This window comes from Amblyomma mixtum, chromosome 3 (assembly GCF_055824585.1).
Source record: "Amblyomma mixtum isolate Tamu chromosome 3, ASM5582458v1, whole genome shotgun sequence".
Lineage (NCBI taxonomy): Eukaryota > Metazoa > Arthropoda > Arachnida > Ixodida > Ixodidae > Amblyomma > Amblyomma mixtum.
The window spans coordinates 158,606,005-158,730,618 of record NC_143014.1 but is presented as its reverse complement, the minus strand read 5'-3'; the positions used below and the strand labels follow the sequence as shown (position 1 = coordinate 158,730,618).

The 124,614-nt window shown below is 45.4% G+C and overlaps 2 protein-coding genes across 8 annotated transcripts; one reads left to right on the top strand and one right to left on the bottom strand.

The window, feature by feature from the left end:
• The first annotated feature begins 17,711 nt into the window (after positions 1-17,711).
• On the top strand, positions 17,712-119,308 carry G9a (histone-lysine N-methyltransferase G9a). Of its 7 annotated transcripts, none has more exons than XM_089581684.1 (25): positions 17,712-17,910; positions 18,177-18,428; positions 28,862-28,966; positions 38,905-39,480; positions 42,428-42,492; positions 46,956-47,066; positions 48,434-48,577; positions 52,635-52,801; positions 60,726-60,826; positions 66,245-66,433; positions 70,038-70,126; positions 77,293-77,415; positions 80,911-81,009; positions 81,424-81,528; positions 88,402-88,517; positions 93,397-93,435; positions 93,519-93,582; positions 97,287-97,390; positions 98,418-98,562; positions 100,538-100,615; positions 103,112-103,227; positions 104,270-104,356; positions 109,506-109,584; positions 110,975-111,150; positions 116,203-119,308. In XM_089581684.1, exons 4-25 carry the CDS (start codon positions 38,916-38,918, stop codon positions 116,354-116,356), a joined length of 2,916 nt encoding a protein of 971 aa, XP_089437810.1. In that variant the 5' UTR covers positions 17,712-17,910; positions 18,177-18,428; positions 28,862-28,966; positions 38,905-38,915; the 3' UTR covers positions 116,357-119,308. The 7 variants fall into 7 exon arrangements, with proteins under 7 accessions (XP_089437810.1, XP_089437813.1, XP_089437812.1 ...); XM_089581685.1 differs by lacking the exon at positions 17,712-17,910 and adding an exon at positions 17,982-18,109; XM_089581687.1 differs by lacking the exon at positions 18,177-18,428.
• LOC149352494 (uncharacterized) lies at positions 25,273-26,429 on the bottom strand. The gene is made up of 4 exons (XM_089581691.1): positions 26,343-26,429; positions 25,918-26,091; positions 25,765-25,848; positions 25,273-25,480 (listed from the first exon to the last, which is right to left on the bottom strand). The coding sequence occupies exons 2-4, from the start codon at positions 26,079-26,081 to the stop codon at positions 25,273-25,275; spliced, it is 456 nt and encodes a 151-aa protein (XP_089437817.1). The 5' UTR covers positions 26,082-26,091; positions 26,343-26,429.
• Positions 119,309-124,614: the final 5,306 nt, after the last annotated feature.

Sequence of the window (124,614 nt, the reverse complement as noted above, 5' to 3'; positions counted from 1 at the left end):
ACAGCGCTGGATTAAGGGGGGGGGGGGGGGGGGGTCTAAGGGGGCTGCAGCCCAGGGCCTCACCTTCGACAGCAGGAGAAGGGGCCCATTTATATGGAACCGCGGGCAATGAAACTTTGAGCGACACGTATGAAGCGAGAAAACCAGAACGAGGAGATGGGCCCCCACTTTGTGTAACTTCGTTTAGCGTAATCAGTTGGGGAGAGCTTGTCGAGCTGCAGAAACAGGAATCCCCCGCCACCCCGGAGGGGGCTCCCTTTCTTACAAAGCGATATATGCGTTTGCGTACGGATTGCGGAAGGGTTTTCGTGGTTTCCTGTCAATCCCCCCGGCCAGTGGCGTCTGAAGGTGTAGTGTGTTTGAGAATCCTGGCGTAGGCATAACAGGCGCGGGACGACCGCCTCGCCGCCAAGCATTCTGCTGGAATTGCTTTCATAATCCGCTAAAAATCCACTAATTCATTTTTAAAATCACACTAATATGCAGTGCAGTGCTAGGTGTAAAAAATACTTGCTTCGTGCCCTCTGCATGGCTTACAAATATAAGGAAATGCAACGCTTTAGTGTCACAAGTATGATTAAAGCAGGGTAGGCAAAAAAGAAACTAGAATGCGCAGCAGTATGTGTAGCGGCGTCTACTGGTGCAAGTATCATATCCACACTGTTGAGACAATAAACGCGCACAGTAGAATGCTTCTTTCAGCTACACAGGTGGATTGTTCGAATTTCGCACAGATATGACATTTGGTCGTCAAAATTATTTTATACAACACCGGGTTTTCTTCTTTAGCTTTACCAAATTGAAAAACAAATCAGGCTGTGCTAGCTTCTTGGAAGAGCCACAGTTTCACTTTGTGCTCCTGCGGCCACTAATAAAGCAAAACAATCTTTTATGGGTTTATGTTTAGGTTTATGGGCTTTAACGTCCCAAATCAAGTCCGGCTATGCGGGACGTCGTAGTGGAAGGCTCCGGATAATTTTGACCACCTCGAGTTCTTTGAAGTGCACTGATATCGCATAGTGCACGGGCCTCTAGCATTTCGCCTTGTTACGACCCATCTTGAGACCCGCGATGAAACGGTGGTGGATTCAACAGCGGATATTTCGAAAGGTCGTTGACCCCCAAGATGACCCCACCAAAAAGAATGACCAGCTGGGAAATGGTAGATGGATGCTCTTCCCACGCTCGGCTCGGTGCCAACGATCTTCGAGAAGCAACCGACGACAGGGGAAGAAAGGTTGCCCCTCGTCTGAAAAAAAAACCCGGAACGAATCAGAGGAAGCCGGCGCAGCTGCGGCTGCGACGTCATCAGGCCACACCTGTGTTCGGTGGACGCGAGCTGACAACAGTATGGTTGCCTCGCAGTGCGACAGAGATGCGGACTTACGCTCCTTGTCTTCGTTGGCTGTGTCGTGTGGTGCCGATCTTTTGTGTCACGATGAATTGCCGCCTGGTGAAAGGGCGGAGCCTTGGGCTATTTAACCTGCGCCCAAAGTGAGCACGAACGCTCTGGGCCCTGGAAAAAAGGCTAATCCAGTCGATCGACGTCATGAACTCTTAAATTTTGATTCCTTGCTCTTCTTTTGTAAATTTATGTAAATAGGTGTCTTAGTTTCTTGCCATTAAACCTGCTTGTTTTCGTATTTCTCCAACTTCGAAGCTTCAGACTTTCCTCAGCCCGACGACTCAACACGCTACCAAATGGAGCCCGGGTTCGAGCTTTCCTGTGCGCCACAACAATTGGTGGCAGCGGTGGGATTCTGCTACCCCGAGCCACAACAGCCTCCAGCGAAATGTGACCGCCGCGGCTGGGGCAATTTATTTTGTTGGTTCTTTTTTCTTGGGATTGGTTTTGTAGAGCCATGGTGAAATTTTATTTTTTAGGAAACAAAAGGCGCAGTAACTGCCTCACTTCTGGGTGGACACCTCAACCGTGTCTTGAGAGGAGGGAGGAAGGTGTAAATGAAAGGAGAGAAATAGGTGCCGTTGGTTTATTGGTTTATGGGGGTTTAACGTTCAAAAGCAACTCAGGCTATGAGAGACGCCGCGTAGTGAAGGGCTCCAGAAATATCGAAATATCGACCACCTGGGGTGCTTTAAGGTGCACTGACATCGCACAGTACACGGGCCTCTAGAATTTCGTCTCCATCGAAATTCGACCGCCATGGCCGGGATCGAACCCCCATCTTTCAGGTGAGCAGCCGAGCACCATAACCACAGATCCACCGCGGCAGCAAAAAAAAAAAAAAAAGGTGCGGTTGTGGAGCGCTCAGGAATAATTTCGACCACCTGGGAATCTTTAACGTGCTCTGAAATCACACAGCACACGGGCGCCTTTTTGCATTTCGCCTCCATCAAAATGTGGCCGCTGTGCGGCTGGGTTTGAACACGAGTACTCGGCTCGGCGCCGAGCACGCTCACTACTGATCCAGGTCTTAAATTCTGCTATTCAAATAAAGCGTTCATCGTGTAATCAAACTAAATTTATTAACTTTTAATAATAGCCTCTCGGGACACTAATTAAGGAGTGTTTCTATTTCCTAGTCGCAGCCGGAGCACCCAGCTCAACTATAGGAAGCTAGCTCAGCCTTGAAGGAATTGGTGAGCGCTAAAAAACACGGAAAAAGGGACGAACACACAGGACTTGTTCGTCCCTTTTTCCGTGTTTTTTAGCGCTCACCAATTCCTTCAAGTATGTATTTCCAACTAGCCCCAGTAGTAGCTCTTTTGACTTTAGCTCAGCCTGTTTTTTTTTTTTTAATGCGTTAGCATTAAAACAGTGCTGCGAACAAAAACACGTATGTCGGCTTGTGCACGCTGTCACTGAAAGAAGACAGTAGGTTGCGCGTGCAGCGCGCTGGAATGCAGCCCCGAAAGTTGTGGTCCGCTCACGTGGCGTTCGGCGCTCGGCCACAGATGTACACCTGTCGCGCGTTCCAAGAGTCGCGTTGTGTTTTGCGCGCTGTAAAACTAATGCTACTGCGTTACTGTTGCATGAATACCGTTGATCGCACTTCGTTCTTTCTATAAAACATGGGATATATTCCGGTAGTGTAGCAGGGGGGTGTCAGTGGAGGGAAAGGGGGCCTACAGGCGCATTAGCCCAGGGCCCCCTTTTTTCTTAATCCGCGGCCCTGGGTGGATATCCCGTTCGGGTGATATACGGACACTAACTTGTTATGCGTATTCTTCCTGTAGAGATGCCCGACACACGCTATCTGGTGGATATCCCGTTCGAGTTAAAGTACGGACATTTACTTGAATCACGTTTCATTATGTTTGCATAATGTTCGCGGCAAAGATAGCAGAGCGGACTCGTTTTTTTTTCAAATCGAAGATACCTGCAACGTGTTATGTTCATTTTCATTTCTTTTTTGTGTCATCACAGATTCAGAAATGAATGAAATGATATTGCCTAACGTGCAAGTGTCGCTGGCTCCAAAAGGAGGGTCTATAACGGAAGCGCTCGCGCATGCTCAAAGCCTTCAATTAAATATGTTGAAAGTTAGCGCTCGTCCCGTCCACTTTTCGGCTGTGTCCCTGTGTCTTTGCGCTTCAACACCCCATCATGGCCTACCAACAGGCCCAAGTTTCTACCCTCCTTATCTGTGTTTCATATGCTTGTTGTTGGACATGTTCGCCGTTACAGTATTGGATGCTATGAGAAATTTTACCCGTAAAAATTTCAGCACTGGGCCAAGCAACTACACACTGTAATCAGCTGTCATTTCTTTTGTCACGTCTAAATCGCAGAAAATGTTAATTAGGCTTTGCGAATATTTTTCACGGGGTCCGAGCAAGTTTTACAGCGACAGCTGTTAAGAACCCGTTTCTGGTTTTCGCGTCGCAGTAGTTTGCCCATGTACAACATTCTCGAACAAAATTTTTGAAAATCGTAAGATACTGCCATGGAAATGTTGAAGGTAATGGTCCATTCTTCTTATATGTAGCAAAAGCTTTCTGTGTGTTTCCATCAATCACATCGAAGAGTTAAGACTGCCATAGAAAACCAATGGGGAACGCTTTTGATGACAGCAAAAACAAAATACAAGACTGTCGTCGGGTAATCTGCGGATATATTGATTGTTGTAGTGAAATCTTACAATATATGAAAAAATTGCTTTCGTAATCGGTTTCCAGCTCAAAAATGCTTTTGTCCGGAATTGCTGCGTATGGTAGACATCGGGGTAACCGGTGGGTGCGTTGCCGTGGGAACCATCCGGAGGGTGGTTACCGTGGGAGGAGGAGGCTATTGGGAGAGCGGAAGAATCCCCTACCAGAGAATGGTTACCCTGAAAGGAGGAGGGTATGGCGAGAGAGTGAGAAGGCGCAACCGGTACGTGGTTGGCGTGGGAGCCAACCGGAGGGTAGTTACCCGAGAAGGAGGGCATGGCCGGGCTAGAGGGGAGCGCGTCACCCCTCTAGCCCGGCCATGAGGAGGGCTGCCGTGGAAGGAGGGTATGGCAAGAGTGTAGGAAGGCGTACCACGGTAACCATCCAGAACGTGGATACTGTGGAATTAGGAGGAAGGGTGTGGCGAGAGCAAAGAAATGTAGCACGGTCCATCTGCATGCGGCAGCTGCTGCGAAACGCGCTGCCCGACGAACGGATCATTGGCGGCATTGCGATTCTAGAGCGGCGACGAAAGACGACTATGTATGGAAAACTAAAAAGAGCGTTTTAGAACTGTACAGATGTGAGGTCGTTCTCATATTCTCTACTACTACATATCGTAAAGTATAAATACCTTAACAGTTGTCGCTGAATCTCCCATTCACCAGTGGTAACCGTCCTGTCAATTTTTTTTTTCCTCTTGAGTCCGTAAAAATCTCCAGAGAAGTTTACCGTTATTTGATCAATAACCAACAAGTCCTTGCTAAGGCCTATGAAAATTCTCGGGGACTTCCTCCGGACCTCCCTTGGTTACAGAGAGTGCGGCTAAAAGGATTTTTGAGGGATGTCCATGAGAGTTTATCCGCACTTCCAGGGGGTATCCGCATGTCTTTACAAGTCAAAAGGCAACGATCTGCAGGGGACGATGAGGGGTAGCCCCATGCAGGGTGTGGACAACTGAAATCGCCTGCCCAAAACAAATCTATGTCTGAAAGGTATCTGAGACGGCGTCTCCGTCGAGGACGCGGCATGGGAACGATGGTTTGATGACTGCGCGCGTAGATGTGGTTTATGATGCAGACAACATCGTGCCGTGTCATCGATGTTAATATCAGAAATTGCAGTTTGAAGTGCAGCGAAGTTATTGGAAAGCAGGGTTACCTGCTGGCAGGACGGGAAGGATCGAATAAGCGGTGGGGAGAGAGCCGGGGTAAATGCCTGTGAGGACCTCCGAAGAGCGTCGCGCGCCACGTAGGCTGGTACTTTGATAAGCTCTTCATGGGGTAACAGATCGATGATTCTATTTTTAATGAGCGAATGCGAAGACAGACGTCCTTTCCCTTCAGATGGCTGTATCGGTGGCGCATGAATAGTGCTGACTACAAACGAATACGGAGCCATATAGAAAGGTGATTCTGGCAGGCAAACGAAGAACAGCGAACTTGGAATGGTGCTTGGCATTTTGGACCGTCTTCCATATAGAGCCTCGAGAAGCCAGAGTCGAAGGCTGCGATCAGCAGTCCACAGCAAAGCGGCATGCAATGGCGCCTCTACAGCTCGGGATGTTCGGCTGGGGACGTCGACCGGGTTGGAGTTTACTTAGACCACGAGCGGTGTCGAAGCTGCCGGAAGGTCGTCCGATCCAGGTGCGTGCTCGCAGGGTTCTCGTCCTTGTACTTTAGGTTTGCGATTATCTTGGTGTTGTTGTTACCTCTGAAGCGACCCTCGGTAGCGGATTGGCCAGAGATTGGTGCAGATCCATACAGGAGAAGAATTAATCCAGATGCGGCTCATAAATAAAAATTGAGGAATTTGTGAAAACGAATTTGGAGATTTTGAGAAGTTTGGAATGAAAATCGAGGAAACAAAGCGATGAGGCTTAAAATAAATCAATTAGAAAGAAATAAAAATAAATAAATAAATTTTGAGAGAAAAGTAAAGGGAAAGAAGAGTTGACACAAAAATCTCCCGATCTCGGTAACGTATCTGTGAAGAAGCTGACACCCTTTGGCGGTTGCACCGAAGGAGGGGAGGACAGGAAGAGTAAATGGCAGCCCTATAATCAGGGAGAATTTGCAATACTTAGTTCTCTGTTGTGCAAACCGCCGGCAGGAGAGGATGAATGATCTAAGGATTCAACGCCCCCGCATGACGCACAAAGATTCGACGGCGTGAACCCAGAACTGCATAAATAAAGGTTGAGACGACACATTAACTGCCTTCAAGCGCATGAACGAACGTTCCATGGGAATTATGAGTGTTCATAGTCCACTCTAGCAAGGAAGGGCTCATGGCTCAGGTTCTGGTGCATTTGGAAACGTTCAAAACGGGACACAGTCGATCAGCAGGGTAAGGTTTGGAACGACGTGGACAACAGGCCCCTTTGATGGCTGAATTCGCTAAGAAATCGGCCATCGAATTTCAAGCAATGCCAGAGTGCCCTGGAATCCACTGAAAACGCGCTTCTTGCGCATGAAGTGGCACAAAGAACATTAGGGATCGGTGCAAGTCAACGCATCCTATTCTTCCGTGACGTCCTTCAAACTTTCCGCCACCATTACAAAGTATATAGAATATATTCTAGTTCACTATATTACGAAGTAAAGCCCGCGTTGGTATAGAGTGTACAGGGTGTTTCACGTAACCTGAACCAAGGATTAAAACAAAGTGGCGCCCCTGAGTATGTTGAAACCAAATGTATATTGTTTCCCGTCATGTCGCGCTCCTCAGAGTATGTTTTAAATTCTGCTTAATTAGTTCATTAGCTAAGATTAGTTACGCAAAATTTTTAATATTCACTTTAGGGTCGCGTGCGTTTCATTAGGCTCTAGAGGGGGTTACAAAATAACCCATCCAGTTTTTTGTAGCAACATATCTTTTTTACGTGATCCTTTTTTCCAGCATTTAAAGAAAGCCCGCAAAATATGAAAAAAACCACGTGATTGCGCTCCTGCGCTACCGTATTGTGGCGCTGCCAAGCGCATCCTGACTGAACGAAGCGTGCGTGCTCACCGTCTTGAAGTGAGCGGCCGACGCCGCTCTCGGCATAGTCTTCAAAGTGCGTCAGCACATTCTTCCTGAACATGGAAAACGCGCGCCGTCATCAGCGGTAAGTGGCAAGCAGGCCATCGACAGCCAATCAGACGGAGCTTCTATAGAACCATCGCATAATCAAAACAAAAAAAGAAGGGAAAGCAGTGAGGTCACGTATTTCAAGGTAGCCTTCGTTTTTGTTATTTTTATCATTTTGCAGCCCGCCGAACTGAGCGGCGGCCGCTCACTTGGGCACGGTCAGCGCGCGCGTTTAGTTCGTTCAAAACGTGGTTGGGAGCCACGGTGTTTGGGAGCGCATGACCGCGGTCACGTGGGTTTTTTTCATATCTCGCGGGCTTTCTTTAAACGCCGGATAAAAAAGACCGCGTAGGAGATACGATACTGCAAAAAACTTAATCGTTTCTTTCTTAACCCCCTCTACGATTTAAGCGAAGGCACGCGATCCAAAAGTGAACAATAGCAAATTCGCATAATTAATCTTAGCTAACGAACTAATTATGCGGAATTTAAAAAATAGTCTGAGGAGCGCCACACGACGGGAACCAATATGTCGTTGGTTTCGCCCAGCTCCGGTGAGCCACTTTTTTAAATCTTTGGTTCATGTTACGTGAAACGCCCTGTAGAATTTCTACATATTAGAGATATTACTCTATGAGCGTCGCTCGGCGGCCACGCCATCTATACGGTTTCTGCGGCTCCTGCCTGCAAGTAAAGAGATCACAGCACAGCTACAGTTGTAATAAACTGAACAGAAATTTGGTCAAGGAGGGTTCGAATTTCGTCAGTTAGCTTCGATTATGTTCGGTGGAAAGAAAAATAACGGCTCACTTTCTTTATTTAGGCGCAATAGTGTACGACTGTATTGGCCAGTACAGGTGCTAGCTACGCCTCCCGATTCCGATTCTTGGCCGATTACTCAGTGTGAGTATATGTGACATCTTTTCTAAGGCCAACAACAAGAACAACAACATCATTCGAGAGCAAGCAGCTCAGAGACAGGATGTGGGATGATGACGTGCATGCTGTCTCCACGCTGTTTTACGCGACAGCGTATACAATTCGTTCGGTCGAAAAGCCGTCGCCGTCGTAGTAGTCGCGAGCACCGCGCGTCGGAAAAATTCGTATCATGCCAACCGTTTTCCCCAGAATGTTCCAGGTGGTGTCATACGATTCAGCGTTTCGTGCAGCACAAACTCACCTGTTAAGTTAGAGCCTAGACTGCGGCAGGGATTCGAACCGGCGACCTATAATCGGGGGCTGCGTATCATGCGGGGTTCGGGTGCCCACCAAGACAAGTGAGACTGCTACTGCGTCATTTCCTTCCCTCAAAAAAAAAAAAAAAAAAACACTTTTTGATTTCTCCACCGGGCAAGGCGTCGCGCCGAACGGGCGATGGCGTTCCGTGGACTCCCTGGCAGCACTGCAAGATCAAGCAAGGTCGAATCAAGCCAAAGGAGGCGCTGATCAAGCAGATACCCGTGCCAAGGCTGTGGCATGTTGCAAGGTGCGCGTCTGCGTCGCCGCCATGGTCGAAACGATTGTAACGATTGTGGTATCGGCGATTTGAAATTGCCGATGAAATACAACGAATTTCGCCTGGTGCGCTTTACTGCAGCGGCTTTGCTTTTGCGAGATGCGTTTGATAAGTACATTTCGGTTCACTAAAGCAAAATTAAGGGTCCGTGTTGCAGTTTGAGATGGCCCGACGCGGCATCGCTCTTATAAGCATGGGACCGTTGGTTACTTTGCTTTGCTTGCTTACAGTTGTGTGTGTGTGCCGCACTGCCTGGCTTAATATTGTGCCTCACTGCCTTTAAAAAGCTAATCCTCTCAGATTTTCGTGCCCTCAGAGCCTATTTTGTATATGGTTATTCCAACTCGCGCACCCTACCGACAGTTGCATCAATCAGACAAAATCTAAAAAAAAAATTCCCTAGGCCTAACCGCCCGCTTGTAAGGGCTCAAAATTTGCACAAAGGTGGCATTTGGCACTCAGTTTTGTTTTATATTACGTTTGGGTGGAGTATTTGCCCGATTCGGTTAAAATTAATCGGAAATATTCATCGTCTGTGGCGACGGCGAACCAAAACTGCGAGCTTTCGCAGTAATGATACCGGTAGCGCTATCATGCTCCCTCCAGACGAACGAGCACTCTACCGTGCAGGGTGGCTGCGGAGAATCTCGTGGGAGAAGCGCCAGGGGCGGGAGGGGTGCATTTGCGTGCTGCAACGTTTTCCGAGCCCAATTTTGACTGATTGTAAAACATTTTATTCGTCGGAAAGAGCTTGGTGCTAAGAGGTCGCATTAGGTGGTCGAGTGTACATAGCCCTCGACGACTTTGTCAGCCCACTCCACCGCCCGAGACAAGGAGCGGTAACTAGGTCACCCGGCGATGGTTCTATTTTGCAATCCCGTAGGATATAATCGTAGTCGTAGGATCGTAGGATATAAATGCGAGCTAGCTCGGCCATTCTGCACTTTTCCGTTTACGTGAAATGTCCTAGTATTTTGAACACAAAGGAAATATGAATTCAAAAAGTCACCCGATCCTGCCCATATAAGAGGAAATAACAGCGCCATACTGAAGTCATTTCAGTTTACTAGCTGTGCTCTTTGCACGACTTGTAGCCTGTCGTCCATACCGGCGACAGCACCATACACCACCACGATAAAAATGCATTCATGTTTCAGTCAAAGAAAAACAATACAGACCGAATTGGAAGTCTATGCTGAACAAAACTTACATTCAACGGCGCAGATTTGAATGAATACAAACAACAGACGCAAACGTATATATGCACTATTTAATACACAATGTACTATCAGCGTCAAATGAAATGCGAACAAAACACCTGAAACGCGAGCACAAAAAATCAGGCATATTAGAGGCTGGAGGTGAAATACAGGCGTGGACTATTAACATTTCAGAAGAGCGGTCTTTTCGGCTTCAATGAGAAAATCAACTGCTCATGTATTTTGCCTCCCTAGTATAATATCTGCGAGTTGTGCTGTTCGCGTTTCAATTGGCTTGTTCGCGTTTCAATTGGCGCTGATAGTACGTAGCACTACGCATATAATGTTGGCCACTTTTTTCTCTAGGTCTGAGAAATCTGCAAAATAAAGCAAGAAAAACAGAATACAGGCTGAATGTTGATGCACCTGAAACAAGTATTCTAATTAAGGGCTACAAAAGCAAATATGCACACGCAAAAAGCAAACGTATGTAAAGAGCAACTTGGGTGACAAAAGAAAAGACGAGATGGGCGTACGCTGCAGATACGCAGTTTCAGGTAACGGATTTCCTTCAAGTTGAAACTCCCCTCTCACTTAGAGACTCGCATGAGCCTCGCAAAAAGTGGGGCCACGCTAAATTGACCGATTGGCATAAGTTTCGAACACAAGGGATACCTCCCGTGCTCTTTTCCGGCGGATATGCGGAGTGGGCAAAGCAATTAGACACAATACAAAGACAACACGTCACGACACGACACTTCAGACCACCGAAGAGATCCCTGCAGTGGACAATCACCTCCTGCACTTGTGGGAGGCTCGCCGGAGTCTTACCAAACGGTGGAAGAAGCAAAAGCTGAATCGCATACTTAACGACCTCACGGAGCAGGCAGCGGCGTATGCTGCCCAGCTCACCGATTCAAACTGGATAGAGAAGTGTAATTCGGCAGCGCGTCAGATGAGGTCGAGAGGAACGTGGCGCTTCTTTCGCAGTCTCATCGACCCCGCTGACCCCGCTCAAACGAGAGGGGAGACGCAAAGACAGCTCCGGCGGGCTTTGCACGGGTACCAAGGTACGACGGCTCAACTCGCGGACACCCTGTGCGACAGATATCTCTGCCGCATAGAGGACCCAGTTGGGCCCGAGTACGAGTACGCGGGAAAGCCGAATCCCGACATTGATGCCCCTTTTGAGTTACACGACCTTAAGGCGGCTTTAGCTAAAATGCGGCAAGGTACGGCTCCGGGTCGGCATCGCATAACAGTCAATCTGTTGGCCAACCTCCCAGATTCGGCCTACCTCCACCTGCTAGTGTACATTAACCAGATTTGGGACGGGCGTCCACTCCCTCCCGAATGGAAGACCTCCTTGGTCAATTTCATCCCTAAGCCAGGCAAGCCAGTGAATACCGACAACCTGAGGCCCATCTCCTAACCTCTTGTGTGGGCAAGCTTATGGAGACGATGGTTAGGGATCGCCTCTCTCCACACATTGAGACCAAGGGCCTCTTTGCAGATACTATGTTCGGGTTCCGACCGCATATGTCTACGCAGGACGTCCTCCTCCAGTTACACCGCTACATAATACGACCCACTGCCATGCGCCACAACGACAAGGCCATCCTTGCCCTCGATCTTAAGGGGTCCTTTGACAACGTTCGTCATGGCAGCATCTTGGCTAACTTGAGTACCACCGATTGTGGGCGCAAGGCATTCACATATGTAAGAGACTTTCTCTCGAAGCGTCAGGCCTTCCTCAAGATTGACGACGACGAATATGGACCATACACGATGGGTACACGGGGTACACCCCAAGGGGCGGTCTTGTCGCCCCTTCTTTTCAACATTGCCATGATGCAGCTTCCGCACCAATTGGCCCGGGTGGAAGGCATTCATCACGCACTCTACGCGGATGACAGAACAATTTGGACTACCGAAGGGAGCCTTGGGGAAATGGAGGACCGCCTTCAGCGGGCCGCCACCATAACAGATAGCTACGCTATCGGCTGTGGTCTCCAATGTGCTCCCGCAAAATCGGAACTTCTGCACATCAGATCCAATCCTAAAGACAACACGAGTTTGCAAATCTCTCTGACGGGAGGTCCTATCAAAGAGGTCGGGGAGCTCCGCATTCTAGGTCTGTTCATCCATAACAGGCTCAGCCCGGAATCCACTATTGCCAAACTCAAGCGCGTAGGCGAACAGGTCGGACGCATGATCCATCGCGTTTCTAACAAGCGCGGCGGGTTGCGAGGCAGGGACGCGCTTCGACTCGCCCATGCCTTCGTGACCAGCAGGATCCTCTACGCCGTTCCCTACCTTCGCACTACGAAACAACAAGAAATAAGAATCGACACCATCGTTAGGAAGGCTACAAAGCGAGCACTGGGCCTCCCAGTGGCCACCTCCAATGTTAAGTTGTCGGCGTTGGGGGTGATCAACTCCTACCAGGAGTTACGGGAGGCCCACCTCGTGAACCAATATACGCGACTCTCGCAGACGGCATCCGGGCGCCGCCTGCTAGAGCGCTTGCACATCCAACACGAGTGCACTCCAGAGGAGACGTGTCGGATTCCGGAGCTATGGCGTCACAAGCTCTGGGTCCCTCCACTCCCGCGCAACATTGACACACATACACACGAAGGTAGACGAGAGGCGCGCGCTCGGGCCCTCGAACACCAACACGGATCCAAACAGGGTGTATAGGCCTCTTGCATTGCCCAGGGGGCGCTGCGAAAATGGTGCTAAAGAGCGCCCTCTGCCCTCGGCTGGGTAGTACCGGGCTCTGGCGTCTGCTTCGGAAAGCACGTTGGCAGTATGAACCCGCGACTTTCGCTTGTGCTGTGCCATGGCCTACAGCGAATATCGGGCGCCGAAGATTTTTTCAGGGCTGGCGCGCTGTGTAAAGGGAAGAAATTATGCGACGCCAAGTACGTGTACCTTGTTCAAGAAATAAGCGGCTAAGATTCAGCGCGGTGTCATTCGCAAGTGAAGAGAGTCGCGTACGAAGTTGAACTTCAGATAAGGTCTGCACGCTTCGAGATTTAAGCGCACCAACGCGATGAAATACTTGCAATATATGAATTCGCAGCAGCGCTAAACAGACAGGTATACGGGACTGCTCGAGCGCACGACGGTACACGCCGCGCCAGCAGCGGTCTTTCAGCATGCCACGAAACGGTGGGCCTCCTGCAGTCTTTATTCACTGCATCTCGCTAAACAAGTAGTCATGCCTGCCTTGTAGTAGCCGCCATCTGTTCCTTCAGCAAATGCTAACAAGATGCAATGCATATATGAGCTCGCAGCCGAATAACGCTGCAGCGCGAGCGCGTGCGCTGCGCGCTTGATGTCGTTTTCTTGATGTAGCTTTTCATCCTTAAAACGACATCGCTCGAACACGTTCGCTGTTATCAGTGATGCCGCGCTGCCACATACGTGCTGGTTTGAGGTCGACAATGTGCACATTTCACTCTCGACGCTGGGCTGCTCGTACTGCGCAGCGAATTCGCACCTAATCAACCCCCCCATTTGTGGTCATTCGCACGCACCTGGCCACCTCACCACGTTGCACCGGTCGAATTGTCAATTGTCTCAGTGGCCGGGTCTCTAGTCGTGAACCACCAACCATGCCTGCTGATATGCCGATTTGCCTTAATAGTGATTATCTGAAGTGAGATGTTGACAGGACATATGAATTATACCATGCATTTTTTTGTGGTCTTTGCTGTGCTGTGCATTCCCTTGATATGATCTCTGAATTATGCTATTCGTTTCTCGCCTTTTGCTGCTTGCTCTGTTGCGCATTCCCTACTGTTTGGTGATTGTCATGGTACACTTTTTGCTGCTTGCTTGGTCCAACTGCCTATGTAGAGATGTACTAAACAAGTTGTGTTGTAGAATGCATAAATTCTCATTCGACGCCTGCATATGCGGCTGCTCCCTACATATACATTTTTTTAGAGAGGTAGGCTCCAAAAGAAGACGAACACAAGGAGGATGAGACCGGCTGTAGACCGCGTGGAAGATTGTAGGTACATATGAGGGATGACTGGCATTGTTTTGCTCGTTACCCACAAAGTGGCGACTGCATATCATGGTGTTCGGCACTGCATCCCACGGTTTGCCGTCCGGACTGCATGTGCAAAAAGAACGAATTTCAGCAACGCGGATAACCAAACAAACATCAAGGGAGGCGAAGCAGCCAGCACAACGCGAAGGTTCGCTTACTCAGTGCGTCGAACTGCAGCTATACAGCGCGCCCGGCGCTCCGCTTCGTGAGACCTTGAAGGAAAACGGTAGAATTTGATATTGGGATTCAGACTTTCTTGCTCGTGGCAGCCCACGACACAGCAGTAACGACGGTGACGCTTTTTCGAGACTGAGCGAAGTCTCTCGGGCGGATCGGCGTCGCAGATTCCTTCTGCTGCCTGCATTTCGTCCTAAGGCGCACGGAGCGTCGGTTTTCTAAAAACAAAGCCACGGCCAGGCCGCGGCGTGGTTGGTCACAAGTGACGAGCCTCGTCGCACTCACAACAGTGCAGAAAAACGTGCGAATCGACGCAAAACGCAGGCTAGGAAGGTACGCCGCCACAGCCAGCGCTCACTACTACCCAACCTGGTACTACCCAGCCAGCTTTTCCTTGCTGCCACCAGGCGCCGCCACGTTACCTCAAACTCCAGCGCAAGAGGCCTATACTACGTTTACGTGGCAGGGCCGTCGCCCAACGGATTCTACACGGCCGCAGTAGTTCACCAGGATCAATGCGTTAACGGGCTCTCCTTTCGAGCTCGAAATTCAGCACAGGCCGAGGAAGTAGCCATTGCGCTTGCCGCCTCGGATTTGAATTCGAAGGTAATCGTGACAGATTCGCGTCGAGCCTGTCAACACTACCTGGCTGGCGAGATTTCACCTTTAGCCTACAGTATATTAAAGCGCGCAGTGAGGGAATCGGACCCTTTGCCCAAACGCATAGTTTGGACTCCGGGCCATCAGGGCGTTAGAGGTAATGAGGCAGCGGACGCGGCTGCCCGAGCGCTTACCTACCGGGCACCTCATCCATGCTCTTCCGGCTCGGAGATTGTGCAACCGTTTCTGCGGTTCAGAGAAATTCTGGACTACTATTGCGAACGCCATCGGCTTTTCCCGGTCCCGGCTAAGGGAGCGAACTCTGAGGCGCTTGCAGACCAACACTCTGTTGTGTCCTGCAATAGTGAAACATTTCGACCCCAAAATTGATGGGCGCTGCCCTCACTGTGGGGAAGTATCCGATACCTTCCACATGGTTTGGGCCTGTCAAAAGAATCCTTCCCTTCCCCCCAATCCTTCCCCTTCCCGAGAGGCATGGGAGGCAGCCCTGCTCAATTGCTCGGGGCTGGAGTCTCAAAGGGCTCCAGTCCAACGGGCGCGAGTAGCGGCTTTGTCCAGCGGGGTCCCGGACTAAGGACTCCACCTATGTGAAGGGCCATTTTTGGTCGGCAAACTCTCCTTTTGCTTATTAAAAAGTTTTCACCACCACCACCGGAGCAAGCTTCAGCGACGTTTTATCCAAACAGAAAAAAAAATTAGTTCTACTAGGCGAAAATAAAAAAAAATATGCGTAAACCAACATACCTTGATGACGTTGCCTACGGAAACCCAAGGATGAAATAGAAGGCTGCAACGGCTGAAACCATGAATTAAACGCAGCCTTCTGTCCTGCGCCTTCTCACAGCACAGCGAGCGCTCAAACATACGCGTTACACCTTCGTAACGATCCTGGGAGTTTTATTTTCTTGTGACTAAGTGTGAGGATAAGACTGCTTGGAGCCAGGCGGGAAGGTGAACGTGCTCAGGTACGTGCGGTGGCGCGCTGCATCCATGGTGCGGCAGACCGCGCATGCGGCACAGTCCAGCTTGGGAGTCGAGATCAAGGCACGATTAATCCAGTGGGAGAGAGTCAATATAACCACGCGAACACTGCACAAACTATACCGCTGCGGCAGGATGGCTGCGCGGTGGCGAAGTAGGTAGAGCAGGCTAATCCATGGGCACTCGCAGAAAGAGAGTGGTGGGTCTCCGAAGGTCCTTCCCTAGTAGCACAGTATGTTACTGCAACGTTGCAACAACATTGTCAATGTTGTACTATGTTGCGCTAACATTCTTCAACATTAGATAATGTTGCTGCAATGTTACCAAGCAACATGCTGATAACGTTGCTCTAAAGTGGTCTTTTCACATTGCAGCAATATTGTCAAATGATGAATAAATGTTGAACCACATACGATGGCATTGCTATAACATTCATGCTATAGGCTAATTGTCTGCCCTCTCGGGCTCTTTCTGAAGCCCAAATAGAAAAGTCGGTACCAGATCACTTCTCCTCACCATGACAGTATATTTATTTATTTATTTTTACTTCGAGTGCAAGTTTGCATGTGGTGTGTATGCAAATGGTGAGCAGTGCAAGTGTACTTGCACTCTGTGACACTAAGGTAGAAAGATATATTTCTATCTAAAATATTTTTAAAAAGCTGGAATTACTTTGCCTCTCAATTTCATTCATTTCATTTTTATTCATTTTTTAGGCAATACAAGTATTGCCCACGAGGCAAGACAAAAGGAGACTATTGGTCTCCTGACTAGATCTTGGCCTCGCCGGGCGCAGCAGAGGCAGTAGTACATAACATATCGCCATAATCATACATCCTAATCACGATCAGATCAGATGATTATATAATTCTACATGCAATATACATATGCACAAACTGCGAGAAATAAATGGCACTTTGCTTAATAACGACATGAAGAAACATAGGAATATTTAACAAACACAAAACAAAAAAGACAAACAAGAACGTCAATGACACAATAAGGCACGTGCTCTTTGCCTAAACTGATGTACAGATGTAACATTTTTTGCAGTAGGTATTATATCTGGATATGAATTGCAGATCTTTGAAATATGATGTTCGATAGTTTGTGTACCGTAATTTGTTCTTGGCCTTTCTGTCAGTAAGGTAGTACGGCGCAATGAATAACCGGTATCTCTATCAAGGTACAGACTACAAAACGCCGCAGAATTTGTTGTCAGCTCTTTATATATATACAGGCTCAGTTTCAGGTGATATGAATACATGAAAGACGGTAGACTGTGGCGGATCATAAGCTCAGAAGCACTAGCTTGTCCATTTGCTGGCTGAAATAAACGTGCAGCTTTCCGAATGAGCACACATAGTCTTTCGCGATCAGTTTTTGTGGTAGTTCCCCATACCAACAGACAATAATTTATATGAGATTGAACAAGAGAAAAATACAGCCGCTTCTTGAGCCAAACGGGCAACAGATTACGAAGCCTGTATAGCATGCCAACTGATTTTGCAACCTTGATGCGGACATTATTAACATGGTATGACCAACTAAGTTTCCTGTCAAAAGTGACTCCTAAAAACGAAAGATTTTCAGCCTGTTCAATCTCAGAAGTTCGAAACGACAGTCGCACAACATGGGATATGGGCTTATTTTTTGCACAAAACAACATAAACTTCGTTTTATGTGTATTTAATTCAAGTTCATTTAGGAAAAGCCATGTGCTAAGTTCCAGTAGCCAAGTATTAGAAATAATTTCAAGTTTAAGATTTTCACCATGAAAGAAAACGTTAGTATCATCGGCATATTAAACACGCAAAAAACATGGAGGAAGTTCTTTCCTTCCTCCATGCACGCAAACTAAAATTAAAACCTGCCGAAGAAATTTAGTTCTGGTTTCACTGACGCCCCGCAGTCTATTGGCCATGGAGATCACAAATCCAAATCCAAACTATCCAAACCGCGGCTACTCGCAGCCGCGCCGAAAGCCAATCCTGCGACGCGCGCTCATCCGAGAACCCGCGTGTCGGCGGCAGTCGTGGTCAGATCTTCACGTTTTTTGTTCTTCTAGTAGTTTTTTTGCGGTCGCCGTGCCCGCGCTGCTGTGTTTCGTTGTGGTTTCACTGGAATCCAGCTGGATTCAGCTTGCCCAGAGGATGACCTCAATGGTGAGTGATTTCTAAACTTCCATTGTTGTGCTGTGACTTGTGTTGGTTGGCACAAAGCCAGTAGTGTGTAGGTCTCTTCGATTTGGCTGCACTGGCTGCACGAGTTCCGCAAAAGTTCCGCGACCGTGCAACGAGCGCGCAAGGCCAGTTCCGGCAGTTCACAACACTAGCGCCGCACTGTCGCTGTCAAAACGAATAGGCAAGTTCACAGGCAGGCAGTCCGACGGGGAGCGGAACGAGATGCTAACGCCTATGCTTTATTCTAGCCTGCTGACCATCGACGACGGAATGGTTACCGCAGTTGCCTGGCGACCCTTCTAGGAAAACCAGCACAAAAGCTGCCGGTGTGCGTCACCAGAAGCAAGACAGCGGGCGTCATCTATCTTATCATCACGTGGTGCCACAGATATCAAGGAGGGCGGCAACGGACAGAAGCTACTTAAATGGCCACGGATCTTCGACAGATTGCAGTCCGACGGGGAGCGGAACGAGATGCTAACGCCTATGCTTTATTCTAGGTAAGCGGTTTTTACAACCACTCAATTGCTTGAATTCTGTTCACCTCGTCGGACTGCGATCAGCGTACTTTGGCGTACTCTTTTTTCCCCCCTCATCATGTCTCCTAATTCTTCTGGTTTTTGTGGTGTTTGTTCAAAACTAGTGCCTGATGATAACGGTCTGAAGTGTAGTGAATGTAAGAGCTCTTATCACTCTGGGAAATGCTCTGGGATTGCAAAGAAATCCTTGAAAACACTGAACAGATCAATCTGGGTGTGCCGGACATGCATGTTGTTGAGGTCTGCACATCAGAAGGATACAGAAAATTCTGATACAGACAGTGAAGATGAAGAAAAGCAACCGACTATGAATGAGCTCATGAAGGCTATCCGTTCGCTAGATGAGAAACTATCCAAGGTTAGTTCTAGAGTTGACAAGCTAGACAAAGCTATACAAACACAGAGCTCGAAGAGTGATTCAGTGCTTGAACACATTGAGAAGCAAGGGCAGGTAATTACGGGCATTGAGACTTCGATGGAACTGCTTGCCTCCAAATATGAAGAAATGAAGGTGTCTGTGGCTTCGTATTCAGCTGAGGTTTCTGCCTTAAAGGAGAAATCAGAGGAGTTGGCGGGATCTCTTGCGGGGCAGGCGGACACGCTGAGTTATCTTAGCACAGCCTTGAATAACCTGGAAGCCTACTCAAGGCGCAACAACATAGAAATTCATGGTCTCAAGCTAGAGCAAAATGAGGACCTTGACGTTGTACTGAAGTCACTGGCAGGTAGGATGGAGATTCCAGAGACTACGCTTCAGTCCATAGAGGTTGCGCATCGACTACCTGCCCAAAAGGGAAAGGTACCAGCTGTGCTAGTCAAATTCCATTCACATACTGCTCAGGAACAGTGGATAAAGAAACGCTACGCACTTAAGGAAGAAGATGTTTACATTAATGAGAACCTACCTGCCCAGACAAAGAAGTTGTTGTGGCAAACTAAACAGGAAGCAAAGAAGAAGTCGTACAAGTTTGTATGGCTGAAAAATGGCAAAATATTTGTGAGGAAGATCGAGGGCTCTGGAGCTATAAGAATTGAGAGCATATGTGACTTTGATAAGCTTGAGTAACCATGAGTGAGGACTTCGGCTCATTTACAGACTGGAATACCGTAAAAACCCGCGTATAATACGAGGTTTTTTCCCATAATTAGCGTCCTAAATTTCCGCCTCGTACTATTTGCGGATCCGAACAAAAATTTTCGAAGTTACTCGATGTTTTGGTTTCGTTTTTGCGGCGTGGCTATGGCTTCGCTTCGCTATTGGCGCGTGGCTACGGCTTGGCTTCGTTACTCTCGACAAACGACGTCACGACGTCGTTTCTTTGTTGATCCGTTGGGTGCGCCGGGGGGTCGCGGTGTGCCGTGCGCCTGTTGACAACGCACGTGCTAGCATGTAAGGCACGCTTCGTGAAGTGGATATTGTTTTAGAGAGCACGATGTCACGGTCTCGAAAACAGTACTCGGCTACTTTCAAGCGATTTTGGCTGCGGAGAACATCGGCAACGGTGCGGCCGGGAGGCAGTTTGGTGTCGTCGAAGGAAGCATTCGTGGATGGCCACAACAGAAAGAAGCCCTTTTCGCGTGCAGCGGAATGCGACAAAGCTTTCGCGGCCGTTTGATGGTTGTGTAAACAAACCGTTCAAGGACGCAGTCAGGCGGTGCTACGCAGAGTGGATGCTCTCAGGTGAGCCTGCAGTGACGCCAACCGGGCGGCTGAAGCGGGCTTAAGAAGTGCGGCATCTCGAACGCCCTCGATGGCACGGAAGATGAGTACATTTGGGATGATTTGTCGGACAAAGAAATGTTCGAAGAAAGCGCTACTGAAGAACAAAGTAATTGAAGTGAAGTGCGGGATGCGATTTGAATAAATGTCTTCTATGAGCTTGTGTTACTCGTATTATACGCGGGTGAAACTTTTTTTCCCATTTCGCGTCTCTAAATCTTAGCCCCGTATTATATTCGGGTTCGTATTATACGCGGGTTTTTACGGTACACACAGAAGTAGTTTGTTTAACTCCCAAGTCAATTCTGCACTAGATCTTATCCATATCAACATAAGGAGCATCAAGAAGCACTGGAATTTATTAAATATCTACTTGTCTGATTTGCTTGGGTACCTTGATATTGTACTTTTGACTGAAACTAATGTTAACGACTATGAGTCTGATACGTTTATTCTTCCAGGATTTCAATCTTTCTCTTGTTGCCGTGACTCTGGTAGGGGTGGTGGCGTATTAGGATTTGTTAAAGAATGCTGGCACATTGAAAGAGTAGCTTGTGCTTTTACTGCGGCGGAAGTAGTAGCTCTTTTGCTCAGTTGCAAAGACGAGACATTTATTGTGCTAGCAGTTTATCGCCCTCCGAACTCAATACTTGAAGTATTTTTTTCTGAACTTGCGGAATTTTTAACTCACCACAATCGAATTAATGTAATAATAGCTGGAGACATTAATATTGACATTTCCGAGATAAAGAAACCCAGTGTTGAGTGCTATTTAGATTTACTAGCTTCATATGGAATAGAAAATATGATTTCTAGTTTTACCAGGGAAGAGGTCATGGGCACCAGACTTACTCAGTCGTGCATCGACCATATAGCAGTCAGACTCCCGAATAATGTCGCTAACGCTGCAGTAATACGAAGAAAGGTGGCTGATCATTATTTCACAGCGCTATGTGTTCTGGCGCAAGAAAGGGAAACGCCTGGTCAAACCGTTAGAACGATAAAAATAATTGATAACAAGTGCTTGGACGAGCACGTTCAAACTTTTGATTGGAGGTCTCTGCTAAGTCAAACTCACATTGATGCTTATAACTCGTTAGTAGCTAAGTTCGATGAGCTATATGCCAGTTCCACGAAGGAGGTTAAAATCAAGTTAAGAAATCCAGAGAAGAAATGGATAACGAATGATATACTTAAACTTTCTCATGAGAAGGACAAACTATGGAATGACTATAAACAAGATGTCGAGAATCTTGCCTTGAAAGAGCAGTATAGGGCACATTGTAATAAGCTTACTGCTATGCTGAGGCAAGCAAAGAAGCAATATTTTTCTGCTGAGTTTTCTAGGTGTAGCAGCAATACGAGGAAAACTTGGAGTCTATTAAATGAATTATTAGGTAGACAGAAGAAATCTAATTTGGATGAGAAGTTGCATTGTACTTTTCTAAAAGCAGATCCTTCGACCATTGCAAATTCTTTTAATGATGCGTTTGTATCATCCATTAGGGAACTTAAAAAACAAACTGTCGTTTCTACCATTCAGTACCAAGGCAAGAAAACAATTAATTCTGCTGCTTTTCTTCCTGTTGATCAAGATGAGTTGTGGAACCTTATTAGGACGCTACCAGACAGCAAACCACCAGGCTACGATAAGATTAGACTGCGTGATTTGCGAAACAATTACTCCAAACTTAAAGATGTACTTTTACATATACTTAATGGGTGTTTCAAGACAGGAGAAATACCATCAGGTCTGAAGATCTCATTACTACGACCCATCTACAAGTCGGGAAAAAAGACAGATCAAACAAATTACAGACCAATTGCCATACTACCAGCCATTAGCATCCTGATGGAAAAAATTGTGCACCAATATATGACATGTTTTTGTGACAAGTATTCTTGTTTGAGTACTACACAGTATGGTTTCCGTCGTAATATTGGTGCGGTTGAGCTTCTCGAAGATTGCTGTGATTTTATCAATGGTAACTTGGATGTTAATCAATGTGTTTTTGGATTGTTTTTGGATTTATCGAAAGCATTCGATACCGTGGAGCACTCTGTTTTGTTAAGTAAGTTGGAAAGTATTTGATTCCGTGGTCCATACCAACAATGTTTTGCAAGTTATTTGTCACAGCGTAAGCAAGTAGTGAAAATTAAAGAATCATTTAGTGCTTTTTCTGATATTCAGTACGGCATTCCACAAGGTTCTGTTTTGGGACCCTTTTTGTTTAATATTTATGTAAATGATATGGTTAACCTTACATTAAATGCAAAATTATTTCAGTATGCTGATGATACAGCTTTAGTGATATCCCATGAATCTAGCCCACTCGCACTGAAATTACTTCAGTACGATATCAATAAAATAGTAGACTGGCTATCTGGAAATCAAATATACATCAACATAAACAAAACTGTGTTAATATGTTTCAGAAATCCGCACAAGAATGTTGATCTTACCCAGTCGGTTCTACTGCATGGTAGCAACTGTGCCAATTGCGAATGTTCGCCACTACCCTACTCGAGCAGTGTTAAATATCTTGGCCTATATCTTGATTCCAACATGTGTTGGTCTTCCCAAATTGACTATTTATTAAAACGACTCCGTGCTCTTTCTGTCCAGCTTTATCGTATAAAATACACTACACCTATAAACTTGCGTCAGACTGTGTATAGATCTTTAGGAGAATCTATCCTTAGATACGGCGTTTCAGTGTATGGTTCTTGTGCACCTTGTAAGATTAAGAAGGTAGATAGTTTCCTGTGCAGAATCTCCACTAATTTATTGTATGGCACTGCTCACGAGAAGTCCGACCATAACACCAGAATGGTTAAAGCAGGAGTTATTCCTCTGCATGACTTGTACTTACAGGTGGTAGTTCTGAGAAATTACTTTTCAGCACAGTTTAAACAGCCAGATAAAAAACCAGAGTCACTTAGGCATATAGCGCGTTATAAAGTTCCCAGGGTTTACACACATTATGGTAAAAGAACACGACAGTTCTATATACCCTACCATTTTAATAAACTACCTGCTCAGATGTTTGGTTGTGATTCGTTGACGGCTGTGAAATCTGGACTGCAAGCGTGGTTTGAAAGTTTCAAAGAAAGGAAATACTGATTTGCTTTGTAATTTCTATCTTGTTTTTAAATTTGTGTTCCATTTATTAACTGCAGATTTTCTTTGCTTTACATAATTCTCAATCGCTAAATTTGTTGACTGAACTATATGTAATATTTCGACTTTGTGTTATTGCTTTTTTTTCTTCTTTCTTCTTCTTCTTTTTCTTTATGGATTGTAAAGTGTGCACTTTCAGCGTTTTGTATTCACCGCATGCTGTTGTGACTGCCGTGGCCCGCCCACAAGCGCTTGCGCTTCTGCGGGCACACGCTATGTACTGTGTATATATATCTTGCAATAAAATTCCTGTATGTATGTATGTATGTATGTACAAAATGTGCAGGCCTTGTCGTCTGCAGCGCATCACCAGCGTCGTTTCGCCGGCAGGCAGGCGGGTGCTTTGAGTCGGGTGCACGTGCTCTGTTGATTCGTGCTGCATTTTTTTCTTTTTCTTGTGTGGTGCATCGGGCTTTTCGTGCGTGTGCCTGTAAGCATGATGGAGAAGGCTGCCTGCTTGCAAGCGGCTCTGGAGCTGCTAGAGTCTGACAGCGACGAAGAATTCGACGAGATGTGCATTTTAGTTGCATGTGGTCTCGTTAGAAACGATCGCCATCGTATCCCTGGCTACTGTGAAACTGTAGTGGACACATACTTCGAAGTGGAGTTCAAGAGACTCTTCCGGCTGTCTAGGAGGACTTTCGATGAGCTGAGCGCTCGCTTCATGGCATCGGCCTTCTTCCCCGATGCTGTACAAGGAAGGCGGCAGATTTCGGCCGAAAAAACATGCTTGATAGCCTTAGTGTACATAGGCTCCCAGAGCTCAATGTACTCTATTGCTGATAAATTTGACGTGACGGAGTCGTCGGTGCACGTCTGTGTCAACCGTGTTGTGAAGTTTTTGCACGCCATCAGGGACGAAGTGATCTGCTGGCCTAGCAGCGCGGAGATGGTCCGCGTGAAAGCTGGATTCCTCGCGAAGAGTGGTGGCAGGGGGCCCCGGAACACTATCGGCTGCATCGATGGATGTCATGTGGAGATCCTTAGGCCGGATCAATCTGCACATTCCTATTACAACCGGAAGAAGTTTCCATCCATCATACTGCAGGGAATCTGCGACGATAGAAACAGATTCATGCACGTGTTCGTCGGTTTTCCGGGATCAACACACGATGCGCGTGTGCTGAGAGAAAGCTTGTTCTTTCAGAACGCATCCGCAATGTGCGATGGTGGGCACCTTCTTGGGGACTGCGCTTACCCGCTAATGCCGTGGCTCATGACTCCCTTCAGGGACAACCAGAGCAGTTTTCCTTCGTGGAAAAGAAACTTCAACGGAAGGCATAGCCAACAAAGGGTGACCATTGAGAACACTTTTGGACTGTTGAAGCAGCGCTTTCGAAGGTTGTACTTTGTCGACGCCAAAACTGTAACACAGTGCTGCTTCCTTGTAATGTCTGCCTGCGTTTTGCACAATTTCTGCAATGAAGAAAGGGATTTTTTGGAAGAGTTGGAGACTCTGCCACCTTACGACGATGCAGGAAACCGAGAGCCAACAGGACATGTTGACCCTAATTTGGTAGGCTACAGTGAGGCTCTGAGGGAACACATTGCAAAGCAGCTATGCTAAGGCAGCCTTGTTTTCATGATTGTTTCATGCCACTGCCATGCTGTTTGTGCAGTGCTTGCATTTATTCTAGTGCTGTTCAAGTGGAAGTGAATAAATGTGGATACATCTTGAATAAACAGCGCGAACGAAGACGAGCACACAAGAAAAGAAAACGGACGACACAGCGCTGTGTCGTCCGTTTTCTTTTCTTGTGTGCTCGTCTTCATTCACGCTGTTTATTCAAGATGGTTAACCAACTAGCCCGCCAAAACGTGTTAATGTGGATACATATTTTGAACATTTCCTTTTCATTTGGGATATGTGGCACACAGGTCACGAAACACCAAAGTGCAAGGGTTTACTGCTTATTTATTCTCAATACTTCAATGAGCATGTCAAACTTGGCCATACGCTCTTCGTGGCGCTTGGCTCTGGCTGCGTCCAGTTTCAGCAGCGTTTCAGCAAGGACACTGTTGGAAGATGTTCTCTGCCTCTTCCTGCGGGGCATGCTGGCCGGCACCTCCTCCATGTCCCTGACGGAGCCCGGGTCGTCCTCTGCGGCCACACTTTGCACACATGAATACAAACATTACATCACTTTCTGTGGTTTGCACTAAGTACTTCACTAGGAAACCAGCTGCACAAGAATGGACACATATGACATGCTTCTTTTGCTCTAACTGCTTAGGAAAATATGAAGCGTTGCTTACAATGTAAATGTTATTTCAGCATTTAGTCAGTGCTTAGCCTTGTCATGTGTGTTCCTTCTCATGTACCAAATGTAGTCTGCTATTCCAATTGTAAGCCTATCTACTAGGACAAATGCATTTAATGTAATTAGTATACTTACTCTGAGCTTCCTGCAGAGACTCCTGTCTCGAGGAGTGCTGGAGGCTGTATATGGTGTTCTTTTTCCAACACCCTGGCCAGCTCCCTACATGGTGTAAGTCCTATTAGAACTATTCAGGAAGTCAGCTAGACATTTATTGGACTGGGTACTCACTCCTCGTACTCGCATGGCACACGGTGGTGCCCCGATGTACCATTCTTTGTTCTCGCTCTTTTAAACATGCGCTCCAAGGACTTCCACTTGTTCTCGGCCTGGATAGCCAAAAGGGTGCCTCCAAACTCTTCGTTGAGGAGGTTCGCCAACTTCGTCCACATCATTTTTTTTGTCCTAAAGAAATCAAGCCAGAACTGAAACACGTACTGCGGCAAGTATTAAACTCAACTGCAAAAACAGGGGTCATATTTCCAGAAGCATGCTGAGATGAAATATGAAATGCACTTTGGTTTGTATTACAATGTTTGCCAATACATTCAAATGCAGTAGCCGCTCGGAGCAAATTCTCGCACTTTTTTTAAATGCATTCTTTTTTTTTTTTGCGTTTGCAAGCATGCTGCATGGAATCGGGGATGGACACATACCTGAATCCCCCTTTCTGGCCAACGAGGTCCTTAAGATCAACATATCTATCTATCAGAAAACACGTTTTTGGACCGTTCCAAAGGGCCTCGACATCTGCTTCCCCAGAAGCAGGTATAGATGCAACTGCCCCTGCTGAGGCAGAGGCGTCTGTACCGCTTTCGTCGGAAGCACATGGCGAACTGGCAGCTGCATCTTCAGCTTGAAAAACAAGCGTGTAGCGTACGCCGTCTGAAAAAGAAAAAAAAAAACATACTGAGAATAAGTTGTAGACGCGCAAACCTAGCGAAGTAACCGAAAAATTGCACAGGGTGCATTTCCCTTGACAGCGCCTGTCTGTGCGACTTTGCTGCGACTTTGCTTGTGAGTACCAAAATGCTTCCTCAGACGGTCAGTACCGAGCGCAGGCAGGCGCCATTCGCGCACATGTAAAAGAGAATCCAGAATTGCTGTTCATAGCTTGAATCCATAGCAGACACAGACAAACAAAACCGCGCACCACGTGCTTACCACGTTTTTTCAGTAAGCCATCGAACAACACTCACCTGTTCCGCCGTCGCTGTTACGAAGAGCCGTCACCGTTTTGGTGGTGTCGCCGACAGCTGTTTCCAGCGTCGTCTGCTGCGCACTCGGAGGAACACCCGTCATCGTGAACTGGCTGGCACTGGCTCCGAAGTCAGTGCAGCGCAGTCGAGAACTCGTTGAGAACTAGGCCTGCACTTGTACAAAACGAAGAGGAGAGTGCAGAGGGCGCGCGCTGCACTGGCAAAACGTATACGACAGTGCTGCACTCTCGGAACTCGTGCAGCCAGTGCAGCCAAATCGAAGAGACCTAATATGTTACCCATGCCCTTCGTGATAGTTTGATAAAGTGCTACATTCGTTGTATCATGAAGAGAATGAAGTGTTCGCTAAGCGAAGTGTCCTTTCGGCAACGACGCCGAAGAACAGCAGAGGCTGTTTACGACGACCTAGAAAACTGTTTGGCAGTTGTCACTCTTGATAACGGTCATGGCAGCAGATTGTGCGCAACAGGAGCAGAACAGTATCAAGAGGCCTTTTCATCGCATAATGTTATTTTATCCTCTTTATCAGCGCCAGCCGAGGACGCAGTTGAACGCCGCAGTTCTCACTTGTCGGATTTTAGCTCCGCTAGCAGCATCTCTGAGATAGAGAGTGCAACGTAAGTGTTGTCGCGGATTTCTGACATAGAGGAGTTGGTGGTTTATGAAGATAGGATGACACTTGAGTCTGGTGCCGCTACTCAATGTCTAGAGCACGACTTGCGCGTGCGGGCGATTAATAGCCTGCTTCTCACCTGCATTCCCTGCTTAAAGTGCTGAACCCATACCATCCAGAGTTACCCACGGGTGCTAGTAAATTACTAAAGATGCAGAGGCATACTGACCCAGCAGTGATGACCGATGGTCATTACCACTACTTTGGAATTTTTCGTTCTCTGTAAGAACATGTGCATGCTCCTTAACGTCTGCACTTTGTGCGAGGGTATTACACCAGTTCTCATGCATTCTACTAGAAGATAGCATAAATCCAGCGGCATTTTAAGCAAGGAACCAGAATTTATTCTTTCACTCGAAACTGACGCTGCTGCATCATGCCAGTAGTTTAGTCTTTGCCCTCTCATTCCCAATGAGATGTATACTCTTATAACCAACATTTATGGGACTGTGCAGCGATTTGCGCCAAGGGTAAGAAAAGTGAAATGTTAATTGGTATTCAATCATCCTTCATCATCATCATCAGCCAGACTATACCCACTGCAGGGCAACAGCCTCTCCCATATTCCCCAGATTAGCCCTTTCCTGTGCTAGCTGCATCCACTTGACCCCTGCACCCATCATCAGTTTGTGATCTAGCTTATGTAGCCCAGGAAGAATTGGCCGTTAGCAACTTTGCCTTTCAAATTGTGCACAGCAGTGAGGCTGAAAAAGACTATAGGCTGGGCCTGCCCTCTTCGCTCGGTTTACTTTGTCGGCCACCTGCCATGGCATCATTGAGGGAAGACAAAGGGAGTGATGTGCAACCACCTCCCGCCGCAGCTTCATCTACAAACGCCCTTGTGGTTTTAAGCAATTGAATGGCCGTCCCCATGGCTGACACCAGTAGGTCCGCTTGTAAGGCAGGATTCAAGCGAGACAGCAGCACTGGCCATTGCTGTGAGGTGCGGGAATGGGAATTTTTGTTTGTATATTATTTGCTTGCTTTTGAGGAATTTTAGGTGGCATGAATAGTCGATGTTTTTTATGTAATGAATGCATTTTTTAGTCACTTTCAGAACAATTTGTTGCTCAGGCTGTTAAAATATGCTCGCGGTGCTAGGGAAGGGCATTTTTTTTTTTTTTTTCACTATTTTGGTTTGAGCCAAGTGACTGGACATAAGTTCTTTGTACAGAGCTCTCCAATGTCTGTGTTCATTGAGGAGTGTAAAAGATTTGTTATTAGACGTGTGCCCACCAAGATGCTTATAGTAGGAAATTTTGGTTCTTTCTTTTTTTTGCAGAGATGCAGCTTCGCTTGTGACATCATGAATTAGAAGAGACCATCATCGTGAGCAGCTGGAGGCTACCACAAGACAAGGATATCTTAGACGTGCTAAATTGTTCAGGCAAATGTTGACAGTACTTTAAATTTGTAGTTTTCCAGTGCAACGGTGCATGACCAAAGAAGGGAAGAAGGGTACTTGAAGAAAACAGCGCAGAAAAAGGGACAAGAGAGAAGATGAGACAGGTGCTGACTAGCAACTAAAGGTTTATTGAAAAGGAACGCATAAAGTGTACTCTCTTCACAACCAAGAGTGCGCATGAGCTGCACGAACAACACTGATAACCTGTCAACTTCAGTCATGGTGGTCAGGATACAATAGTTCACAATCATGAACAAGGACGGACAGTCGTTCATGACTGTGAACTGTTGAATTTTGACCACCATGACTGAAGTTGATTGCTTATCAGTGTGGTTCGCGCAGCTCATGCGCGCTCTTGGTTGTAAAGTGAGTATATTTTATGTGTTCCTTTTCAATAAACCTTCAGTTGCTAGTCAGCACCTGTCCCAACTTCTCTCTTGTGCCTGTTGCTGTGCTGTTTTCTTCAAGTATGTACCAACTTGCCCTTTTACTGAAGTTGGGAAGAAAGATAAAACACAGCGCTCACTGACAACTGGTTATTTAACGGTGCAGACACTGCTTAAATGCCCTCAGACCAGCGCAGCAGGAAAAAAAAAAAACTTATCACACCTTTATCATAAAAACTATGAAAGAAACATCATTTCTGCGTTATATGATACAATTGAAGTATTGCTCGCACATTGTGAACCAGCTTTTTTAATATGATGCCTCTCTGTCGCTTCACAAGTGGTTTGTGGTCTGCTTCTGCTAAGGATCTTCACACTTGAAAATCTCTGTACAATCCCTGCAGTACTTGACAAGTTTGGAACCTGTTCTCATTCTTTAGATCTCTTGCATGCAGATGGCATTTACGAGCCTCTAGCATTTTGCCTCCATCGAAATGCAACCACCGCGGCCAGAATAGAACCCGTGTCTTAACAGGCCAGCAGCCGAGCACCATAACCACTGAACCACTGCGGCGGCTCATGTGTGTGTGTTTCGTAGAGCTGGAAAACTATTAACTTAAATCAGTGATGTTAACCAGCCCAAATACTAACTCTGCTGTTCATAATACCTCTGCTCCTTGTTTCTGAATGGCCAACTAGTTTGCACTGCTACTTTGTTTATTTGTTGCAATTTTGTGCACAAAATGAATGTCTTATATTTGGGAAATACAGTCCAGGTGGTGCATGTTTTCAAGGTGTGCTATTGTTGTGTAAATAGTTTACTGAAGTGTTTTGTATTTATAACATGCCAGTTGAGAGGTGTGTGCGCATTTTCATGCTATGGTAATGTGCCTAGTAACTGTTTAAAACATTAGCTCTGGTTCTTGTTCCCGAGTAGCTCACATGTGTGTTTTTTAGATTTGTTGCAAGTTTCTTTATAAAGTAATTAAATAAATCATATCTGTGAAAGTGTAAGACCATGTGTTGCATTTTTCAAGCTATGCCAATGTGTTTGTGTAAATGTTGAGTGTATTATAAGTCTGCTTTCTTTTTCTAAATGCCCGGCCGCGTTGGCTCAGCGGTTACGGCGCTCGGCTGCTGACCCGCAAGACGCGGGTTCGATCCCGGCCGTGGCGGCCGAATTTCGATGGAGGCGAAATTCTAGAGGCCCGTGTGCTGTGCGATGTCAGTGCATGTTAAAGAACCCCAGGTGGTTGAAATTTCCGGAGCCTTCACTACGGCGTCTCTCATAGCCTCAGTTGCTTTGGGACGTTAAACCCCAATAAACCAAACCAAACCATTCTTTTTCTAAATTATATTTCTGTCTTTTAAATAAATCAGTCTAATTGTCAGAATAACCATGTCATGCAATCTTGTTGCATCTAAACTATAGGAGCACTGGTAGAGAGCTGATGAATGTTACATTTAAGGATTTATTTAGAGTAAGCGGTCTGGAAAGTATGGAAAAACAATGTGTTGTGCAGTGCAGTCTTGTATTTGTATTCTATAGCAAGTACTGCATTACTGTGTAGCAAGGAGTAATGCTCAATTGCTCATCCTTGTGACGTTAAGCTGCTGTAACCATTCTGGTATGACGATGTCATTGTACACAGTTTAGCCTTTCAAGAGATCACTTTATTGAGCAGCAGCCATTGGTAGCTAAAATATTTCAGTAATTTAGAATGCTGTCTGAAAGTTTCTGAAACATTATGACAGCATTGCAGCAATATTACAGTAACATTGTCGTGGGAATGTCGCGTGTGTGCAAATAAAAAGTTGTATCAACATTAAAAACATGTTGTAGCAATGTTGCATTAATATTTCTCCAGAAGTTGCTTTAACATTGACTGAAAGTTGATGTAACATTGGAGCAATATTGTCTCAACGTTGTCTTATGTATGTTGGGTTAACGTGGCAAAAAGAGGACGCTAGCCACGTTAAGGCAATGTTAGGAGCTAACGTTGTGGCCACACTGAGGCAACAAAGCGTGCTACTATAGGGTCCCCGCCTCAGACCGTAGTAGACGGCCACGCTGCCACCGCCAACGTGTTGCAGTCGTCGGAGGCGCTGAGGAATGCAGGGTGCGTGAGAGGAGCCACCTATTGCCACGAACTCCGCTGCCGCGAACGCCGCCTCGAAGAGCGGCATCAGTAAAGCCGTGGAGCTGCGCAAAGGACTTGCGATGCGCCGCCGCGGCATCAGTTCCAAAAGGAATGGTGTGGGCACGCCGAGGTGCGCGGGAAAACTTCCATGAATCCGTAGCTACGAAGTCCACGACAGCCCAGTTGGCGCAGTGACGAGAGCAAGAACTGCCGCGCGCTGGGGCTTGCGCTCGAACGTCTGGGGCAGCGCGAATAAGCGCGCGCAAAATGGCGTCCGCCCAGCGAGGAAGCCGGGCGAGCGACGGGAAGCCATTACTGCACTTCTGCTAGACAGCGGCGCAGCGAGGAGTGCCGATAGTCGGATACGCCTGGAGGGACCACCACATAATGTTGAAGTTGGGCGCAAGCTGGGAAAACACTAGAAGGCGTGAAAGCTGGTGACCGCCGCTGCCGGCGGCGCGATGAAAATGCAGACCGCCGCCGCCTGCCTGCGGCATGGAGCCGACGGCCCACGTGCGAGAAACGCATGCGCCGAGAGAGATGGGGGGGGTTTACCGTTACCTTCGGCTGTTCGAATGAAACTGCTGTTTCATCTCTCAAAACGACGAGTGGATGAGCAAAGTCCTCTCCCCGCAGCTTGTGGCGCGAGGGAGAGAAAAGAGAGCGAGCAGTTGATTTTTATTTCTTGTTGAAAACCATTGGTCCCGAAAACGTTATACCCAGTTACCTTTCTGGGACCAAAATGCATTAATTCTTTTTTGTTGCTGCTTAAAACTCTCGAAAGAACGTTTCTAGACATTTAGTGGGAGCACTGCCTTTTTTTTTTTGTTTCTATGTCTTGCCTCTATGGTCTGGAAACGTTTGATAAATGCTGTACTGGGACTGGGACATTCCATCCTTTTTTGGAGTTTCTGAGGAGGTTTTGTGTTTGTTGGGAGCTTTAGCACTGGAGCATATTATGTTGTTCAACTTATGCACTGTGAATTCTGCACGAATCAAAGCCTGAAATTTTTCGCTGGCTCTCTGTATGTGTATGCTCATTGCCACATATCGGTATGTTTCAATACATGTTAAATGTTTTACTTCATTGCTATATATCTCAATCTGTACAAAGCTATTGTGTGTACACATATATTTATTGATGTAGCATTTTCTTATACTTACCTTGACAGTACCGTACATTTTTGCGGCACACTGGCATTTTTAGATTGATTGTTTAGGGTGGCTGTCACTGATATTGCCATGCCACTGATGCCTAGAATCAACACTCAGTGTACATCAGTTGTGGTTTCTTTAATAAACTGTCGTTTGCACGGATTATTTACGCTTTTGCTTCTCGAGCGAGCAGCTGCTATGCGATCGCGCCGCTCACCACCATGCACCATATGCCACCTCAACAGACACGTCGAAATACACGCAGCACATAACTTAAGTATATAGGAAATCATGCGGGAAAGTAGCGCAAGAGCAGTTAGTCACCATTAAGTACGAAGATTGAATCCAGCTAGCGCCCGCCAGAACCACCGCAACCCCTCCCAAGAAGCGCGCCGCCGTAATTGATTTCTGGAGTGGCTTGTTTGATCTTGTCTTAGGTAGTTCTGAGAAATCCATGCGTTTACCACCGTTCCCAACGTTATCTAAGAACGCTGGCCGCTCCCAGGCGTTTCTAAAATTTAATCCATGGCGGCCTCCATGACGGCCACTCTATGATGACGGCCCCATATGTCAGTTGGCAACACTATCCATGCGTTTCCCGCCGCCGCCGCCGCTCCCGTCATGCCCCAGTCCAACCGTCGCTTTCGAAAGAAACGGCCCCGTTTGTCAGTTGGCAACCGAAGCTCGAGGTGTAATGGCGTAGCCGGTGACTGCAGGAACGGTACAGGTCCGGAAAACTAACAGCTCAAGAACTCGAAGTTCAAATTGGTTCGCCCAGTTATTTCCTTCATAGGTACGTGCAACCGAAGTGTTAAACATCTTGCGGCAAATTGTGTTGCGGAGAACCGTACTTCTAACGCGGGGTTGTGTAGTCCGAGCAGAGCGCGGGAAATCGCGTTTCCCTCCAATTTCATTGCATGCGAAAGATTAGTTCACCGAGTCATGCTGTATACTTAGGCTGTAACTGTACACGAAACAAGCTTTTGTCATTTAGATAACTCGGCTGTGTCGTTTTTTGGGCTGCAAGTAATGCCGTGGCTCAAGGGCCCTACATTGTTGGCGAAAGGCGCGAACTGGCGCCGTTTTGCATGATTCAACTTTCATGCTTTATCCTTAAGACTTTAGTGTGATAGCGCGCCTGAAGTATCTACTGGCTTTGTTTGGGGTTGTAAAGTTGTGGTAAATGTGTATGAAAATCCCTGCTTTTGAGACGAAAAGGTCTATGTTATCTCTTCGTTACTTTTTTTTTTGGAGTATAGCGATATGTGAAATGTGCACTCGACATTTTTATTCTGATTTATCAGTTATTGAAATTTTTATTGCTACAGAGAACATGCAAGCCGAGCGTTACTTTATTTTTTTGGAGTATAGCGATATGTGAAATGTGCACTCGACATTTTTATTCTGATTTATCAGTTATTGAAATTTTTATTGCTACTGAGAACATGCAAGCCGAGCTATAGTAAATTGAATTGGAGGCCTTGTTGCGCTTGAGTGCTCTTGCTTTATGGCCAGTGTTCTGTTGTGTGCAGTTTCTTCCGTAATTCACAAGTGCCTGATTCTCCGGGTTCTGTGTTGACTGCACTGCCTTCACATATTCAACGTATTACGTGTGCACGTAACACGTTGCGTGTGTAAGGTATTACGTGCGTAGTGTAAATTAACGCTCAGGGTGACTCTAATGAGTGCTGTTTCCTTTGCAAGTGGCGATATTTCCGTGGCGTGACTTGTTGGGGATAGTTATGCTGACTTTGACATAGTCGCATTATTAACGGAGTTCCGTTCAGACGAAATATTTAGTGGCACTTATGTCCATGCAATACACCCTGTGTCGTTTGTCACTTTGGGAAGATGCGAATACCGGTTTTTCGATCAGAACAGTAAGAGTGCATGCCATTATGAAGTCTAAGAAGATTAATGCTGCGTGGTTTTGTTTCCATTGTTATAGCTCAAGCAGTTAAATGAGGTTAGGTTCACTGTCATCACAGAACCTATATGGCAGTTGCTGCTCTGCCTAAATGCAACTCTCTCAAGAGGAGTTAATTTTTTCGCGTGTGTAGCGTTCAATGCAGAATATTCAAGGTGTACCAGTATGTACTGTACCAAAGTATATGAATATTTATTTCTGCATGTTTTTTTTGTTTTTGTCGTCTCAAGTTGTTAGGTGAAATTGGACGTTGGAGAGCTTTGGTTGCAGTTATTGTTCTGACTGTACATAAAGGAGTGATTTTTATTCCATTTGGATAAAATTGCAGCATCAGTTGTCATTCTGTCTGGATCGACTCTAGTCACAAGCTTGAGCAATACATGCTCACTATGTCCATAGCCTCTGCGATCTTGTTATGCCACTTGTTGCATGTTTTGTGGGACTGTCTTTTTTGGAGCGGCTTTCAAAACAGAATGGAAGCAATTATCATCTGGATATGGCTGTACTTTCTATGTTTTTCAACTTCTGTCTGAGTGAATAGACGAAGGTGTCCAGTTCATGCTTGGTGACATGTTTTATCAGTTGATATATACTTCTAGGGAGTTTACCTTTTTTGTTTTTTTTTGCACACTGGTTATTTCTGTTGGATGTTTTCACAAGAGCACTGTAGCTCATACCTATGGTAATTAGTAGCCGCATCTTTCGTGGGACAAGCTCATTTTTCATTCTAAATTTTCTTATTCACCAGTGTAATGCAAGGTGCTTGTTTTTGCTTAGCAGAATGGGAACATAGCTTAGATGTTCTCATTTTTTATATAATGCAAGATTTGTGTTGAACCACTAACTCATTTGGTTAATCCATCTTTAATTTTAGTCTTCATATTTGCAGTAACATTGCTTTATGTGGTATTTTGTTCTAACTTGATATCGGAGAAGAATTTGGGGATTCCCACAAAGCAGCAGCAGGGTTGAGTTCCCCCTGAAAGCATAGTGAGAAGCATGGGTGATGTTTGCAAGCAAGGGGAGATTTTGTAGTAAATGTGATAATGTTCTTGTGCAGTATATTTAGTGCTCTTTATTTTTAAGTAGAACCCAATATCACCCGATTCTTGCACCTGAAAGGATTTCTAAAAACTCAGGTTAAACATGGTTTCTTCCTGAAAATGCGCCTTTGGGAGAATATAATTTCCAGAGTATGAAGCTGAAGGCACCACATGGGAATTAGCTGATGTCTTGTGTTTACTTTGGTGCTGATTTATGAGCACTGCTCTCACTGATGTTGTTCTGCCCATAGGCTGTGAAAAAGACGAATGAGGGAGGGGTTCCATAAGGGTACTGTGCTTCTAAAACAGCCGCTTCGACGTTGAATGAATGTTCTGTAGTGCATGAGCAAACGTGTGCAGGTGTTGCACAGGCGTCTATAAGCTGAAAAATGGATGTGGAAATAACTGTAGTAAATGAGGAAAACATTTGGTAGGCTGTTTCTTGATGGAACCAGTCATGTGTATTGTTTAAGGAAATTATTAGCTAAAACAGCATTTCATGCACCGCATGAAAACAAACGGAAATAGTCAGTTTTCTTTGCTGGAAAAAAGTAACCCAAGAAAACCTGGATATGAAACTTTTTTATTGAACAACCTGATTTGTGCCCGAATTTTTAGCTTTTAACATAGTACTCGATTTTTACTGTCCAGCATTTATGGGGTACCTTTTGTAGTGGGGCATAACTTTAAGTGCGAATAGCACTCTTTAATGACCTGTGTCGCCAGCGCGTGCTTCACGCAGTGACTACAGCTCACGCGGCGTTGTCACATCACTCAGCTTATGCCACCAGGACTGTGTGTATGCCTCTTGGGCCTCTTTCGCACTGTGCGCTGGCTTTGCCCACTGCGAGACTCCGAAGACGCGGTTGTTGAGGCATGCGCTGCTCTGGGGGTAGCTGCAAGGACTCTTGCTCAAATCGTTTTGATACGAGGCTAAACACATTCTTTTGCACGTCTGCTCTGTTTAACTACGTTAGAACCCTACCACTTTTTTGCTGCTCTACATCATAGAGTGGTCTGATAAAGGTAAAATATGCAAAACGTCTTTGATGCCTTCATTTTTAATGAAACGCTGACCATCCAGGACTATTCGGCCCCGAGGAACAAATTTTACTCGATGCCACGTCTGGGCTGTAGGTCAAACTATTCCCACTCGAATGACTTGATGAACCCTTGAGTTTTAGGTGTTTTATAGGTGGAATGTGCCGCTGAAGCAGCACAACATTGCAACTGTGCAAGCCAATTCTTTTATACTGAATTATGCTGTGTAGCTGTTGTGGTATGCCTTGGTTCACATGGATGATATTGTTTAAAGAGTAGGCAAGATTCAAGGAGCAGTACCTCTTGTGTATCCAAAAATCTGTCTGCATGATATCGTAACATCATTTATTTATTTATTTATTGCAATACCCTCAGGGCCCGCAGGGCATTGGGGGTGGGTGAAAAAAGAAAAAAAAAATACATAGTAAAAAGTACAGGCAAAAGGCAAAAAATCGTGATAAAGATGCTTGTTCGATGGTATGCTTGGTGATAAGTGGCTTGAAAGATGACACGTCTTCAGTGCAAGCGATATGGGGTGGAAGGTGGTTCCACTCAGTGCTAGTCTTCGGTATGAAAGAATTAAAAAACACATTCGTTTTACAAGTTGGGATGGAAACTATATGCGGGTGGTCAACACGTGATGACACGTATGATGGTATAGAAGAAAAATATTCCTGTTTTAGTGTCTCGTTATGAAAGAAAATGCCGTGGAAAAGACTGAGGCGTGAAATATTTCTACGAACTGCGAGATTAGTCAGACCAAATTTAGTTTTCATTAAAGAAACACTACCCCTGCGAGAATAATTGGAAAGGATGAAATGAGCTGATCGATTCTGAACAGATTCTATAGCATCGATTAAAGTGAGTTGTGCGGGGTCCCATATTGATGATGTGTATCCTAGCTTTGGCTGTATTAGTGTCTGATATAAAAGTAACTTCAAATGGGATGGAGCCTGAGAGAAGTTTCTGCGTATGTAACCAAGGGCACAGTTTGCATTGTTAATAATGTATTCTATGTGCATGCGCCAGGATAAGTTGTTAGTGATGTGAACACCCAGATATTTATATGATGAAACGTTCTGTAATGAAACTCCATTAATCTTGTAATAGAATGTTTTAGACGGGTTAGATTGGCATGAGATGGACATAATTTTGCACTTTGATGGATTCAGAACCATAGACCATCTCTGACACCAAAATAAGACTATCATGATCGGACTGAAGGAACGAACTATTGTTAATGTTATGTATTGCACGAAAAAGAACAGTCATCAGCAAAAAGCTTAAGGGAAGAGTTAATACCAATCGGAAGGTCATTAATATATATAAAAAAAAGTAAAGGACCCAGAACAGAGCCTTGGGGAACACCAGATGTCACGGCACATGGGGATGATATAGAGTCATTAGCTGATACAAACTGGGTGCGGTTAGTCGAGAAACATTCAATCCATTTTAGAAGATTAGGGTCAGTGTTCAGGGAACTCATTTTAAGAAGGAGTAAGTGATGAGATACCTTATCAAAAGCCTTAGCGAAGTCCAGAAAGATGCAGTCGGTTAGTAAACCAGTATCTAAAGGTGACGTTAAGATATTACTGAAAGATAAAAGTTGAGTCACGCAAGAAAATTTTTTTTCGGAACCTGTGCTGACAGGAGCTTAAGAAAGAGTTACTTTCCAAAAAAGAAGCGAGGTTAGAATATATAATGTGCTCTAGAAGTTTTCAAGGAATGCTTGTTAATGAAATTGGTCTGTAGTTAAGGAGAGAATTCGGATGACCTTGCTTGAAGAGTGGAACCACCCTCGCTACCTTCCAGTCAGTCAGCATTGTGGCGTGTTTGACAGACTGGGTGAAAAGGTGCACTAAATATATGCTGGAATAAACAGAAGTGTTCTTCAAAAACTTCGAATTGATGTTGTCAACACCGCAACTGGGCGATAACTTGAGGCTCTGGATTAACGTCACAATACCAGCAAAATCGATGACAATGAGGTCTATCGGAAAGAAATCGTACTTAAGCACTTTTGGAGCATCATCGAAGGAACAATCATTCTGCCATGCGGGGCTGTACAAAGTAAAAACTCATTCTCTATCATCTGTTACTACAAGTATCTTGAAAATGGTCAAAATGACACAGAAAAGTCGCTTAGGGTATGTGGCTCAAAAAATGGAATACAGTGAAAATAATTTCATCTGTTGTATTTGTATGGTGGCATGGGTGTGCGCTGCAGGTGACGGCAACATGGCTGGTGGCCGCGCTCGCAAGGGGGGCAGCAACGGAGGGGGAACTGCAGAGGCTCCGGCACGGGCCAAGATGAGTGCTCCCGGAGAAGCGCAGCAGGTGGCCCTGGTCCGGGTGAATACGGCAAGGAAATCCTTTCCTGCCGCTTGTGAGATGCACAAGAAGCACAGGAAAAGGTTTTTCCGTGGAAGCACCTATGGTCTGTACCTGAGCGCCTCTCGACGCAAGCGGCGCCACCGCAAAGCTGGCTCAGATGAGAGCGGGACCTCAATGGATGGGGAGGCAGCTGTGCCCGAGGCAGGCAAGGAGAACAGCTGCCCCACTCCATCAGCAGAGGCCCCAGCTGAGGAGAGTGCCAGCGAGGGAAACTTGCCAAATGGGGCTCAACCTGTGGAGGGCACTGCTGGGTGGGGCCATGATTCGAGCATTGCATCTAGCGTCAAGAGCCGACAGCGGATCAAGCGGCGCTTGATGGACGATCACGTTGACGTGGACGATGTGAATCTTTGCTCGCCTAGCAGTCCTCCTGATGGAGTACCTAACAAAAAGGCCGCTCCACGTAAAGGTGAGCATGTGCAAGTAAGCTGTGTCGCCATGCTGGGGGAGTAGCTGCTAGATTTTGATTGCGCTTAAATGGCCAGCTTTTGGTAAATGCTGTCTATTAGCAGAGCAGTGTGTGACGCTCTGTGTTGCATTTATGGGGGTTATTAGGGTTTCATTCTCAAAAGATGTTTCATCCAGTAATTTAGAGGAAGCACTCAATTCTTTTTGCAGCGGAGTTGACAGCTCATTTTCAGAAAACGGATTTTGATGCATTATGGTGCCTGGTTGACTGCATCAGTGCCACCAGAACGCTGCTGCAGTGAACAGGTGGCAGCCTACCCCTATCCGTCATATTTAATCCCTATCCGTTTCACTGCAGCATCTGTAGACATTTAATCAAGTGGTGTTAAAACATGTCGGTCAGTAATGGTTGGCGTTTTCTTCTTGTACAACCGGCAGCAAAATAAGTCGGAGCATGCGGCAGGCGGCCAAAATCAGATAAAACTGCATCGCCGTGCCGTCTGACGTTGCACTTCTAGGGTCGAGACATCGCAGTGCGCGTGCGTGTCCTTTCATGCTCGCAACCGGATCTTTTTTCTCGCTTGCATTTGAGTAGCTCTTTATATGCAGTGTTTGGCAGTAGAGGTCGCTTTCTTTATTCACTACGTCACGCCCGCACTTCGGCAGGTGCATGGCAAGGGTTCAGTGAACTGCAAGCATCACGTTGTGAATAATGAAAGGGACGCCTAACGCCAAAAGGTGGATGTAATCAGATAGTCCGCTGCAGGCGAGAAAAAGACATGGCTGCGAGTATGAAAGGACGTGCACGCGCACTGCAATGTCTCTATCCCAGAAGTGCAATGTCAGATGGCGCGGTGAGGCAGTTTTATCTGATTCTGGCTGCCTGTCGCGTGCCCCGACTTATTTGCCGCCGGTTGTACATAACTTCGAAGAAAGTTGCTGGGGTGTTCTTGTTCTTTCTTGGTATTAAGCAGTTTATTTAATTTTGCTGAAGTGAACAGCACAAAGACCAGAGGGAGTAGATTAGATGTCCTGCAAGACACTTTACAGACATGGAATGAGAAGAGGGTCTACTGGGGTAACTGCTGGCAGCTAGCGTTACCAAGCGTGGCATGTTCAAATGAGGGGTCTTAAGTGTGGTGCAGAGTGTTAATATTTTGAGCCTTCGGTAGTTGCAAGAAGGTCCAGACATAAAACCGAATTTTAAAAAATGAGTTTCTAAAATTTAATTTAAAGAAACAACTCTTACTATACGAGCTTCCGGAACACTGCATCAGTTTCATCCTTAGAAACCACTGTACCTCAGTTTTGCTTAGGTTGATCATCATGATTGAGCATTTCCTCTCAGCTTTACTTTCATTATCCCCCTTTTTTTTTGCGTTTTGTGGCATTTCTCTAAAATGGTCTTTAGACTGCAGGAAAGTCATCACTTGTTTACTGTTGTATATCTCATCGAAAATAGCTGCCTTTTCATATCCTGCATGGGAATGTTCATGATGTAGCACCATGCACATAAGACTGTTGCCCAAAATGCCTTTGTGACTGCTTTCATCGTCTGTTAGAAGACTGGTAAAGTGAGGCAGGACTCTTCCCGTCGCTGACTTCTGCCTAAATCAGTCTGAGGTCAGAGATGCATGTTGAGACTTATAATATGCAATGCCTGCTATTTTACACTGTAGACAGCACATTTTTTATTGTGTAATGAGTTCAGGTTTGGTTCAGTACCTGGTGACCTAATGAATGCATGGCAAGAGAAAAAATTTTTTTTTTTCAAATTTCAGATTGCCCTCATGAAATTAGTCATCGATTTACTTGTACGCAATAAATCTTTTCACCCCAGATGGTCAACCCAAGTTAGTGACTGACCTGTACTGAAATAAATATGGTGTATACATAAATAATAACTCTACTGCAAAAAGTAACTTTACAGCATACATAAAATAGTAGTGTTTAAAAATGACTCTGTGAAAGGTGACAGGAGCCACTGCGCTTGCTCATTCGTTATGGCGCTCGGCTGCTGACCCAAAAGACGCAGGTTCGATCCCGGCCACAGCGGTTCGAGTTTCGATGGAGGCGAAATTCTAGAGGCCCGTGTACTGTGCGGTGTCTGTGCACATTAAAGAACCCCAGGCGGTCGAAATTTCTGGAACCCTTCATTGCAGCGTCTCTCATAGCCTGGGTTGCTTTGGGACGTTAAACCCCCATAAACCATAAACCATAGAAAGATGACAGGTTATATGCTTGATGGAAGTCATAACTCATAACGAGCCCCTCTTTTCCTTCGGGTTATACGCCTGTAGCACATAACCAACCGTCTTATTCGTTGTGTTGTCTTTCAGTACTTTGGCTTTGGTCTTCTAACAGCAGGGCACCAACTAGCTAAACAAATGTTTCACAGCAAGTAACTGTTACATCAACAGTTTATGTATTTTATTCATTCCAAAGCTACCTAATGGGCTATTAGGAGGCTGCAATGGAAGGCTTCGAATTAAGAGGGGTAGGTGGTGGCGCTAACTCAGTGTAAATGACCAAAAAATAATTTTGATCAAAATGATAAAATTCCTGTACCTGTATTTTGTTTTACTGCAATTCAAGAGCTTTTTGGTGGCAGCTGCAGTGAAGTCCTATAGGTAAATAGACTAGTTTAAGTGTCAGAGTGTTTCTGGAAGCTTCTGAGAAATATGCATTTTTTGTAACCATGTACCTTTTGGAACAACACAGCCAAGCATCTCCATGGTAATCTTGGGGAAAAGCATCCTTTTTGTTTTACAAAGCACTTTCAGTTCCCATGTTTTTAATTTTCATGAAATGTTTGCTGCGTATGGCTGTTTTTCTCACAAGCGAAACGGGTTAGCTTGTATGGAGGCGTTTTACTCAGCCAACATATTTCTCAGCATTCTAGTTGGGTAATGTAAGTTGAAGTAACCGAACTCTGGCTCTGTTTTCAGTTGTCAACGGTTCTACTAGCCCCTTCTGCCAGGCAGACCTTAACTGCGGTCGTGTCGATGTTGTGGTAAGTGCATACGTACTTGTTACATTAATTGTTTTGGGCAAAGTGGAATATCAAAGAGCATCAGCAAGTTACAACCAGTCATGAGGGCTTGGTCTAGTGTGTGTACCATGTTCAGCAAAAAAAGTTTGGCAAAGAAAGGAAGGGCAATAGAAAGATGGCACTCAAATTGTGCTGTACACAACAGAGCGGCATATGCAACACAGCATACAAAATAGTATGGAGTTTGCCGTAGTGCTCTTGTTTGTGCTGCTTTAGATTTTTCAGTGTTTATTTCTTGGTAAAAATCTGCAGATGTTTTTGTGGCTAATTGTATGGTGGGAAAACCAAATGTGGTGATCACTGGTGAAAAATTCTCACTTTGCAATAGAGGGATGAAGCAAAGAGCGCCAGTTTTAAGGGGGGAAACTGGGCTTGAAAAAAGAATTTTTATTAATGAAGTCACAGTTACGAAATCTTCAGGGAATATGTATTTTTGTGTGCTGATTCTAAATATGTCATTTAATTTGATGTAAAACAATTCCTTGAGCTCTTATGCACTTTTTATGCAAGTATTTTGCGGAGAGTTTTGAAAAACATTTGCTGCGGGAAACTCGCTGAAATGTATGCCATTGGGTTCTCTTGACACCAAGGAATACAATAAGGGTGAAATTGTCTTGCTTCATATCGTAGAACTTAAGTTATAGAGTTTTGAAGTTGTCGCTTCAGAAATGAGGAGGAAAGTGTGTATTCCTGTTTCTGAAGTGGCAGCTTTAGTACTCTATAACTCAAGTTCTACGAGAACCAGGATGATAATTTTACCCTTATTGTATTCCTTGGTGTCAAGAGAACCCAATGGCATACATTTCAGCGAGTTTCCTGCAGCAAATTTTCTTCAAAACTCTCCGCAAAATACTTGCATAAAAAGTGCATAAGTGCTCAAGGAATTGTTTTACATGAAATTAAATGACATATCTAGAATCAGCGCACGAAAATACATGTGCCCTGAAAGTTTCATAACTATGACTAAAATAATAAAATTTTCTTTTCAAGACCAGTGTCCCCCCTTAATTACCCCATTGGCACACACTCAATGCATACCGTATATACCCGTGTATAAGCCGTGCTTTTTTTCTTCAAGTTTTCTTAGGGGCGGGTTGTACACGAATAAGGCCTATAGTTACACATTTAACGCACTGTGGTTCTATTGCGACTACTGTGTCAGATAATTAAAACGCTGGCGACAGGTACGAACATTTTATTTCACCATTCATCGCCGCTTGAGATGGTGTCTGCACTGAACGCCACGCGTGCAGAATCCGAGTGCACACGTGCTGGAGGGAGGCTCGCTTCAGCCGCCCTGTCAGAGTTGTTCCATGGTTGCCCGCGCCCATCTACTTGGTGTAGCACCACCGAAATTTCGTCTTGAATGGCCAGTTAACTCAAACATCGAGTGGCTGCAGCACACTTGTCAGGCCACCAGGAATTACAGCCAAGTCCGTTCGGCAGTCTGCCAGCTGAGTCTCCACTCGGTCTGTTAGGTGCCCTCTAAAGCTGTGGAGCACAAGAAGGGCTTTGCGGTGTAGTAGGCCTCCTGGTCGGTTCTACTGCACTGTTTTCAGCTAGTCTGTGAACAATTCGTCGGACATCCAACCTTTTTCTTGCTTCCGGACTATGATGCCTTATGGGAACTTCTCTTATGGAAGCTTCCTTCAGTCAGTGGTGATGCAAAGCATCACTATGCACCTTTATCATTCGGCGCCAGTAGCATGCACGGAGGCACTTTTTGCCCTTTGGGCTTCCACCGTGCAATTTTCAGGGGCATCGAACGAGACAGGGGTCTGATCAGCATTGCCTATCTGTGAGAGGTCGTGCTCATGCTCCCTCTGGAGTGCGTTGACAAAGTGATGAAACTTCATTATTTGGTCTGCGTATTCGGCTGGCAGCTTCTGGCACGTGAATCGATAGCAGATGGAGAGTTGGTGCCGTTTCATAAAACGTTGAAGCCACCCTCGACTGGCTTTGAAGTACGCAGGTTGAATGTTCGTGTGCTGAGTGATAGCGATTGCTTTCATGCAGGTCATTTCTGTAGACACCGCGAAGCAACTGCTTAGTAGTGTGAACGTACTCGATGAGGTCCTCTTCGAGTTTTGGGAACTTGCACTGTTTCCCACGGAAAGCCTTCCGGGTTCGGGTACTCTCGGCGAGGTCTTGCATTTGCATGCACCAGCAGCGAACACACTTTTCATCGATGTCAAACTTGCGTCCAGCCTCCCGTTTACCGTGTTCCTCAGTGTATTTTGCCACTTGAACTTTGAAGCATGCAGTGTAGGACCATCTACGCTTGCCATTGCTTTTTGTTAGCGTTCAAAAGCACACAGCCTGCCACACGACTGCACGCAACTCAACAGATTCCACAAGCAGTCGACACACTTCTGAACGAAGCATCGGATAACAAAGACCAAATGACGCTGGGCAAAGAAGGCTGCAGAAACTTCGTGTAACGCAACGATGTTGATAATGGAAAAATTAACTGGCATCATCTTGTAGCACTTTGTGGGACTAGGCGCATTTTAGTTTTTTTTTCTTCATATTTTTGTGGCCAAAAAAAAGTGGGGTTGGGGGGGTGCGAGCTATACACGAGGATGGCTTATACACGAGTATATACGGCAGTTGGTTGTAGTAGTTTGCTGTCATAGCTAAATGCCACGCTCCATGTTGACATCATATTAGCATGCCTGTGTTGACCTGTTGACCTTTGTTGGACTGGGCAGCAAAGGAAGAAATAAAAATAACGCTCCTACTGCATGGCCTCTGTTGACACCATGCAACTTAGAAAATGCTCTTTCAGCATTGCTGCTTGAGGTGTCCAAAGACGCCCAGATAATACGGGCCAATCATAGACATCTATACTCCGTTGCGTACTTCCAGTGCAACACTGTGAAAGGTATGGAAGTAGTCCGCACGGGAATATAAAGGTAGGCGTGTTACTCTGTGCTTGTTCTGTGCCGAATGGTCTAAGGCACGAGAAAGCGACAATGTGTCGTCAGCAATAGCCAATGTTTCTTGTAGTAAACCTGCAGGCAAAGCATTTACTGCGTTTCGCTCACCACAAGGAACGCACTACTTTTTGGTCGCGGATGCAGGCAGCGCAAACAAGAGCGTTAGCTTTGGCAGCGTTGTACCTGATGTATGAAACTGAGTATAGTTTCCAAAACAATGTAGGGACAACGACCCTATATGGCTGTAAATTTCGTCCTCCGACTGAAGCTGTGTAAGGATGTATTTGCCTCTCACAGTGAGTAGTGGGTCTGTTTGCAGCGCATGCATTCTTCTAGCAACTCTATTTTCACACAAGGGTCAACAATTTGGACGCTGATTGGGGGGGTCTCCTGTGAGCTGCAAGTCACAGTGAGTGTTCTGCTTGATGTTCTTGAAGGTGATTCACAGGGCGAACCGTTGGCCTGCAGGTTAGGCATCGCGTGACATCCTACTTCCGCTTCATGGGGTTCATGCGTGGCCCGCAGTGTTGGTGAATGTAGCATGACAAAAGACTGTGCGCTTGCCTAATCCGCTTATCGCCACCTGCAAAGGTGAAGGTCAGAAAAGTGGTGTAAGTGGATTAGACATGTGCGCAGCCTTTCTTTGTACGGAACGCCTGGACTGCGGGCCAATTGTCCGTCTTGTGAATCCACCTTAAGCAACTTGTCTGAGCACCTTGCAGAATGCTCTAAAAATGCTGCGAGCTACATTCTTAGGTCTTTGTCTGCCATGTTCATTAGGCTGTCTAAACATCATTGGCCTTATGCTGGCCCTCATTTTACATTTTTAGCAGTGTGACAACGGCTGATCTCTTCTTCTTTGACCGTGGCTGAATCCGAGCTTTTCCCCATAGTGGGGCCTTCACTTTCAGTAACCAGGAAACAAAACGGGGGCATTTTCTTTATTTGCCATGTTGACATGCCATTGAGTTTGCAAAAAGTCTACAAAAATGCTTGAGCAATGCAAACAGAAGCAGTTTTATTACACTCCTAAATGTCCTAGTCTCAGAAACAAGTTCTGTTGATGTTCACGCAAAAGTAAACACTTGCACATGATACGGAACCCTGGAAAGTCGATGCCAGAATGTTAAATTTACATTCTCTGCACTTGTTACAGTCACTGCATAATCAGCTGTCTTTTGAAAGAGTAGGTAACTATCAAGGATCACCACCACCAAGTGCTGATCCCTGATTTTCTTTTATCAGTTTCTTTGTTTTTCTTAATTGATTAGCAGCAAAAGGCAGCTTCAGTACTCATCTGTTTTCCTACTGATGTTTGAGCCTTGCGTTATTCAAGAGACATGTTTGGCGGTTCCTCATTTCGTAGCATTTTTTTTTTGTTCGGTTTGTATTCAGCGCTGTTCATACTTACACATGCAATCTATCTCGGGTATCTCGCACAGAAAAGTGCAGTTTGTGCAATTCCAAGTTTCTTGTGGTGTGCAGTGGGACAACTCAGCTTCTCCATGCCAGCGAACCTGCTGCTGCTCAAACCCAGCTCAACCTGCGCCAGAGAACCCAACAGCCTGCCAAGGCATGGATTCTCTGCAGGGAAGGGTGAGTGATTCGACGCATTTTCTTTTCTCCACTCTCTTTTTTTTCCACTCCTTACTCACCTCCACGCTCTAGACTCTACACCCACCAGAAGCCTAACTGCACTGGAATGAAAAATTGAAGCTAAAATCCACCAACCTACATCCTCCAGAAGCCTCCACCCACTAGAAGCTCGTGCAGCAGCGCAGTGAAAAAGTGATGGCAACATAAAATTCGAAGATTCAGTTTTAGGTGATCATTGTTAACGATTGTAAAATGAAATGTAAAACTAATAGTACTGCTAATGCAGATTTGTTGAGTCATATCGTATGATGGCTCTTTAATATTTTTCTTCGGAATGGTGTGCAAGACATCAAGAAACATGAATCACCACATTGAATTCGCTTGCAATAAATCATAAGTGGATTTCTCCAATGTAGTTTTGAATTTGGTTTTAGCCATTAGTTGTGATGTCTTTAATAGGTAAAGTTGAGGTTATGTGAAGCATACAAAAACTGCAATATACCGTATTTACTCGTGTAATTTGCGCACTTTTTTTCTTTACATTCAGTCTTTAAAAGACTGAATGTCTTTTAAAGACTGTGCTGCTGGTCTGGAGCAGCAAGACGCATAAAATATGCAAGTGAGTAATTTTTTTTTATAATCCAGGTAAATGCACGGGCGCAAATTATGCGAGTAAATACGGTAACAGCTATTTGTTTGCTCACCGTCATTCCGGCTCCTGTGGCAGGGTAGCATTAGAGGTGGAGTGAATTAAAAGGATGAAGCAGTTATTACATTGCAGTTTTTGTACACCTCACCTGAATTTAGCCTTACTTTTGATGTCAGAGCCACTTTTCAGGTGCTGAGACCAAAACTGCATGAGGGCAGAAAATTGGCTACAAATATTTTTCTAGGAGCAGGGGAATTCCACCTGACGATCCATGGTTTAATGTCTTGTGCATTATTCCAAAGAAAGAGCGTAAAAAAACTTTGAATCTCCACCTCTTCAAGCAGTATTTACTCTTGCGCATTAGTACTATCTCATCATGCCATTCATTGACTGTGGAATCAAGGGCGTTTTTACTTGTTCATAACTGCTGTAGGCTTAGTTCCTGTTTAATGTGTTCGAACTTTTCTGCGCCTCTGAAGGATGTGAAATAAATTAATTGGGCACAAGCTTTCTTGTTTGCGTTAGATAGTTGTACGCGGTCTTTTGTTGCCAGCAGTAATCCATATTTGTATTGGACTGCTGCACGGAATCGCTGCTTAATACTTTTCACAAACTTTTTTGTGGCAAGGACCAGTCCCTAAATGTAGTCCATTTTGCACCTTGTATTGTGACATCAGACCTAGCTTAGTGTTGGCGGTTTTGTGTGGCTTGGCAACAGGTTGTGGGATGCACACGATCGCCGACTTCACAAAGAGTTGAGCGAGCTTCAGTGCGGGTGCCTTTTGCATCCTTTTGTGGCGTTCACCGTCACCGGCTGCGTCTACACCACGTCTGTCCACACTGTGGCCTCTTCTGCACCCAAGTGAGCAGCTTTCTTTACCTATTTTGTGGGGAATTGGAATCTTAGAAGAGCTTCGAAAGTGTGTTGTAAAAAGAGTAGCATTTGAGTTGAGTCTGCTAGACAGAAGTCCTGCCTCAGTTTTTGTTTTGACACGATAAATTTTTATCACACAATCTGTACTGAGCAGACAAGGAAATGGAAAAGAGGGGCTCATTAGGACATACATGACTGAAGCCAACAGTCACCGAAACGAAGGAGCATAGGTGATTCGTTCTTAATTCGTGTTGTTCATGAATGGGAAATTAATTAGGAGGTCGTGGGTTCGGATCCCACCGGCATTATGTGGTTGTTTTTTCTTCAGCTTTCTAATCAGTTATCTTTAAAAATAATCACTTTTTTTTTTTAATAATCCGTCATTGACGAACACCACAAACAAAAAAAATCCCCTATGCTGCTTGGTTTTGGTGACTGTTGGCTTCCGCCAATCTGTATTGTAGGATGTGTATATCTAGCACCACTCATTTGAGATTTTCTAATAAACTAACTATCTAGAGCATTTTAAACCAGAATATAATGGGCATCTGTGTATCTTTGTGGTTTGAAAGCAGCATGCGACTTCACACTGGCACATTTAGATAGAAAGCAAACGACAAATGAGCACATACTACAGGAATTCTCCGCACTGCAAGGAAAATATGACACCTACACAGAATTTTACACTGATGGCTCCAAAACAGAAATGCATGTTGGATGCGCAGTAATTCAAGGTAAAAGGGAAAAAAAAAAATGATACTACTACCACAGTGTGCATCAGTTTTTACTGCCGAGTGTTACACCATCTTCGTAGCTGCAGAGCAAATAGTAAAAGAGAACATCAAAAACAGCATAATCTACGCTAATTCTCTGTGTATGCTTAAAGCACTGCACTCTAGAAATGCTGCTGAACCTAACATCATACATAACTTCGTTAAAATCACAAAACAAAATCATAACAATAAATCTTGCTGGGTCCCTAGCCATGTCGGAATTGTGGGCATTGAGAAAGTAGATGCATGCTCTGCACAAGCACGATTCGGTCGTGTATAACACTGGAACATACCACACAGGGATTGTTTGAAGTTAATGCAGAGTAAACTCAGAAATAAGTGATAGGCTGCATGGGAAGAACAGGTAAACAACAAACTGCATTCTGTAAAGCCCATTTTAGGAGAATGAAAATCATGTAGACATCAGCAATGCTTTATAAAACTTACTTTATGTCGACTACACATCGGACACATCTTGCACACAACTTCTTAATACCAAAAGAAGACACCTCTATGCTGAATGTGTGGTGATAAACTTGCTGTAAACCACATTTTAATGTTCTGTCCAAAACTTTTGGACTAAGAAAAAATATTTTACATTATTTTACAACGAATACATTCCTTTACATCCCATGTTACTTTTAATTGATCAAGCCCTTTTTGATTTATTATATATATTTAAGTTTCTCAAGGAAGCCAGCGTTTTAAACAAACTGCAGATATTAAAAACATTACTTTACCCATGATACGCTCTAACCCTGTGTTTGGCGCATCATAGCCTTAGCTGCTTTTGCGCCATTAAACTCAATACAACTAACTTTTGGGGTTTGATAAGTAGAATTGAAGTTTTTTGATTTGTGGGATTGTGCTGCAGAGTCATCTGAATCATGTGTAATTGGAGTTTTTTTTTTAATTTCTTTATTTGAGATTATGCTAGTTCTTTTCTCAATTACACTGGTATGACTCTTGTATTAAAAATTGTTATTTTATATTTATGAGTTGATCTTTATTAGGTAATCTCTTCATCAATGTATTTGTCCTATTTTTTTTTTCCCCACTTTTTACCTTGCTGTGTACCCAAGGGCCCTAGGCCTGTTTGAGCTGCTTTTGTGGCTTTTTGTTAATGGTCCCTCCTTTATCTGGGAAATAAGGGTCAATAAAAGGGGCTACTGTGCACAAAAAGACACGGACAAGAAGGCAACACAACACGCGCAGAATGATTGACCGACTAGCCCAACAACGTACGCCCTGAAGAAATAAAGGTTGTCTCATTGAATCAAGGAATAAATTTATTTGTTTATTTTCAAATATATTCAGTTTTATTTTCATTATGATGAGATACAAAAACAGTTTTCGGGGTCATTGCACAAAACTTTTCACTGCATACTTTTTCTTGTTCTTCTGTCAACCACCCTTTCTTTTTCTTGTTATTTTTGCACCTGCACTCAAAGAAGCTTTCTTGTAGTCGCAGCTTTTTATTGCGAAAGCAATACTACTCGCACTTTCAAGCCTTCGCATGACCCGGCCGCAGTTACGTTTGACCTTTAGCGGAGTGAATATGGGCGACCAACTCGCTCCTTCAGATAGCCCGGCTGCAGTTACGCCGCGCTGCGCATCTGTGGCGCTACTGCCGCTGTGACGTCATACCAGCTGTAGTTATGTTTTTCTCTCAGTCGAGACAACATCAAAAACAAAATATAAAAAAAAATTACCGAAGATGCTTTGAGTCGTCGTGCAGCGGCGGCCAGTAGCCACGCGTGACCTGTAGCAGCGCACTGCGTTCCTTCAGTTGGAGTCGCTGCGCTTCTGTTTTCGCAACCTACCAGGCTTAACCAAAGCTAAGCCCCCGCCAATTTTTTCGCCTTTGAAGGGCCCCGACCGCCTCTTGTTCGGAAATTCGGTATACACGAACGATGTCGGGCATCATCTCTGGAATGCACAGCTGAAAAAATAGTTTGAAATGACTCGTTAACGGCAGAGTTACAGCCGTCGCAATCAAGCGACTTCATGATCCTTCTTTCCACCGTGTTTTTTTTTTCTCACCCGTCCGTTCAACAAGTCTGCAAGCGAAATTTCTCTTTCTCCTGCATCTTTAGAGGGAGGCGCAGAGTACGTCAGATGTCAACGTCATGGCTCCTGCCTGACCAGGTATTTTGTTTCTTGCGTTTTGCTTCCGAGCATCACAGTACGCATAAAACGCACTTACGACTACTGAAGGGTGGGGGATAAAAACATGCGAGCAACTTTCTAACGAGGCGGTAAAAGGGGAAGAAATGAATGAGATGAATGACACACAAAGGGCAAGGTAGTACCCATACCACACAGAGACACAGATGCACCAGGGCAAGGAAGATAAGTTTTTTTTCTTCTGCCAAAATGAATGGTGCAACAAAAAAGAATGAGAGCAACTAGCAGAAAATGAGTTGTCCATAATTCGCCTGTGAACTGAATGATGCACCAATGAAATGCAGTTCACTGTAGCATCCTCCGAACGCATGGGTGCCAGCGTAGAGGATAGGGAGGTTGGCTTTGTGGCAAGAGCATGAGTGGGCTTTAATTTGAATTTTCTCCGCCTTACAGGGCACGCAAGGCTGCAATATTGTGCACAGACAGTCGTAACGGCTTATTCTATGCCCTGGGCTCATTTATTTGAAATGTCCAAACCTGGTCAGGGGCCCTTTAAAGCAAAAAATTGCTGCCTGATTGAAGTGACTCATATATTTTGTGTCAAATAAATTGCACATCGTCGGAAAAAGTCATGCTTGAATTTTTTCAAGCTTTGAAAGCTTTGGTAAAGTTGGGATGACACCATAAATAGATCATACTAAGAGTGGTGGCCGATATTCTTGTTTCTTTTGTCATTTATACCACTCTTCTGTACTTGATGATGACGCAGATAAAGAGCCCAGCAACATACTTTTGATCAAATGACTGCAAATTTTACTAGTAGTATTTTACTTTTGTGCGTGCGGCTCATTTGACTTTGTGCTTAGAGTTTCCTCTAAGTGAAAGTCGGTGCATTGACAGTTTTTTTGGGGGGGCGTACTCTCTGCCAGAAGGCATAGAAAGTTGAGGCAATAAGGGGCATTAGAAAGTCTTGCAAGTAAGCATGCAGTCCTGTTTCATGTAAGTAAAAACAGACTACGAGTGTAGCTGTTGTTCGTCAACCACAAGCGGAAGTTGCGTGTTGTGTCGTTTACAGTGCTTGAGTATTGTGGCAGGCTGTACTTGGAGGGCATGCACTGAGAATGGTGCGGTTGGTGCTGGTGCAGGGCCGCTTTGTGCAGTGCAGCAAGGGCCACCTGTGGCACGCAGAGTGCCAGAAGAACGGCCTGCCCAAGAAGTGCCCCCACTGTGGATGTGACAAAGCCAAGCCCGTGCATCTTGAAGCCCTTGGCTCTCCCCTCTTCCAGATGGCCCCGCACTGCACTGTTTTCGGGTTAGATCACAGTCTTTGCAAAAGGCTCTCTAAAAACTCGTTTCTGGTTCTCATTGAAGATGCGTGAGAATCCATAGATACTGCTTCCATTTGGTAGCCGCACCACAAATGGTTTTGACTGTCTGCAGCAACAGTTCACTGAAATTATAGGTTCTTAGGGCTGATTGAATCACATTTTTAATATTGGACCTTAGTTTGTAATTCTTGTATAAATGACATTTCATGTTTGTGACATTGACAATAATGTTCAGTTGCCAGTATTAGAACTACAGACTTAATATTAAGAGCTGCTAAAAGTGAGGTGCGTCAGTGTAATTTACCTCTCATGAAGTGGTACTCAGCTTGACTTGCCTGTATGCACTAGGGGTCCAAGACCAAGCAGAAAGAGATGACTGCATGCACTTGTACACTGTGCTCTAGCAGACTACTGGAGTAACATTGCCACATGCCTTGCGTCACGTCACCCTCATTTAGTGTTCAGATTGGGAATGAGGCTATTCATATAATTATAATGAGAATATAGAGCAGAGAGTGCAGTGGTTAGCAGTGGCAGAATACAGTAGATTCCTTTCAGAATGATTGTGACAGGATGTTGTAAATTTTCTGTATCTCATGTGGCCTAAATTTTTAGTTTAGACATGCATGTCCAGGTTAAGACGTGTTGAAGGCTTTGTAACGTGGCAACTTCATGAAGATAATTGTTGATGAGCAGTACAGTCAGATCCTGCTACAATGAAATTAATGGGGTGTGTGAAAAATTTTGCTGAAACTTCGTTGCCTTAATTTGGCCTAGGACAGCAACGGGTTGTACTGGGTCATGTATGAGCAGCGTTTATTCCCTGAAATTGGATAGCTTTTGCAGTTATGACATCACCACCATGGCACATTTTGACTGTATGGGTTGTTGCTTCACAACCTCATCATCGTGGGCTCAAATGAGATTCTGCTGCTTAACTCTCCTTACCGTGGGGATAATGGCATATTTTGGAAGGCCATTTTATTATATACTTTTAATAATGTGATAGCATTTCGGCTGCGGTTCACAAAAAATTCTTAACGAAATTTCCTGATTGGTCAGTTCTCTTATGGTGTCATTAGCTTCACGTGACCCATATTGACCAATCAGAGAGCATCGCGAAATTTCAAATTTCCCATGAAATTTCCTGATTGGTCGAGGGAGGTCACGTGACCTTGTGACATCGCAACCCTGCCCACCGTGGAAGGTGGCAACCTGCCCTCCAGATTGTGAGCAAACTGCCCACAGTTGCTAAATTCAATGCAGTTGCCACCTGCCCACCGTGGTGCTGTGCATGAGCCTTACGGGAGATCGGGAAGGGCAACCTGGGTCTCACAAGCCCCACCGATGGCTGTGTTTGAAACAACCACCTGCCGGGGCAGTGGTGCAGCGCTTAAAGGGTCAGTCTACTGAATTTTATCGACCCTATTTTCTTTGCGGCAACCGATAGCTCTTTACTCAAATTACCGTTTAGCCAGCTGTGGTGCCAAGGAGTGCGGTAGAACATTTTAAAACAGAATTTATTAATGTGGGAACACATCTGTACGAGATGGTAGTCTCATCTGGCAACCGTCTGAATTTCCGCAGCGCGGCGACAAACATGGCGGCGCTCGTCGAAGCCGGACCTCTCGCTTCGGACTGAATTCTCGTTGTTGCTGCCTTTTTCAGTGCGTTCACTGGCCATAAATGGGGCGCCTGTCTTTCGCTTCGTCTCATCTCGCCTATAAGAAAACATATGAGATAATTTTGCTTTATTTTAATAATTAGAGTGATGATTCTGCCGCTCCTAGGCTTAAGTGGAGAGTCGGTTTGTTTACAGCAATGGTTCCCGTCCTGACGACCAGATGGCGCCACTATACGCTGAGTTTATTTTTGCGTCTCTGCTAGCATACGCTGAACTAAAAGTGGGAATGTGCCTGCGTTTTGCGTACGTGTAACTATAAATATTCATGTGATTTACAGAAAAAGCGAGCGGTACGCCTTCTACAGTTTACTAGAAGAAAACGTGCGTTTCTCTGACATTGGGGCATACAAATGGCACGTAGTATATTCACTTCTGCTTCTACAAAAAAAGACTACCACTTTCTTGAACAAAATGAACGTTTGGGGTCGCCACCATGCTTTTTTACGCGACTTTTAACGCCGAAATAAAATATAAATTCCTGCCTAAACCGGGCGCAGACCCCTCGTTATTGATGTTATAGGGTGCCAACTACCAGAATATGCCATTATTTATACACTCATCTCGGTGAGTAGACTGACCCTTTAACGGCTGCAGCACTGCATCAGTAGGGGTATGAAGACTCCCCGCGATCTGTGAATACAATTGAGATGATCGTGACGTCACCAACACTAGGTGTCCACCAGTGGACCAAACAGGGCACCGCCAAAATTAAAAAAAAGGGAGGAGCTCCAAAATTTGGAAGCTGGCCCACCCCCAAAAGTTGCTAAGGACCCCCAGAATTTTCAAAGTAGGCTTACCACAGGAAATTGATTAAGGTGGATTAGTGAGTCGGAGTAGTATTATCCAATATGATAATGCAATGGAAGGTCCTGGAACATTCTAGAAGATGACTCATGCATACCATGTAAGGGTAGTGGAACCGGTTCCAACTGGAGTTTTGGCAGGAAAATTGCAGGAACTTTAGACTCATTGTAGACACCACAGCAGGCAACCTGAATGCTCTTGCATTTTCTTTTTTTAGGAATGTGGTTAGGAAGGCCCCAAGTTTTATTAGCTTTTTTTTGTTTTAGCAAAACGGCTGTTCTTGTAGAGGTGGCGAGGCCAAATCTTGGCCACTTAGTGTCGACGCATGGCAAATAACGCCCATAGCACTGCGAACATATCCATTATATCTTACACAGCACTAAAATACTGTACATCAGTAGCAGGTAGCAAACAGTGCCCCTTGCTGGACAGCAGTTGATGTTTTAGTCTGATTTCTAGGTATTTATCATCAAAACTAAAACCAGACTATCTGAGATCGTCCTCAGGCTCTCTGCTACTACTAGCATTAAAAAAAAATTAGTGAAAGCTAAAAAACGACAAAACTGGGGTTGTTTGTAAGACTGTCCATATATCGGGAAGTTTTCCCATGCTAAGACAAGCTGGGCACCATGCTCTTTAGTCCCACACCGAAATTCACCGCTTTGTAGCAGAGTTAAAATTTCCTCGTAACTGAAAGTTAACTTCTTGAACTGTAAAACTGCTATTGTAGCAAGTTGGAAAGTGCACTGAAAGCTCTGAAACATCACCCGATATCATGGGTCATCGGTGACCCATTCTCAATGGACACGTTAGGGAAAGTGTTAAGGTCTCGCAGATATTGCCGACAGATTTTTTAGAGTTGACAAAGATTGTTCAAGCATCCAAAAAGACAACCAGTTGAAAAAAAAAAAAAAGCTTTTATTTGGCCTTGTTAATTGTTGGAGATGGCTGAAAGAGGGGTTTAATAGTTCTCTGAATGTTCTTACGCTTCCTCTCAATCACAACACTCCAAATATTGACCAACTTCGTGCCATCAGTGCTGATGACAGCCTTTCATGTGCTCAATATGTGTTGGCTGCACCGCACATGATTGGGCAAAGCCCAAATGGGGAAGCAAACACACCATGTTAGGAAGGGCACATTGTGCACCATATGGAGATGGCAGAAAAAGATAAGAAAGCTGCATTGCCTACATACCCGTGGAAAGCGCTTTACTAGCATTTGCTTTTGTAATTAGGCTTTGAGGTGCAGAAGGCGAGTCATGAGCTGAAGGTCTGTTATCGTTTGCATTTTGCACTCAGATCAAGTGAGGCGAAAGGAAACACTAGTTAAACTAGGTAGTTCACTGTTAGCATCGGTGATGAAAGAATCACTGCTAGGAAGAATTTTCACGTGCTCACTGCTCAGGTATAGCTATCATGGCTGCAGCTTGCTTCACTGGTTTTTCATCGCTCGTCAGTTTAAGAAGGGACTTGGCTCATAACCTCCTTGAACGGTAACTACTAAATTTTGTGAGGACATGCCGCAATAATACGAGTTTACAATGTGGTTACTGTGAGCAAAACCTGCAGGGAGTGACAGTGGCACCGCTTAACCCCTTGAGGTTTCATTATGACCTGAGCTCGTCATGAGCGATCGCCGCTTTTTTGCTTGTGACGAGCTCACCTCGTCGTGAGTGTTTTTCTGCTTTGTAAATGGCTTTTGATGAGTTGTACTCATCAAATGGTGCTTTTACATTTAAAGCATAGATGGCAGCACCCATTCTTTCATGTGTGCTTTTATTGGCTGGGAGTTTTCACACTATCTGACAGAAGGCATTCCTTGTGTGCTCACTGTTAGCATGAGATTTTCCCATGCTTTCAAACAAACATGGCATCCCGTGCAATGTTATAGTGCTGGAGAGTGTTATCCGTCGGATGATCAGAGCACAGGAGATGAGGTGTAGACTTTTGAGTTTTATTCTAACTTGACAGTGACGAGACTGTCAACGACAGCGAGTCTGAAGACAAAGAAAGCCTCACTGAAACAGTTGTTGGCTGCCGTAATTGGTGCCGCAGAGATGCATAGATCACATCGTTAGTAATCTCGAAATCAATGGACGAATAGTACATTTTGTGTACTATTCAGAATCGACCCTTTATTTCTGAAGTTCCTAGAGTGGACAATACATAATGGCTAATAAAACATTATTCTCTCTCTTAAAATGTTTTCACAGATATTTCTGTGTTTTAATCATGTTACTGAAGCATTTCAGGTCATAAAAAAATGAGCCATTTTGGTACTTTTTTTTTTAATGAGCCCTTATGGGGTTAATGGGCATACTGCCTTTGGCGTCCATTTTTAGCGATACCAAACAATGATATTAAACTCTGTGAACAGTTTTGGATGTGCAGAAATAAACAAATTGCTGACCTTAAGTTTTTTAATTGCAAAATGAATTTGCAAGTTTAATTTTACTTTGCTAAAACTTTGTTTAAATGGAAGCCCACTTCTAAAATTGTTTGTTTTAGAGGAAAATTAATTGCATTATTTGTACGGTTGACTGAAGGGTAATGGAATTACTTTGTTATAGTGGAAATTTCACTATAGCAATGTTCATTCTAGCATGATACGACTGTCACCTTAAGGAAATTTCCATTTCAGGCCACTGTAGACTAAAGATGAATAAGAGATTATGTGACATCCGTGCTTCACATTGTACATTCCAGAAAAAAGTAATTTTGGCGATGCTAAGTTGTGTTAGCTCTACACTTATGCTGAGATAGTCAGCATGGTGAAGCACAGCCAAGCACATAAGTTTGTTGGGTTGGGGTAGAATGGGCAGCTTGCTTGTTATAAAGGTGTCATAGATGGCATTGCGTGTCATGTAGAGTGGAGAAGGCACAAACCGCTTCACTGAAAGTGATTTTATTATGAAGAACTGGCACTAAAAAGATCTGGAGACCACAGGATGTCTTGGCAAGCTGAGTAACTCAGAAGAGGCATATGGGGTGTTGCTGTGAGAGCCATACTCTCTTTTTCCTCTGTGCATACTGCAGGTGCACTCAGGGGCATGCTGTTGAGTAGCTGTTAAAGTAGTAACACGTTCTTCCATTGAGCAGTTGCTTAACGGTGCACTAAAGAGGAATCTGAACTTGTCTTTTTACCGCGGGAACTCATCTACACGTTCCGAGCATTCTTAGAAACTTTGAATTATTGTTCTGTGCGGCCGATTATCATAATTTAAATCGGATTAAACGTCCCGGCTCCCGCCTTTTCTTGAACTTGCCGCAGATGGTAGGAGGAGTCAACCAACTTTTCAGCCAGTCCCATGGTGGCTTGCTGCTCTGCCATCGGCATAGTGATACGTAGCGATCGCCGAAAGCAAAGAGGCCACACATATTTTTTTTTCTGTGGGCCTAATTTGCAGCTGTGTAGCCTCTGACTGGATCTGTTTTTTTTTTTTTTCCAATTTCCAGTCGTGGTGTGAACACTCCTTCTCTTGTTCCTTGTCTTTTGGGACTGGTTATTTTCAATTTACATTGGATCTGTTTATTTACGGAAACCTAAACAAAATAAAAGCTAAAGCGAAGCCGCCACGTGACTGCCTGAAAGGCACAAAGGCACTCCAAGCGTTAATTGACTCCTCCTACCGTCTGCGGCGATTTCTAAAAAAGGTGGGAGCCGGGACGTTTAATCCGATTTAAATTGGGGAAATCAGCTGCACAGGGCAATAATTTGAAGTTTCTAAGATTGCTCGGAACGCCGTAGATCGATTTCCTGCGGTAAAAAGACGAGTTCAGATTCCTCTTTAGTGTACCTTTAACCTATTGACAAAAGTGAAGCAGCAGACCAGCATCGACAAAATGACGTGTAAGTGTATTGCTTGAGTCTCGCCTCTTGGAATGCAGTCCGACCACTGCTCTTGTGGTCTGCAGGCTTCTGCTTGTGGCAGTGTATGTATGCGCATATGAAGCAGTGAGTATATACTCCATCTTGGTAGTTCCTTGCAGCAGTGCCAAAGCTGCAATGAGTGCATAGGCGACATTCTGACGCTGCAGCATGTAGTGCAGTATAAAAGGGCATATCGGATAGCATACTCTAAAAGGATAGTATGCTTCAAAGTGCACACGTGCAAGCACTATTTCAAATCGCGCCTTACAGTACACTCGTGTTACGTCTACTATTTCGAGAGTTTAGCGTGTGTGGTTGTTGCGTACGCTAAAGTAATGTTTCCAAAATGACAGTGCCCTCGAAGCAGGACCTCTCGCTTTAGACTGGATTCGTCATATGGCCGTTTTCAATACATTCACTGGCCGTAAATGGGCCCCGGGCTTTCACGTTGTCTTATCTCGCCTATAATAATACCTATAAGTTGAATTTGCTTTATTTTTTGTTTACAGTGACAATTCGCTTCTAGGCCTAAAGGGGAACGTCATTTGCTGACAAAAATTGTTGCTGTTCTTACAACTAGATGGCACCACTAGGCTGAGCTCATCATTGCTTCTTCATTTGCATGCACTGAACTAGAAGTGCCACTGTGACAAGTGGAGTAACCTCCCGCAAAATGCTTGCGTCTAGCGCACGTAAGCATGCATACATTTATGATGCATAGACAGCATCGATTTATACTCTTTTCTAACCATATCTGTGTACACCATGAGCAGACAACACCAGACGATGAGATGTGGAGGAGCACATTTAATGTACTCTCCTTATTGGCTGAGATGTTCTCTGCCTTCTTTCTGTAGGGCTGCAAGGGGTTTATGAGATGGAGTATAGTATGGAGACTTTAAACTGCAATGTTTGGAAGCAACTGGACTACGCACTAAATTGACTTTACTCTTTAGTGTACTTTTAAACATTTGGCCTTCTACTGGCATCGCTAATTATTATTTGGAGGGCGCACTTTAAGTGTACTCTTAGCTTTCTTTACATGTGGTTTTTACATTTCTTCACTGCTGAACTTTTTTTATGAAATGAGAGATATAGTATAACTCCTGATTTCCTTCTGCACTTGACCTAATTCTTTCCTTCACTGTCATGGTCTGATTTAAAATGCGAACTAAGTTGCGCTTGAAGTGATGCTCTGAATGGTGGTGTAGTCTACAGGAAAGGAGTTTTGCCTGGGAGCCACTGATTTGTTTTGTATTCTGCAAGTCTGAATGCTAGTTAATGGGTTTTTGTTTGTTTGGTTCATCTCCACAGTATTCACCAGTTAAATTATCCGAATTTTCGCCACCTCTAAATGGAATAAGGCATGGCAATTTGGTCAATTTGTAGGCAAAGCCAGTGGAACTGGATGTGAAATTCTGTATTGTTCTGCCTTTAAATGGATGCAGTCATGTGTAGTGTCATGCTGTTACTTTTCTTCCCAATATAGGAAAAAAACTAAGGTGTGAAGTATCACCCTGCAGACAGATATTTTTGTTTCACTGCAGCCCTCGTGCACGGATGTCTGCTGCAAGGTCAAAGCCTCCAGGGCCTGCAGTAAGGAGTCCAAACTTTGATACAGGTTCAAGGAAAAAAGAGACCAGTGATGGTAAGTGCATTTTTTTACTCAGTGCACAATGTTTAATAATACATTAGAACCCCAGTGTTATGATTTTCATGGGACTGCAGGAAAAATATTTAGTAGCTGGGAAGCACCCATGATAAAAATGTACATCATTGTCTACAGTTATTTTTTCTTTTTACTTCTTGCAATGCTTCTCTGGCATTTGCAAACGCAAAATGTACTAAACACCTTGCGATGGCTCTTTGTCTGCTCGATGCACTGTTGGTGGAAGTGAGGCAGCTGCGAAATGGGAGGGCACATGGAGCAGGCGAAGTTTGGTCACGTATGCTCACTTCTGTGCTGTTTTCATGGCAGCCACCTTAATCCTGCAGTCCCCATCTACTGGAACCTATGAGTTATGTTTTTAAGCTGTAGGCGACGAGGAAAGTGCGGATGGCAGAAATAGGCCTCGGGGTCAATCAACCCAGTGCAAACCGCATCTTGTAAAGTGCTGCCCACGCAGCGCAGTTTCATTTTCAGGCTTTCGGTCGTTTGTGCTTGTGCCACAGCAGCAATGGAATTGCACCAGCAGCCACAGCAAGATTCACACTGCCAGTAAGCATGCTCAGCATCAGCGTGCTTGGAATACGCCAGAAGCCACTGTACACTGTTGTGGCCAAGCGTCAGTGGAGTCTAAGAGTACCACTTTGGCAGTGTGCTATCGCCTTTCTGTGCGCACTAAACATAGGCTATCGAAATCCTGGCACAGGATAAATTTCGCCAAGCGATATTTGATATGCATCATACGTTAAAGCTACCACAGTTGCGATGCAACAGCACTGTTTGTATTGCATGGGTTTCTATGGGAGCTTGGACCGGAATATCTCACAAAAACATAGCAGCTGGGAAAATGCAGCACCCTGGGAACGTAACAGTGGGATCCTACTGTATTTCAAGGTTTTAATAATGTTTTGGTTCATAGGTTGCTTCACTGTATGCTGTTAACCAACAGCATCAGCAGAAATAATTTTATATGCAACAACATTAATAGCGCTTGTTCAGTGATACTCATCTACTTATAAACTTAATAACTTAGCAAAGCTTCATGATACTTTGTCAGTCATTTAAGGGCAAGCTAAAAACATGAAATGTTTCTGCTGAGATCTGGTTTGGAACTAGTGCTGCCCTGTTATCAATACGATCACCATACCTAGCATAAGATTTTTGTGGGCTAGTTAGTCTGTAGCAGTTTACAGTGAAACCTCGCTGTTAAGTTTTTCACGGGATTGTGGATAAAAACATACTAGCCGGGAAGTGTGCATGGAAAAAAATGCGCATCTTTGCCTTCCATTTTTTTTGTTTTGTTTTACTTGTAGTAAGGGGAACATGCTTCTGTAGAATTTGCAAGGCTTTGTGGCTTTCACGATCATTCGCATGCACAGGAAGTCCCAAATGCCCTCCAGTGGTTTTCTGTCTGCCTGAGCAGCTGTTGATGGAAGGGGGGGCAGTAGCATAGAGGGCGGGTGCATGGAGCGGGCAATGGGCCTGCGTGCGTGCTTCTGCACTGTTTTGGCGGATGCCGCTTTAAAACACAGTCCTCTTCTACTGGAATCTAGAAATTGCATTTTTAAGCTGCAGACGCCAGGAAAACCATGGATGACAGAAAAATGTGTCGGGTCAACCCGTGCAACTGAATTTTGTACAGCACTGCCCGTGTAGGGTTTGCCATGGCATGGTTTCGTTTTCATGCATTCGGCCGTTAGCGCTCGCATTGCAGCAGGGATGGAACTGCACCAACAGCCGCAACAAAATGAATGCCACCCGTAAGCGTGCTCGGCATTGTCGCGAGTGCACCGTGCAACATGCCAGAAGCCGCTGAGCACGGTGGCAGCCAATCTCCAATCGTGTTGAGTTCCGCTTTGGCCCTGCCGACGTTTTCTGCGCGCTAAATGTAGGTTGTCGAAATGCCAGCATGGGGTGAACCATTAATGCGAAGTGACATTCACAATGTAGCATGTGGGAAAACTGCCATAGTTGCGATGTAACAGCAGAGTTTGTGTTGTATGGGTTTCTATGGGAGCTTGGGTGGACGGGCTCAAGAAAATGTAGCAGCCGGGAATACGCAGCACCTGGGAGCGTAACAGCAGGGTAACAGGGTAATACTGTGCTTAAAAAAAAAGGGGGGGGGGGGGGGGGGACATCTGCAGCCTACTTCTTTTCGCTCATGTCTCCTTTTGTCCTTGTCTTCGTAGTGCAGTATTACATGTTTATCATACCAATTAAGCTATGAGCTTTCTGATGACAGCAGGCGCTTACAGGTGTTTGCTGAACTCATCAGCATGTAAGAGGGGCTACACAGCATGGTGTGTGTTCCATATCTTTGCAGTGCTTTCAGGATGTGGACTTCTGAATGCCTCCTAAGTTGCTGCACCAAGAGGGCTGCTCAACTCTCATGGCTGCTATTGTTGAATGGTTATTCAAAAACCTTAAACGGACACTGAGGACAAATTGAATTTGGCTTGTGTGATAGACTACAGCATTCTAATGACAAAGAGACCACTCTTACCGAAAACAGCTTTTGTAGCTAGAAAAGTCCATGAAATGAAATACAGCTGTCGCCATCAGCGGTTGATTTCGCAAGTAAACTGTGTGCGTCAGCACTGAATTTTTGGTGCAGATCCCAAAGGTTATGCTACACCGCCATTCACTGCAAAACGGCATCAAGTCTTTCTTGGTGTAGACGTCATGAGCTTGAATCGAATGGTTGGGAACATTTTTAAATTCAGTTTTTTCAGCCATAAATGCATATTTTGCTGCCGGACAAACATAACTTGCCCAGAAATAGCCAGAGAATTTAGTTTTACTAAGAACAATAATTGGTTGGAGTTGCCCTCAGTGTCCCTTTTAACCTGAGCAAGCCATGGCAGGCTTTGCCTGTGTAATATTGTGCTGGTTTGTGCAGCTGAGACCTCTTAGCTCTCAAATGGTGCACTCATTTGATGGCAAGGCAGGGAGTACCTGGAGAGTTGTGTGGTAAAACCTCTTTAATTTGATTTCCGTTAATTCAAAAATTTGGATAATTTGCCTTGCTGGCGTAGTCCTGGCCACCGCCTGTGCAAGTCAATGGCATTGGACGCTCGTTAATTTTGATGCAGCTGGGCTCACACTGGTTAAGGGGAGATGCTCTTCAGAAACCTTTTTTTTTTTTAATATTAGTGCTAGGTAGGTGAAAATTTGACTTATAGAGCGCATTCTCCTCATTCCAAATATGTTTTTAGTTTTAAGCTAGCTTGATGCTTTCATGTTCTACGTGCCATGCATAAAACAGTGCATGTTTGTGTAGCTGCTGTACGTAGCAGTCCGCACGATAGAGCGAAGCAAAATGGTTTGTCTTGTCCCTAATGCTGCATGGAGTGCAGACAAGCAAGACAATGTCATTCTCTTGGCATGCTACATATTGCGAGAATTTTCTCTGTTACTTCATTTTCAATGACTGGTGCCTGAGTATTTTTTAAATTTTCATTCTTAAAGTAATTACTGATTGCATTAAAATCTAGATAGATGCCTTCTGCATATCTTATGCAGGGCAAATTTGGCCTTGATTGGACTACAATAAGTACACAAAATGTTCTGCACAAAAGCCATGTTTGTCCCAAATAAGAAGTTGAGAAAAACGCGATTGAAAGTCACAGATGTTGTTTATTTCTGTTTTGGCAGTGCTATGTGCATGAAAATTGCACACAGTGTAGGCCATGGTATCCAGATCTAGTGCAACACTTTAGAATTCACCCGCACCATATGTTGCTCCCTCAGAATCTTTGTGAGCAGCATCTTCAAAACGAGTCTTCTTGGCTAGGTGGCGACGGTGAGGGCCTTGCCTCTGCTGTCTGCTTCGTTGACATACTGGAAATCCTTCTCTTGTCACAGTCTTGCTCAGCCCAACCAAGTTTTCTTGAGGGAAACACTCCCGGTTCCTGCAGAACTTGTTCGTAGCCCTTGTGACCTCAGTCAAACCACAGGACAGTGAGTGATGTTGCCATCTCCACGACAGTGTGCAAGGCAAACCTCGTCTTGGGGCACACCAATCAATACTTACTGTTCAGTGATTTGGCAGCGTTTTGAGTTTTCCCTTTGACACGGCGAGTGAGTAGCTGTTTCTCTGTCAACCTTTTGTAGGTGGGCAGCATTGTCTTGGCCTGGCTGGTTCTGAGAATAGGGGTGTGTGCTGGGGCATTGAGCAATTTATGGTGCTTCAGCTTCGATAAACCAAGAACCGCACAAAATTGAATCAAGTTGATTGTGTCCAGCTCCAATTGCACACGCCGCAGCCACTGCCTTGGCGTTCACGGCGAAACTCTCTCTTGGGCTGGCTGCAGGGCGCGCTCCACTGTTAGCGTCGTCTGCTGGAGCTGCACGCCGCGATAAATATGGCGATGACACAACAGACGTGTAGTGTAGTGACACAGCCCTTCTTTGCTGCACCTTATGCACAAGAAGTGGTATGAATAAAGTTGAAAATGACCAATTCTGCATATATGGGCATTAACTCATTATACTATCGCAGCATACCTGTAAGGTGGAGCTTAAGTGTCCCCTCCAATTTTTTTTATAAATTCCCAATCATTTCCAGCTCTTATTTTTTTATATGTGAAAGAGGTGGGGTCAATGTCGCTGAAACAGCCAAAAACACAAAACTGATTTTTTAAATGAAAATGCCTTTTTTTGACCCGTGTCTCCTCTTAATTCAAACTAGCTCCTGGTGGAGGACCGTGTCGAAGTGTGACAGAAAAAGCAAGTGATTTTCTAAATAGCCCTCTTCAAGGCTGAATTGCATATGGTGCAGCTTTGTCCATGAACCTCTGACATGCACGCAATGGCAGGCACGACAAATTAAAAGGGCACTTGTCAGCAAAAAGTGGCCCGGCCGCATTGTTTCGATTTAACTTTTCGGAGCACTCCAGCTGGCGGCTATTGGCTGCGCATGGGCCAGCCAGCCGTGCACGGCTGTGCTCTGTTTAGACACTCATTGGCGCGTCGGTGGCCTAAACGCTGGTCGTTGAATTGTCACTCCTGCACAGTTTTCATCTCGGAAGCAGACAACCACTGCCCAGCTTTTCACGAAATAAATTCCCCATGATGCGGATGCTTTTTGGTAGTTTTTTGAGGACCATTCATTAATTTGGATCCTTGGCTTATTCATACATTTCTTTCGGTCCTTTGAAGTCCAAACTAATGAGATTTTACTGTATTTGCAATGCCAGGAAGCCAGCACTCTGCAATGACAAGGGTCTTTTCCTGCCGTGCTTGAGTGGCAAGGCATTCTGAGAATTTTTGCCTAGTCTCAGTCAAAAACATGTACAGGACAGAAAGTGTACCTATATGTATTTGAAACCATGCTTGGAACCTGCTGCCTGGGCACAAAAGAGGTGTCAGGTACAGTGATGACTTTTTATTTATGTGCAGCCACATCTCCAGCATTTGAAGATCCTTCGCTGGTTCCTAGCCGCAAAGAGTTGGACCATCTAGTTCGCCAGCTGCGACAGTCGGCAACGTCCACCAGTAACCGCCCGGTACTCCAGGGTGCAGCGGGCACGTCCACCTTGCTAGCTGCCTGCCGTCAAGGGGATGTTGATAGAGTTGTCCACTGTCTTGGTGAGTCATGTTGTTACTGTTGCTCCTTTTTTTTTCATTCCTGCACTTGTTTGTGTACACCAGGATTGTGGAGTGCCTAGAAGCATTTTATAATTTTTCTTTCTTTGACAGAGCCATGCGGACGCCCCGCGAGTGTCGTTGCACGGGGTCGCCGTAGTTGGCAGTTGCTGCGAAAGTTCGTCATAACACACTTTAAACAGTTCGTCCTAAATGGATTTTTTTTAAAATTGAATTCGATGGCCAACCAACAAAATGGTCTCACATTGTTCATCTATCTGAGAATTCGTTTTAACCGAGTTCATCTTATTGGGAGTCTACTGTAAATTCTTATCAGCCTTGGTGTGTGCAGCATTTGTTATAGTATGAGTTAAGGGGGGACACGGTGCAAAAAACCGCAATTTTGGGCCAAAAAGTCCATTTTTGGATTATCCTCGTTTTCGATTCCCGGACTAATAAAGAACATCTAGGCAAAATTTTATTCACGGGCGTGCTCTAGAAACGCAGAAATATTCATTTATTGGAAGGTCGGCGGCGCCCGCGCGTCGTTCCGGGTCGAGGAAAATGGCCCGCAATCGCCATTTTCAAAAGCGCGCGCGCGGAGCGTCTATTAGGCCTAGCGAGCAGCGAGTACCCGTGTCAGAAGCGTCGTTTCCTCCTCTTTCCAGCGAGCGCGCACGCTTCCGTCGAGAGTAGAGCGGAACGTCAGCAAAGGTTAAAAAAGCAAACGCAAAATTCTGAAGACGGCGAGCCCTGATTGGCTAGCAAACCGAAACTTGAGCTGTGATTGGCGCAAACACAGCACGTGACGTTTTAAATGACGTTTCGCGCTATGCGAGGCCTCGCTTTGTCAGACCACGCTTGATCGCATCCTGCGTTCGATCTTATCTCTCTGCTCAACTGGTTTCTGCAAACATATATTTTTGTTGGAAGAATGCCAGCTGGGAAGTTCGCGTCGCGGAACAGCTTCGGCAAACGAAGCCGCTTCACGAAAGCGAGAGGCCGAGCCAGCAAAGGCCGACCGAGAGCGATGGGACGACCGATATCGCCTATCTCCGTTCCATCGCCTATCTCCGTTCCATCGCCTATCTCCGTTCCATCGCCGGCGACCGAAGCATCTTACTCAAGCCCCGACGACGAGGATGTCCTGACTGCATTTGAAAGGAAGGCCGCGCTCCTTCAAGAATGCGACGACCGCAACGGCTCAACTGTGCGTGCGACGCCCGACGTCAGCGGTGGGCCTCAAGTGCCGACTGGCTACCGTTTTGTCGATGTAGCAGCGGTAAGAACAATGATCAGCGCGCTGTTGTGTCCCGTGTGCAGCGAGCAGTCGCTTGATTTAACAGAAAGCGGTGCAGGCGCGAACCTGCAGTTTGTTGTTCTGTGCAGTGGGTGCGGAAACATCGTCCGAGTCCCGCATTCTCCCGTCGTGGGATCGAGCCGTCAGCCGGAGCTGCCCGTGCGTCTCGCATTGGCTGCCCGGAACTGCGGGATTAACTTCGTGAAGTTAAAGAATTTGTTCACGAGCATGAATAGTCCGCCACCAATGCATCTCAAGACCTACCAGCTGCTAGGTGAAAAGATACACGGCGCCGCGATGGACGCTGCGCGCGACGCTATGCACGATGCCGCGCAGGCCGTTAGAAAAAAAAAGGCAGCCCAAGACGATGAGTTGCTCGACGTTTGCGTCAGCTACGACGGAACGTGGCACAAACGAGGCCACACTTCTCACTTTGGGCTTGGTGCTGCAATTGAGGTGGACTCTGGCCTCGTGCTCGACTTTTCTGTCCAGAGCAACTACTGCCATGCGTGCAGCTTGGGACCCAAGCCTGGGGATGAAAATCATGAAGGATGGGCCGAGGCACACAAGGAGCTCTGCCAAAAAAACTTTTCTGGCTCTTCAAATGCCATGGAGGTGGAGGCTGCTGGCATTGTTTTCAGCAGGTCCAAAGTGCTGCACAACATGCAATATGCAACAGTGCTGAGCGACGGCGACAGTAAGGCATTTTTGCATGTGTCCAAACTTGGTCTCTATGATAAAGAAATAACTAAAGAAGACTGTGTAAATCATGTTGCCAAACGAGTGTTTACTGGAATTGAAAAGCTGAAGAAGGAGAAGAGAGGCCTGGGAGGCAGAGGAAAATTGACAAAGGTAATGTCGAAGAAATTGACGGCATACTATGCCTCTGCACTGAAGGAAAATGCTCCTGACGTGAAGAAGATGCAGACAGGGGTTATGGCCACCCTTTTTCATTCTTACTCAACAGATGAAAAGCCACTGCATTTTGCCTGCCCGCATGGCGAGGACTCCTGGTGCCATTACAACAGGCACCAGGCCTTGCTTGCCGCGGGCAAGCCGTCAGTGGCTCGGGCGCACCGCCCAGCATTCAGCAGGGACATAGCTAAGGAGCTCGTGCCCCTGTATAACAGGCTGGCCAAAGCAGACCTACTTGCGCGCTGCTCGCGGATGCAGACTCAGAATGCCAACGAGTCGTTCAACTCGTTGGTGTGGAAACGGTGTCCGAAGACGGAGTTTGCGTCTCTCAGAACTGTCGAGACAGCTGCAGCACTAGCTGTTCTAAACTTCAATGAAGGACCAAAGGGACTAAAAAGAGTCTTAGAGAAGTTGGACATTTGCTGTGGCATGCACACTACAAAGGTCATCGAGGAGAACACCAAATTGTGCGCGGTGCGGGCGCGAGCAAAATCACTTCAGAGCTCTAAGGTGGCCAGAAAAAAGCGCAAACTTCAAGCCACAGCTGCTGAGCAGCATAGAATTGAAGAAGAGGGCTTACATATGCTGCTGGGGGGTTTTCCTGAACATTAGAGGCTTGGAAATACAGTGGGGTGATTTTCAATCTTTGAATCCATTTTTCTCATTTCCTGTTTTTTTAGTAAACTGCCAGCTTAGGAAAACTATCGTTTCAGTATTACTTGATAACATTAATATTGTAGCAGACTTTCTGGAGCGAAATTTTGTGAGGAACACAACTGTGCGCTCAATTTGCCTATTTTTTCCTTCTTTTTATGCCAAAAAACCTAATTTGAAAGAAGTGGTGGAGATGAAAAATGAATGCCATTTTTTATATGGCAGCATTCTTTTGAAATTAGCAAAATTAAGAAAAATAATTCCACAGTTGTGTGCTCTGGTCATTCCTAAAGCCATATAATGGAAAAAAGTTGGAAGATTGCACTTATTTTCCAAACGATAGTTTTCCTAAGCAAGCATAGTCATTCTTGTCATAGAGGTTGCATAACTTGCTTCATACTTATTCTGGAGTGATGAAATTTGGCACAGATGGTCCCATCAGTGATATAAACCAGCCCTGCAAGTTTCAGTTAAATCGAGCAAGTGGTTCAAAATTTCACTCGTTAGGGTAGTGTCCCCCCTTAAGGCAAATAGGACGCAACTGGCATAAAACTGTGAAACAGAGTTTGTTTGAAGACGTTTATCTGTATGTAACCAATAGTTGCCTTCTCATTCTTCTCCCTGTTTTAAAAAAGCCAATTGTGACTTGTAATTTTTGCATAATGTGTTTGCCTTGCATTGTAGCGGAAACACCAATTTTTTTCTCGGTGAGTGCAAAGTTTGTTACTTTGCTTGCAGCTGGTCGAGAACTCGGTCCAGCAGACTCAGGAGCTGTACATGCAGCTGCCCAAGGAGGGAACATAGTCCTGGTTCACATGCTGCTTCAGGTTGGAACTCTCTTATTGTGTGCTTGTAAAACCGTAGGCATTCAGTTGCTCAGTTCTGAAAGATTTTTTTTCTTGACTAGCCTTCACTTCTGTGTCAACTAGACTTCAGAAACAAATTTTGAGTGGTCTCATATTTACTGTTAAATCCAGGCTGTGCAGTTATTGTCGTTTGGCTGTGTCTGCCTTTTATGGGGTTTTGTGCTGGTAAGCTACCTTATGATTCGACTGATAATTGTGAGGAAACTAGTGACTATAGTCTGTTAAAATGTCAGAATGCAGCAGAAGCCTTGCCTTCCATTGCTCCTTAAATTGGCACACGTCTGCCTGCCAATCGCGGCACCCCTTTTAGATGGGCCGCCGCGGTGGCCCAATGGTTATGGTGCTCGGCTGCTGGCCCGAAAGACGCGGGTTCGATCCCGGCCGCGGCGGCTGAATTTCTTTGGAGGAGAAATTCGAGGCCCGTGTGCTGTGCGATGTCAGTGCACGTTAAAGAACCCCAGGTGGTCGAAATTTCCGGAGCCCTCCACTACGGCGTCTCTCATAGCCTTAGTCGCTTTGGGACGTTAAACCCCATAAACCAACCAACCAACCAACCTTTTAGATGGCATTGCAGCACATTGACAGACTTCTTTCAAAATGGCCACTTGCGATCTGATGTGTGCCGTTGTCTCGTTACAATAGCCTTGACTGTCTGGGGCGTGGCAAGCTCTTTATGTGATTTTGTGGCACTCATCATGAATTCTAGGGAACAGGCTTGTGATGAAGTTGTCGAGGCCGCATCCTTGGGCCGGGGCATCCTCACTGTGTGCCCTTTTATGAGTGCTGTGAGGTGACAGGAAAATGCTAGTGTGCGCCAGCGTCATTGCATTGCATCAGCTAATCCAGCCATGCATCAGTGCCTTGGTGGCCAGTGGCTACACAGCAGCCAGGCTCATTTTGTGTCGTTTGTAATGAATGCTAGGTAGCGTATGTGTCGCAAAGCTGAGTGCCATGTGTGTACATGTGTGTTCTGTGCACTGCAAACTGGGAGAAAGCCAGCGAGCAGCAGGTTCGTAGCGTCGCACCTGACGGGAAAATGCCAATGAGCGCCAGCATTGCTGCATCACTGCAGCTGATTCCGCCGTCACTTTCGGCTCGGCATCCCGACAGTGGTGTTAACACCACTCAACTCGATGTCCACTAAATGCAAGCCAGAAATGTTTCAGGTCTGTGCACTAAAAGCGAGTTGTGCGCAACACGTTACAAGTAATTGATTACTCCTAGTCAGTTACATTTTTTTGTAATTTCGTAATTAGGTGATTAATTTATGAAATGGTAACATTCGGGGTAATTCAGTTACTTTTTTTTTTTTTGTAATTGGTTACAAATCGACTGCAAAGGGGCACCGCACACACATGTCCGGGCGACAACCAGATCACCGCTGTTTTGAGTGGTAGTTATCGTCCAGAAAAATATCAAGTGACCGCTTTGTAGGATGGCTCTGACCCCAGTCCTGTCAGATGGCACCGCAACTTACCTCCCACTACACTGTACTCAGCGGCTTCCGCACAGAGCACAGAGGCGAGGATATAGCTCAAGAAGGCGTGTAAAGCAAGGATTTTGTTGAAAGTAGCACTACTGCTAGGGTATGTTGTATTATGAGAAGGAAAAGTACATGGACCACGTGGACTTCTCTCATTTCAAAAATTATAGCGCAGCATAGAAGAGGATGAAAAGACAGTCACGCTGCGCTGTGTCTTTGTCCTTGCCTTTTTTGAATGAATTTTTTTTTCTAGTGTTTACTACTAAGATTGAAGTGCGACACTCGGTGCCTATATTGGTCTACTGTAGAAGTGCCTAACAGTGCAACCAAGAAATCAGGAACCTGGAAATGTTTGTCCACCAAACAAGCATATGTCTACCGACAAAGGGAACTTTCCCTGCTATATTGGCTGCAAGGAAGAGACATTTTGTTCCGCTTCCGCAGTGCATCTCCTTTTCTTGTTCCTAGTACCCATAGATATGTGGAATGAAGGTCAGTGGTAGCAATTTGAGAGTACAGTAGAATCTCAGTGGTACGTTCCCGTTTCATATGAATTTCCGGCTGATACGAATTCCTAAAGTGCCCTGGCCAGAGTGCATTATGTGTAGTGGGCAGAAATTCTGATGTTACGAACAACCCCCTGCCCCACTGTGGATGATATGAACGCATGAGCTTCCTGCCCTTACATCGCCGATGCTGCGATCGCCAGTTACATGATGGCAGTGTCGGTGATCAAAGCTTTGGTTGTTAATTTACAAGCCAGATGATGCAACGTGCCCCTAAGTGACACAGGAGGCCCTGAAGTCGTCCTTAGCAGACAGTGAGCGTGGTACCGCGTCTTTACAGTGCACTTAAAAATTTCCACCTCATGGGAAAAAAGAAAACTACATCAGAAACGAAACTTCAGTTCTCTGGCTATAATCCAGACATGCAGTGTGTTTGTAAGCAATGCGGAAGGTTTGGAAATCGGTGCGCAAAGTGTTTCTTAGTGCGTTAACAATGCTTAATGGGCATGGTAGGGAAAGAGCTAACCACAAAAACAAGTAAAAAAAAACAGTCCAGAGTTCGTCATGGGTAGTTCACTTTCTTTTATGGTGCTAGCTACTGCGCATGCAAGGCCCACTAGCTGGCATGTGTGTGCAACTACGAGCTGGTGCTCAAGATGTTTTTACCTTATAGTACCGCCCTTCCCTCAAGCGCATACATTGAGAGTGTTCAGTATAGCTGCTGATCTTTTCACATAGGAGCGTGGAGAAATATAAGGCCAAAAATTTCAAAACACAACTCCTGAAAATTAGCATGTAACAACAAGGAATTAAGCCGCAGTAGTGAATTACCGTATTTACTCGCGTAATAGGCGCACTCGCATAATAGGCGCACCCCTAGTTAGGGCGCGAAAAATCAGATTTTTTGATTTCCGCGCATAATAGGCGCACCCCGAACTAGGCACTGTGATCAATACTGTATTTACACGATTGCAAGCCGACGCCTCGCCACCCCCCGCTTCCCAATCTTTATTTTAACAAAGTTTTTGCTGAACTGACTACTAGTCCCTACTAGTGCTGCTGCCGTCGCAGTTGCTGCGGACCCACAGCACGTACAACGACATCGCGTAGAACAGCCGCACACAGTTTTCAGGGATGCTCACTTTAAACGTCTGTTTCGAAAGCTTCATCTCCAGCCGGAAACGTTCCCGACTTAGGCCCGCGAAAATCTCGGCGCTTGGAGTCGCGTACGAAAATTGAGGGACGCCGCAGTCGCAACTGCCGCACTTCTCGGCCACGTCGTATTTTCCGACCTGCCGCACGCTTGCCGCGTTCGAGAGCAAACTCCCAGCCGTGTAGCTGTTAAGGTGCTTGCCTGTCGAGCTAAAACATCAACGCTCCGCGGCAAAGCCATAAACCACGATAACTATCGCGCTGCCGCAAATCCCGGCATTTGACACCAAAAATCAACAACAAAAAAACGAGCTGGAGATGCTGATGGCGATATAGATAGCGAAAGCTCGCGGCGGAGGAAAACGATGATGATGATGAGCTTGGCCTTGGGCGCATGGAGGAAGAAAAATGCTTGGGCGGCGTCTGGAAGCTCCCGTGCGCGTGTGTGGCCTCCGCGAGCGCCCGTTGCGCGCAGCCGGAGCCGATCGCGGAGGCCTCGGCGCGTGCATTCCGAAAGTTTCGGTGCGGCCCTTACACGGACCTTTTTTTTAAACATTTTCTTCGCGAAAACGGGGTGCGGCCCGTACATGAGTGCGTTTACGCGGTGTGTTCAATTTTGCGAGTCGAAAAATTTCCGTAAATTTTACCCCGCGTAATAGGCGCACCCCGAACTTTGAGCCGGATTTTCTGGAAAAAAAGTGCGCCTATTATGCGAGTAAATACGGTATAGTCTGCGTAAATTTGTGTTATGGCAATAAAAGTTTGAAAGCAATGAACGCATTAATAATTAATTGATTACTTTTCTGTAATTGTGCAGTTACTTTTCTTGGCCTGTGACTGACCTCTGTAATCAGTTATGTTTGAGATGAAGTAATTTTAATTGTAATCAGTAATTTTCTTTAACATGTACCAGACTGGTTATAAGTGAGGAAACCATTAGTGCATGTGGCCAAGCACTAACACTGCGTATTCCCCAACGAGTGTGAGCAGCTCTTCCTCACTCATCAAGCTCCTCATTCGCCGCAGCAAGTTGGAGTGAAAAATGATTTCACGAGTGTCGCTCGGGAGAAAACTGCTGCTTGTGTGCGTCTTGGCCAGTTGTCTTGGTGTGGAGATGAGTGCATGCCAGATGTGCTCAACAAGAGAAAAAAAAAAGGCCGTTGATTACAATACTCGGTAATGCAAAATTTGAGCGCAGCTGTTGAGGTAAGCAATCTTAGGTTGAACACGCAGTGCTGAATGGTGATTGCACTTGGGCTCGGCGTCGGCCAAGTGCAATCCACAACTTGGCGCTGCCGCCCCTGTGGCTCAGCTCGGCCGACAATGTTTGCAGCAGCCGCCGCTGACCTGCAGACGGAGCATGACACTACTCTTGCCTACCCCTGCTCTGCTTTTTTTCTTGTGCTCTCACCGTACTCTCCTTCTCTTTCCTCCTTGCAATCTTTTCGCTATCGCAGTCTTTCATCCTCCGCTGCACTCCTTGGTGCATTCTTCGTCTGCAAATGTTGTTGTAGTTTTTGTCGAGCCAGTGTACAGCCTCGCTTGACTGATGTCGCACGGCAGGATTCGCTCAAGGGATTGGCATCAGACGTCGCCGTAAGATACTGGACAGGCAGTTTTTATATTATTGGCTCGCTTTTGAGGACTTGTGCGTGCCATGGATGCTTAGTGGCTCAAAACCGTTTCATGGGTCCTTAAAGTTACCAAAGCCAGCAAGCAATAAAGATAATAGATAAGCTTTTCAACAAAATTTTGCATTCGAAAGGTACTGATGGCAAAATTTTTGCTTGGGTTGTGAAGCCTGTTGGCATGGGCACAGCATTTACTGGCTGCATTCTAAGCACACCACCTGATGGGTCCATAGACACTCACTAATAAAGGGCTTGTGTGGGGTAGACAAAACAATATCGGCAAAGTGGCAGGATTTGGGAAGGCTGTGAGCTCATGCTGTCGGGACAAAAGTCTATGGACTGAGTGATCCGTAAATGAAGCCTGTAGCTCTTATGATTGGCCAGCAGCTGCAGAGCATGTTTATTGAGGTAAAAGTGACAATCCTGTTGTTTCAGCTCGAGAAGTGTGGTCTCGAGCCAATGGCTAATAATAGTTTATTGGATTCGTTTACGAATCACGCGGTCCAGGGACGCTTGTCTCTGGCTGTACATACACTCTCTTATGCTGGAATTTGTCACTGTTGTGAAAGCTATGCCTGGTATCAGCACAAAACTGGCTGCATTCACAGAGCTGTTTGCTCATAGAAACAGCTTATGACTGGACAGTGCTTTGCCATTTTTGTTGCTCGCTGTTGTGACCAGTGTGTGGGCCTTGATCAGTCACGCACCATTCTTATGTGTGAACTAGGGGTGTGCGAATATTCGAAATTTTCGAATATAATTCGAATATTATAATTTTAGTATTTGTATTCGATTCGAAATCCAAGTATTCGTGTTGTTTCGAATACTCGACACGACGCGAATATTCGTATCTAGCCGAATATTCTATTGCGAGCACCAGCGTTCATTTCGTTCCGCAAGTCCTATCGACATGGCGGCCTAACAACATGGCGGCGCCCAGAGCAATGCGTAACGTTGGGCCATGCAGTAGCTGGCTGCGCTGGTGAACTTCTTTGTGGTTAAACCTGCGAAGCTGGTATATTCAGAGCTGTGCACGAAATACCTCGCAATACGTGTCAGTTCAGTGCCAATTGAGAGGGCATTTTCTTTGGCTGGAGAAGTCGTTTCAGCTAGAAGGGAACTACTTCTGCCTGACCATGTGGAGCAGCCGGTTTTTCCTTCACGACAACCTTTTATGTTCATCCCAGCAACAAGCTTTTGTGCTTATGGCAAGCTAGCCTTGATCAATGCTGTGTACTAGCCATCTTCTCTGATATTTCCACTATTTCCACTCTTCTAAGAACAATGTTCGAGACTTTGATACTTTTTGTGCAGCCACACACACCTTTTGTGCTCATTTCATCACTGATAGTTGAACTGTGATGTTCTTGGGTGCTTAAATAAATGTTTTGTAGTGGTTAAATGCGTCTGTTCTTGATTATTCGATATTCGATTCGATATTCGGAACCAAGTATTCGTATTCGATTCGTATTCGAAAAAATTGATATTCGCACACCCCTAGTGTGAACGTGTTGTGAACTTGGCCTCTTATTAGCCAACAGAATGTCTAGCTTTCGCAATTCTACAGTTTGTGTGGCATTGCAGCAGTGGCGGCAGCTATCTATGTCCAAGAACTGTGGCCAACTGTAATTGGTATAATTTGTAAAAGGGTTGCGGACGTGTCAGCACAATGCTGACTTGGCTTTACAGTGCAAGTTGGTATTGCAAAGTCATTTGCTTAGCACCTGCATGATTGCAGCCCGTTGAGGTGGCTCAGTTGGTTTGGCTTTCAGCTGCTGATGCCAAGGTTGCAGGTTTGATCCCGGCCGTGGAGGCCATATTTTGATGGAGGTGGAATATAAAAATGGCCGAGTGCTGTGCGATGTCAGCTGCCATTAAAGAGGCCCAGGTGGTCTAAATTAATTCGAAGCCCTCCACTGCGGCCTCTCTCATAACGCGAGTCGCTCCAGGACATCAAAAACTCAGTCTACAATCCCCACAATCCGCATGATTATAGGTCATCACTGCAAGATTTTGTGAGTTAAGGCTCAATTAGGCGCAAACTTAAGCGCATTGCTTGTTGCAAACGTCATATGATTTGGGTTGATCTTTCATGTCGTAGCTAGATTGAATTAATGGAAGCCGACTGACTCTGCTGCAAGAGGTCATTGAATAGCAGGAGGTATTGCATCTAAAAAAGACAAGCACAGCATTTGCTAGGCTGCGGTAGCATGTAGAGGTGTGCTTTGAAGGTGTCACCCAGGAAGCGCCACCTGTGGGCATAAGGGGTTTGATTTTAGCCATTGTTTTCTAGCTTTCAATTTACTACTTGTTTAACTGTTGAGTGGGCATTTTATCTTCTCTGTTCTGATACAGGCTGGCCTTTCAGCTGACCAAGGAGATGATCAGCTGTACACACCCCTGATGAGAGCAGTGGATGCTGGTGCTCTTTCTGTTGTGCAGTACTTGCTCAAAGCAGGTGCCAATCCTCAGGCCAAGGTAAATTTGGGTATGCAGTCATGCAACCTTCCACAAAGAAATGCTTTGTCAAGCAATGAAGGCTGCCCGAGTGAAGAACGAAGCACATTCGGGAATTGCTGTCCTGAATGGAAAGAAAATATTCATGACATAAGTGCCATGTATCTTAAACGGTTCGTTTTGAAAACTCTGCAGAGTCAGTGGGTTCCTTTTGCTGACTTGTTACGTACATTGTTGACCCTATAAGTTGTGAGAGGAGAGGCGCTCGGTTAGAGTACCAATAAAAATTTACTAGAGTAGATACTTGATCGTGTTGATGCATTTTGAACATGTAGAGTGCTGTGTCTGTGTGCGTTTTTTTTTTCTGCCCTGGTCCTTTTGCGCTACGTTCCTCATAATAAAAATTTACTTCTGGAAAAGAAACTGCCTTGATTAAAGTCTCCCCCATGTCTAGACATAGCTTTTGTTTATTGAGCTTGATACAGTATTTCAGGGAGTCTTTAATGATTTGTTGCTGTTTTAAAGTGCATTTAAAAATTGTTTTTTTCATTTCTGCTGGGAAAGTTATTTGAGACTGGCAAACGTCTTGGATAAGGGTAGATGAGCTTGGACACATATTGCAGAGGCTTATTTGTTCCTTTTATAAATTTCTGTGCCATATATAAGTACATATTGTATAATTCACTTTGAGCTGCATTTTTAGCCCTGAAGATAGCATCATTCATTCGTTGGAACTTAACAGTCTAGTTGCAATACTTTAAGCCCTTAAGCGCTGGTCCAGTTCTTTACCTCACACATGGGCGCCATTACTGCGGTATGAGAAATGTGCAATTAGGAGAATATCATACCTTCCTGTGTTTCTTTACTCTCCCTTAGTACTTGTTCGGTTTTATATTAGGATGTGTTGTATTGTAGTTTTGTTTGTTTTGTTATTTTTGCTTTTTTTTTCCTTTACTATATAGTGTGCTGTCTGCATGAAAATGTATTTTTCTCCTTGTATCCCCCCTACAATAATGCTCTCAACAGGCACTGTAGGTATCAGAGTGAATGAGTGTAAGTTAGAGAGAGAGAAAGAAAGAAAGGGACCCTAGTTTTCTGCAATCCTATGATTCCACGGATTAGTGCATTTTTCATAGAATTGTGTTTTAGCAGCCATGTTTTCCTTTTCTCTATTGTGTTGTTGGCATAAGTAGAAGTGGCAAAACAATGGGAATGGGATTATTTAATTGTGACTTTTCTTGAAAGTTAGATTGTGGTAAAAAAAGTTCCGATGATGCAGTGACATGCTTGGAAAGAGTGCTTTGTGGTGTTTGCTGTTCCTATCTATGTTGGTGTAACATACATGATGCAGTGGACTCCCTTTAAGACGAACTTGAAAGGACCAGAAAATTTGTTAGTCTTATCAAAAGTTCCTAAAGTGCCCCCAGGAATGATATGTGAGCATGCTATGCATGTCCAAATATATGTTACTTGAAAAGAATTACTAAATGGCCTTTTCAGAGAGAGGATAATTGCAAATGGAATGTATATGGCACTAGGCATGACGTGAGCTGAACAGTGAAGGCATGAAACAGTCGTGTTATTCCACACGTTGTCTTTCTTTCGCTGCCACAGCTATTTATGTTTTCTTTTTTCCCTGGCTTGATTTTTGAAGCTCTGAGTGCTCTGAAAGTGCTCAGCTGGATGTGTGCCTCTCTTATCTTTCTTCAGCATAGTTGTTATCAGCTCTACGAGCAGATGCACCATGCTCCTCTCCGTCTGCCTCAGGCAGTGCCCATGTGGCGCTGATATTTGTGCTGTAATTACAGTGGAACCTCGATTATACGTCCCCCGGTCATGCGACGACCCGCATTTTACGACGAGTTTGTGAGGTCCCGGCAAAACCCCCATAGAGACAATGCATTAAAAACCTCGGTTATACGACGCAAATTTTAGAAGGACCCCGCTTCGTACGACGTCTGGCTCGTACCGTCCGTCAAAAAAGGTCGTCAGCAAACGCAGGCCGGGATGTACCGTATTTTCGCGATTCTAACCATCCCCCGAATCTAAGCACCCCCCCATTTTCGGGAAAAAATTTCTGAAAAAAAAAAAACTTTGCATGCGAATCTAAGCACCCCCTTTTTTGCGCGGAAGAGAGCGTTGCCGAGGCCGCCAAGTGCACTTGCTCTTTTTCGGCGAGCCTGTGCAGTCGGAGTCCCGAGGAGGCGCGGCCTGCGCGTTGTTGTTGTGACTGAGAGAAGGATGAAAAGGAAATTGCACAGGCCTGCCTACTGGCTCGAGCCAAGCCACCACCGCTGCCAAGTGCAGATAGAGGAGAGTTAAAAGATCAGAGGAAAGATAAAGAGAAAAGATAAGACGCCCCTCGCAGCAACAAATGCGTCCGGAGCGGACGCTAAGCACCCCTCTCACTTTGGGCATCGCGATCGTGAAAAAAAGGAGGTGCTTAGAATCGAGTAAATACGGTAGGCGCACTTTAGCCAGTCGATAACCGGTGCGCCTTAATCTTTCCACCTATCAAGAAAACCGCGCGAGCCGAGCCGAGCCGAGCCGAGCCGCTGCCCCGCTGCTCACGGCAGCCTCAACGGCCATTTTATCTTGTTTGTTGAAGACTAGCCCTCTGCCGGCAAAATGTGCTGCATTTGTGTTCAGAAAAAAAAAAAGAAAGATGACGATGAATTAAAAAATATCACGCATGATTTTCGATTATACGACACCCGGATTATACGACGGTTTCGCGCGGTCCCCTGAACGTCGTATAATCGAGGTTCCACTGTACGCTTATTGTGATGCCATGTGAATCCAAAATTCAGCTCCCAGCTGTTTAAGCCGGAGTCAACGAGCAGGTGCACTCTGCGCTGACATGCCTTTTAATCCGTCGGGGCAACGCATGCCATGAAATGCACGCACGATACCGAGATTGTGCATCTCTGCGCCGCATGCCGGCAGGAGCGAAGGTGCCTTGTCTTTGTTGCATTGGCAAGAAAGTTTCTCTGCAAGGAGCCGAGCCCCCACCACAGGACAGGTTCCCCTGCACAACTGCACGAAGTTGCGCTGAAGCTATTTTGTTGGGGTGCACTTTCTTCCGTAGGAGTGCTTTGTTTTTTTTCTTTGGTTGACAGTGCCATGCAGATGCCTCGAGAGTGCTGTTACGTGGAGTTGGTGGGGTTTGTGGTTACTGCGAAAGTTCATCTTAACCGAAGCGCACGCACAACATTTCATCTTAAGCTGATTTTATATTGATTTTTTTATATTGACCCCTGTGGGGAGCCAACCAAATGCTCTCGCACTGTTCATCTTATCTGAGAATTCGTCTTAATCAAGTTCGTCTTAACGGGAATCTACTGCAGTTGGCCTGCTTATGTTGTGGGCAGATTGGGTAACAAAATGTCTAGGTTGTGGGGTGGCACTGCTTATAATGACATTCTTAGCAACTTTCAAGACATACGCTGTGAGCAATCTGCATTGTATCCAGTTTTAGATCACCTGTACAGCGATCTGTAACTGTCCATGATATAGGGTGAAGATGGCAAGAGCTGCTTGCATCTGGCGGCCCGGTGTGGCAGCCTAGAGCTGTGCCATATCTTCTTGAATGCGAAGCTCCCCATCAACGGTCAGGTACTGTTTCCTTTGATCCTCTCCCAGTCAAGCTTGATCAATCAAAATAAGTTTGTTATATCTTTTTAGGGAGTACAGAGTATGGAGGCTTAGGCTAAGTAACTGTCCACTTCGAATTGCTGGTTTTTGGATTCACAAATATTTAGAACTCCAAATACTTAGTCTTACCGGCACAGCCTCTAGCATGACCGTTCTGGCCAGGTAGGAAATTTTTGAGGCTGTGCGCATTGTATTGAAATGGGAATGGGTGCACATCTTTTGGAGTGCAGTTTTCACTTTTTGTTGTGCTGAGACGATTGCATGCACACTTTATTGCTGTGGTCAAGCTGTCATAACACTCTGCGATTGAATGCCTCAAAAGAGGCTGTCCTTTGGGTTCTAAAACAAATGATTGGGTGTGCCTAACTTGCGTAGGATGATGGGGGATGGACTCCACTGGTGTGGGCCTCGGAGCATAGACAAGTTGATGTGGTACGCCTCCTGCTGTCTCGGGGAGCGGACCCTAACCTCAGGGACACTGTAAGTATGCTGCTGTTTTGTTTGCATGGAAAGAAGCACAATATTTCACAAGTTTGTACGATGCCAGTATTTGTGATTGATTTGAATATTGAATCCAAATAATTTGAACAATTTAGTTATGAACAGCTATTTATTCATTTCAGTTGTGTTGGCGACGCACTTCAAGGGTTTTAGCTATTTTTACTTCTCATTTTCATTGCTTTTTGCGTCTAATTTGAAACATTTTATAGGGGAGCTGAAAAGTTTCAAATTAGAAAAGCCGCTGGTGTTCGGACTTGGGTGCTGTATAATCCATGAAAATGTGTACATTTTTTGTCAATTTCATTCCTAGAAGCGATGTAATCGCTGATTAGAAATGCGCTGTCGCTCTGTCCCCTGCCGCATGCGAAGTGCTCTGGCGAGGGAAACCGGCTGCATGACATAAGCACTGGGGTCCCTTACTTCTGCGCCTCCGCTATCTGTGCTCGCTTCTGTGGCTACCATTCAACCGAGCCTGGGATCAGATTCGATGGCTGTGCTTATATTTGTTTTCTCATCAAGCTTACTAAAATGTGTTGGTGGAGCTGTGCAAGTCCAAGTGATATGTTGGGCTGATCATGCCAGTGGTCAGCACAGCCTTCCTCCGTACAAACACCAGAGGCTGGGATGACTCCATCTTTCACTGCTGCCGGCCAGAACCGGCTAGCGGTACAGTCAGTTGCGGCTGTGAAAGGGGACGATTTCAAACTCTCGCGAGCAGTTTAGGATCACTTCCATCAAATTTAGTGTCACTTCCAACGAATGCACTTCGGCTTGTGAACCACGACTTTAGAGGCACTTGCTACATGGGAAGAGAAAGCATCATTCAGAATAGAGCTTTTCCAGTAAAATACTGCACTTGCACCTTACCTCCTTGCCACCATCTTGCAAGGCAAAGCTGCTGCACCTGTTTGTCCTTGACAGGCTTGTCCTTGTCCTTGGGCAGCAAAACGACAAATGACGGGTTGATAGATTAGGTGCAGTGCTAGCATCTTCTAGGCCCATTCAGATGTGCACGTAGTCCTTGCACCTACCTGAACCAAGAGAACAGACACGCTCTGGTTCACCAGTGTCCTTGAGTTGAAAATAAACGGCGAGTGCTGCACAGTGCTTGGCAGGTGTGATCACAAGCGGAGAGCACATACCTGTTCAGGCCACACTACGCTGGTGTTACCCTGAACTATTTTCCCGAAGTACAGCCATGCTGGCATTGTAGTACAAGAATTTACACCACTCAGGGAAGCTGTCTGTGCATACAGGAAGCATTAAGTATACTTAAGCCACGCAGAGTGAGTTCACCGAACTCACTTCACACCGAGTGCATTCTGTAGCGACTGTCACTGAAGTTCATTGGGTGACACTGTGCGAATGGGACTAAAGTTTAATGTCACTCGTTGAAAGTGGCTCTAAACTTACCTGTGAGTCAAGGGTTACAATATCATGAGACATTGTTCAAGGAATGAACCAGTAAATGCCTCTATTACATGCAAATCGAGCTAATAAAACCTTAAAAGCAATAAATACTTGGACGGTTGATAATCACTTAAGAATTAACGTTATTAAAACGGCAGCAGTCATGTTTCACCCACGTCACAAACACTTTGAACTACCTCTAATTGAATTAAACAATACCAGAATAGAGTTTGTGCAGTCTGTGAAAACTCTGGGCGTTTACTTTGCAGCCGATATGTCATGGAATGACCACATTAATTACGTAGTTCAGAAACTTTCCAGAACAGTTGGTATCATGCGCCGCAATTGCTTTAATTTTCCTATGTCAGTCAACATATTACTTTACCACTCTTTGTTCTCTTCTATAGCCAACTACGGATGTATGGTGTGGGCAACAACAACAGCTGAAAATATTAACAAACTCACAGTGTTACAAAAACGAATTATACGCATTGCATGTAAAGTGCCATATTTCTTCCACACTGCGAGCCTTTTCCATCGACACAACGTCATACCAATGAAGTCCATGTATAACTATAGGCTGTGCTATAAATATAAACTCGCCATACTGAAAAATGATGACTCCTTACTTACACTGGCTGGGCTAGAGCAAAGCAGAACTGTGTATGATACCCGAGCAGCAGAACCTTGGAATGTTAAGAAATGCCGCACAAACTATGGCAAGCAAATGTTGCAGCATACCTTACCGACACTTCTGAACCAGTTGTACTGCCACAAGAATCTTGATCTATCCAATATTTCTCTGAAAGAATTGCCCCAAATGTTCATGTAGTTTTTTTTCTTCCTATTACCACTTTGAGTGCACCTGTCAATTTTGCTGTCATTTATTTTCTCCTCCCTGTGTTTGCCTTTATAGGCTCTTTGATCTAATGTAGTTCTTCTTTCTTTTATAAGCACAATGTACTACGTATTGAACGTACATGTCTCATTCTCTGTACCGAACATACTTTACTTACATTTTGTCTGATGTCGTACTCCGCCACCGTCAATGCTGCACTGTAAGAGGAAGCCAGGACCTCTCAAGCTGTCTATACAGCTTTTTCCCTGGCTGTCCTCGCAACACCCAGTTGCGGAAATAAACCTTCAACCTTTTGCAAAGAGAAGTACATAGAAAAGAGAACATGAAGTCTTAACAGGTGTGTTTACAAATGTCCTCCATGTAAATGTGATTGCCGTGGCTGATATCGAGCCATAACTCGTTTTAAGCAGCGAAATGCTGCCGCCACTCATTTACGGCGACAGGTTATATATTCTGTGTAAGGTTTCATTCTCACAGTCAGCCTCCTACGCCAACGATGGAACAGCGTGGTGTTCGAGCAGAAAGATGTGCCATGTACCGGCAAACCAGTTTGGGCAGGCTCTCGCTGCACCCATGTGACTCTACATCGTGTATTTTTTTTTTTATTGTGTAAAAAAAAAATGCGTTACGGCACCAGAAACTTAAGTACCGGAGGAAGTCATCTGCTTGGTGGGCCACCTAGCAATATCTAGCAAAAATTCAGGGGGCACTTTGACTGTCTAAAGTGCGTAGAGGCGAAAGTGTTTCACGCACCACTTTCGCTGCTTCTGTGGCACTGGTGGCGTCACATATAATTGAGTACTAATTACTAAGTGATGACAAATCACTAATTAGTGATTGATTACTGATAAATGGCTGAATACTAATTAACTGCTAATTAATGACGCTTAAGCTTCGCCTTTAGGAGTGGAATGCGACAGCGTGTTGTAGCGCTGCCAGGGAGTCCACGGAACGCCACCACCCGTTCGGCGCGATGCCTTGCTCTTTAACGCAACGCTTTTTGAGGAAAGGAAATGGCGCTGTAATTCTGTCATCTCGGTGGGCACCCGAACCGCACCGTAGAGGAAGGGAGGAATTGGGAGTGAAAGAAGACAAAGAGGGCCCGTAATGAAGGAAATGAAAATTGTATTTGAGGAAAGGCAATTACGCAGTAACTGTCTCACATATCTCGGTGAACACCCGTCAAAATTCAGGGGGCACTTTTTTTACCTAAAGTGTGGTCACTGATGTGTGGTTAGGATGTTAAGCTTCGCCTCTAAGAGTGGAACGCGACAGCATCTTGCAACGCTGCCAGGGAGTCCATAGAATGCCATTGCCCATTCGGTTCTACGCCTCGCTCGTCGGTAAATTGGTTTTTCAGGAAAGGAAATGTATCTGTCTCTCATATCTCTGTGGACACCTAAACCTCTCCGGAAGGGAAGGGAGGAGGATGAGAGTGAGCGAAGACACCGTATTCACTAGACGCGCCTTTGTTCATTCCAAACCATCGAGCTGGCATGGCGGAGTGGATAGCATGCTCGTCTCGCACGCCGAAGACCGGGGTTCGATTCCCGAGCTCGACCAATTTCCTACTCCATTTTATTTATTTATATGGCCTGACTAGAAAAGTTAATTAGGCTAATTGGGTAATTAAGAAATTAACTAAGCTCAGTCCCACTTACTTGGAACATCACTATACGATCCCTTCAGTTGGTTGCATGGTTACTAGGCAAAGTACAATTGGCCCCGTTTGAAATTCGCGCACTGTGACGTCACGGCCGTTTCGACCAACTGAAAAGTGTGACATTTTCTGTCGACAACTGCTGCTTACAACGATGAGGCATTAAAGGCTTTCGCCTTAATAGTTTGGATTTGAAACTTATTTTCATCGTACCTTCAGTCACTGTACATCGCGCTACCAGTGACGTCATCGTTGAGTCATGCGCACCAAACTGTGCCAAACCAAAAATAGGGGAAATTACGACAAACTGCTCCCAACTTGCTGCTTTCGAATTGAGTGGTGCCGTGCGCCAGCTATCCAGGCTGACATAACCTTAGCTGTTGCCGCTGTTTCAAAAGGTTTCATAAGATTTCAAAAGGTCTGTTAAGCCCACTTATAATGAACATGACTGTCACGCGACATTCTTTCCTTATATTCCGAAGTTTGCAGTAAATGGACAAAAATGAACATCACAGTGCAGACCTCCCATGGTGTACTTCTTACGCTTTATGTATGCGCGAGCACTCTTCGGTCCATTGAAGTTTTGGTACACATTTTAGAGGCACTGCCATTTTCTCACTTGCATAGAAAACTCAAGCAGCACATGCGTCGAGATGGAGGCCGATCGACGTCTTCAGGCTTGCGTGTCTTTAGAATCTGCTTTTCGTCAGTGTAATTCCTACTGGCTGGCTGATCAGGCCTAGTGTGAGTCAAACGATTGAAGCAGATATAATTTGGTAGTGTATGGCAATTGCCCCATATACGGCACATCACGTCTTTGGTGACTGGTGTTCCTGTATATGCTCCCGATGTACAGGAACGCTATTGCTGACCGGTAGAGCGACAGTTTACAGAGAGAGCCCGCGCTGATGGTGTGCGGGACACGGCGGTGATGCTGTGCAGTATGCAGTCAAATTTTTTTACCGAGTAAATGGCAGTTACTGTTGTAAAGTCCGTCTATGAAAATCGCACAGGCAGCATGGCTGACAATGAAAATGGCTGTGAGGTGTGATCTGGCCGTCCACATCAGGCTAAGAGCCATGTAGTTGGGCAGGTTTGGTGGCAAGCTTTTTCAGCTGTGGGAAGGGGGAGGGACAAGAAGCATTGACAACACATTAATGCCGATTCATTCTGCATCCGTCTCGTAAGATTCACACCTAAATCGGGTAACCTTGCATTGAGCTTGAAGTTCCTGCGAGACAGTGCAATGCTAGGCTCGCGTGGGGGATTTTTTCCTGCTTTCTGTCGCATACATGTAATGCCTATTGTTCTCGCGTTGTGTGTGGAATATTTTTGACACTCATTTATGTTTGCGAGATTGTGGCTGTAAGGTGCGTTTCCGCACGTGGGCTTCTGGCACCTGAGTCTTCATTGCAACACTGCATCCTGGGACTTTCGATCTATCCGACTGAGTGCCATAGCTGCAGTGTATGTTTTAACTGCCGTGTCGATCTCCTTCGTGCAGTGGCATTGTTCGTTGTTTGCATTTCGCCATTCGTTTCAGTTGTGCAACATGGTGACCCTGGTGCTCTGCCATTTATTTAAAAAATGGAGCCCTATACATTGTTAAGGGTTTATGCAGCCTTTGTGCGCACCACAGGCAGAAATATCGACGATGCTTCAACCAGCACAGGAGCTGATCAAAACTGGCCTGGCTCAGAAGGATAAGTAGGCGACTAAGTCTGATTAATTGCTGCTGAGTGAGGCAGGCATTGTTGTGCAAGAAAGCTTGACTGACCTGGCTGGCATAAATGAAAAACTGGACAGGTTTTAATGTGGAGGAGATTTCATAGAACTTTTTAAGCTTCGTAAATATAAGTGAAGAGCCGCACATCAGCACATTTGAGCTGCTGTGCTCGAGAGTACGTGCAGTGTATGGGCTGTTCAACTAAACATTGTATGATATATTTCGCAAAGGTGTCTCCTCTTCGATTATACAGCATAAAGCTTGGAACCAAGCCACCATGTTGGCTGAGTGGTTATGGCGCTCGGCTTCTGAACTGAAAGACGCTGGCTCATTCCTGGCCGCGGTGGTCGCATTTTGATGGAGGCAAAATGCAAAAGGTGCCTGTGTGCTGTGCGATGTCAGTGCACGTTAAAGAACCCCAGGTGGTCGAAATTATCAGGAGCCCTCCACTACGGTGTCCCTTATAGCCTGCGTCGCTTTTCGATGTTAAACCCCATAAACCAATCCAAACCAAACCAAAACTAAGAATCGAAGACCTCTCTGGTGCAACTCTATGCCAATAATAATAGCCTTAACGGTGTAGCACATCTTTACATCATACCAGTGCCTGCTTAGACGCCGCACTTTTAAATAAAAGATTTGAAGATGAACAGAATGTGACTTTATGTGATGATGGACATATTGTGACTTCCATGAAAACAGCTAGGAAGCAGGTTCTGTTTGATCTGTGTAATTGTTAAGCTGATTTTGGTGAAGAAACTTCTCCCTAAGGCATAGTTGGCAAAAAAAAAAAAAATGCTGCTTGGTATAGGTAGGATATAAAGGATATAAACGCTGCTTGGTAGGATATAAAGGTTGATATTTGACATATATACGAACTGTGAGGATTGTGGCTTCTAACCCACCAGCGGACTTGGACGAGCCAGGCTCTTCATAAGCCGGTGGTCATTTTTGGTTTCTCACAAGGCCGGCTTCTCATGTGTTTTCTTGCACTCTGTGTCCGGTTTAAAGCAAGTAGGGCTTGTCCAAATAGTTTTGTTGGTTTGCCGACAGATGGCAGCACGGGTACTAAAAGGACCACGTGTCTGTTAGGGGGTTAACACAGTTTCTTTTTGACTTCTCACCTTTGGATTTATGTACAGCCTGTTTCTCCTGTACCTCTCATGACCGGAAAATTTCTTTGGACTGCTTTTTCAGGAGCAGAACACAGCACTACACTGGTCAGCCTTCTCAGGCAATGTGGAGATCTCATGGATGTACCTGGATCGTGGCTGTGACCCTAATGCCAGCAATGTGCGGGGTGACACTCCACTGTAAGTGATCGCACGAGCATTTTGGCACTTGAGATGGCCATGTCACACTTTTAGGGTGGGTGAATTTGAAAATTACTTTGTGACAGTTGCCGATTAATCTCTTAAACTTTCCAAGGACAGAGAATGAAAACTGCTCTTGGCTGTGTATTCAGTTTTCAAAGAGGCTGGCTGAACGATCAAAGCAACGGGCTGTGCCTTTTGCTGGTTGCAGAAGCAAGCGACGGCTGGCTTGGTGGGCGTGCAAGTTGTGGTTCGGTGAAGATGCCGCTTCATCTGCGCGTTAAAAATTTACCTAAGAGCCATCGCTTCTCTAACCAAAACACCACAAAAATGTGACGGCAACCTTCAAAAGAAACGCGGTATTTGCCCACCCACCAAGGCCGGGCTGTCAGTTGCTTCTTTGTCCGGCACGTGGAGCAGCCTGTCCGATCAGCTGCTTGGCTCACATCTGCAAAAAGTGTACTTGCAGCTGACCGCAATTTCTGCTTAATTCCAGAAAATACAGGCAAGTATCGATGTTTAATTGCATCTCAAAGAAAGCAAACCATAATATACTACCTTGTGTATGATGTTTGCTCTCGTTTGGCCAGTAGTTTGCACACAGGAATTTTTTTTTAATCCACCACATAAATACGGAAGTCTCTGCCCGTGTTTTTTATGAAGGTCTATCTGGAATATTGAATGCGGGCAGCAGCACTTGTGGACGGCTCACATTGTTGATGTAGCAGAAGGTGCATGGAGTTGAAATGCTTGCAAGATTTGGTGATTGGCATAGCAACTTGCAGTAGGCCATCTCACGTATGATCCATCACGATGTGAAAAGGTCACTGGGAGCAGTTTGCAATGGAAGCAATTCTGGCAACTTTGAAGTGCGCTGCAGCATCTGATTTCTTCGTGTTGCGCCGAATAATTTTTACATTGTCGGAATACTGGTGGGTGTACTGTGTCGTCATCTTGGCCACACAGCATACTCACAGGGTGAGTGCAGAAAGCAGCAGTTATGGAATTGGCAGCGACATATGGACGGCTGGAATCGTGGGAGTAGCAGTAAAGCTACAGTGTGCAGCGCAAAGAAAGCATGGATGACAGGATAAACAGAGTTGTAGGGGTTTAACGTAGTTAAACTGAGTAGACGAGCGAAAGCATGTGTTCATTCTTCAATCGGAGGGGACACTTAAGTTCTGCCCTAAGGGTGTGACACGGTAGCTTTAGTGGGTTATTGCCCATATATGCAGAATTGGTCGTTGTCTACTTACATATATAGATCGCGGTGAGTCCTCATACCATTACAAGCGCATATGAGCAGTGGTTAAGCGGTTTGCGCTATTTACTAGCAAGTGGCTGTTTCTGTCACAGCCAACGGTAGGGATTGTGCGACCCATGTTGCTCTTCCCAAGTATTCTCTCGGGACCAATCATTAATTTAACGGCTACCTGCCACAATGGTCAATTCGCTCACCTACCGGTGGGCAGGTTGTGACGACACCACAAAGTTACATGACCTAGGCGGTGCGACGCTCTCCTCTGCACAAGGCAACACAAGATTCTTGTTAGAGTTTGGTACGTCTCGAATAGTGCTTTCGTACTTAAAAAAAAAAAAAAAAACACTTAGGACAGTTGATTGTGCATAACGCAAATGTTTGAGCATTAGCTGCAGTGTGAAAGTAAAGAATTTATCAGTAACACGCTGTCCCACTACTGGTCCCTCAGCGTGCGTCTTGGTGCGCTGCCAAGTTCGCCGAGCGAGCCATCACAGCCAGCGCACCTGGCAGAGCATAAAACACACTGTGCTGTTACTGCCACACGACAGTGACTTGGCTGGCTGCCAAATTGCTGATGGAGCCGCGTGTGTCTGCCTTGTGGACACGCACACCACTGTTTTGAGGAACTAGCCTGTAGCATCACTGTGAAAGCAGGAGTGCGAAGTGTGCCGCTGACAACACATACCCTTTGCAAGGCACTTTTCTTCTACCCTGTTGCCCAACGCCAGTTCTGCCTCAGCTTTGAGTGTTCGATACCAACTGTATTTCATTCTATCTAGATTCGTTATTATTGGATTTGACTGTACACATACATCATTGTAAGCTACTCACACACTGCATTTTAACTACTTTTTGCATGACTGGCCATGCTCCACAGCTGCATGGTTCTTGTTTGACGTACCAGAATAGTCAAAATTTTTTGCACCACAGGGCCAAGCATAGTTCAGTTTTTCAAATTCTGCAAATTGATATGGCTAATAATGAAAGCCAGCTACAAATCTCTAATTGCAACCAGATGCCTCACTGCAGTAGTTGAAAAGTTAATAATTCGAATTTACTTAGCTAGCTTACCACTTAGCACGATTCCCCTATTTTTTGACGTCCGCCACCACTGGTATCTTTTGCAGCGCAAGGCGACCTTATTCCTAAAGAACCTATTTTTAAATGTTACTGATGGAATTTTACCTTGTTGAAACACCCTGTATGTATGCGTATGCAGTTAAACTTCTATGTAATAAAGTTCAATGTAACGAAATCCTCTGATGTAATAAGGTTCTCCTGTTTTAAAGACTTTGCATCTATAAAATGCCATGTATTCTCAACGTAACAAACCCTATTCACTCGCGTAATTTGTGCACTTTTTTTTCTTTAAATTTAGGCTTAAAAAAGGGGTGTGCAAATTACGCAGGAATTTTTTGAACACGTCCTAAAAAAATGCTACACAGGTCATAACATGTGACATATACTGTGTATTGCCACATCTACATAGCGCCCGCATCTCGCACCCCTTGCTGCCCCCCCCCCCCCCTCCCCCCCCCAAAAAAATAGACTGACTCCAAATATAAGATGCATATCCCCTCCCGCACCACCCCACGTGAGTTCCCCGCGGGATGACATGACAGCGCGTGAGCAGCTCAAAGCAGTAAACATGCAATGATACAAATGTGAAACCACCAGTGGAGATGATGGAAGATAAAACGGTGCCATCACATGTGGCCTGGCTGACTACCAGCAAATGGTTCGGTAGTTTCAGATTTGGGAGCGCGCGCGCAACTGTTTGTCTGGGAAAGCAACCGCCAGCGCGAGCGAGCCGGGTGAACTGCGCACAATTTTTGCCTTCGCCACTCGCACCTTTCACGACCGCACACGACGACATGGCCGCGCCGATCTTCCCAAGCCCGTCTTACGTGCAACCCCTCGTACATATTGGTGGTCTGGTGCAGCAGAGTGCGCAAATTGCAAAATATGCGAGTAAAGGTTTTTTTTTTTTTCTTAAAGATCCAGGTGAAAAGTTGGGGGTGCACAAATTATGCGCGGGCGCTAACTGCGTGAATAAATACGGTATAATTTCATTGCTGGCTCAAAATAAACAATGAGGAAAAATTGGATTGTGAGCTCGAGTGCTTGAGCAGAGCGTGCATCGAAACATGCGCCGGAGTGCATACGTGAAAGTGAATGTTGCCCAACTGCCAGATATAGACTGCAGAAGCAGCCAGAAATATGATGATCATAGTGGAACATGCGTGCCACCTACTGTGCAGTCTGGGGTAGTACGGGCGAAGCTGGCACAAGTGCCAGCACAGCCTGCTAGGCCCCCTGCATCTCTTTGTATCGTGCCCAAAATCAATGCTGAATGCAGCGCACTGCCTTTCGGTGCCAACTTTTATGCGATAGGATAGAAGCCTCACCGGAGCGAAAATCCAGCGGCGACCATCTGGCGTCATTCAAGAAAATCCTGATTGGCTAGAGGGCAGTGACGTAATCAGTGACTTCACCAGAGCGGACATATCCCATTGGCTGGAGGGATGTGACATTACCTGCCAACCATGGCAAGTGCATACGAGAAGAGCTCGAGGAGAACTACCTCGGTCTCGCAAGCCCCGCCAGTTATTTCCTGCAAACGCATCAACAGCTTCGAATGCTGTTGTATTGCCTACTCGTTACGGAATTAGGTGTCCCTATGTTTTATTGATTCCTGAAGCTCGGAAAAAGGGCTGGAAGTGTCAGTGCTGTCGGCATACCTGTCAGCTTTGAAGCCCATCTCGCACTTCAGACCTGACAACCTTGCTTCCCACTCAGGTGATTCGTACACACGCACAAAGACAAGTGCTTGCGCTTGCACAAAGAGATGTGTAAGTGACAAGGTGCTGGTTGGTCCTGATTTCATTTCATTGGCTGGAGTGGAGATTAAAGGACACTTTTCTTGATCTCGCTGACGTGGTGAAAAAGATGTAGGGGGGTGGAGCCAGCATGGCCCGGAGCTGTTGGCCTTCCTTCTTTCGTTTCCCCGCCGCCTTCCAAGTTGTGTGAAACAAGTTGTGTTGGCAGTGTGTTCGGGCCCTCACAAGAGGATGACAATGAGAGCAAAACCAAAACTCAAGACAGGTGTGTTGTCCCCGTCCCCCTTGAGATGCGTGGTGCGACAGACGTGCTGAGTTGGCTTGCAAACTTAAGGTACAAGCAAGATGCTACACAATCCCATTGGGCATACGAACAATGCATAACACCATTTTTGATGGCGAAGTAAAGGATAGCTTTCACTGCAAATGAAGGTTTTTTTCTGTTAGTGATCTGCAGCGCATTGTGAGAGAACTCTTAGCATGCTAAGCGGCAAATTTCATTGTAGCAAAGTTTCAATGTTACGGCAAAAACTGCGGATCTCACCAACTTTATTAAATCGCAGTTTAATGGTAAATGCAAGGAGCAACCGCATGGCTTTCTCTGCTTCATGAGTAGACACATGGATAGGTTGCTTTGCATGATATGGGATGCCTGGTAAGAAACCTTATGCACTGTTAGCCATTTTGACTGTGGCGGAAACTGATGAAAATTCATACTAGTGCATGGTTAAACACTTGCTGACCCCGTGGCTCCTGTCTGTTTTTCTATTTTTGACAGGCATGTAGCTGCAAGGCAGGACAACTACAGTGTGGTGGTGTAAGTATTTTTATTAAACTCTGTTATATTTGACATAGAAACCAGCATCATTCATTCTGACTCGTGGCGTTTTGCACATTCAGCCTACTCCTAAACCACAAAGCCCGGTATGATGCTACCAACAAGCAAGGTGACACGCCTTTGAAGGTGAGTAATCTTGAGTAACCTCTAAACCTCGAGCCGCTGCGGTGGTTATGGCACTCGGCTGCTGAACTGAAAGACATGGGTTCGATCCCGGCTGCGGCAGTCGAATTTCGATGGAGGCAAAATTCTATAGGCCCATGTACTGTGCGATGTCAGTGCACATTTTAAGAACCCCAGGTGGTCGAAATTTGCGGAGCCCTTCACTATGGCATCCCTCATAGCCTAAGCCACTTTGGGACGTTAAACCCCCATTAACCATAACCTCGAGCTATTTTTGTGCAATCTGTAAAAGAAAGAGTGTCATGGTGTCTCAGAATTCATGCATATGTTTGATAGACACTCTTCTTGGGTTGTGTTACTGCTCACTTGTTTTTTTTTTTTTTTTAATAATTGGGAATGAAAGTCCACAAAGAAAATAGTTCCACATGTAGGTATTTGCAGAGCTGTATTAGTAGCAGTTAATAATCAGCAGTATTAGTAAGAATTATTTTATTCCAGTGTTGACTTTTCTGGCAGTAACATTTGGTTCGGTTTGGTGTATGGTGGTTTAACGTCCCCAAGCTACTTGGGCTATGAGGGACGTCGTAGTGAAGGGCTTTAGAAATTTGGACGACTTGAGGTTTTTTAACGTGCACTGGCATCGCACAGTACACGCCCTCTTATAATTTTGCCTGCATCGAAATTTGACCGCTGTGGCTGGGATCGAACCCGCGTCTTTTGGGTCAGCAGCAGAGTGCCGTAACCACTGAGCCAACGCGGCGGCTCCTATAACATTTGGATGTTGCATTGTCATATAGTAGAACCTTGTTGATACGTGCCCAGTTCATACGCTTAAAATTGCAAGCAATAAAAATGTTCTCATAGTGTTGCATTTTCTTCTGATTAAAGGGTAACTGAAGAGGTTTTAGAATCCGATGATTTTAAAGGAGCCGAGTGTGTGAAACTTGCAAGTAAAGCATGCGAAAACTTTTTGCGCTAGGATTTTAAAGGGGGACATAATTGCCGAGTAAAGTGGCGTCGGCGTTGAGGCTTCTCTGCAGTGCACAGTGATGGGCATAGGCTGCATTGATGTACAGCGGCGCTACGTGTCCAACGAAGAAACTGTTGTTTCAAAGAAGAAAACAAACGCCATTGAAAGTGAAGCTCACGAAGCATTGTTTAACCGGCATCGTACGACGCACGGCAGCACTTCGGCGAAGGCAGTGGACATTTGAAATTTTGGCAACAATGATGTTATCGCGAGTTTCCCTGCACTCCTGCAATACAGTGAGGAGAAGCTTGAACATTGTCGTGGTTTTAATCGGTGATTACGTCACCATTTTAATTGCTGGTGCAAAAATACTTTGCATTCTTTACCTAGAAGTTTCTTAGATTCGAATTCTTGAATAACCTCAAATCCCTTAATAATTATTTCAGCTTCCGTTTAATACATTCCTGGATAGCACAATTTCCTGGTTACTATGCTCAAAATTTCAACAAATTCTGGTCATACAATACGCGTTAGCAATCAACCACAGATATGCAAACATAGTACATGTGGGCTGAATCTGGTTGCACGTGGCATGAAAAGCTGTAATACTACGGCAGTGAACCACCATGGTGGCTTTTCTGCAGTGCTTATGTACAAAGGGTTATAGTATTTAAAACAAAAAGTGTGCCAATATACAAGCGGGCTGTTCCCATGGGGACGCGACATGAAGAGGGGAAAGGCTGCGGAAGTTTCTTTGTAGTGCCAAAGTGCAAATGGGCAAAGAATTTGAGTACTACAACAGTGCGCTTACGTATGAGCAAGCCGGGTATGTGGAATGCAGCATTAAAAGTGCTGCGACAGTCGGCCGTAGTGACTCCCCACAGTAGAGTGAAGCAAAGGGGTGAAGCATGCGAGAACAATGAGGAAGTGATCCAAGCTACTTTCGCCATTGTCGTCGATGGACTGGATGTGTTGCAAAGTTTTTTCCACACTAAAGACAGTGTAGATGTTGACTGAATTTGGTTAACACTAGAAAAGGAGCTCCCCAGGCCTTGTACCAAGAATTACTTATTGACATTTTTATGAATTGAAATTGTCAGTGCCTTTTTTGTATTTTTAAAGTTGTTACATTTTTCAAAATTAGTTGGTTTGGAGCACACGTTTTCCCGTGAAATGGGTTTTTGCTCGCGGTTAAAACATAAATGTATCAACAGTGTTTTACTTTACTGAGTAACATTACTTTTGCTCCACTTCATGGGACTGACTACTGGGCAGAATATGTTAAAACACGGCATAAATTAAAAGACGTCATATATTGATGGAATCAGGCATGGTAATGCTAGTTAAGCAAGGAGTTGTAGTTTTAAGTTTAGCACAGAAAATCTCTCAGTGAAACTGGTATTCTGATTATGTGATTTGGTTTATGGGATTTAACGTCCCAAAGCGACTCAGGCTATGAGAGACGCTGTAGTGAAAGGCGCCGGAACTTTCGACCACCTGGGGTTCTTTAACGTGCACTGACATTGCACAGTACACGCTGATGTATCTCACCACATGACTGTGTGTCATGCAACATAACCTTGCTGTTGTTCCCCGCTGCATGCTTTTTCCTTTTAAATTTGGGTGTTTGACATGTATTATTAGCATTTACATTCTTATTAGCATGACTTCTGATTGGTAGAAAGTTGAGGTTGAGAATCAATGCTGCCTTCCTATTAAGTGGGAGGACAGAGCAGCGGCATCTCTCTTAGCACAATGGTGTGCATCAATGCTTTTGCGTGCATGCATACTTAAATAAAAGCATGCATGTAATTAGTATAGGAGTAATGCAGTAGTCTCGAAACCATGTGCCTAGACCACAACTGCATAGCTCAATGCAAGGTGTTGCATCTGGTGTCATGTTCTCTTATTACTGGTTTCAGCATCAGGATACGCATGAACAAGTTTGTACATCCATTGAAAAATTCTTGAAAATATTTTGTGGCATTTGTAATGTAACCACAGCAGGACTGAGCTATTCGTACAGCAAGCATTCCACTCCATCGTGCTGATAAGAATGGACTCCTAAAAATCGGTTGTCAGTCCCTTTAACAAATGTTCTTTTGGAGAATAGGTAATGGGTTGAATTGTTGTTTAGGCTTGGCCGGTGCAACATGCACTGGGAATCTCAACTCTGAAGTTTTGAGGTAGTAGTGCCATTTAGGTACTCTAGCACTGTCCAAAAATTTACAAGTATGGCTGCATTTGCTGAATAAATTTTAATCAGAAAAATTTTTGTCATTCAAGTGGGTCGAAATTTAACACAAGCATGGCACACATTGATAAATAACCTTTGTGGTAATTTTAGTTTAATTATGGCAAAAAGGAATGGTTGGCAGCCAAACTTTGTTTCTTCACTGCCTGGCTCAGTGCTGGTGCGGAGATGTTGCGTCAGCACCATGCATTTAGAACAGCATCCAGATGCCACTTTTGAAGTCCAAAGTAAGTTGAAATTTGACTTGCATTCAGCAGGTTGTGCTTGCGAAATGCAGCTGCTTCAGTGAGTAGTTGTAGCTTCTCCAGGTCGTTTGGCTGGATGCTGCATGATGTGAAATTGGCAGTGTCCACAGTAGTTGTAGTTTCAGTATGTTGCCTGACCTCTTGCTTTTATCATGGAGGCATTATGGTGTGCATCTTGATTTTATGAATCTTGTATGCATGCTGACAATTGGAGAGTGCATGCGTTCTTTTCGTGCAGTGTTGCAAGGATGAAAAGACCATGAGCTACTCCCTTCTGAGCGTCAACCAGTTGCTTGGTCATATGCTGAAAAGCAAGGTCCGTGCTGAACGGGTGCTCCATAGGTGAGTTGCATAAGACTACATGGACGACACGCATGTACTTTGAAATCATGGGCTGAAGTAATCTCTTGGGTGAGCTTTAATGAATAGCAAGTGCTTTGTATCCTAACCTGTGGATCATGCACCACTTCACAGCTGCAATTTCCTCGAAACTTTAGTTTTGAAGTTTACAATGTGAGCATTGTTCTTGCAGTGATGGATCTTGGCTTTAGTAACCATTTCTTTCTTTTGGTGAGAACATGTAGACCAAGTTCATTGTTTTATGTGTTTTATTTATGTGTTTTATTATGAGTTCATTGTTTTATTGTTTTATGTGAAATGCGTGGCACGTCATGAGTTATGGTGTGAATGGGCACCAGCGCGATGTGCATATTACCTGCTGTTTGGTCGAGCCTGCCTGGTACCCCGCAAATAGGTCAGCTCCACGAGTAGGTCGGCTCCCCCATTTCGGATGGCTATTTTTGCAAAAATGTTGACGTTACTTAAGTGCTGTATCTGGTGACATAGCTTTAATGAATGCAACAAAGCTTCAGTGCATTTTTTCTTTTTTTACTGGTAATGGCCTTGTGTGTAAGAAAAATGCATGGTTTTGAAAATGCATATTGTACCATTTAACCTATTTTGTGTGCCAGAAGTATTCACAATACCCGCTTTGAAGTTATTTGAAGAAAATTACTCTTTGCTTCTACCAAAAAAACACTTCTTGCCTGCTGTTTTGGAATATCGTTTGCTTTAACTGTGACAAAGTCCAGCTATGTATTTATTCTTCGTACCTGTTATGGTGCCTGTGGCATTTCTAAAATATTTTGCTGATGACCCATGCTGGTCAGTATGGGACACAGTTCCCATTTGGCTGCAAGTGTTGTTGTTTTTTTCAGTATGCATGGTCTGGGTTATTGTAGCTTTAACTTGTAGTGAACCTTTTCAGTGCCACTTAGCTTTTTTTAGTCGGCAAACTCAGGTTGGCTTGCCCAGTTAGGTTCTGTAGCAAAACCATTTGCAATGGAGTGGTCTGGTTTGGTGGCTGCAGGGACATCAGCAAGGGCAGAGAGGGACATGCCGTCTCCTGTGTCAATGGGGTGGATGATGAGCCCGTCCCGTCTGATTTTCTTTACCTTGTGGAGAACTGTCAGACCGCTGCTGTGCCTTTGGAGCGCTCAATCACTGCTGTCCAGGTATGTAAATGTTCTCATGCCAATCTGGCAAAGGCTTGGTCAAGAAACTGCTGTCTGTACAAAACTACACTGTCAAGCAGGCTGGTGAAAATTACCCAGTGAATGCATTTGTAATATCTTTGCACACTCAGGGACTCCACACGTTGGGCTGGCTATATGTTTTATTATTGGTTTCTTTGTACATTATTGCAGATGGAGCAGCCTGATATTTTGCAAGTTAACAGTTCTAAGAAACCACACGTTTATCTTCTTTGTTACTGTTGGAGCAGTCTGGTACTGCAGTTTTAAAAATTCTGTATGTTTGTCTTCATTGGTACCGTTGGAAGAGTCTGGTATTGCTAGTTAACAATTCTGAGAAATTGCACATGTTTGTCTTAATTGTTACTGTTGGAGCAGTCTCATATTGCAGGTTAGCAGTTTCAACCACAGCGGTAGCCTAGTCGTTTTAGCATCCGCCTCACATTTGGGAGTGCAGGTTTTGATTCCCAGTGCAGTTGGGTACCCTCCGGTGATACAATGGGTACAAGCTTTCCCCTGCCTGGTGCTCGGCTTATTTAGGGTGAAATGCTTGGGGAATCGGTCGTTGACCTTACCTTAAGTAGAAGAAAAACCTTGTGCCATGGCGCTCTTTGGCCACAGATTCCCTTGCACCATAAAAATTCATCATCATCATCAAGACAGCAGCTAGAAGCGGCGTCTCCAAAGATGGAATAGCTGTTTGGCATAAGTGTCTGCTATGCGAGCAGCCTGGTTTCTTGCACCGCTTCAAGCCTACTTTATCTGTGCCGCTTTGTCCAATTCATACCTCAGTGTGTTTGTTTTGCCGCACTCAGGCGTTAGTGCCCATTTTGTCATAGTCTGAGCATTGCGCTCTCGAGAGCCTAGACTGCGTGCTCTACTCTGCTGTTATGTTCCCCGTTGTGCCTGAAAGCGGTGGTTTTGTCCGGAATAAACTGGTGTCTTTTATGCTGACTGTCGGTGTGTCACGCCTTCAAGCTGATCGTGAAGTTGCAGCTCTGGCAAGAGATCACTGAAGTTAAATGCTGATGGCCCTACCATCAAGACCGCAAAGCAGTGGCGAATGTTCTGGATGCAGGAAACCTACGACACTCAGCACGACGCAGTGTTTGTGAACTCTGAAAGCAGATGTGCCTGATGACAGCGCTTTCGTGTCCTTTCTTCTCTCAGCAAGTGCGCATGGTGACATTCTAAAGGGCATCGACAACTTATCAACAGCACCTTCTCCGTCCTTTCCTGTATGTGTCATAGGCAGAAGCTAGCAGACTGCAGGCCCACTCTAAGCAAGGCTTGAAATCCTTCTGACAACACCACCTGGAAATGCCCTGTTAAAGAAAAAAAAAAAGATGAAGCGCACAGAGAACTTTTTGCTCTGTTGTCAGTGTGCTTGACCTCATCAGCCCGACTTTGTCTTGTAGTTTGGTGCACATCTAGCATACTAATCTCTTCGACAGCCTTAAATGTTGCCGAAAAGCATCGTCAGGTATGTTGAAAATATACGTATGGGCTGCCATTGCCTGTCAGCAGCGCAAACATCAGGGTTGAAAACTGAGGAACCACACTATTTACACTGAAGCACATGCTAGCCTCGTGACAGCCTCCTCGCAGGTTCGTTTTCACTTGATTGACACCTCTGGTGACTTGTATAAAAACTGTGGTCCTGCCTCTATGAGATGTAATCACACCAGCAATGATGACATGTGACCAATCGTGTGAAGGCATGTGGGAAAATGAGCTGGTTCTATAGCGAACCGTATCATGGATTCGGCCTCGGGTGCACCACTCAAGGATTTGACTTTCTGTTGTAAGCTCCTCGATGGGGCATTCTGGTCAATTTTTGGATTTGGATTTTGTTTCAAGACTTTAGTTATATTTTTGACTGCTGAGGGGTTAGGTACAATTCATTCTTGAATTTGAAGTCTTGCCTTCAGTACATTATTCTGTTTTTCTGTTGCAGAGTTGCAAGTGTCAGGATAATTGCTCATCACAGAACTGTGTGTGCTCGAACATCAGCTACCAGTGCTGGTATGATGAGGTGGGGCACTTTGTTTTGCTTTTGCTAAAGTGCACTGAAAAATTTTCAGAGCCGTTCCATTTTGTGGATTGCTCACCAACATTTTCAGAGCCCTTTTTTTGTATTGCTCACCTGATGCTCCCTTGATTTTATGTCTGGCAAGAGATATTCGTCAGCCCGGTTGCATTGCTGTGACTAGAAAACCAGGCATGTCCTAAGTCATTGGTGATTGTTTTCACACTGCTGCCATCATGGCCAATGAAATTTAGGGGAAAGCTGAGGTGCTATAGCAGGACATGCTATTTAGAACTTATTAAGACATGTTCCCATTTGGGAATTCAGCATCAAGTGCGAACAGAATCTAGCGGCGTGGATGATTCCGGCGAAAACCCTTAGAAGTTAAATTGCGATCAGTGTGGAACTGATTTCTGGTGATGAAAAAATTGTTTGCTTGTCACTAGTCGATAGAAATATGAATGCACCTTTACACAGAAGGAGGGACAGAAACAGCACCAACTAGTGGCGTTGCCTTCAAAGTTTGGTTGCTCTGTAGTGTTATACCCCTGCTACACGGGCGTTTCGAATGCCTTCCAACCGAACGTCATTCGACTCGAATGCCAAACGTGCGCTGCTACACGACGTTTTTGAACGGCATTCGGTTGGAATGACTTTCCAGTCGAAGGAGCTCCGCGGAGACATTCCAGATTTTGGAATGCCTTCGAAGCGCGAACACAGCCCGAACCAACCAATAGCCGTCGCCGCCGCCGTCTCTTCGCCCCGCCCACCGCCGCGCGACTGCTTTCGGCTCTGTGGCTGTTCATTTCGATACCCGCTACTCGCTTTTTTCTGCTGTTTGTTTAGCAAATAGTTCGTGTTCCGTCTAGGTGAGTGCTTGCAGATAATAGTACACTAATGAACATTTACCGCGTGAGCATGAAATTTCCCCAGGAGTGCGCCGATGAGGACGACTGCAGTCATACTGCTGTTTACATTGGTTTACATCGCTTCGTATGAACAGCTTGTGCTCGTTTGCAAGACACAAAACGAAATATGCGCTTTAGTTCTATTAAATAATCTCTTCTCTTCTGTACCGGTTGTACGCGTGCTTGTTTACGCAGTGCGACAATCTGTGGGAAGCGCCGACACGATCGCTCGCCTGAGAAACACTTGACAGCCGGGTTGTTGACATCGGATGATCGGCGCTTCTCGCTAATTTTCCCGGCTTCCTCCAACATGCCCAGTACTTTATTTTAAGCTACTTTATCCAGAAGTATGTTTGGTGACCGTTCGCGTTAACTGAAATGGCCTAACTTGTTAGTTACAAGCTAGCGACGGCGACGACTGCTGCTGGCCGTAAAGCACTGCTCGGCAGCTCGTGTCACACCGCCGCTTCCCGTTCATCGTATGCGCGTCCTGCGATGTAAGCAATAGTTGATTTCATGTCCCTGTTGTCAAAACTACACTCGTTGACCATTTGCATTCGCTAAAACTTGTGAATTCATTCTTCACAACCACCGCAATCACCGATCCAACCCTGCGGATTCGCTAGGCCTAGTCGTCGCTGAAGGGAACGGAGTCGTCGTCGACTGAAATTAATTTGGCAAGTGGTTATCGCTATCGAGTGTCCAAGTGTGCACATGTGAAATATAGCCGTTGGTTTCGCTTATTTCCAATACGGATAATGTATAAGCGCGCATGTATTCGCACTGTCCCCTCATCAGCGTGTTTTCGCTCAGCCGCCGAACTCCCGAGGGCATATGAAGGCTGACCGTCCGCCGATCGGATTCGTCGGTGTCGTTTAGCCAAAAAACTTGTCCCACTACAATATTAAAGTGAACTGGATAGTTCACTATAATCACATGATGCTGTTCACCGTGATAGTGCCGTTGTCGGACTAGTGTGACCGTCGTCGTCGTTGTACACTGAAAACGAGCCGAGAATTTCGAATGCGTTTGGAAAGTGCCGTGTAGCACCGCGGGAGTCCGTCGAATTCGAATGCCATTCCAAGTCTCGAATGCCATTCGACTCAGATGTCATTCGAAAGTACCCGTGTAGCACAGGTATTAGTTGGGAAGCTGTGGGTTTAATGAAAGGTTGGAGTGGTGCTGCATTCTAATCTGTAGACTGTTGTAAACTGGTATAAGCGTGGCTGTTCCACCAGTTAACAGAGCTGTGAGGAGTGAGGCTATACACTGATAGGAATGGCTCTAAGTAGTATGCAGGCACTCAGGTTTTGAAGCACTTTTTCTGATATTCAAGAAGTATGGATGGGTGTTAAAGCGAGCATGCTATGGGAAGTGGTGATTGCTCTTAGCACACAGTCACTTTAGAGCTGCAGCACAACTGTTGCTTTTAATTCTGTTAAATTAGAACGATGAATACTGGAGATGAGTTCGGAAGCACCAAAGTAGGAAAAGCTGGATGAATCGTTGAGAGTAAAAGAAGGTTAAAGTAAAGCAATGTTTGTGTGTGGAAGGCTCATGTTGTAGACACCTCTGATTTTGTTGGTAATCATAGGATGGGTGCCTCGTTCCGGAATTCAACCTGCTGGATCCACCAATGCTGTTTGAGTGCAGCCGTGCATGTCTTTGCTGGAGTGACTGTCGCAACCGAGTTGTCCAGAAGGGAATGACGTAAGTTCTCCGCCATTGTTCTTTCTGCGTTTTTTCTGTTGCTATTTGTTGTGTTTACTTCTTTTAATGGGCACCTACTTGTGTTATTGAGGGACCCTGGATTTTCGAAGCAGCTTAACGAGGTTCATGTGAACAAACTGGTTTTACTATCTATTATCTTATCTAATTCTCTTTTGCTGGTTTAATTTTCAAATAAGTTATCATCGGTATTTTGGCACGTGTGGGTTGTGCATGCAGTGAAGTTTCTGCTCTCATTCAAATTTTGTAATTTTTAATAATTACGGTGGAAATTGAATGCTGAATCTAGTATCCAGTACCATAAGTTTTGCTTTGTAATCGTAAAAGCACAGACTGGAAAGAAAACAAGCTTATTTTGTTCTGTTTAGCTGTTACATATTGGGCAGTAATTGCATTTGATGTATAGCTAGTGCGTAAGAGAGGAAAACAGCTTCGCTTGAAAAGGAGTGACAGAGTACACATCATTTTACTTGTTGATTATCTTGCAAAGATCTTACCTTGCATATTTAGCATCAAATGCTCTCAAATGTAATTTCTATTGAGTTTTTCCAGGACTCTGTAAAAGTGAGATAGGAGTCTTTTATCCTTAATTACAGAATTTGTAATCTTACCTAAAATCGTTATATTGCAGACTCAAGACTATTTTAAAAGGACCACATTAATGTGGTTGAGTGCTCACAAAAAGTGAGCACTCAACCAAAGGTTGACTGATGGTCAAAAGTGAGCAAAGGTTGAGAAGTGCTCACAAAAAGGATATGTAAGCATGGCCAGTGTGTTCAAATATTTGTTACATGAAGACTATGATCGAAATGGCTTTGGAGCAAGATGAAAATTGCAAAAAGAGAATTTATGGTGCCGTACATGGAAAATTATGGAGCGATGGCATGATTGATGAAGTCATAGCAGTGGCATGACAATACGTTCTCATGGGATTCCACTGGGAAACGCTGGTGTTAACTTTTTTTTTATCTTTTCTTCCTCTCTCCCTTTCTCACGGTAACTATTCCTCTGCTTCTTCCTGCAGATGCCATCTTCAGCTGTTTCGGACAGAGGGCAAGGGCTGGGGCGTGCGGACCTTGCAGGACATACCCCGGGGCGCATTTGTATGCGAGTAAGTCTTTGCTTAAGGGAAGTTCTTAGGAATGTAGCTTGTTTATCTAAAGACTATTCTGTGGTGCTTTTCTGATTCATTATTTTGTAACGAGTATCAGTGCAAAACTTTGAACTCAAGATATGTGCATGAATTGGCGTTTTCATACATTTAGATGCTTTCTGCAAGATAAAATAGTGAACTCAGCCTAGAATACTCTTTCATGTGGTTTTAGGGACTCTTTGTCCGGTCAGCTTAAAAGGGCAGCATCTCGTGACAGGGAGATCACTGTGCTGAAGCAGGCTTACTCAACACGCAGTTTTATGTTTCCAAGCTTGGATGTTTAGCAAGAAAGAAGTGTTGGCGCTGGGTTTGACCTGCCACATGCTGCTAAGCTCTGTGCTGTGTCAAGCTGCATGGTCTGTACATGGGTTAATTCTCACCAGCTGGCAAGGTGCCACTGACCTACTGAATCTGAGCTTGGCTACCACTCATTCATGCACCGACAACGTCGGAGTAAGACAAAAAACATTCCTGGTTCCTTTCCATGTCCTGCGAAGGAAAGGCGGTGACACCCAGGCACTGCATTCTTTGCTCCACACAAACTAATGTAGTCACACTGCCAGAAGCAGCCCTTCAGTTGTATTCAAAGCTTACTGACAGCATGACATACATAGGACTTATGATAACTGAGGTGTTTCGATAAATTTATACCCCTGCTACACGGGCGTTTCGAATGCCTTCCAACCGAATGTCATTCGACTCGACTGCCAAACGTGCGCTGCTACACGACGTTTTTGAACGGCATTCGGTTGGGATGACATTCGAGTCGACGGAGCTACGCGGAGACATTCCAGATTTTGGAATGCCTTCGAGCCCGAACCGACCAATAGCCGTCGCCGCTGCCGTCGCTTCGCCCCGCCCACAGCCGAGCGACTGCTTTCGGCTCTGTGGCTGTTCATTTCGATACCAGCTGCTCGCTTTTTTCTGCTGTTTGTTTAGGAAATAGCTCGTGCTCTATCTGAGGGAATGCTTGAAGATAATATTACACCAACGAACATTAACCGCGTCAGCATGAAATTTTCACAGGAGTGCGCCGATGAGGACGACTGTACTCATACTGTTGTTTACATTGCTGCGTACGAACAGCTAGAGCTCTTTTCATGACATAAAACGTAATCTGTGTTTTAGTTCTATTAAACAACCTGTTTTCTTTTTTACCAGTTGTACGCGTGCTTGTTTACGCAGTGCGACAATGTGTCGGAAGCGATGATGCGATCGCACGCTTGAGAAACACGACAGCCGGGTTGTTGACATCGAGCACGACCGGCGCTTCTCGCTTCTTGTCCCGGCTTCCTCCGACGTGACCAGTACTTTATTTCAAACTACTTCATGCAGAAGTATGTTTGGCGACCATTCGCTTTAACTGGAACGGCCTAACTTGTTATCCACAAGCTAGCGACGACTGCTGCTGGCCGTAAAGCCCGACTCGGCAGTCTGGGTCACATCGGCGTTTGCCGTTCTTCGTATACGTGCCCTGCGGTGTAAGCAATAGTTGATTTCAGGTCGCTGTTGCCAAAACTACACCTGGTGACCATTTGCATTCTCCAAAGCTTGTGATTCGCTCTTCACAACCACCGCAATCACAGATCCAACCCGGCGGACTCGCTAGGCCTAGTCGTCGCGGAAGGGAAGGGAGCCGTCGTCGACTGAAATTAATTTGGCAAGCGCTTATCGCTGGTGACTGTTCAAGTGTGCGCATGTGAAATGTAGCCGTTCGTATCGCTCATTTAGAAGCGCGAACATATTCACACGGCCGCCTCATCATCGTGCTTTCGCTCAGCCGCCGACAAGGCTGACCGTCCGCCGATCGGATTCGTCGGTGTCGTTGGCCTGACAAATCTGTCCCATTACAATGATATTATAGTAAACTAGATATTTCACTATAATCACATGCTGCTGTTGAGCGTGATATATAGTGTCGTTGTCGGACTAGTGTGGCCGCCGCCGTCGTCGTCGTTCTACACTGAAAACGAGCTGAGGCTTTCGAATGCGTTTGGAAAGTGTCGTGTAGCACCGCAGGAGTCCGTCGAGTCCGAATGTCATTCCAATTCTCGAATGTCATTCGACTCGGATGTCATTCGAACGTTGCCGTGTAGCACAGGTATTAGACAGTCGATGCTACAAAAGTTCTTACCCAACTGCAACACAGGTTTTTCCTGGTTGGTTTTGGGTCAGCGCTATACATGTGCAGTCATATCTCACTGTCGTCATGGCAGCGTCTTCTGTAGCTGTGGCTGCTGCACATGAGGATGCAGCATGATTTAAATTGAATTTAATTTATTTAAATTTAGACGGATACAATTCTATAGGTGAATAAGGCTAAAGGTGACATACGAGGTCACCTGACTCGGCTCTAGGCACCATGCATTCATACAGCCACAGTTTGGACAGAATAAAAACACAGTATGAAAGGCGCAACACAGCAAAAATTGACAGGAAGACTACAAGCTTTCTCATACCGCAATAACGATACGCATAAAAAGAACACCCTTAGCACAAATCAAACTAATTAAGGGGGGACGAGGGTCTTAAAACTGACCTTTTTATTTATGGCTCGAATCTCATGAAATTTTGCACACAGATGTGTTTTTCTCTTCTGATTCCAAAAATGTAATCATAACTGAGCTGGTGGTCTTAGATCAAAAGTTATCTTGAATTCTAGAGTGTAATTTGGTAATTTCTTACACGGCTTTAATGGACTTTCTCATTGCATTTTATTGCTTTTTATTACATGAATTGATAGGCAGAGAATTCCCATACCCAATGACATTCTTACTTTTTTTGTTTAGGCCACGTATAAATAGCACTTTACAGTTAGCTTAACGAGTTGCAGTGTCAAATACTGTAACCTTTTACTCGACATAGTATATTATGATGACATCCCTTTAGAAAAAAACGAAGAATGTCACCGGGTATGGGAACTCTCTGGCTATCAATTCATGTAAATAAAAGCAACAAAATGCAGTGAGAAAGTTCATTAAAGCTGCCTAAGAAATTACCTAATTACATTCTAGACTTTGTAAAATTTAAGACCACCAGCTTAATTATGATTGCATTTTTGAAATCTGAAGAGAAAAACTCATCTGTGTGCAAAATTTCACGAGATTCTAGCCATAAATAGAAAAGTTAGTTTTAAGACCCTCGTCTCCCCTTAAAATGAGAATGACCACAAATGAAATCCTGGGTTTCTACCCGCCTTCTTGCTACTGTCAGGGCATCATCTTCTGCAACATTCAATAATGCAGAATGAAATCCTGGCTGCAGTGTCCACGCTTCGAGTCCATGCTTCAAAGTATGCAGAGTACAAAGGGTGCCAGTGTGCTGTGTGATGCCAGTGCCACCCCCATTGTCAAAATTAATCCAGTGTTGTACTCTGTGGTGCTTCTTCCTCTCTCCCTTCCCCTCCCTTCCTTGCGGCGTGCTTTGTGTGTCAGGCAGTTACTGCACCTCTCCTCACTTCCCAACTCCCGGATGTTGTCATGCAAACACACACATGTCCAGTGGGTTTCCTCACCAATAATGGTTATTGCTGTAAAATTTTGAGTTGAGCAAAATCGCAGTCCGAATGAATTGACTTTAAATTGCAATGAAAACACAGGGGACCAGATGAAATTTTGAAATGATTCTGAATTAACCAAAAGTACTAATTGTTCTTCTTAGAGTTGTTGCAAGTCTACATTATATTGCATTTCAGGACCAGTGCAGTGAGTAATGAGTGTGTGTGAAGCATGCAATGTGGTACTGCAGTTCTCACTGTATAGTACAGTCAAACCTTGTTGTAATGGAATGGTGTATAACGAAATAATGGATATAACGAAGGAATGATGATTCCCTTTGGAAGCTTGGTCATCAACACAAGCTATAATGAAGTAATTGCCGGGCCCTTTCAACTTCATTATAACGAGGTTCAACTGTAGTATTATTTTTTGTCTCTCCATGCTTTTCATGCTTTTTCTAGCAGCTGTACTGCTTTATTGCCTGAACTACCATTGGTATGTTCTTCAGGATCACAACGCTCTAGCAGTTGCTACAACTGTTGTTTGAAATCAAGTTCTGTTGCATTTTGTTTAGGATTTTTTCAAGGTTTTAACATGTTTGATATGGGAGGCCTCCATATATAAGGTATATTCTTCATTGGTTCCTTTCTGTACGGATATGGCCAGATTAAATTCAGAGCACACTTCAGCGATCAAACTCTCCTCATGCATTACATGGAGAAAATTAAGAAGTGTTTGATACTTATGTAGTAAGTGCCACTTGTGTAAGATATAGCAAACTTGCCTATAATCCTGTACACAACCAGAGAGAGAGTTGTAATGCCTAAACATGCTCTGTATTATTCTGGCTGCTGCTGTACAGTGCCCACAAAAGTTTTCAGAACACAGAAATTTCCAAAAAGCTTAATTGCTGTGCAGTTTAAGCGTAAGGCCATGAAGTGAAGGGTGCTTTGCACTTTGCTCGACCTGCACAATGCACCCATCAGTGGCTGGCCGCCCCTCTGGGCAGCGTCAAAAATCAGCTTTTTTATGTGTTCCGAAAACTTTTGTGGACACTTTTACATGTATATTGTTTTGATTGCCACTCTTGAAGGTGTTGTGTCAATTGCCTTTGTGGCCTGAAATAAACTGGATCAGTTTATAGCTCAACTTCAAAAATCTCATTAGGTCCCACCCCTTTGCTCCTCAGTTGGGCATTGTCAAATGCATAGGGAGAGAGATATAGAGAGGCTCTTTAATGAAATACAGAGAATTTAGCCGGCGTTTAAAAATCGCTAGCATGCTACTCTGCGTAGGGAGGGGAATTTGGGAGGTGAGGAAGCAAGTACAATACAATACAGTACAATACAATACAGCAAATACAATTCCTGTCTAATGTGAAAAGGACCATCTGACTGCAAACCTGTAATGTATAGCTACATGTAAAAAAACTATTACTATATTCCCGGTTTCCAGCTTTTGGATTAACACTTTGGAACCTAGAGGATTAACTGTATTCAGTAGAACTGCCGTCTGTGTCATGTTTGTGGTGTGTGGTGATAAATCACAACGTTGGAAGATTTTGGTTGCGACCAGACCCTGAGGAAAGATTTGGTTGCTCTTTGTTGCAGGTATGTAGGTGAGGTGCTGTCAGATTCAGAAGCAGACAAACGAGAGGATGATGCCTACCTGTTCGACCTGGAGAACAGAGTAAGCGTTTTGTTTCGTCGTTTTATTTTCTACTTTATATTGCACCTGTTTGGCCACTTATATACTTTCGTCAGTAATCTAGCAGCGCACAATCAAAAAGCCTCATGCGGCGTCCAAACTTGGGGACCTATTATAATCCTTCGCCTGTCTCATGCAAAGTGCAGCAGAGGAGATGAGTCTGAAATCCAATTGGGTGATGTCAGTACTGGAGTTCCTTGCTTCTGCACCTCTACCAGTTGCACTTGCTTGTGTGCCTATTGAACCGAGCCTGGGATCAGCTGTGACTGGGGCTGTTATTTTTTTTTTTTTCTTGGTAGAAGCCTTACTAAGGTATGTCGGCATAGTGGAAGTAAAGACAGTGCAAGTCCAAATGATGTGGCAGACTGATCGTGCTGGTGTCATGCGCAATGGCTGCACGAACGCCAGCAGCTGTGATGACATTGTGTTTTGCTACTTCCTGTGAAAGAAGCTAGCAGCACAGTAGGTCACAGCTTTGAAGCTTTCTATGACTTTAAAGTTTCGAGCTTTGAAGTTACAACTTTGAAGTTTTTCTGTGACTTGTTTTGTTCTTGTGCCCCCATGAAGAACATATCAATGGGGTTATGCTCTATGTCCAACTTTTTTATTGCATAAATTCAGTGGTTGTGTAGCACACAATAAAAGAAATATATATTAACCCTGTTCATAGACCAACAGAGGTGCACTTTGATTTTTTCCACTAAGGGAAGGACAAAATGATGTCACAATTGCCACAGGAAACATGGAAACTTGGCCTGGTGTTGCTTGCACACAGCCAGTTGATTGCAGCCATGGTAAAAGGAAAGATTAATGGCAGTACCAGCATTTTCAGGGCTGGAGCTTGTGCCCTGTAGCAGTGTTTGAGGCATAAAGAACAAGTGGTGAACTGCTGCTTGTGTTAGTGAAACTGTGCATATTCGAAAACAATAGGGCCTTCTCACTTGTTGCTATTTGAATAAGCAATAATTTGTGAACATTTGTGAAAAATTTTTTGCAGCGGTTGTCTAGTCATTTGAGCATCTGCCTCGTATGTGGAAGGTGTAAGGTTTGATCCCCAGTGCTGCCGAGTACCCACGATGGTACATAAAGTAGTGTGGGCCATAAAAGGAATAAAAAATTATAGTGCCCAGCCCACACCGCCATTATGGCACAATGGGCTCCCATGATGATGCAGTGGGTACAAGCTTTCCCCTGGCCTAATGCTTGGAAACTGTGTCCCTGACCCCACCTTGTGTAGACATCAAAGCTAGCTTTGCGCCATTATATCATTACAAAGCCAAAATTTTTGATTGGAAACCTAATTGTTGAAACCTTGTTGTCGCTGATTGTAAGCTTGGGAGTGTAACTGCAGTGACATTGGTATGCCGTGCAGGATGGGGAGACCTACTGCCTGGACGCCCGGAACTATGGCAATGTGAGCCGGTTTATAAACCACCTGTGTGAGCCAAACCTTGTCCCTATACGGGTTTTTGTGGACCACCAGGACCTGCGCTTTCCTCGGATGGCCTTCTTCAGCTCACGCGCTATTGCCCGCAATGAGGAACTAGGGTGAGCAAATACAGAGTAGCATTTCCTGCAGCATTCAGCCTTTTATGGTGTACAAAGGATATATTGAAATCAGGGTGCTGAATAGGATTGAACAAGAATTTTTTTTTTGGGGGGGGGGGGATGTTGTTGCTGTGCTAGGGTGTACCTACTGTGCGTTTGGACACATCAACCTCTCATACTGCCAGCTGCCAGTCAAAGTGACCTTGACTCTGGATAAAGGCCCCAAGTTTGCGCCGCAGCCGCACATGAAGCCTCTGCAGCTGGTCAGCATGGTGCATGCAGTTGTGGACCCTGCTCCCGCCAGCCAGAAGGAATCTCGTGTGTCTGAAGGACTGCAGTGCATCTCGAAATGCTCAAGACCAAAGAATAGAGGGTGCGCTAAGCAAAGAAACAGTGTCTTTCCTGAAGCAGATGAACCTTAGCTTGTTGCTGTCAGACAAGACGGCAAGATTTGTTGTCATGAACAAGGACGACTACGACCGGAAAGCACTGGAAGCCATCAACAAGAACTTTGAGGTGAAGGACTTCTGTGAGGAGCACCTTCACCAGGTACGCTTAGGGGTAGCAAAGAGTTGTGGACTCATGGGTCTAGAGAAGCTGGGGATTGAGGTGAAAGGAAGCAGTGAGCTTTCTCTGAGACCATTTTTTGCCGTGAAGACCCGCAAGGAAGGGTTGCCGTTTCGAATGATTGCTGAGGACCAGGACACATGGCAAGGACATATAGCCTATCTTCAGGCACACCTATCCATTCTCCCCATCAATGACCCATTCATGGTGCCTGGCTCAGAGGAAATTATTGCATTTTTCAAGCAAAATGAATCTGTACAATGCCTATCCATCGATGTCAATGACATGTTTCATAACATTCCACGGAATGCCACACTCATAGCTGTGGAGGAGAGCATTGATGAATTTGGGGCTGAAAAATTCGAGAAACAGCGTGGAACCAGTGCATGTGGTTTTCTGGAATTACTGTGTTTGTACATGGCTTCTTTGTTTGTCGAGCACGAAGGCATCATGTACACTCAACGCGACAGGATTTGCATAGGCTCATGCACTGAGCCTTTGATTTTCAACCTGTACATGGCAAAAGATGGCCGCTCGCTGAGAAATGTGCTGGAGGCTCTTGGGTTTTTGGCGTATTTGCGGTATGTTGACGACTGTCTACTTTGTTCCCCCTACCGTAAGGTCAGGTCGATTGACATTGAACTTGTGTACAGCATTTTAGAACAGCGTTCGCAGGGCTGGACTTTACGCATGAAATGCCGGAAAACTTCAGTATCAGATTCCTTGACAATGAACTACCCATGTACGCTGACCATATGTGCTGGATGTACAAAAGCAAAGGTGAAAAGCCAATAATTAGATATGCCCCGCCGCGATGGCTTAGTGGTTACGGCACTCGGCTGCTGACCCGAAAGACGCGGGTTCGATCCCGGCCGCGGCGGCCGAATTTTGATGGAGGCGAAATTCTAGAGGCTCATGTGCTGTGCGATGTCAGTGCACGTTAAAGAACCCCAGGCGGTCGAAATTTCCGGAGCCTTTCACTACGGCGTCCCTCATAGCCTGAGTTGCTTTGGGATGTTAAAGCCCAATAACCAACCAACCAACCAACCAATAATTAGATATGACACATGCCGATCCAAGCTTGTAAAAAGAAGTGTAGCATACTCATCCATCCGGCAATGTGTTAAGGAATCGTGTGCTCACGAAATGGGAAAAAGTTTACAACTGCAAGTTGACAGGCTGATCGCAAGCGGATTTCCTAAAAATCTGATTGGCTCAATTGCAGAGAAGATGATCAGAGAGATAACCAGGCCAGAAAATGGGACAACAAAGGAAAAAAAAAGGGTGCGGCCTGTTGTAGTATCATACATACACAAGGTATCGCACCGGCTTAAGAAGATTGCAGCAAAGCATGAAACCCTCTTGTTGTTTTTTCCATATTGCCATCAGCATCAACAGCTCCGGTTTTTTGTGGCTGCCAAAGTGCCGGGATCTATGGTAGCGTGTTAGTTTATCGTAGTTGTGGCTTTGCCGCCGAGCATTGCTGTTTTAGCACGACGGGCAAGCACCTTAATAGCTACACGGCTGGGAGTTTGCTCTCGAACACAGCAAGCGTGTGGCAGGTCGAAAGTTTGACGTGGCAAGAAGTGTGGCAGTTGCGACTGCGGCATGCCTAAATTTTCGTACGCGACTTCAAGCGGCGAGGTTTTCGTGGGCCTAAGTTGGGAACATTTCCGGCTGGAGGTGAAGCTTTCCAAACAGACGTTTAAAGTGAGCATCCCTGAAAACTGTGTGCGGCTGTTCCACGCGATGTCGTTGTACGTGCTGTGGGTCCGCAGCAGCTGCGACGGCAGCAGCACTAGTGAGGGCTAGTAGTCAGTTCAGCAAAAACTTTGTTAAAATAAAGATTGGGGGGAGGGGAGGCAAGGCGTCGGCTTCCAATCGTGTAAATGCAGTATTGATCACAGTGCCAAGTTCGGGGTGCGCCTATTATGCGCGGAAATAAGAAAATCTGATTTTTTGCGACCAAACTGGGGGTGCGCCTATTATGCAAGTGCGCCTATTATGTGAGTAAATACGGTAGTTAGAGTATACCTATACGCGGACTCGTGAAGTCAACCTATGTGCAGGTTCAAAGGTAGTTTCAACCGAGCCGCGGATAATGTCACTCCCCGTACATGCCCAATTATGTAATAGTTGTCAGACACTGGGAAAAAGCGGATGTGCTTAAAAAACAGGAATTTGAATGTGCAAGAATTTGAGCAGGAATGTGCAGCTCAAAGCAATAAATATGCAAAGCCAGCTGTTGGAGACCAATAGAAATAACAGGCAATAAAACGGCACCATCTTGTGCGGGCCGGCTTACTAGTGGCAAACAGAACAGCCAATGGTATGATAGTTTCAGATTCCAGCGCTGCAGGTCACCGGAAGTACACGGCTTTGCAGCTGCACCAATATTCCCAAGCTAGCCTTGCGCACACCCGCGTGCATTCTGGTGGCTTGGTGTAGCAGGGAGCATAAAGTATGCGAGAAAAGTGTTTTTCTTTTATCAGCCCAGGCAATAAATTAGGGGTGCACAAATTATGCGAGTAAATATGTGTGTTAGAATAAAGAAAGAAAAATAATTGCCCAGCCCACTCCGCCGGTTGGCACAACGGGTTTGCGAGTAAATACAGTAAACCACGTTACCAGTCGCATGCACGCGAAAGCGTTTTCGCGTGTTTTTATTTGCCTTTTTGCCATTTCTGCATTTTACTTTGCCAAGGTGACAGTCACTAGCAATGGTGTGTGTGGTTAGTGTCTCCACCCAACGGACACCAAGATGCCACCGTAACCTCAGCAACAATACAGCGCGGCCTTCAAGCAACAAGCAATCCTCCACGCTGAGTCGGAAAACGTCACCGCAGGGTGGAAGTGTGGTGGGTCAGAAAAGTGTATGAGGGAATGGAGAAAACAAAGAAGCAAAGTCTTTGCATGCATTGCTACACGCCATTCCTTTCATGGACCAAAGTCTGGACGATACTTTTCTGTTGCAGAGATGGTTTGACATTGGGTTCACGACCAAAAAAGTAGGAGCCTGAGTGTTTGCTATGATGACATTGAAGCGAAGGCCTGCACTGAGTTAAGATGTCTAAGAAATGGGTGCAAATTTCATGAAACGGAACAGCCTTAGCCTGAGGCAACTCACAACCGTATGCCAAAGGTTGTCCGAAGCCTGCGAAGAGAAACAGAGTGTATTTCTGCGCTACATGAGTGACTCGAGGGCCAAACATTTGCCCGCTTGGTCAAATCGGCAACATCAACCAGGCTGTGGTCTGGTTTGACATGCCCAGTAAGAGGACCGGTGTCCTGGAAGGGGGGTGCCAGGTTCGCCTGCTGTCCACGGGCAATACGCACAATCGTTTCACGGTCATGTTGTGCAGCACTGCAGATGGGTGCAAGCTACAACCCTTTCTTCTGTTCAAGGGGAAAATGATGTCGACCAAGGGAAAGTTTCCACCTAAAGCTATTGTGTGGGTTAATGAAAAGGGGTTTTTTTTTTTTAATGACAAAACTATCCTCGCATGGTTTCGTCTCGTGTGGTGCAGGCTTGTGGGTGCACTCCTAAAGCCCCGCAGCATGCTCATCCTGGACTCCTTCCGCGACCACATCACCGAATGTATGAAAAGAGCAGTAGCGGGCGCTGGATGTGACCTGATCATCGTTCCTAGTGGATTGACATGTTCTTCAGCTACTGGACGTGGCGATGAACAAGCCATTCAAAGACTGCATCAGTGTGTTCTACAATAAATGGCTACAACAGGAAAACATAAAGACACTGACAGAACAGCTGATGCGCACTTCTTTGAGCGTAGTGGTGCAATGGGTCAACGATGCCTGATACGGACTGCTAGCTGATGTGGTCTGTGCAGCATTTTCCACGTGTGGCATCTCGGCACTGCTTCCGACGGCCAGCAGCAGCAGTGGCTCACAAGATGGCGAAGATCGCGACTATGTCCTTCTCACCAGCGGCAACGAGTCTTAAGAGATGTCTCGTGGACAGATAAATGTTTCTTTGTGTCACTCAGTTTTTTGACAAACTTATTGGCGAGCTAGGGCCGCAGGGTGAGGCAGTGTCAACTTATATTCGAAGTGAGGGGTGTTGCGAGTTGGGGCGTCGACTTATAATCGGCAGTATGCGGTAAGAGTTGTCCTTGGCAAAGGAGATGCATTGCCTCCCTGGTTATTTCATGAGCTCTGCACACTACATTGGAGAACAATATTTGTCTTGCGGACTTGTGGCCAATTGCTGTCTTCTGAGCATTGAATTACATTGCTGGAAAGGTGCTCATTTTTGTTTCTTTCTTTGCATATCAGTGTTATGACACCAGTCACTGTCACTCAAGTGGGGATTGAGAGCATCAGGTGTGACATAGAAAAAAAAAATCTTGGCAGTTTGGGGTGTACATGTCTGTTTTGGCCTGATGAAAATGAGTACTGCAAAAAGTGATCTGGTGCCAAGTTTTTCTAGTGAGTTTTGTTTTTGCTCTGCCTTTACCGCTGCAGGTTTGACTATGGAGAGAAGTTCTGGATGATCAAGTACAAGTTGTTCACGTGTGAGTGTGGCTCACCGAAGTGCAAGTATTCCAAAGAGCGCATTGGTGAGACAGTCCTCAACTACCAGCGCCGAGAAGAGGCTCAGGCTTCCACAGCCCACTAGTTGCAGCTTACTGTGGGGCTGCTTTCACTGCCATCCTACTTCACTACCGCCCACAAGAGCTGTTGCTCAGTTATTGCTTCTCTTTTCTGGAAAACAACTTCATGGGCAGTGCATTACATGTACAGCCGGCCAAATCTGTAGTTAGCTTGCACGACGGCTGCTTTTTCTGCGCTCCTGTGCTTTGCGACGGAGCAAACTTGTGGAAAGCTTGATATTAAGCACGGGCCAAGTGAGTGTGTGCTGAGATTTTATATTTTCGCAAGTTTGCTCCGTCGTAAGCTGCAGGAGCACGGAAAACACGGCCATCAAGCATGCCAGCTAAAGATTTGGCCTGCTGTACTTTTAGCGACCACTGAACTTTGTTAAACGCATGTCTGAATGGGGCCTCTGTCTTTCCTAATAAATTAATTGAGGTAGCTAATGGTTTTAAACAGTCTTGCTACAAGCAAGAACTGGCACCAACACAACATAGGTAGAACTTGCATAAGCCACAGGAGTGTTGCTGTGCAGCAACACTGTTAATTTAATCTTGTGTCCTCAACAGCCATTTCAAAAAATGGACAGAAAACATCACTGCATGTGACATAATATCTGGTTCTGCAAACAATGCAAGCTTTTCGCACCTTAATTGCCCTGAAATGTGTCAAAGTTCATCTGCAAGAGATAGCTTTTTTTTTTCGTTTGTTTTATTATTCTTTCAAGGACGTTGAAGCATTGAGCGACACTGCTCAAAACACGAAGCCTCAGAGAAGTGGTGCTATGGCATTTTTGCTAAGCTTCTTGTACCAGTAAACTGTCTCTTTGTGTGTATTTATCTGCTTTGCTGCACTGCTTCATAACTGTGACTTAACTGTCGAGGATTAAGAAAAACCTGTAGTATGTGAAGTTGGATTTTTCATTGAAATTTGGTCGTTTATTTGCCACGTTTTCTCTTTAAATATATGTGCCCACAGCAGTTTCTGGAGCTCAGAACCCACAAACTAGCCTCATTCCATGGCAGTCTAAGCATGCAGCATGGTGTGAAGAGTGTGCCCTGCACTTCATGTGCGAACTGCAGAGCACAGCCTTCACTATCACACTGTGCCTCCAGGCAGTGAGAAGATTAGCCTTTTTGTAGCTTCTGTCTTTCAAAAACTTCTGTGGGCAACTGTCCACAGAGGGGGGGGAGTGATGCAAGAAAGGATGTAAAGTATGTGTTTGTGTTTGTCAGCCATCCTTTGAATTTTTTTTTTTTTTCCTGTATCATTGGGTGGAACTCTTGGTGCATATTCTTGTCTTGTTTTAGAACTGACCAGCATGTATAGTGCAGTGTAACATATCTAGCAGAGTGATGCAAGAAAGGATGTAAAGTATGCTTTTGTGTTTGTCAGCCATCCTTTGATTATTTTTTCCTGTATCATTGGGTGGAACTCTTGGTGCATATTCTTGTTTTGTTTTGGAACTGACCAGCATGTATAGTGCAGTGTAACATATCTAGCAGAGTGATGCAAGAAAGGATTTAAAGTATGCTTTTGTGTTTGTCAGCCATCCTTTAAATATTTTTTTTTTCTGTATCATTGGGTGGAACTCTTGGTGCATATTCCTGTTTTGTTCTGAAACTGGCCAGCATGTGTAGTGCAGTGTAACATATCTAGCAGGGCCCACAAGTGTGCAGAAGACATGCTATATACTGCCACCAGTCTTTGCTTTTGTGTTGAACTTTTTTTTATGCCATTGCATAGGTTCTGGCAGCAAGGTACTTTGTGATGTGAATAACCTTCTGTTGTTTTTCTGTAGGGACATTGATGTTTCTGTTTGACGTTGCAGTACAGTGAAATACCACTTTTACAAGCTCCGATGGCATAAAGAGAATGTTCACTAAAGTTTAATTTCATTCACGGAAACATTTCCTTAGTGTTCCTGAACTTTGTTCAGGTGGTACTTTACTGTAGTGCGATTTCAAAACTAGTTTTTATTTTTATCTTTTTCTGTGCTCATATTGCTGGAGCTTGTACTGTGTTACATATTAGTGTTATAGTTTATCAGAGCACATGTGGTTGTGCTTGTTTTTTATAAAGATAACTGTTTGCTTTTCAAAATGTGTGACTGCCCAGACATGTAAGTTAGGTGTTTTATTTGTTGTAAGGGCATTGCTGAGGAAAGGCACTCAGCATATTTGAAGTTATGAAAAGCGTTAGAGGACACTAAGGATAAATTTATCAAGTTTTTGTTCAACTTGTCTGCAGTGTCCTTCTAAAACTGTTGTATCAGTTTGAAAGGAAGGCGTGCTAGCAGTAAGTTTTCAGGCCAGAGTGATGGTTTTTTTTTAAATGTCTGTAAGCATTATTTCTGTATTTTGTGCGGTTTTAAGTGGTTTAGTATGTTGTTTAACTTTTTATCTGCACTTTCTCTGTTCAAATTCTTTGACAAAGGCCATTCCTACATTTGACTGTTGGGCACACATAAGGCCTAACAGTACATTACTGGAATGACTGCTATTCATGCAAGGGTGTAATTTAACTCCTTGTGTGCACCACTGAGCAGCACTATATATTTTGCCAGTGAATTTTTTTCATTGGATCACTTAGTTTGCAATTTTAATGTTTTGGCTATGTGTTGGCTTTCCATGACTAGATTGTACAGTATGGTTACTGGCACTATCTATGTCTGCATTGCAACACTTTTTTGTTACAGTGAGGAGTTTCTGTGAAGCTTAATGCTGTTTTACTGTGGTCTGGTAATACTTTTGTTGCCATAAGTGGGGAAGTATGGGTGTTCATAAAGCTAAAGTATAGTCCGCATGCATTAGCATGGGAGTGAGGTTACACAGTGACAAAATTTTACAGTTCAACCTGTCTATCTGTTTGCTTTTAGTGTCTGTACTATAGTTTCATGCACTTGATATTGCTCTGAATTTTTTGTACATTGCCCAGTCATGCAGCATTAAAGTTACAGATTCTTGTGACTGAAGAAGCATGAGTATTGTCCCTCATTCCACTATCTTTTTTTTTTTTTTGCTAAACCCCAACAGTTAGGCAAATGACATCCTGAAAGAGGTTATCAAGACTGGGGCACTGTGTAGTGAAAACTAATCAGTTCGACCCCTGTTTATTTGGACTGTCAGTGCAGTACCGTCCAGTGCACATGTATAACGCCCCTAATTTTCTGCGGCATAAAACCTTTTATTCCTCGATTGCAAACAGATAATTTGCAGCAATACTCTGCAGGAAGCCTCCAATGCATTATGCGGCCTTTCCCGCAGCAGCGACTGCCGTGCCGCCACTTCTTGCCTCACTGCTTTCTGTTTGCCGTCCGTCCTTTTTAATTCCTTAAGGGCATACGACGACCTCAGCTCGTCATGAGAGATCACTACTTTTTTGCTTATGACGAGCTGCCACAATGTTCCAAGTGGCTTTTAATGAGCCCAGCTCATGAACTGGTGCTTTTCTATCTAAAGCATAGATGGCAGCACATGTTCCGTCATTTGCACTTTTATTGAATGAGAGTTTGCGCACTAGATGGCAGAAGGCGTGCTTTCAAACAAACATGGCATCATCCATGCGGAGTTTTGTTGCGGGAGATCATCTTTGTCAGATAATAGCACAAGTGATGAGGATGCCAGCGTTGTTTGATTCTTGAAGTGAAGAAGATAGTGATGAAATTTTTGGTTTATTGGGGTTTAACGCCCACAGCGACTCAGGCTATGAGGGACGCCGTAGTGAAGGGCTCCGGAAATTTCGACCAACTGGGGTTCTTTAACGTGCACTAACATCGCACAGTACACGGGCCTCTACAATTTCGCCTCCATCGAAATTCGGCCGCCGCAGCCGGGATTGAACCCGTGTCCTGTGGGCAAGCAGCGAGCGCCGTAACCACTAAGCCACCACGAGGGGGCTGTGATGACGTTTTTACCTACAGCGAGTCTGAAGCAGAAGAAAGCAGCAATGAAACGATGGCCAGCTCCCACGAATGACGTCTGATAGAGCAATAGACCTCAACAATATCCTAGTCGGATATTCATTGTTTTAATTCAAGGGTACTCTCTCAGCTGTTGAATTCAAGTAAGCCGAGCAAATATTCTCTCTTCTGAAAATGGTTTCCACTTGCGCAAGAACTGTTTCTCGTAGCCTCTTGTTGCTGCAGGGCATTGTACAGACACCAAATGAAAGGATGTACTGGCTGCGAAACAGATGATTGAGACTCCTGCCTTTGTCAAGATAATGCCCAGAAACTGGTTCCGACTCGTGTTGCAATGTTGACAACGCAACCATTGAGAACTTGGAAGGATACCCTCAGCCTCATCTGAAAAATCTGTCCAGTGTATCAGGAGCTAGTGAACAAATGCCGCACATTGTGCATGCCTGAGGGTGACATCAGTGTCGACGAGAGCCAGTACATGGCCCTAAAGAGAACATGGTTTGGCATCAAGTTATTCTTGCTGTGTGAGTCTGCAAGCGGCTATATTTGGAACTCAGTAGTGTATGCAGGGAAAGGCACCAACCTGGAGGCCCCGTCAGTGGGAACGGAAACCTTCAGAATGGTGAAAGTTGTATTGAAGTTTGTGGAGCCCCTCCTAGACAAAGGCTACTGCGTCGCAACCGGCAACATGTACACATTCCTGGAACTGGTTGACTTCTTGCTCAAGAGATTGGGTGATATCTTAGTGATAGTGGCGCTTACAGAACGCATGCACCCGGCAGCGGCTGTAGCAGATCGCTCCCTCGAAGCTCCCTTCCACTCCGAGCCTGGCGCCTTAAGGCCGGTTCACATGCAAGCGACTGAGCGATTGAGCGGCGCGTCGCAGCGAAAATTTCCAACTTGTTGAAACCTCGCCGCTCGTCGCAACGACGACTCAAAACAGGTTTTTCCGTCGCGGCGACAGGATTCGCTAGCATTTTCGCTTGCATGTGAAACAGGCTTTAGGCAGCGCCTCACGTGATCGATCACCACCTCTGTCCAAGGTAAAGCGGAGCGCCGAGTCGCGAAATTTCGAGTCTCTGCCACGATGTGCTAACGCATACTCTGCCGCATGAACTGCATTGATCGTTTGGGAATTCCTCTCCTCGCGGTTCTTTCTCTACCTTCTCTTCTTTCTCAAAGGCCCGTGCAGCCTTCTTTCCAGTTTATAGGTGTTATAACGTCAGGACCAAGACATGCCAGGGAAATGGGATTGCTTTATTCCAAGCAGGCGTACATGGCAGAGTTTCGTGAGACGTACCCGCCGTCCGGCGTACATATATACTGATAGGTGACGTCACACGGTTCATGCTCAGCGATGGTCGCGCCAGATACACATGTGGGCGTGTCAGCCGACTTGCTGCGTTATCACACTCTTTCCCGCTTAATTTAGTTACAAGCCATCACTCAAAAGTTCTGGGGTCGATACCAGTCTGGTTGTCTTCGCACGCGAGCACTTCTACGCAGCGCTGGCTCCTCCCCTGGTGGTGCAGATAGCGTTGGCGCGTTGGCCAAGGGAGCCTCGGACTGCTCCATGCTGCTCCTGCTCCATGCTGCTCCTGCGCAGCTGCGCCACTGGCGGGCTCCGATGGCGACAGTGACAAGTCCGTGTCAGGCAGGGATGAGGACACTTCCACCGGTCGGGTTGTCTTAGCACCCACATTCTTGGGCGGAGGAGTAGAGCTGGGGTCGGCGTGCAGAGGACGCAGGTGATCGGCGTGCGTGAAGCGCAATCCATCGCGCACTTGCACCACCTATGTCACAGCACTGACAACCTGGGACACCACACCTTCCCAGGCAACACTCTCACCGCGCACAGTTTTCACAAAAACACGGTCGCCCACAACAAACGCGCGCTCTTGCCCACGAACCAAATCGCGTTGTGCCTTTAACTGCTCCTGTTTGTGTTGCATGGTCTTTGCAAAATTAGGCTTGAGTAAAGAAAGTTTGACGCGTGGCTGACGCTTCAAAAAAAAGTTCAGCGGGTGATTTGGTTTGGTTTGGTTTATGGGGATTAACGTCCCAAAGCGACTAAGGCTATGAGAGACGCCGTAGTGGAGGGCTCCGGAAATTTCGACCACCTGGGGTTCTTTAACGTGCACTGACATCGCACAGTACACGGGCCTCTAGAATTTCTCCTCCAAAGAAATTCTAGCCGCCGCGGCCGGGATCGAACCCGCGTCTTTTGGGTCAGCAGCCGAGCACCATAGCCGCTGAGCCACCGCGGCGGCTCAGCGGGTGATTTGCCCGTCACACTACTTGGTGTGTTACGATAAGCCATGAGCAAGCTATCAATTTTCTTTAATCGTCAGCTTCGTATGTGATGCCTCGCTTTCAAGTACCTGCTTCAGCAAAGCCTTTTTCACGGTTTGCACAGTTCTTTCTGCAGCCCCATTGGATGCGGCATGATAAGGCGGGGTACGCACGTGTTTTACACCGTTGGTGCTCAGGAAGTCAGTGAACTCCGCTGACGTAAACGGTGGCCCGTTGTCGCTTACCAATACATCAGGCAAGCCGTAAGCGGCAAAAACACCCCTAATCTTCTCAATGGTTTTTAATGCAGACGTTGAGGGCATTGGCCATACTTCAATCCATTTTGAGAACGAGTCTACCAGTACGAGGAACACGTTTTTTTCTTTCTGTGCAAAATCCACATGCACGCGTGACCAGCTGTGCGCGGGGTATGGCCAAGGGTAGAGAGGGACCGGCCGGGACGCAGGTTGAACTGCTTGGCAGATTTTGCATCGCTGCACGTACTGTTCAATCGCTAAATCGATCCCGGGTCACCAGAAAAAACTTCGCGCGAGCATTTTCATGCGGCTGGTCCCCGGGTGCTCCTCATGTAGCATGGTTAGCACACGTTCCCTCAGTTGCTCCGGGACTACAACTCTTACACCCCAGGTTACGCACCCCTGCTCCAGCGATAGTTCGTCACGGCGAACATAGTAAGCTTTTAAATCGTCTGCACAATCTCTAGGCCACCCGTTCAACGTGAAGTGTGCCACCCGGCTCAGCGTTAAGCTTCGCTCTGAGGCTTTTGCTATCTCGACAGCTGTCAGCGGAAGGTATTTAAACACTGACAGACATTCGGATGCCTCGTCTTTCGCGGGTACCGGCTGGGGCAATCTTGACAAGGCGTCGGCCACTTCTGCATTTTTTCCCTTCCTAAACTTCAGTTGGTATCTGTAAGCTGCAAGCATTATAGCCCAGCGCTGCATACGTGCGGCCGCCACAGTTGGAACACATTTGTCGTGCCCGAGGATACCAAGTAATGGCTGGTGATCTGTGTATATGGTGAATTCTCGGCCGTACAGGTACCTATGAAATTTCTTGATTCCAAAAATTAAGGGCAAAGCCTCGCGCTCACACTGTGCATACTTTTTTTCTGCTTCTGTAAGCGTACGCGACGCAAATGCGATTGGTTTCTCGTCGCCCTCAGCCGTCTCGTGAAAGATAACTGCTCCTAAGCCATATGACGATGCATCGCAAAGCATTGCGAGCGGTTTCCTGACGTCATAGAATGCCAGCACCTTGCTGCTGATCAGCAGGACTTTCGTATCCTTAAATGCATCGCTACACTGCTTCGTCCAAGACCATTTGTGATCTTTCTTTAACAGCCGATAAAGCGGCTCCGCTACAGTCGAGGCGTTCTTAAGAAATTTGGAATAAAAATTCCACATGCCCAAATATGCTTTAAGCTCTGTCACGGTGGTCGGCTCCGGTGCTTCCAAGATTGCCCTTTTCTTGGCGTGCGTTACCCTGTGACCCAAGTACGTGACCGATTTCTGAAAGAAGCGGCATTTGTTCACATTGAGAGTGACGTTATATTCACTCAAGCGCTGCAAGACACGCTCCAGTGTCCAGTCAGGATCACGTCATCGATGTAACATCCCACGTGCGGGATGCCATGAAGCACCTCGTCCATCATTGACTGGAATATTGCCGGCGCACTGGCCACACCGTAAGGTAGGCGTTGGAATTCAAACAACCCGAGACTAGTGTTTACAGTGAAAAAAATGGCTGAGGCTTAGCTAAGGTTAAGCCTTGTCGGATGCGAAGCATATTGATGGCTAGGCTTGGTAATACATGGCTTTCCTTGGTTGAATACTTGGTCATTTTAATACAACCACTAGAAGCCTTCGTCGTGGGGGAAGACAACGGCATGGCTACAGCGGAACGCCGACTAACCCCGAGACGCGCGTTGGGTGAGCGCCTGGATTGCCACGGAAGCCGCGTCCGCCTGCCCGGTGGAGCGAGCGTTTCACCTACACCGAGTGTGAACGCGCGTTCGAAATGCGCGGGAATGCCGCTCGAGGACATTC

Bases quoted from the DNA above. Each gene is read 5' to 3' on its own strand.
- G9a (XM_089581688.1), top strand. From the start codon at position 38,916: ATGGCTGGTGGCCGCGCTCGCAAGGGGGGCAGCAACGGAGGGGGAACT. The intron at 52,802-60,725 runs GTTAGATCACAG...GTTTCACTGCAG, and splicing joins CCGCACTGCACTGTTTTCGG to CCCTCGTGCACGGATGTCTG. The intron at 97,391-98,417 runs GTGAGTTGCATA...TGGTGGCTGCAG, and splicing joins GCTGAACGGGTGCTCCATAG to GGACATCAGCAAGGGCAGAG.
- LOC149352494 (XM_089581691.1), bottom strand. From the start codon at position 26,081: ATGATGTGGACGAAGTTGGCGAACCTCCTCAACGAAGAGTTTGGAGGC. The intron at 25,849-25,917 runs GTGAGTACCCAG...TACACCATGTAG, and splicing joins GTGCCATGCGAGTACGAGGA to GGAGCTGGCCAGGGTGTTGG. The intron at 25,481-25,764 runs GTAAGTATACTA...ATGTGTGCAAAG, and splicing joins GTCTCTGCAGGAAGCTCAGA to TGTGGCCGCAGAGGACGACC.